This window comes from Peromyscus eremicus, chromosome 4, assembly GCF_949786415.1.
Source record: "Peromyscus eremicus chromosome 4, PerEre_H2_v1, whole genome shotgun sequence".
Classification (NCBI taxonomy): domain Eukaryota; kingdom Metazoa; phylum Chordata; class Mammalia; order Rodentia; family Cricetidae; genus Peromyscus; species Peromyscus eremicus.
This window is the reverse complement of record NC_081419.1, coordinates 61,990,449-62,132,325: the sequence shown is the minus strand read 5'-3', so window position 1 is coordinate 62,132,325 and position 141,877 is coordinate 61,990,449. Positions and strand designations below refer to the sequence as shown.

General features: G+C 47.9%; 5 protein-coding genes across 7 annotated transcripts; 1 reads left to right on the top strand and 4 right to left on the bottom strand.

Annotated features, from left to right (window-relative positions):
- Positions 1 to 23,955: 23,955 nt before the first annotated feature.
- On the bottom strand, positions 23,956 to 47,113 carry Tnks1bp1 (tankyrase 1 binding protein 1). Its single transcript, XM_059260828.1, is given in 13 exon segments — positions 23,956 to 24,401; positions 24,839 to 24,911; positions 25,150 to 25,307; positions 26,403 to 26,539; positions 26,651 to 26,801; positions 27,051 to 27,417; positions 33,985 to 34,982; positions 34,984 to 36,087; positions 38,285 to 39,646; positions 43,446 to 43,515; positions 44,926 to 45,553; positions 46,565 to 46,664; positions 46,998 to 47,113. Coding segments are annotated over 11 exon segments (5,121 nt in total). The 5' UTR covers positions 46,650 to 46,664; positions 46,998 to 47,113; the 3' UTR covers positions 23,956 to 24,401; positions 24,839 to 24,850.
- Positions 47,114 to 50,456: 3,343 nt separating this feature from the next.
- Positions 50,457 to 61,054, bottom strand: Ssrp1 (structure specific recognition protein 1). Of its 3 annotated transcripts, none has more exons than XM_059260829.1 (17): positions 60,927 to 61,054; positions 60,270 to 60,444; positions 59,672 to 59,857; positions 57,919 to 58,024; positions 57,446 to 57,636; positions 57,112 to 57,342; positions 56,883 to 56,986; positions 56,669 to 56,797; positions 56,180 to 56,401; positions 55,430 to 55,502; positions 54,902 to 55,040; positions 54,730 to 54,775; positions 53,160 to 53,289; positions 52,066 to 52,236; positions 51,858 to 51,946; positions 51,184 to 51,370; positions 50,457 to 50,955 (listed from the first exon to the last, which is right to left on the bottom strand). In XM_059260829.1, exons 2-17 carry the CDS (start codon positions 60,321 to 60,323, stop codon positions 50,884 to 50,886), a joined length of 2,130 nt encoding a protein of 709 aa, XP_059116812.1. In that variant the 5' UTR covers positions 60,324 to 60,444; positions 60,927 to 61,054; the 3' UTR covers positions 50,457 to 50,883. The 3 variants fall into 3 exon arrangements, with proteins under 3 accessions (XP_059116812.1, XP_059116813.1, XP_059116814.1); XM_059260830.1 differs by lacking the exon at positions 60,927 to 61,054 and adding an exon at positions 60,726 to 60,802; XM_059260831.1 differs by lacking the exon at positions 60,927 to 61,054 and having other exon boundaries at positions 60,270 to 60,668.
- A 1,846-nt stretch (positions 61,055 to 62,900) lies between these two features.
- Positions 62,901 to 97,952, top strand: P2rx3 (purinergic receptor P2X 3). The gene is made up of 12 exons (XM_059259229.1): positions 62,901 to 63,169; positions 71,121 to 71,256; positions 71,630 to 71,701; positions 71,910 to 71,973; positions 72,542 to 72,635; positions 72,890 to 72,967; positions 73,616 to 73,757; positions 74,250 to 74,386; positions 94,608 to 94,701; positions 94,967 to 95,032; positions 95,713 to 95,790; positions 96,289 to 97,952. The coding sequence occupies exons 1-12, from the start codon at positions 63,051 to 63,053 to the stop codon at positions 96,400 to 96,402; spliced, it is 1,194 nt and encodes a 397-aa protein (XP_059115212.1). The 5' UTR covers positions 62,901 to 63,050; the 3' UTR covers positions 96,403 to 97,952.
- Positions 97,953 to 101,459: 3,507 nt separating this feature from the next.
- Prg3 (proteoglycan 3, pro eosinophil major basic protein 2) lies at positions 101,460 to 107,122 on the bottom strand. Its single transcript, XM_059259228.1, is given in 7 exon segments — positions 101,460 to 101,518; positions 102,113 to 102,224; positions 103,895 to 103,953; positions 103,956 to 104,025; positions 106,294 to 106,480; positions 106,482 to 106,596; positions 107,062 to 107,122. Coding segments are annotated over 7 exon segments (663 nt in total).
- Positions 107,123 to 113,443: 6,321 nt separating this feature from the next.
- On the bottom strand, positions 113,444 to 115,773 carry Prg2 (proteoglycan 2, pro eosinophil major basic protein). Its single transcript, XM_059259227.1, has 5 exons — positions 115,716 to 115,773; positions 114,806 to 115,110; positions 114,323 to 114,454; positions 113,758 to 113,869; positions 113,444 to 113,574 (listed from the first exon to the last, which is right to left on the bottom strand). Exons 1-5 carry the CDS (start codon positions 115,771 to 115,773, stop codon positions 113,516 to 113,518), a joined length of 666 nt encoding a protein of 221 aa, XP_059115210.1. The 3' UTR covers positions 113,444 to 113,515.
- Positions 115,774 to 141,877: the final 26,104 nt, after the last annotated feature.

Genomic DNA, 141,877 nt, shown 5'->3' with positions numbered 1-141,877 from the left:
ACAACCCCATCCTCCAGGCGGTTCCAACGGAGACACGGAGAAATGGAAGCTGAGCCCTGAGTGCCTCTTCCTACAGGCCACACACGCCATAGCGGCTCACACTTCACTGTCCCAACCAGTGCATCGGTGAACATTGGATGAATATGTCTTCTCTTTGTCCCAAGCAACCATCCTGGACCTGTTAAGATCAAGAAAAGGTGAGGCTCGGGCATTTCATCCCTCAAGTACCAAGGTAAGAACAGAGGAAAAGCAAAGGCCAAGATCCAAACCAGTAGTTGAGGAGTCAGGAAAAACTGACAGGATTCTAGAATTAAAAGCTCCAGAACCTGGAGCTGAGATCTCTCAGTCGGTAAAGTGTTCCCACACAAGCCTGAGGATCTGAGTTCAGATCCCCAGTGCCCAGTCACGGCAGTGTGCACCTGCAACCGCAGCAGGTAGGAGAGTGGGGGCAGAGACAGGAGGATGGCGGGGAATGGCAGGCCAGCTGCCTGGTGGAAGCAGTGAGCTCCAGGTTCAGTAAGAGACCCTGTTTGGGAGTAATATGGTAGAGAAGCAACTGAAAAAAACACCCGATATCCAGCCCCCACATGCACCAGCATATACAGGCATTCACACCCGTATACACACACTCGTACATGTATGTTCACAAACATATACACAAAGAAACAAATACATAAAAGAAACACATTATTATTATTATTATTATTATTATTATTATTATTATTTTGTTTTTCCAGACAGGGTTTCTCTGTGTAGCTTTGCGCCTTTCCTGGATCTCGCACTGTAGACCAGGCTGGCCTTGAACTCACAGAGATCGGCCTGGCTCTGCCTCCCGAGTGCTGGGATTAAAGGCGTGTGCCACCACCACCCGGCTAGAAACACATTATTTTTAGTATATGTGCTGCCTAAGCGAGCACGAGAAACATTATTTTTAAAGCAGACTCTAAACCCAGTGCTTGGGCGGCACCATGTTTTTGTTGTTATGAGTATTGCTCGGAAGAAGCGGCCAGCACGGGGCTCCCTGGCTGAGACTCACACCTCCTATCATCTAGATTTGGGACTGTTAATGACAGGATGTGACCTGAATTAAGTGAACAATGCAGTAAGAATAACAACCTCTGACTTCTCAAAACGCTGGAGTTGACAAATCATAGTCCCAGCCACAATCTCATCTGACCTCACAATAACCCTGTTGACTTAGGCGTGTTGTCTCCGTATGGGACAGAAACCTCGAGAAGGATGATGTAATTGACTAACGTCACACAAAACCTGTGCAAGCTGGGCACTTCTCTGTGGCGGTTGTTTGTTTATCTGTTTAATTTCTGTTACGTGCGTGTAAGCATTTGCACTCCTGTATGTGAACTATAGGAGTTCACCATGCCAAAGCACATGTGTGGAAGTCAGAAGACAACGGCAGATGTTAGTCCTTAACCCTTCCACGTTGTTTGAGGAAGGGTCTCTTGCCATTCACCACTGCCTTCCTTAGACGAGCCGGCCCACGGGCTTCAGGGATTTTCCTGTCTCCACCACCTATCATGAGCATCAGGATTACAGAAGGGCTCTACTGTGCCTGGCTTTTATGTGGGTTCTCCTGCAGGAAGCCCTCAATGCCGGATTTCTCATCCACGCTCAGGGCTCTTTCTTCTGCAGGTAGCCTACCTTCCATGCAAATTTTGATGAAAATTGACGGCGCGGAATGAGCATGTGCAGGCCTTGGCTTCCGGAGCTTGGGTGCCCTGAGCATCTAAGAGGGGTTTAAGAGTGTAGATACTCCAATCAGACAGCTCGGCCACCTGCTTGCCGGGTGGCAGCTGGCAAGTTGATTCACTGGACTCCCTTTCCTTTTTGGAGACATAGAGACACACTGCCTAGCCCTTAAAGTTACAGTTGGCCTTTAAAAGGATAAGGAATACAAAACACTTACCACCGTGCCTGGCTCAACATTCGAGCTTAATAAACATGGAGTGACGTTGCCAAGATCCTTCTTGGAGACAGAAAGAGGCCACTGTCCCTTCCTTCCTCCCCAGGGTGTGATCTGCCTCACAGGGTTACACTCTGGCCTTAGTCAGAGAACAGCCTAACCATTTCAGTCTGTGAGAAGGGAACGTCCCTTCCTTTGTCTGAGAATCAGCACTGGCCACACTGCCCATCCCCCAGGCCTCCCTCTCAGTTCCCTGGCCACGGGGTGGCCTATCATGCCACACCTGAGCTACTCGGAAGAAGTGTTTCTTTTAGGATAGTTTTCCGGGGGAATAGGAGGACGGGAGAGAGGAGATAGAAGAGATATCCAACTCTTGGGAGTAGGTGAGGCGCGGGAGGGTGGAAAGACTCCCACAGGTGAAGCTAACAGGCCCCTGCACTCTGCACCCTGAGATCACCCTCCTGACAGAGGGAAAACTGGAAAGAAGAGAGGTGGGGGAAGGGAACAGGCAGGCCCTGTCTGTTCCACTAGCCCCAGGCCTGGCCTGCCGGTGAGTCGTAGCCTCCAAAGAGGCTGTGCCAGTGGACGAGCCAATGTTTATTTTCTGTCAGTTCTCCAGCCAGTAAACACAGGAACCAGGAAGTTAGGAAATGGCCTTTTCTAAGTAGCTTTAAAAGTGATCCAACATGAGGGACGTGTTGGGGGAGGATATCAAGAATTTACAACTCACAATGAAAGGAAAAATCAGCAAAGAATACAAACCTCCAGTGATGTATCAGGGGGCTGGAGAGATGGCACTTGCTGCTCTCACCAGGTGTGATCTCACACACTCCTAATCTCAGCACTCCATCAGGAGAGGCGAGGGAATCTCTGTGAGTTCAAGGCCTGCCTGCTCTACATAGTGAGTACTAGGACTGCCAAGACTATGTAGTAGACTGTGAGTTGAAATGAAAGTGGCCCCATAGGTTTATATATTTTAATACTTGGTCCCCAGTTGGTGGAACTGTTTGGGAAGGATTAGGAGGCATGACCTTGTTGGAGGAGATGGGGGGAGGAGGCTTTGAGGTTTCAAAAGCCCAGGTTAGCTCTCTACTTCATGCTTATGGATCTAGATGTAAACTCCAAGCTACTGCTCCCTTACCTATACCTACCTGCCTGCTGCCATGCTTCCTGCCATAATGGTCATGGATTCTAATCCTCTGCAACCTTAAGCCTCCAAATTAAAAACTTTGTTTTATAAGTCGTCTTCATTGTGGTGTTTTGTCATAGCATTAGAAAAGGAACTAAAACATAGAGAGAACCTATCTATCTCAAACACACACACACACACACACACACACACACACACACACACATACACACATACACACACAAAGTACTTGCTGCTCTTGCAGAGGACCTCCACCCTGGAGAAAGTAGTGAAACACTAACACATACGGTACTGTGGGTAAAGCATAGACTCGGGGCTGGGAGGCGGCTCGGTAGGTAAAGGCACCTGCTGCCAAGCCTGGCTACCTGAGTTCACCCTCATGAAAGGAAAGAACAAACTCCTGAAAGTTATCCTCTAACCTCCACATGTGCCCTGTGCCGTGTAAACACACATAAACACATACACACTAAGTAAATAAATGTGACTTTTAAGTTTTTAATGTAGTTAAAAATTGAAAAACTTACAACCGTTGCACTAAGCAAAACAAGCGAGTCACTGAGAACTAGTATCACGAGATTCTGTGTATATGAAACGTCTGGGATCGATAGGTCTGTAGTGTTAGGGCTGATGGCAAGATGGCAGCAGGGAGAAGATTACGACTAAGTGGTATAAACTACCTTTATGAGATAATGAAGATGTGCTAAAATTGCCTATGGTGGCAGCTGAACCACTTTGTGAATAGACCAAATGTCACCGAATTACACACTTTCAATGGGTGCTTTTAGGTGCTACATTATTTCTGTCTTAACAATGCTATTTTTTAAAAAGCATAAATAAATCAAATCCTTCTTCCCACACCTGTTTGAAGAAAGAGCAGCTTGCGAGTCATTCCCTCCCCACCCATGGGCATCATGGGAAGGGGAGCTTCAAAGCAGTGCCCTGTGGAAGGAGGCCCGCCACACTGTTCTGCAACCTCCAGTGTCCAGAGGCTCTCTAGGGCTGCAGCTGCTCCCTGGCCATCACCAGCACACCTAGACTCTCTGGCTGGAGGTGTGTCTCAAGGTGAGAGATACAACTGCATAAGCCCAAAGCATGGCTGTGAGTCCAGGCAGGCTGCAAGGTCACGCATTCAGAACCATGGGCACCTGCTCAAAAGACAGACAGGGAAAACAGCGTGCACTTTGGTAATAGCCAGACACAAACTGGTACCACATGTCTTTTTTCTACCAGTTGTCTGACCTCGGGCTTGTCTTCATCTGTAGGGGGGAAAAATGGGCTGGGGAAATGGTTCTCCAGGTAAAGTGCTTGCCATGAAAGAGTGAGGGCCTGAGTTCAGTTCCTCAGAACCCACGTAAAAAGAGCAGGTGTGTGTGGTGGCGCACACTTGTGCTTCCAGCACTGGGGAGAAGATGATGGATCCCCGGGGCTCGGTTTCCAGCCAATGTAGCTGAACAGCAAGTTTCAGGTGAAAATCAGAGACCTTGTCTTAAAAAACAAGGTCAACATATTGAGGGACAACACCAGAGACTGATCTCTGGCCTCCACACACACAATACACATACACACAGCATTTCAAAACTCAGTAATAAATGCCAACCACTCTGGTTTCATTCTGCTTGGTCAACATGTTATTAAAGGCTGCACAGCTACTAAGCAAATCAGTGACTTTGTCTGAGCATCTTCACTACAGCCCTAGACACACCCAAGACTATTTACTGTTTTTAAGACTAAGACAACTGAAGCTCAGGGAAGCCAGACAACATCCATTGTCACACAGCAATCAAAAAGCCACTAGACCAATCATCATGTAAGTGCCATATTATACCATATCTAAATAGTGAAGATTGCATCTCAGAACGCAGGAAAAGAGGTGGACACAAAATTGGGCACTCAGAAAAGAATTCTGAAAGCCAAGGCACCAAGGGCCTTCTCCCTGAGTGATATTCCTGTCTAGATGCTACAGAAAGGACATCTGGTGGCCAGAGAGAAGGTTGTCTCTGTCAGCCAGCCTTCCCAGCACTGTGTACCCAGCTCTGCTCCCCCAGCATCCCATGTGCCCTCCCTTCAGGAGCTCTGTTTTGAAGGCAAAGACTTTGTGATGCCTGCTGCTTCCAGGGCCATGAGATCAGAGGTAGTCTAGTTATCCTCTCTTGCTATGACAAAACACTAACCAAAGCCAGCTTGGAGAGGAAAGAGTTTGTTTGGTTTACATGGCCCAGTCATAACTCGAGGTAGAAACTTTAGCAGAGACTATGGAGGAATGTTGCTTCCTGTATTCTTCCCCATGGCTTGCTCTGCCTACTCTGCATACAACTCAGGACCACCTGCCCAGGGGTGGCACCATGCACAGAGGGCTGGGCCCTTCCACGTCAATCATTAGTCAAGAAAATACCCCCATAGACATGCGCATGGGCCAATCTGATGGAGGTGATTTCTCAACTGAAGTTCCCTCTTCCCAAGAAACTCTGGTTTGTGTCAAGTTGACAAAAACCAACACAAGAAGGTTGACACCAGGCTTAAAAGTGATAAGAAACTCTTAGGAATGGTCAGAAGGTGAGACAAACAGAAAGAAGATCAGGAAAGCAACTTTGTTGGTTTGGTTTGGGGGGGTTTCCATTTTCTACCCGGTAAGAAGACTATGGCCCTTCTAGAAGCCGTCCTTTTTCTATCTTATTATACACACATCATATGCTACCCAAACTTTTAGCCACTGAAGACAGCCATCGTATTATGTACCTGTACGCTGTGGGTCAGAGGTTTGGGCAAAGCACAAATGGCATGGCCAGAGGGATGACCTGTCTCTGCTCCATCATGTCAGAGACCAAGAGAATGGCTTGAATCTGGGGTTGGGGTCATTTGGAGCTCATCCCTGAATATTCTAGGAGTCCCAAATACTGACACCTGCAAAGCTTCTGTGTCTGACCGACATGTCCATACAGTTCATTTCACAGTATGGTGGTAAGATACTGAGACTTCTGAGATGGCAGCTGTCTTACTCTGTTGTCAGCATGACTGAATATCATAGAGTAGGTAACTTATATCAAAAGAAGAGGCTTATTTAGTACTGCCACCCATATGGCTTGGGTCCTGGAACCCTGACTAGGGGTGCTGAGGAAACGAAGAACAAATAGATACACGAACAAAGAGCTGGGGTCAGGAAGGTTGTGTGCATTCTGACGGAATGGTAGCGGTCTCTATAGGTGAGCAGTCTCGGGCTGTGAACACCCTGGAGGAAGAGGAAGCTGAAGCTGGTCGTTTTTGTACACACTGGTCCCTTGCTTGCACTCAGACCCCTAGAAAAGCTTTCGCCATCCCTCTTAGCCTGGCCCATATGGGGAAGGGCTTTGCCAATCTCCCATGGATTCAAGGCTTCGGTCTTTCATAGCTGTGCCCATGTCAACAATACATACTCACTCAGGACTTCAGTTACTCAGGGCTTCTTCTGCTCCCTATAACTTAGCTCCTAGTTCAGGGGCCTGGGAAATGCAAGGGTGGGACTCTAGCTTCTGATGAGGGCCTTATTCATGCATCTTTACACGATGCAGAGCATTGTGTGGAGAGACAAAGGAAGCATGATAGCTTGGATCTCCCTCCCCCTTCAAATGCGTTAATATCTTCAGGTGCCCCTTCATGGCATCATCTAGTTCTACTCACCTCTCAAAGGCCCCCACATCCAAACAGCATCAGCATATGCGTTTGCGATTAAGCTCTTAACACTGTTCTAAGCCATCACGCAGTGGTGGCTACACTACTGTATCTGTATGGGAAGAATCAGTCAAGCTCTGAACTAAAATACATGCGGCGTCCACTGCACTTTCTACTTCAAATACGAGTGCTTTAGAAAGGGTTGGGGACGTAGCTCGATGACAGAGCACTTGCCTAATGTTCAAGGCCCTGGGTTCATGCTTCGACAGAGAAAATGAAAGTGGGGTGCAGGGATAAGAGACGATACTGGGAGGAAGGGTGTGATCAAAGTATACTATATCATTATGTATAAAACTGTGAAAGAATAAATAAGCAACCAAGTAAAATGGAGGCTAAATATGATTAAAGCACATTGTACAAAATTCTCAAAGAACTAAAAAAAAAAATGTATTTTTTCTACTTAAAAAAAAATAGCCAACACATGTCTCTGTCCATCCTAGCCCCGGCCAGCCTCACGTATCTTAGGAAAGCAGATTCCCAAGCCTCCCCACTCCGGCTGGGATAGAGAATTTGGGGTGCCTCTACCCAGAGTGGAAATGTCTTCCCTCACCACCACTTCCTCTGGGTTTCAGAATCTAAATGCGCCTGAAGACCTAGGCCTTCAGTTGTGTTAGCCTGACCCTCATTTGATGGAGAAAGAAAACAGGAAGCAGTGAGGCAGAGGGGGGTGAATGAAGCCAAGGGCAGCGGTGTGGGGCCTTGGACCTTCTGAGACATGGGGAGTTCACAAGAGGCAGAAGGCTGGTTCCTGGTTTTTCTCTTCCTCTCTACCCCCACAAAACTCTGCTCAGCATGGGCGTTGTGTAGTCACGTCTGTTAAGTGGGAGTTTCTGGAAAGTTCCTGATAAGCTTCCAGGGCCCACCCAGCTGGGCAAGGATCCCATACAGCCCTGGCAGAGGGCCAAAACTGACCCTTCCTTGGGGCGTGGCTCCAGTGACCAGGCTTGAAAGATCATAGGCCTTCCAGAATGACCAGAGCATGGGGGACAGGAAGCTGAGGTTGTTTGCTTCCCAATGAGGTTTTTCCAGGCCCAAACCAGCAGCAGGCACCTCTAAGTCCTGAAGTGTCAAAGCCAATCCAGAGAGCCAAGGATCCCCTCATCTGACTCTGCCTGGTTACTACTGCCTAGGCCCACTTCCCCTCTTCCACAGAACCCTGCTAGAGGCTCAGTTAGGTTCTCCAACATGCACAGGTTGCAGCCCCTAGTCCTTGAACATGTGACTAGATTTGGAGACAACACTTTAAGACAATGACTCCATGAAATGAGGCTACTAGAATGGGCCCTCCTCTGGTCTAACTGATGTCAGTTTCAACAAGGAAATCTGGACACACAAAGAGACACTAAGAGTATGCACACACACACACACACACACAGAGAGAGAGAGAGAGAGAGAGAGAGAGAGAGAGAGAGAGAGAGAGAGAGAGAGAGAGAGAGGAAAGAGACCTCATGAGGCATAGTGAGAAATCAGCCTTTTGGAAAGCCCAGGGGAGAGGCCACAGAAGTTCAACCTAGTGACTGACACCTTGTTCTTGGACTCCAAACCTCCAGAGTCACTAGGAAAGCAGTTTCTATTAGGTCTGGAGCATTTTGTTATAGTATCTCTAACAACCTAATGCAATCCCTACCTTCTGAGAATTACACATCTTTACACCCAACCTTTGTATCAGCTGAATCCCCTCAGGAAGCTACTCCCTCCCTCCTCCTCTGACCAAATGACTAACTCTACACTCCAGGCCTTCCTTGCTAACTGCTTGGTGGCAAACCCTTTAGGCTCCCAGAAGTCAGACAGTTGCTGTGATTAGCCTTACCCGGTATGGCCATCCCCTTAACTCCTTATCCATGGGGACATATTCCAAGGCCCCTAATGGATGCCTGAAACTACAAGTACTACTGAACTCTGTATTTTTCATATATGTACAAGAAGATTCACAGGTCAATTGTAGTAAGAGATTAATAGCAAGAAGTAATAATGGAATGATGATAGCATCTGGTGATAAAAGTTATATTTTTCCTCCCTCAAAATACTTCATGGCACTTTACTCGCCCACTTTCTTATGATGTCCAAAGTTAAAGGGAGCATTTCATAGCATATCTCTCTGGTATATCTAAACTGCCAGCATCCCTGGTCTTGTACTTTGAGCTACTAAGTAAAATTAAAGACTACTTGAACACAATGAACAGATATGTGGTACATACAGTGTGGATATATTGAACAAGGAGATGATTTCCGTCCTAGACAAGATGAAACAGGACTACACAAGATTTCACACTGCTACTCAGAATGGTGTGCAATGTAAAGCTTATGAACTACTTAATTCTAGAATCTCCCATTTGCTGTTTTCAGATCACAATCAGCTGCAGACAAACGAATGTATGGAAAGTGAAATCCTGGGCAAAGAGACTACAATACATATGTTGCCATTCTAAGCTCTATGACATCATATTTTAGCTTATCTCCTGTAGGCACTCCCTTACTAGAAACTGACTTTTGAGATAGGGCTGTATTTGGCTTCTTGCCATCTCCTAAGGATGAATAATTGATGAACTAATAAAACAAACGTTGGGTTGGATTGAACTTGGGAGTCTGATGAGTATCTCAGCTTCTCCTGGGGGGTTTCCCACATTAGACCCCATAGCATACCTTTTGGTGTATTCATCTTGTTCCTACATAAATTCTAAGACCATTCTAGGGTCAGAAAAATTAGCACGGCTCTAAAGATTGTATATTACAAAACAGAAGCCCAGTGAAGAGCAGGACTTAAACAGAGATGTGGATTGTTTATGACGGCAGTACAGGATGCTAGACATTGAACATGGCGGACTTAGGGGCGGCCCTTACCACCGGTCCACCATCCCCTAAAGTCTGAGTCAACAGCTCCCTCTCACTCTGGGTAACACTCTCCCTAAACACTACCAATCTGTAGAGTCCTGCTTGTTTAGTGATGCAGCATGTCTGTAACATCAGCATGAAGCCGGGGCAGAAGAATCACTAGCTTGAGACCAGCCTGGGCTCTACAGTGAGATGCCTCAGAAAAGGAAGGAAGTAGTTGAGGAAGGAAAGGAGAGAGGGAGGGAGAAGGGAAGGAATAGCAGAAAAGAAGAGGAAGAGGAGAATGGGAAGGGTGTGTGTGTGTGTGTGTGTGTGTGTGTGTGTGTGTGTGTGTGTGTGTTAGCTCCAGTTGACAGAGGTCTATGTGCCCTCAGGCACTGGAGCCCTAGAGGAGAGTTGGGAAGAGGGAATGTTGAATCTTGAGATGGGGGGGGGGGGGGAATCCTACACTTACCTGTGTGTCCAGGAAAGGCTAGAATCCTCTGGGACCCTAGAAAGAAAGAGGAGCAGCAATAGTGGAGTCCAGAAAGGCCTAGTTAACAGCTTAGTGCTTTAGCTGATGAAATCAGCCTGGCCTTCAGATGGAAGAGTCTGGCACTGAGGGCTCCTGGTCTTTGGTGAGTGCTCCTCCTCCTCCTCCATGGGGTGCTGCTACTCCTCTCTTCCTCAGCTCACCCTAATGCTGAGCCAAAATCCCAGAAGTCATTTTGTCGGAGGCCAGGATGGCTGGGGTTAACAAGAGAAAGGCGGCTGTTTCCAGAAAACAAAGGTCTGGGTCAATAGATCTCCCAGGGCAGCTATTGATTAGGAGGGCAAAGGCTGGGGGCAAGGGGGGGATGGGGGGGAAGGCTCCAGTGCTTCTGTTAGACCTCAGGAACCCAGCTACCCTGCAGGAAAGGCAGGCAATGGCTGGAAAGGCCTTTCGTAAGCATGTCCTGGGGCTGCCATCCTAAGAGCAGAGTCTCTGTCCTCACCCCTGGGACTCCTCAGGGTCAGACTCAGAATCATAGCGCTGGAAAAGACCCCAAGAATTCCCCCAGTTCAGTTCTTTATCTGGAGTCCACGTTAAGGATTCAGCTGTGTGTGAGCTAAGAAGGGGGCTTAAAGGATTCACTCATCTCTTTCTGAAATGTAGCATTTCTTTTCAGCATAAACATAGCCAGCAAGACATATGAAATGATGGCGTGACCAACCCTTTCTCTTGAGGAGTAACAAGCTGGCACATGGCACGGACAGGCCTGTACCCCCAGCACTTGGCCTGCTGAGATGGGAAGATGGGGAGTTTCAGCCAACCTAGGCTGTTTAGTAAAACCCTGTTTCAAAACATAAGTCTCCCACTCCTGCGGATATGGTGGCACGTACCTCAGAGGCAAGCAGATCTCTGTGAGTTTGGAGCCAGCCTGGTCTACATACAGCCAATGTTGCACAGACAGACTCTGTCTCAAAACAAACAAACAAAAACCAAAACCAAAAGGATGGAGCTTGTCAGGAGTGGGAGGGGATGAGAGAGGGCACTGGGGGTAAAAATTACACAAATAAATCATGTGTATATATGAAATAGCAAAAACACTATAACTTTTTAAAAATTAAAAAAAAGGAGGCTGGAGAAATGGCTCAGCAGTTAAGAACGCTTGCTGCTCTTGCAAAGAGCCCAGGTTCAGTTCTTAGCACCCACATAGCAGTTCACAACTGTCCAAAATTCCAGTTCCACAGATCCCACATCTTCTTCAGACCTCTGTGGGTACCAGGCAGGCATGTGCTGCACAGGCATACACGGAGGCAAAACACTCAGACATATAAAAAACCTCAAACAAACAAAAGGATAAGGGCAGGTATTTGATAGTTCATTACAGTCATTGCACAATTCTCAAAACATTATTATTACCTCAAGGTTATAATTCTAGATCTTTGTCTTGTTTTGCTCAGTCGTATTATTGTGTGCATGTGTGTGCTTGCATGTGCATCATGAGAGGTGCACGTGCCACTGCACACATGAGGAGGTGAGATGACAATGTGTGGAGTTCTCTCTCTTCACCCCTATGTGGACTCAGGGTGTGAGACTCAGGTCCCCAGGCTTGCACTTCTGAGCCTTCTCACTGGCCCTAGATCTTACTGTTTGATGCATTCGTAAATAAGTATATGTGTCATTACATGCACTACTACATCCCAAATACACTTTTTAATATTTTGGAAGCTTCCAGTATAATTATTTTGTTAAGGTTTTATTAGCATATATTTATAATATACAATAACGGGCTTCACTATGACATTTTCATACAGGTTATATAATGTGTCTTGATCATACTCACACCCCCATTACTCTTTCTTGTCCTGCTCTCACGCCCACTGATCTCCTTCCTCTTCTAGATAACCCTCCTTCTTATGATATCTTATTTTACCAGCTTGTCAGAAAAGCCTATGACACACACATACACACATGCAAAAAAAAAGGCTAAAAACTTCTACAGCCTGAGAATAGGCGGTACTGCTGCTGGATGGGTGGAGTATACACAGATGGCGGATAGATTACTGCATAGGAGTGCAAAAGAAAAAAATAGTATAATAATAGCAATCCTCCTCATTGCTTACACTGAGCTGATAACCCTCATAACAACCCTAGGAGGAGAGAAAGCCAATGTCCCCATTAAACAGGTCAGAAAACCGAGGCACAAAGACTTGACCTAGGTTACCTGAAGCTGTGTCCACACTTGGAACTGTTCTTCTTTAGGTTTCTCTGAACCTGTCTGCCCAAGCATGTTTTGGTGCTAACCCCTGGGCTTACAGACCAAGGGTTGAAGTCCAGCCTAACAAATACAGACTGTACAACTGACTTCACCATACATACACATCACAGTTTTCAGCCCCAACCTGAAGGCAGAAATATTACATCCCTCCAGTGGTCAGATGCAACTGAATAAGGCATGGGAAAGAAGGAAACACTTAGCACATAAGCCTGGCACCTGGAAAGTGCTGGATAATTTTGTTTTTAATAAGGAAACTAAGCATAGACCCATTTAGAATGGCTGTAGGCGTCTACATGAAATAACCACCAGAAATAAGAAGATTAAAAGATTAAGAGTGGAACCCAGGTCCAAGCAATGGGCAAAATAGATGGATGCTGGGGCGAACAGATGTCTGGTGGAATTTTGTTCCTTTGGAGAATAGTGTGGGTGGGGAGTCAGTTCAGACTGAAAGTAAATGCATGAAAATATTAGCCCTTCATAATTTCTTCCTAAAGAGTATAGTGTGGGGCCAGCAAGATGGCTCAGTGGGTAAAGGTGCCTGCTGCCAAGCTCAGTTGATACAGCGCTTGACTAGTATGCATGGAAAGCTGGGTTTGATTCGCAGAACCACCCAAATAGGCTAGCAGACATCTGCAATCCCAGCACTTGGGAGATGGAGGCTGGAGTAGCAGAAGTTCAAGTTCATCATCTGTTATATAACAAGTTTGAGACCAACCTAGAATACATGAGACCCTATTATACACACACACACACACACACACACACACACACACACACACACACACACACATGCATATATGAATGAATGGGATAGGAAGAATATCTTCACAGTGGAAAATATTAGCAAGCACTCAACAGGTCCACAGCCTAGCTAGTCAAGGCAAAGTCAACTGATAAATCACTGTGATAGCAGGTGCCTTTGATGTGAAAGATATAAGAAGAATGGTACTTTGCCTCTGACTCCAAGGACTCATAACCCCTGTCTAATCAGGAGAAAAATCTCTGACAAACTCAAATAGAAGAACATCCTACTAATGTGCCCAGGTCATCAAAAACAAGGGAAGTCTGGGAACCTGCAGAGTCAACCCTAAGGAGACATGACATCTAAATTTAATGTGCTGGCTTAGATAGGATCCTGGAACAGTTTCTTAAGGACATTAGGTAGGGCTGGAGAGAGGTCTCAGCAGTTAAGAACACTGGCTGCTCTTCTAGTGGACCGGAGTTCAGCTTCCAGTACCCACATGATGGCTCAGTAATTCCAGTCCCCAGGGAAATGTGATGCCTTCTTCCGACTTCCAGGGTCACTGCAAGCATATGCTGCACATGCATGCATGCAAGCCAAACACCCATGCACATAAAACAAAACTAAATAAGCCTTTCTTTTTAAAAGGACAGTGTGTAAGAAAGTAAGAAAATGTAAATAAATCGCAGACTTCAGTTAACAATGATGTGTTGATATTGTTTTATTTGTTGTAGCAAATATGCTATGATAGTATAAGGTATTAGTTCTAGGGAAAACCGGGCATGGAACTCTCCACAGTCATTTCAACTTTTCTGTAAATCTACGCCTATTCTAAAATAAAATTATCTTTCTTAAAAAAAAAAATACTGACAATATAACTGGTGGTGAGATTACAGTCAGCTTATTTATGCATCTAATTATTTACTTCATTTCCTTGAGCTGCCATCTCGTGAAGCCTAGGCTCTCCTCAGACATGAAGCCTAGGCTCTCCTCAGACTTGCTATGTAGTCAAGAAGGAGCTTGAAACCCAGATTTTTCTGCCTCCACCTTCGCAGTTCTGGGATTACAGGTGTACACGACTTCGCCCTGTTTATGTGGTGCTGGGGATGGCAGCCAGGGTTTCGTGGATGTTGGGTAAGCACTCCACCAGCCGAGCCACATCTCCAGCTCACGCAGTGTCTTTTCTTAGTTCTCCCCCTGAGTGTTTCCTCGGTTGTCTACAATGAATGTACTTTGTGCTAGTCACCAGAAAAATATTCAATAAATATTGCTCTAAAAAATTAATGAATGGAGGCTAGGACATCGGAGACAGAGTGCTGTATAAATAAAAGTATTATTAGAGTCATTCCTTAGGCTACGATTCAAACTCACTCTGCATCCAGGCAGCTCTGGCCACCAGGGCTTGGCACCCACAACGGAGTAGGATGGAGTGCCTATGAAACTTGCCGGCGTTTTTCCTCTCTGTGATGGGCACTGGATGACAGGGGAGGGACAGGAGTCAGAGCAGCTGCTGTAAGGGCCAATGGGTTTTACAGGTGAGCCAACCTTTCTGGCTCAGAGGGATCAGACACTAAACCAGCTCCCAGCAAAACCATATCCCCCAGCCTCCAGGGAAAGCATCAGCATGCTTAGCATCCTAGAGCTAGGAGGCAGGAGTACTACACACATTTCCAGCCCTCACTATGTGATCAAAAGAAAAGGCAAGAACATCCAATGCTTTGTCTTGGGCACTGGGTTCACCCTCTTTCAGAACCCCAACAGTCCGGTCAAACTAACACTCTTCACACCTTTTTTATTTATCCATTTTTATTTTATATTGAGAATTTCATGCATGCATAAATGTGTTTTGGTCAAATCCACCCCCAGCTTCATGTGCTCTTTTAAATAACCCACTGAGTTTGCCTAGTGCTGCCATGAGGTACGTAGCATTAGGGCCACCTACTGGAGCACGGGTAGACTATTTGGGCCTGCATCCCTGAGGTCAACTGACTCTTACTCCTGCAAAAGCCATCAGTCACCAGTAGCACCTCAGCTAGCCCTGCCCCATCAAAGCTGGAGTTTTTGTCGGGCTTGGTCTTGTTCAAGTCTTGTGAATACACTCACAACCCCCCGCCCCCGCTGCCGCCTCTCTTATGAGTGTTTTGCCTGCATGTATATAGGTGTACCATGTGTGTAGTGTCCATGGAGGCTAGAAGAGGTCATTGATCCACTGGGACTGAAATTACAAACAGTTGAGAGCTACCACATGGGGTCTTGGAATTGAACTCTGGTCCTCTGGAAGAGCAGCCAGTGCTCTTAACCACTAAGTCATCTCTCCAGCTCTCTCTTTTTGTTTCTTTAAAGAATTACTTTGTTGGGTCAGGTATGGTGGTGTGTACACCTTTGATCCCTGCACTCAGGAAGCAGAGGCAGAAGGATCTCTGTGAGTTCAAAGCCAGTCTGGTCTACCGAGTGAGTTCCAGGACAGCCAGAGCTACATAGTGAGACCTCGTCTCAAAAAAAAAAAAAAGAAAGAAAAAGAAAAAGAAAAAAAAAAAGATAAGAAAAGAAAAAAGCAAACAAACAAACAAAATTTACTTTATAGGGCTGGAGAGATGTCTCAGCATTTAAGAGCACTTGTTACTCTCAAAAAGGACTCAGATCTGGTTCCCAGCACCCATGTGGCAGCTCACAACCATCTGTAACTCCAGTTCCAGAGGTTCCAGCACCCTCCTCTAGCTTCCACAGGCACTGGGCACGCACATGGTACACATACATTCGTGCCAGCAAAACTGTCATATACATAAAATAAAAATAAGTTTTTACCAAAAGTTTTACTTTATTTATTGATGTGTAAATAGGTGGGTGGATGTGCACACCTGTGCCCATGCAGAAGCAAAGGCTAAAAGAGGGTGTCAGGAAGCCCCATTTGTTACACGGATGTCATGTGTGGCTATAAGCTGCCATGTGGGTCTGAACAATCATCCTCAGGAGTGAGCAGCAAACACTCTTAACCATTGAGTCATCTCTTCAGTGCTTCTACCTTTTTTTGTCTTCTGAGACAGAGTATCATATAGCCCAGACTGGTCTCAAACTCTCAGTCGACCATGACTGGCCTTGAACATTTGATCATTCGGCCTCTTCCTCCGAAATGCTTCTTATGCAGGCTTGCCCCACCATACCTGGCACATACCTATTTCAAAGCTGAGCTCCAAGAGGGTTCCCAAGGCTGTGAACTTTGATCTGTTCATGACTCCTTCAGAACTATCTGGGGTAAGGACGTGTTTTTCTAAACTAACCCTCAAGGAACAAGGTGTGACCGCAGTAGATAGCTGGACCACATCTCGGAGGCAGGAATGCTGGAGGAAGGAAGTGGCACACAATAGACAGCAGTCCTTCAGACTGCCACAATACCCGGCCACCGCCACCACAGAGGACCCCCACGGCCAGCTTCTTCAGACAGCCATGTCTAGATCCTGGGAACGTGGAAGAGCAGCAGAGACTCCTGTCAGTGCCCAGAGCATCTCGTACCATCCTGGAGTCCAGCTGACACACGCACAGTCAAGGGCTTCAGAAGCAGAGGATGGGAGGTTTGAGGCATTTCTAATTGTGATGAGAATAGGACCAGATTCCGTCTCTGCATTAGCAGCAGAAGCCCGGGGGAAGGACAGCCCAGCTTTCTAACTGGTAAGAGATGGGTGGGTTGTTTTTAGAAACAACTGGGCTGAGCTGCTGCCTTCAGAGTGATCCAGTGACTTCCCGAGCTCGTTCAGCTCTCTAGAAATAGTCTTCAGAGCCACCTTGACTCTGATTGGTCAGCTAGCTTGATGGTCTAAAGTCTCCCCCAATATGAGTATCTAAGGCCCTACGAGGCCACTCCCTAGAACTCCAGGCACTGTTTGAGAAAGTGCTGCAGGAAAACAATAACACCATTTTCTGGGGAGCGTTGCAGACACCTGCCTTTATGCCACAGCACTGTGGGTACTTACCTCCTCTCCCTGATTCCTAACAAAGGCCCTAAGTTACTCCCTGCTACAGAAAGAAAGTTTGAGACTCAGCTCCAGGGGCTCCTGCCTCGCCTTTCTCCCAGCACCCACTCTGGCGCTGGGATCGACCCAGGCTCCATTTGTTCCCCTAATGAGTCTTAAGTGTTTGGCTTGGGTGCCTGCCAGTCCTGCTCCTACAGGGAGGAGGGGGTGGAAGAGAATGGGACAGAGCTGATGCGGGCTCAGCCATGCTGGGCCCTGGGAAGACTGGCACGGGGACTGCCTGACACAAACCAATCGGGAATGCAGCCTGGCAACCCCTTTCAGGCCCGCTGCTTCCCTGGTTGGAATCCCGGGGTTGGGCCCAGGAAGGTGCATTCTTCTGGTTCCTCTGTCATGTGTACGTCTGGATGGCGTGTATGCATATGCATGTATATGTAGACAGCTTCCTCATGGATTCTGTCTCCACCTTCCCAGACTAGAATTCCAGGTGGGATACCAAACAGATATTTAAGAGGTTCAGAGAATCTGAACTCAAGTCCTTGATCTTGCTTGGCAAGCATTTTAACCACGAAGCCATCTCCCCAGTTCTGGAATGTGCATTTTTAATCAGCAACCCAGAAGACAGTGGTATCCAGTGAAGATTAAGAATTAATTCTTGCCGGGCAGTGGTGGCGCACGCCTTTAATCCCAGCACTCGGGAGGCAGAGCCAGGCGGATCTCTGTGAGTTCGAGGCCAGCCTGGGCTACCAAGTGAGTTCCAGGAAAAGGCGCAAAGCTACACAGAGAAACCTTGTCTCGAAAAACCAAAAAAAAAAAAAAAAAAAAAAAAAAAGAATTAATTCTTTTAAGGATCAGGGAGATAGTTCAGGGGTTAAAGCGCTTGCCACCAAGAGGACAGGTGTTTGGAGCCCCAGAACCACGTCGATGTTGGGTGGACATGTTTGTAGTTCCAGCCTCAAAAAGGGGAGACAGGGGATCCCCTGGGCAAACTGGCTACTTTGACTAGTGTGTGAGCCCAGGAATTGACTGAAAGAATAAGGCAGAAGAGCAATACGGAAGATTCCTGACTTCCACCTAAGCCCTCCACACGTGCATATGAACATGCGCCCTCACACATGCCAACATGCAAACACACATAGAAGAAGAAGAAAAAAAAAAGAATGATGCTCTAGAAAAATGTGGTACATAACAATACAAGATAATTTTATGCAGTCACAAAGAAAAACGGAATCACGTGTTTTGCAAAGAAATGGATTGCAACTGAAAATCATTGCACCATGTGAAATAAGCCAGATTCAGAAATACAAATACCACATCTTTTCTCTCACGTGCAGAACCTAAATTTAAAATTGTGTATGGATATAAGCTGGGGAGATGGCTCAGTCGGTAAAAGTGCTTGCCACGGAAGCATGAGGACCTGAGCTCTGATCTCTAGTAGCATATGTCTATAATCTTAGTGCTGGGAGACTAGGGTGGAATCCCGGGACTCGTTGGCCCGCTGCTCTCCCTGAATCAGTTCGCTCCAAGTCCAGCTAGAAAGCCAGTCTCCAAACACAAGGAGGGGCTACAGACAGCGCAGCAGCACAGAGTACTTGTCATTCTTGCAGAGGATTTGGGTTTAATTCCCAGCACCCACATAGTGGCTCATAACTATCCGTAACTTATAGTTCCAGGAGATCTGACATCCTCTTCAGACCTCCTCCAGCACCAGGCACACACATGGTGCACAGATATACATACCGGCAAAATATTTGTACACATAAAGTTAATAAATCTTTTTTTTTAAGGTGGAGAGCAATTGACAGAGTCACTGATGTTAATCTCTGGCTTCCATGTGCATAGACATATGTGTATTTGCACACCCATAAACACATATTGACATTTTATATGTGCGCGTAGGTCATGAAACTAGGGATGATAGGAGAGGAAGAAGATATGGGAAACAGAGTCATGGATTACAAGTAATAGGAACACAGAGGGAAGCACTACCTCGAGGAAGACAGGAAACCAGCTGGAGCAAGGCAAGAAAATAGGCGGCAGGGAAGGGGAGCGCCAAGATCAAAGCACAACGGCACATATGCATGAAGACGCCATGATGACACTCACTACCAGATTTTTTGTTTAAGAAAAACCACTACTTTAGGAAGTTGAAAGTAGGGATTCTAGGAAAGTTTGAGACATTTCATAAATGCATTTGTCTTAGTTTGTTTTCTAGTCCTGTAAATAAAACACTGACCAAGAAGAGCTTGGAAGGAAAAGGATTCATTGGGTTTACAGGGACCAGTCCATCATCAAGGGATGTCAAGGCAGGAAACTCAAGGTACAGGACTCAAAGGACCAAAATGGAGTAAAGGTGGCTCTAAAAAGACGAGTGTGGAGATCTAGACGTCAGAGAACTGACAAGTGATGGTGTCAGAGGTGGGGGCTTAGGTGAGAACAGACAGCGCCTGTTGTTCCAGAATGCCTAGTCTGGAAGGGCCAAAGGAACCAATCCTCTGGCAAGAAGGATGATTTTTCAACCAATATCCAGTCCATGCTCTGGCCACATAATGAAACTACATTTCTCAGTTGGCCTTGCAGTTCCTAAGAGTCATGAGTTGAATCTTGCCAATGCAGTCTAATGGAGGTCTCCACTAAGTTCCAAATGTTTTCACGCCCTACACCCAGGAATCTCCAGTGTGATGCTAGTAGGAGGTGGAGCCTTAGGAAAGGTGATTAGGTCACAAGGGTAGAGCCCTCCTGAAGCATATCTGTGCTCTTATGAGGGGCCCAAGGAAGCTGCCTTGTTCCCTCCATGTGAGCCAAACAAGAAGTGAACCAGGAAATGGGTCCTCACCAGATACCGAATCTCTCAGTGCCTCCATCTTATGCATTTTAGCTTCCCAAAATCTAAGAGCTGTTGTGTACAAGCTACGTAGTTCACAGTATTTTCTATAGCAGGTTGTGACATAAGACATATGTATTTTAGCTTTCAACCATGGTTTCTGGTTTGTTGCTTCCACTCCAAGACAGAAATTCTGACCTTCCCCAGCCATAAAAGTATTATCTGACCTGCCTTGTCTGATTGTAGGCCCTAAGACCCATGTCACTCCAGAGGTCCTGTGCTTTACCCTTCAGGGATGCTGAAGAACCTTGGAAGATACAGCTAGCTTTCCCCAACCAGTCCATCAGCAAAACTGCCCAGACAAGGAAGTCTCCATAAAGAACAAAATAGGGATTGGAGATTCTGGACAGCAGGACTCAGGGAGGTTTCTAGACGGTAACTGTTGTGCTTTGGTTCTGATATGCCTCCAAAAGCTCATACATTGAAGGATTGGTCCCTAGTGCTGCAGTATTTGTAGGTGGGACTTTTGGAGGTGGTTAGATCATGAAGGCTATAAGCTCACCAATAGATTCATTCATTCATGAGTCCATGGCTCAATGGGCTATTGGAGGACAATGGCAACTTTAAGAGGTGAGGCCTAGTTGGAGGAAGTAGGTCAATTAGGGGCAAGCCATTGAAGTATATATATTGTCCCAGGTGCATTCTCCACCCCACCTAATCGCCCCCGAAACTTCTGTGTATGTGTGTATGTGTGTGTGTCTGTCTGTTTATCTGTATCTCTCCCCTCTTCCCTCCTCCCCGTCCACTGTGAGTAGGTTGCTATCCTCTGCCATCCACCCACACCATGATATATTTAATACCTAGCTTCAGACACTAAAGCAACAAGTCGAGTGACCATAGGCTGAAATCTCTGGAACTATAAATCAAAATAAATCCTTTTTGTTGTTGTTTCAATCTCAGTTATCTGGCATAGCAATGAGAAGCTGGCCGACACAGTGATGCAGCCAGAGAGGGCAAAGGGTCACGCCCCTTCCCCATACCTCATAGCATGTATCTCTTTATTGATGGTTGTTATAATATCCTTCATCATGAACCAGAAGTGCTTCCTTGACTTCCGTGAGCCATTCCAGCAGATTAATCAAACCCGAGGAGAGAGTTGTAGGAAGCCCATCTGACAGCTGGTTGGTCAGGAGCACAAGTGAGAAGACAGATGTTTAGCTGAAGAAATCCTAAAAAACGTGTTGAAGATACAACTTGGCTTTTGTTTAATACATATAGTCAAATACAGAAAAGATTTAAGGATAAAATGTTAAGGCAGATGTTATAGTTTTTTAATCTGAAATGTACCCCCCAAACACACACACACACACACACACACACACACACACACACACAATTTTGAGCACTCTGTTCCCAGCTTGTGGGGTTTTGAAGGCTTGGCGCTTCTGGGATATGGAGCCTGCACCTGGTTCTGGTTTAGCATCCTTGCTTCCTGGTCTAGTCTATGACAAATCTGCCACCAAACATCGCTGACCATGGGCCCTGGGGCTCTGCTTTGCCTTCTCCAGCATGAGGGATGTGACCATCTGAAACCAGGAGCCCAATCCAGCCTTTCTGCCCTTGATTCCGTCACAGGACACGAAAGCATGGTATGTTCAGGGAAGAACCACAGGAGTGTGGTCAGGTGATCACCTGACACAGACCAGCCAAGGGCTACTCATCTAAACAATAGCGAGTACATCATCCTGTGGCATTTCAGAAAGGGACCAAGCCTTCCCCTGCAAGCCAAGAATTTCAGGGCCTGGGAAGAGACCCAGGAGAGCCATGGGGTGTCAGCACTCACTGCACAGCACCACATCAAGGCTCTACTCTTCATTTCAGCACTTCTTGCCTCTTCAGGTTCAGCTCCACTGGGCCCTGTCACAATAAAGGCTTCTTTCACCGCAGGAAGCTCGGGTGGTCCCCTTCGGTGGCATCTGTACAGTGCCATCTCAGCTGGTGCACAAAGTGAACAAGCCTTGAGGACATGGCTACCTTCGTCGCCTGAATGGCAAAGGATGGTCAAAGGTGTCTCAGGACCCAGAAAGGGAACAGTCAAGGCACAGGCTTAATTAGAGTCCTATGGCCCATTAGGACTATGCCCAGTGGAGCCATGGGCTCCAAGAGACCTCACAATAGAAGAGTCACTAGTATATAGGCCCAGTGTGTGGTGATATTTGTATGTTAATAAATAAAGTTGCCTGGAGATCAGAGGAAATAGCAAGCCATTTTTAGTAAACACAAAAGTCAGGCAGTGGTAGCACACGCCCTTAATCCTATCACTTAGCAGGCAGGGTCTCTGTGTGTTCAAGGCCACACGAGGGAACAGAACCAAGTGTGGTGACACACGCCTTTAATCCCAGTACCAACCATAGAGACCTGGAGGTCTGTACAGACAGGCAGTGATAAGGAAGTGAGGTAGCTAGGCTAAGAGCCAATGAGAGGGCAGAACAGCAAAGCAATAAAAGCCTGGGTAGACAGGAAGTCGTGGCACTTTGGAAGCTATGGCATGGTGAAGTAAGGTTATCTGGTGGCTATTCCTATTTCCCTGATATCTAAGGCTTTCAACCCTGTATTAGGCTCCGTGTTTTTTATTAAATGAGACCGCTCAGAATTCTTCTACACCAGTGTGAGAGCTATAGGCATACAACTCCAAGAGAGCCACCAAAAACCAACCCTAAATGCAAGACCACCACCCAAGAAGTTCTAGAAGGCATGGCCTCTACTCCCATGAGCCTGGAAGGCAGAGCCTCAAAGATTATTTTCCAGCTTTAAGGTTTTAGACATGCAGGGAACGTTTTATTCCTGTCTTCTTATCTATTTCTCCCTTTAGACTGGGAATGTCTAGCCCATGACTGTCCTGTAGTGTATTCGGGAAGCATATAAAATGTTTGACTTCATGGGTTCACAGCTGGAGAGCAATGTGCCTCAGGATAAACCGCACCTTGAACTGTCATCCATATCTGATTACGTGATATTGAGAAAAGACCTTGGGTGGCTGGAATGTAAGCCTGGAATGTCTGTCACCGGAATGTTGCAATCCTAACCTCCAAGTTGATGGTGTGAGGAATAAGGGGCCTTCTGGGAAGTGACTGAGACTACAGACATCATAAGTGAGATTAGTAGATTATAGGAGCCCTGGAGCTGCCGGGTCACTTCCACTGTGTCTGCACACTGGAAAGCTACCATTTATACACCACGAATTAATTCCTCTCCAGCCATGGTTTCGGACAGCACCTGATTTGACCTCCCAGCCTACAAATCCATCAGAAATAAATTTGTTTATAGGCCACTCAACCTACTGTATTTTGTTATAGCAGCCCAACGTGACTAAGACTGACTCCCTGCTCCCTCCTATGGAAGTGTGGCAGAATTCCAAGGCCCTAAGAATGGCCAGCCTACACATGGAAGGACTTTGAACTCCAATGACTGAAACACAACTCACCACACTACACACACTGGACTGGACTGTAAGAAATAAAATTTTTTTGTGTCAATCTACTGAGATGGGGTGGTGGTGTTTGAATCAGCAATCAACCCAATACAACCTGTATACTCTCCTGCAAAGACACTAAGCCCAAAGAGTGGAAGGGTGGGGGGGTGAATGGGGGTTGTGGTGACATATCTAATGTCTGAGTGAGCCCCTGGCAACAAGTTAATCCCACTGGATAGAGAACAGCCTAGATTAGCAGCACACACTTATGTGTGTCTGGGGACAGAGGAAGGAGACTCACCCTGAATGACCATGGTGGTACCCAACAGCCGGGAACCAGGTAGCACAAAAGCCAAGGGGTTCTTGCTCCTTCTTTTACACCATGTCTCTGCTCTGGTCTATCTGCCCACCCCACCATGATGGACTGAAACCACAAGACATAGCAAATCTTTCCTCTCTTGAGGTACTTGCTCAAGGATCTTGTCACAGAAATGCAGAGCTAAACTAACACAGGGAAGAAATAGCGTTTTCCAAATGCTCCCCTAGAATGAGAGGGATACGAGTCCCGCCACGCACCACAGTCCTGGACAACACCAATTCCCAAAAAACTTTATTCATTGTTTCAAGTGGTAAAATGTCATTGGTCTCTGTGGGGCACCTAGCGGGAAGGAGGGAGATCTGGGGCGGGGTTTGGGGTGGGGCCCACCGATTACAAAAATCAAAGGCTTTTATAAAAAATGCTATAAATTGGTATCAAAAGAAAACCCAAGGGAAGCAGAAGAAGGAAGCGAAGAGGGTGAAGGGAAGAGTGAGGGAAGGAAGGGCCAAAACCTCCCACCACTAGGTAAGGGAATCCGGGCCGGGAAGAAAGGTGTGGAAGAAGTTGGGACGGTGGTACAAAGTGCATAAATGTGCCTCCCAGACACTCCTCAGAAGTGGAGGGGGAAGGAGGCTGCAGTCTGAGCCTTAGCGGGGCTCCAGCTGTCTCCTCACTTGGGGACCCCACAGGAATGGCACTGCCTGAGACTGCCAGATGGAAGGACCTGAAATTGGGAGAGAGGTCAGAGGTCAGAGAAGAGACAGGGTCCAGCTTCCTCTGCCCTGGGGCCATTCTGATTCCCTCATGGGAGTCCAGGGATGAGGCAGTCCCTACCAGGACCTCAAGTTAGGAGCTCTAAACTGTGTAGGCTAGCTGATCATACTAGGCCAACCGCAGCAGCTGAAGGACTGTCCCAGCACACAGGGGCACAGGCTAAGATGGAAGTCCCACCCCCTCTTCAACCCCAGGATATACTCCAGCCCCAGGAACAAACTTAGAGGAGCCAAGGGACCTAACCAGGTCTCAGTTCGGCTTCACCTGCTTCCTTCCAGCCTCTCATAGAAAGAGAGCCTTAAGGACCAGAAGAGGGCACAGGACAGGACCTCCGAAGTTCTCCACACCAGGCCCTACTCTCGCCCAAGCCCAGGAACCTAGCCTTACCTTGGCCCCTGATCAGATCTTTTTCTTCTTCAGCTTCAGGGCTTGTAGCCAGTTGGGCGATGATCCTTCTGACCTGGAAAGCAGAGTGCAAAGGTCACAAAAGCAAAGTTTAAAGACACTGAACAAGATGAGAACATCTACCCTCCAATCAGAAGAGGCAGACTGGGGTTCAGTTGCAGGCCTGGACTCCCTACTTAATGTGAGGCCACTCAACCTCCTCTCAGCCTCGGTTTTCCACTTCTACAAAGTGGGTTTCCTCTTCTCAGGATAATACCTGAGGCTCAGGAGATACCTAGAACTCAGTTACTTACCCTGAGGATTTTTCTGGCTTAGGGGGTAACGTGAGGGGTTTCCCCAGCCCCGGAACCTTGCAGGACTTAGAACGCTGGACGGAGGACTCCTTCTGGCTTGACTTGCTCTCTGTCACCTCCCCCTCCTCAGCTGAGCGGTTCCGGGAGCGCAGCTTAGCCTGGAAGACAAAGATGAAAGACATCCAGACAGGCAGCAAGATTCAGAAGGCCAGGCCTTTACCAAGAGGGTGCAGCCCCCAAAACCAGGCCCGAACCCCTCTATAGATATAGATAGAGAATCAAAGATCTGCCTTCCTCAGAACTGATCCGCACACCTCGAACATCAGAGAGATATTGGAGAAACAAAATTCAGTCAACTAGGCTGAACAAAGAGTGGTAACTTCTGCACCTGTTTTTGCTTGTCTATCCTTTCTGCAGGCAATGTCCTTCCCAACCCAGAGCCAACTCCTGTGCCAACCTCAAGGCTAAGAGAAACTGCTTTCAAGAAACCCTGCCCAAGCCACCTCCCATTCCCAGCTAAGGTCAGGAAATAACTCCTTCTACTGAACAGCCCAGCCCATGGCTGAACTCCCCATTTACACCTATACATCTGTCCCCCTTCACCAGAGACACTCATGGGCAAGGGCCATGCCCAGCCCCAGCCCTCACCCAATGCCCTGGAAGCTCTGAGATGAAAGAATATCCTGTTCTTTGTTCCATCAAACTTGGCACACTGAAAAAAGTTGAGCCGGGAACAAAGAGAACCTTCCAGAATCCTCTTTAGCACAATAAGAGAAGAGATGGGAGAAGGAACGGATGGGTGGATGGGTAGATGGATGGATGGATGGATGAATGGATGGATGGGTGGGTGGGTGGATGGATGGATGGGTGGATGGGTGGGTGGATGGATGGATGGATGGATGGATGGATGGATGGATGGATGAATGGATGGGTTGGTAGATGGATGGATGGATGGATGGGTTGGTAGATGGATGGATGGATGGGTTGGTAAATGGATGGATGGATGGGTTGGTAGATAGATGGATGGATGGGTTGGTAGATGGATGGATGGGTTGGTAGATGAATGTATGGATGGATGGGTTGGTAGATGGATGGATGGGTTGGTAGATGAATGTATGGATGGTTGGATTGGTGGGTGGATGGATGGGTTGGTAGATGGATAGACGGGTTGACTGATGGATGGACAAATGGATGGAAGGAAATGCTGGGTGCAAGGCTGGCAGAGCAGTGTGTGCTGAATGATCAGACGGTACCTTCAAGGCTGATGGACTAAGGCCAGGAAAGAGGTTGACTTTCAGCCCTTTGGTGCCCAAGGACATCCGTGTCCGGCGGCTCTGAGGCTCCTCCACTACCTCCTCATCTGAAGATGGTACTCGGGAAGTCCTTGGCTCTGAAAATGTCAGGGGAAGGGTATCACAACCTGAGCAACATACCAGACACCACCCTTACCCACAACCCAGACACTGACACAGACTCCATTTAAATGACACACTGATCATACCCGTTGAATCTTGGAACAGCCGAGTATCCGAGTCTGCAGTCTCTGACAGGCCCAGGGTACCCCCAGGCCGTATGGCTGGGGCCCGGTGCCCCCGCTTACGCCCTAGGTTGGCACGACTCCGATACATGGCACTATCAAGGATCTCAGTGTCCTGCTCAAAACAACACCAACATCATTGCTATTATTGACCCATATCCACTTCACCCCACAGGGGCTCCCCAACATTAGTCCAGGAGCTGATGACCACTGCCGTTTCTCATTGCCGTGAGATACCCACAACCTTTATCTGTCTCCCATGACTGCTCAGAAAAGCTCTGAGAAAGGGGCTTTGACTCCATCACCCACATATCCTGACCCCTCCAACAGCCCATCCACCACCGCAAGTTCACCCTCCACTGACCTCTATGAAAGAGAAGTCCTCACTGGGGCAGCTGGGCAGAGGTCCTCTGGGAGGCCGTCGGGGGGGCAGGGCCGACCCCTGCTCATCTTGCCTAGCCCCCCCTGTAAGACTCCAGGTGCCATCCACCTCTTCTACCTGGCTGGCTTCCCCATCAGGCTGAGGCCTCGAGGAAGGCAAAGGGTCCCTGCTAGACTCCTCTGGTTCCCCTTGGCCAGCACCTGCAGTGGCTCCTTCCTCCTCCAACAGAACCCTGAAGCCTGAAGCTGCTGATTCCCTTTGAGTAGCTGCCTTTGGGCTGCTGGCTGCCATTATCCCCTCCAGAAGGCCCTGGGAGCCGGAAGGTGGGGAGCGAGCCAGGCACCTGGGGCTGCAAAGGGGAGAGGCCAGAAACCAAAGTCATTCGCCAAGCAGTGAGACCTCAGTTCTCTTCCCTGAAGCACACAGCACACAAAGAAAGGGATGAGCCTGCTTGGCTGCCTAGAAGGTCCCAGACTAGGCTTTATCACATACTATAGTCTGGGGGCATCCTTTATCAAAATGCTTGGGTCCAGTTTTCGAGTTCCAAGTTTTGAAATATTTACGCATGCATAAAATGCAATTTCTTTGTGTGTCAATGCATGTGAGCACACGTGGTGAGGCCAAACAACAATCTCAGACACTGTGCCTGGCATGCATGCATGCATGCGTGCGTGCGTGCGTGCATGCGTGTCTCCAAGGACAGCTTTTGGGAGTAAGTTCTCTTCTTCTACAATGCAGGTTCCAGAGATCAAATCTGTATAGTCAAACATTGACAGTAGACACTTACTGGCCCTGCTCCCTTTTTCTTTTGACAGGATCTTTCACTGGCCGGGAACTTTTATCAAGTAGGTCAAGATGGCCGGCCGGAAGTCCCAGAAACCTTCCTGTCTTTGCCCCAGCACTGTGATTACAAGTGTGCACACTACCACATCGAGTTTTCCTCCTGGGCTCCAGGGGCCAAACTGAGGTCTATAAACACTTTACTGACCGAACTGTCTGCCTAGCCCCGTAAGGAGCTTTGTGGTTAACAAAACCTAAACAAAAAAGTCCTTTGTGTCTCATATTTACCTCACGCGTGTAGACTTAAGGTAATTTTATGGTAATTTTGGTTTGCCTGTACTTTGTGACCTGCCACTGGGACCAGGTATGGATTCCTGTGTGATATCATGCTGTGCTCAAGAAGTTTCAAATTTTACGGAGCTGGAGACACGATGGCTAAGAGCACTGAACGCTCTTCCAGAGAACCGGGGTTCAATTCCCAGAACCCAAAGGACAGCTAATTCTAGTTCCAGGGGATCCAACGCCCTCCTCTGGCTTCCACAGACATTGCGTGCACATAGTACCCAGCTATACATGCAAACAAACCACTCATACACATAAAATTAAAACATAAGTAAATCTGTCAGGCAGTGGTAGCGAATGCCTTTAATCCCATCACTTAGGAGGCAGAGGCAGGCAGATCTCTGTGGGCTCCAGGACAGTCAGGGCTACACAGAGCAACCCTGTCTTGAAAAAAAAAAAAAAAAACAAACAAAACAAAACAAAACAAAAACAAACAAACAAACAAACAAATAAATAAATCTAAAACAATGTTTTAAAGTTTTAGATTTGGGGTTTTAGATCTTTGGGTTAGGATAGGTACCTGTACCTAAGCCCTTACATAAGTCCCTTTGCCTGTAAATACCCTGTATTCCTCTACAGAGTCACTAGGGAGGGAAAAAATAAAGATTGAAGCCTTTCAGCATAGCATCCAGCACTCAGGACATTCCCAGAAATCACACTTATTAGTGCTGCCCTAAGTTAGTGTGGTTCAAGCTCCATTCAGGAGCATGGGCCTGGATGGTCACACTTCCTGGAATAAGTCAAGAGTCAGCCCATCTGCCTTTACTCTCATCTCATCTCCAGCCCCTTCACACCTTAACTCTTTATCCCCCAGGCCTCACAGAACCTGGGCTCTCTAGAACACACCCGGGCAGAACATACGGCCATCTTGGAACAATTAGCTCCCTCCCCTCAAGTGGGAAATTTCTCAACACTTTGATAGTCTCTACAGAGCCCACATCACCCTCCAAAGCTATCTTGTTCCCTTCCCAAGCTCACACAGCTCCTCAGCTCTGAGAGCTCTGGGCTCCAACCTACACCAGCCTGAACCTACAGCACCAGCCACCTTCAATCCTGTGTGTCTGCCTCCACTGCCTGTCTGGGAGCTCCTCAAGGGCAAAGCCAGGCTCCTTTTTGTCTCTGTGGCCCCAGCATCTCTAGCCGAGAGACGAGACCACACAAACAGGCAGGGTCACCTTAGACTACAGCACAGCAATGTGTCTTCTGCCCAATGCTCTCTCAGAACAAAGCACAGATACCAGGATGGCACCACCCACACCATGTCCAGGCGCCACTCCCTAAAACATGCTCACTCATCAGACACCTAGGGCAGGCGGGTGTGTGCTGGTACCCACCACACCTACCCACAGCACAAAGGCACACCCTGATACACGCACGGGTAGTGAAGGTTAGCGGGCAATGCCTGGAAGCGAGACTGCTAGGTAATCGGTGATACCGTAGAAGGTAAAGAATCAGGCAGGTGAGTCAACCCTGAGCAGGAAGATGAGACAGGGACAGGGAGAAATGTGTCAGTCTGTCCTTCCATAAGCTGCTGACAGATGGAAATTAGAGAGAAAGGGAGGGAAGAGGTGGTAGAGGCCACAGTCCAGGAAGACAGAGGACTCAGGAGCCTGGATGGCAGCCAAACCAGCTCACCCTGAAGCCAGCTTAGAGTCGGGAGCTGGCAACAAGAGAGCAGCAGTGGTACCCCACCCCGCCCGGACAACAAGGCAGCGGAGACGATGTGAGCCAACTGAGAAGGGACAGAAAGATCTACTCTCAGCCCACTGAAGACAGAAAGTAGTGAGGGACCTCTGCTGAGTGGGCTCTAGGAGTAGCAGAGAACATGGCAGAGGCCCAGGGAATGCAGTGTACACCCACCCAAGGGCCTCTGCCTTCTGCATCGGAGAAGCTTCCCTCATTGAGAGCCCGGGGCATTCACAACCTAAGGGCTTTCTAGCAGGACAGAAGGGACAGGAACCTGGGTGCTAAGCGACTTAGGTTCTATCCTGCACCCATGCCAGCCTTGGCCCCAAGTTGCTTGCCCAGTCCAAGCCTCAGTTTCTTTATCTGTTAAATGGAAATCGAAAAAGTCCCAGAAGTTCACTGGGCATACTGGCAGGTGTCTGTAGTCATGTTTTATGTCTACGATACGGTTGATACGTAATAAACATAAATTGCTAAGATGGTCGTCATTCTGATCAGAGGCTCCTGGCCTGAGAGGATGCCTCACCTAAACCTTCCACATACACCACCCAATCTGAGTATCACCCAATCTGCCCAACATTACCCTCTGCCACTACTTCACATGCAAATACTGGAGACAGATCTGCAACATGTCCTGGTGTTTAAGGCTCTAAGACCTAAAATGAGGGAGGACCAGGGCCAGAGCTGGGCTGATGCATTTGAAGGGACCAAGTTGCCTTTGATACCAGAGAGAAACAGGGAAGGAACTCAGAGAGCACAATGAAGTCAGGGCCCACAGGAACAGAAAGGAACTCACAACCACACTCCCCCTGTGGGCCTCAGTTTCTCCATCCCTGAAATGGGGTGGCTGGAATCAATGATCTTTGAGTCTTCTTGGAGCCTACAAAGACTTCAAACTGGCTGGGAAGGTTTCGCATTGAGGGAGTCCCAAGGACAGGAGCAAGGGATGACCAAGAGGCCAGAAAATAGAGGCTCCTGTACCAGCTCTATCAGACTCAGAAGCATCACTCGCACCAGGGTGAGACGGCCCTCCATCCAGAACTCGCTCCTCTCACACCACCCACCTCCATGCTAGTTTGGCATAGTTATTCCTGCCAGCAGTCCAACCAATGATTGCCATCAAGGATGTGTTTGTTCACCATGAGGACCGCAACAGAAATGTCCCCAAGGACCTCCCTTTATGGACACTTCACATCCAAACTTACAAAACAGATGCAAATGCAGGTGACTAGCATTTTTTTTTTTAAAGCAATTACCACAGGAGAGGGGGGATTTGTATCAATCACTTTACATGAGTTAACCTTCTTCATGAAAACGCCAAGAGAGCCTGGAGTAAACTCTCGATTTACATATGAGGATATGGGTCTTCAGATAAGGCCAAAGACACCTGAGGAGAAAGGGCCACTGCTTCAGGTCACTTGCCTGATGTCACAGAGGTGTGTAGAGAATGAGGACCAGCGGATGGGCCCCAAGCCAGATTACTCTGACCCATTCTTAAAGGACTTCCTGGTACAAAGGAAATCTCCAAATTTTTCTTGGAAGATAAGCATTCCACAGTGTATTAATTTCCCCATGTCAGATGCTCACAGCACCAGCTTGTGGGGCATTAGTCAGGGAAGTCTGGAAAATTTGGTTCAAGTCCTAGACACACTCAGTCCCATGCATGGTCACAGAGCACACAGCTCTTTCCAAAAACAGGACTGGCTTTCTTCAGGACATGTATCAGAAAACATGGCATCCACACGGGCCCTCCCAAACAATGACTTCCTTCCAGCTGTGGAAGAAACGTTTTTTCTTATATACAACGAGGCTCAGCTGCCTGCGTTCCAGCTAAACTCGAAGCTCGGGTGACAACACCAGATGGATCATGGTAGCATGTCCAAAAAAGCGTGGGTGCTTTGAGGTGTGGAGATTCAAGCAGCCGCCCCATCGAAGCCATCCACATGCTGCCACTATCCTGTCAGTGTGTGGGGAGCATCCTCCTTCCAGCCTAAACAACAGAACAGAATGCTACTCATCCTCCTCAAGAACCAACCCCAGTAGGGCAGAGGGCAGAGCCCCACTCCTTAGTAATCTGTTTTGAATATAATGGCCATGCCTGAAAGCAGCTGATAGAAGGGAGTCAGAATGGCGTACTGTAGCCTCTGTGACCTCAAGCAGGTCACACCATCTCTCAACTTAACAAACGAACAGGATCAAAATCCCTCTCCTGCTGCATAGGGCAATTGTGAAGATCAATGCATTGCTGCACTCTCAAGCAGAGAGGGCTGAATCTCAGGAAGAAAAATGAGAACAGGCACACGGAGCCCATGCTCCCTAGTGCCGGGACTCCTGCTAGAACCCTGGACCTCCCAGGTTAACGGGTAGAAACAGAAGCTCAGAGCCCAACACCTAGTCCAGGCTCACAGGAACGTCCCCGCCCCCAACATTTAATTCTGCACATTCACAGCCCATAGAGAGTCCACTGTAACCTCTGTCACTCCCTGTCCCCTGGCCCTCCTCTCCTCAGCCAAGTCACCTGAAAACACCCTTCCTCAGCTTCCCTTCCCAACCCTATGCTTCCTGCCTCCCTCTTCCACCTCCATGCCAAATGGCTCTCTCAACCCCCACCCAGGGCCTCCCTAGCCCCTTCCTGGTCCCTCCTGCTCTCCCCCCACGGCCATCTGCCCTTCCTCTCAGAACAGCCCCCACCCAACACCTCCCTCCCCTGCCCTTCCCACATGCCTGGTAGGAAGCTCCCACTCTGGGACTGAAAAGGGTAAAGAGTTCTACACACTCAAGAGAAGAAAACCAAATCTCAATGGATGAAAATGTTAATGAAAGCCATACCATGCCTTTTTCATACCCTTCCCACAGGTGTGAAATCACCTCTGTTGGTTTTAAAACATCCATGCGACAGATTGTTGGTTCTTACCAGCCTGCCCCTGCCCCCACAAAAAGTTCTCTTTCCCAGGCAGCACCCCTTTAATCCCCCGCACTCAGGAAGCAGAAGCAAGTTGATCTCTGAATTAGAGGCCAGCCTGGCCTACATAGCGAGTTCGAGGTCAGCCTGGCTACAGAGAGAGACCCTGTCTCAAAAAACAAAAATAAAGAAATGACAGAATGAAGGAAGGAAGGAAGGAAGGAAGGAAGGAAGGAAGGAAGGAAGGAAGGAAGGAAGGAAGGAAGATAGGTTGGTTTGCTTTCATTAACTTGGGGTTGGGGTCAAGGTCACAGGGCTGGGACTTGGTTCTCGACAACTTCAGATTCCTCAACCACTGCTCTTCTGGAAATCTATAACAGAGCAGGTTGGATCACCTAATTCCCAACCCCTTGGCCAACCAGTCACTGCCCACGGGTCACCTTCCACTACCTACACAAGCATCCTAGGAGCTCATTTGGCTTGAGGCCTACAGAACTCACCAGAAGCCAAGCTAGGAAGGTAGCTCACTTGGTCAAGTGTTTCCCTTCCAAGCATGAACACTTCAGTACAACCCCCAGATCCCATGTTTAAAAGAAAAAAAAAAGAGGGGGGCAGACATAGTGGTGTGGGCTTGTCATCCCAGCAATGAGGAGGCAGAGTCGGGGTGATCCCTTGGGGCTCACTGGCCTGCCAGCATAACCTACTTGGCAAGTTTCAGGGCAGTGAGAGAACCTGTCCCCAAAAACACAGTGACAGGAATGATAGCAGAGGTAGTCATCCCATAGGCACAGAGCTTGTATATATGTGCTCACACACACAAGTGCACTTGTATATGCGTGTGCACGCAAACACACACACACACACACACACACACACACACACACACACAACTCACCAGAAACCGCCAAAGATGTGGCAGATTCCATTTCCCCTGGACAGCCATAACTCAGTTGTCGAGAAAGCCCAAAACATTAGTTGCAAAATGGTACCCCAAATTTTATATTCATCGCCCCCCAAAAAAGAATGCATCTAAGTTTTGTTTCAAAGTTTAACGTAAAATGTGAAACTGAGCGTTCACAGCCCTAAAGGACTCCTTTTTCCAAATACTACAGTCCAGAGAAAAAGCTGGTTTCCCCTCCTCAGAGGGGTCCCTCATTTAAAAAGCAATTGCACGCCCCCTCCCAGTGCCCAGATAGAGTACCTTACCTGGCTCCCACGCCCGGGGCTTCTTCTGTATCCATTCCAGTGGCTTCAGGATGGGTCTCAAAGGAAGGTGATGAGCTGCCTTCGCCCTGTGTCTCTGGCCCACTTGTCTCACCAACCCCCAGCTCCCTGGCCTCCAAGGGGTCTTCATTCTCCAAACCAGGGGACAAACTGCCACTATTCTTAAGATCTAGCTCTAGGCCAGGTCCCACTCTCCCCACCCCACACTCCCTAACTTCACTTGGGGCCCCACAGAGATTGAGGTTCCGGAGTCCCAAGTCCTGGGTCCAGTCCATCTGCCCAACTCCACAGCCCCGAGAACCTCCTGACTCTAGGTCACAGGACACCTCTAAATTCCTCAGACCTAGATTGTCACCCCAGTCTACCTGACCCACACCGAGTTCCCTGGGCTCTCCGGGGCTGCAGCCTGCCCCTGGGGCCATGTTTCTCAACCCAAGATCAGGTGTCCAATCTGCCTGTCCAACTCCTCGCTCTCTTGACTTAAGGAACTCTCCAGCTTCCACACCTGACCAGTCGGGCTGCCCCACACCACTCTCTCTGGCCTGGCTGTGCCCTCCTACCTCTCCCCGCCCTGGCAAATCTCTGCTCCTCACCTCCACGTCAGAAGGCCAGTCCTTCTCCCCAACTCCCATCCCCCTGGGCTCTTCAGAGCCTCCAGTTCCCAAATGACCGGCCAGATCCCCATTGTTCAAGCCCAGGCTGTCTGACCAGCCCATTTGTCCCACAACATTCTCTCTAGCCTCACTTGAGCGCCTGGAACTCACACAGCTAGACACTTCCAAGTTCCTGAGACCTAGCTGATCCGTCCAGTCCACAGCTCCAGCTTTGGTCTCTCCAGGTGGCACAAAGGGGCCACCTCCCATCTTCTCGGAGGGGCTGAGGCCAGCGCCACTCACTCTGTCATTACCAATGATGCCAAACTGAGAGCAGCTCTTAGTAGCCTCCTTGCTTAAGTCCCTGCTCCAACCTTGATGCCCGGGGACTAAATGCTGCCTCCGACTGGGCTGTAACACCAAGGCTGAACTCCCCAGTCCAGCCTCGCTGCCCTGTTTCTTTGTCTTCCAAGTCAGCACTACTAGGGCTCTGCCTTCCTGCCTGCATTCTCCCCTGCAGCCCTGTGACCTCCTGGTTGGACTCGCCATCTTGCCAGTTGCCCTGGTCTTTCGGCCTGATGGCTCCATCCTGCAACTTAGGTGTGCCAGGGCTCAGCAGGGCCCCAGACTCTCCTTCCTCCCGTTGGCCCGTGTCCCTGCTGGCCTCACGAAACTTGTCTTCGCCGCTTGGGGTCTTCTTCTCAAACTCTTCATCCTGCTGCTGAGCTTCCTCGGGGCTGAACCCAGAGCTCAGGGTTCGTGCCCCGAATCCTCTGTCCTGTGAGCTGAGGGCCCTTGAACCACCACCTCTGTAATCCTGTAACCAAGGACTCTTCCCGAACTCCTGGTCCTGCTGGGCTGGGGCCCGGCTGCCACGGATGTCAAGCACAGAATCTCGCTTCTCAAACTCCCGGTCCTGCTCCTCAGCATCCTGGCTGCTATAGCTACCGGAGAGGTCCTTCATCCCCAATTCTTGACCCTTCTCACCCGAATCTCTCTTCTCGAACTCCCAGTCTTGAAGGCTTGCCTCTCGGGGGCTGAAGGAACCCAAGGAATCCCTCTTCCCGAACTCCTGGTCCTGGAGCTCTTTGTCACGGCTGGAGTAAGTGCCCTGGGAATCCCTCTTCCCGAATTCCCATTCCTGTGTATCGGCCTCCAGGCCCTGAGTGCCAAGCTGAGCTGGCTTCCCCGCTGCCCATCCATGGACAGACACTTCGCCCGCATCCTGGCTGCCAGGGGCTCCTATCACCTCTTGGCCAAGGCTGCATCTACTGGCCCACTCCCTGTTGCTCCCCTCCCCAGATCCCTGCCCACACTTGCTGCTCCAGTCTCTGCTCCCAGGGCCTGGGTCTCCACCAGGACTCCTGCCTCCCAGGCTGTAGTTCTGAGAAGCATCTTGAGACCAGCCAGAAGGACCAAAACTGCTGGGATGCGAGTCTGCTGCAACCCCAAATTCACTCTGCAGGTCTTTCTGGGCCCAGCCAAGGAGTCCCTGGGAAACGGGGATGGGAAGGGGAGACAAACAATGCTTAGAGTTAATTGAGGTGGGAATCAACTCAAATTGAGAATGACGGCTACCTAGTGCCTCAGAGCCCCACTCGGGCAGGAGAATGCTGCCTAGATTTCAGCTGTGTGACCTTGAGCAAATCACTTAACTACTCTGGGCCTAAAGATCCTCCACCTTAAAGAGATACTTCCTACTACGTGTGACTTGTGTGTCGGGATCAATCAAGAGCATTTAAACAGCCTGGCACACATGGACTCTCAGTTGGACAGTCCTGTGATCATGTTTACAGCCCTTGGGCAAGACCTGGCTAGCTGCCAGGAGAAATCCTGCCTGAAGGAGAGGCCTAAATATGCGCCTGGGGGGAGGGGGGGGAAACTGTCAATGAAGGGCAACCGATTTGCAGAGATTTGCAGCTTACCTTGTGAAGCAAGGTACTGACACCACCCAGAGCTCTTCTAGCCCCCATGAGCACCCAGGCCCTTCCAACCCTCAGCACAGCCTTCCCCAGGAAGACTCCGCCCCCAGCCAGCCCAGAAAACTCCGGGCACGAGGCTCCCTACACCCCCACCCAACTTTCCCTGACTCACCCCAGAGGGCGGGCGGGCTCGGGGCTCAGGGCTTCGGAGCCTGCCAGCCTCGTCCCGCAGTGCCGCGTTGGCCAGTAACCGTTCCAGGACAGACATACTGGCTTCCCTCTCCCCAGGCCAGGCCATGCCCCCCACACCTCCCTACTGACCACCCTGGGGCTGCTGGGTGAGCCAGGTACCAGGACAGGGCTGGGCTGCTCCCCTAGCCAGGACCTGTCCGACGGCTCTGTCCTGGCCCAGCTCCCTGGCTCCGGGAGCAGCTGCAGTTCTGGCAGCCCCGCCCAGAAGCCAATTGAGTCACTCACATCCTGGGACAGACACACCTACTGCAGGAGTCAGTGTGGTGTTAACCCCTTCCTCCTCCTCCTCCTCCTCCTCCTCCTCCTCCTCCTCCTCCTCCTCCCACCTCCTCCCAACTCCAGAGGGCCTCTGGGGGCTCCTCCTTGCCTCCAGCTCCACCCCAACCAGTCCAGTCCAGGATTGAAAAATAGGTCTCAAAAGCCACCTGGATTCTAGCCCTTAAATGCAGAGGCAGCCTGGTATGAGAAAAGGCACAGAGCCGAAAAACTGGGCTGGTCCTGGCTTAGGCCCAGCTACCAACTTGCTGGGTAACTCTACATAAGACACCACTTCCTCTGGGCTTTGGCTGCTGGTCTACAAAACAGATCTTGAACTCAACGGTAATTCCAGTTGTAAAAGCCAACACTTAATAAACTATTTATAATGAGCCCAACACTATCCTCGGTACTTTGACATGTCTTAACTCATTTAATCCTCTCACTCTCTGAGGTACAGCCTATCACAGCCATCACCACCTTACATACACGGAAACTGAGGCAGAGGGTAGAAAAGTGTCTGATTCAAGGTTACACCTGGGCAAAGCATTAGTAGAGCCAGCTGAGCACAGGTAACATACCTATGCTATCAGATGAACCCAGGCCCTCACGGTCTGCACACCTTTCCCTTGCATAATATTCCCAGGAATAACAGGTTGACTACTTGGCATATGCTATACCCTGCCTGAAGCACTTTCTCCACTTCATTCCAGGCAAGCAGGGGAGCGGGGGAGACGGCCACATCAGCAAAGTGCTGACAGCACAAGCCTAGCACTCAAGTTTAGCTCCCCAGTACCCACAAGAGTTGGGCACAGGGGCATGTGTCCATAATCCCGGCGATGGGGAGGCAGAGACAGAAGAATCCCTGGAGCTCACTGGCTGGCTAGCCGGCCTAGGTCAATGGGTGAACTGCAGGGCACAGTGAGACTGTCTTAAAAAAGTAAGGTGGACAAAGATGCCTGAGGTTGACCTACACCGCCCCCCCCCCCCGCCTCCCCCCGCCCACACCTCTATGAAAGGACAAAGCATACAATTAAGGTTCCCTCCTAAGACTGCTCAGCTAGTGCATGCTGGTGCTGGGACTAGAACTCAAAACAGCTAAACCGTAAGCACTACCCTCTATGGCTCTGATAGCAACTGTAGAAATATGAGGTGTGGGTCCACAGCTGCCTTATATTCCATGGTCTCTATGCTAAAAAATGAAGCCCACCCAAATGCTAACAGCCCCACATGCCTCATTCCTCCCTATGTCCACCTTACCTCGGAGCAGGTGCCCGGTGACTGTGCGTCCTTCGGCTCGGATCCAGCTGCCCGCCTGGCACTGCCTGAGTTGGGAGGTGGTGATGCCAAGAGATCATCCAGCCAGCGAGAGCTGCTTTCAGGGCCCGTAGGCTCTGGGGACACCCTACAAGGGTCCTGAACCTCTGTCCTGGGTTGGGTGGTCTCTGCCCAGCCTAGGGTCACCACCTCCTCCTCAGAAGGCAATGCCTGCCCCGGATCAGGCACGTCAACAAAGAGGATGCAGGGTTGGTCAGGGGGTGTCGGATGTTGCTGTCCCAGTACTGGCTCTAAAACAGGCAGGGCTGCTTCCCTGGTGGCTAAAGCAATAGGAGACTCCTGCCCCGCCAGCGGTTCCTGGTCCTCACAGCTCTCCTCTGCCTGAAGTAAGGGGGTTCCAGATGGGCCCTCAACTGTAGAGGGGAGAACAGCCGGGGACTGAGGCTGACTCTCTACATCATCTCTCTGGGGTAGGGAGACACATGGATCATTTCCCTGAACCCCAGAAATAGACCCTCCTGGGCTCTCTGGAGCTGATGGGGTTCCTAGCTCCAGCTGGGACACTCCTTCTTCCCTGCTGGATGCAGCCCAATTGCCAGCCTCAGCAGCCTCAGCAGCCTCACTGGCTTCTGTAATGGGAGATGGGGGTGGGGAATCCAGCCGCCACACGCCCAGACCTGAGGGCCTTGTGGGGAAGGTCCACTCAAATGACTGTGACAAGCTCCAGTTAGACTCTGCCCCACTTCCAAAGGGACGATCTAAGTCTGGCTGGCTCCCCTGGTCTTGGGGCAGAGCAGCCAGGGAGCCTCCCAGCTTCTCTTGGTCCTGGCTAGGTGGCCGAAGCAGCACCCCTTCTGAGAATCGGCGCTGAGCCAGGCTGCTGGGACAGGGTTCTGTGCAACTCTGGGCTGCTGCCTCCTCCCCGCATGGGAACGTTCGTGTAAGGTCCGGCAGCTCAGGCCCTTCCATCAGGGGTTGAGGCAAGTCGGCTGGGGGCTGCTCTGGGCTATGGTGCCTTGAGACTGTCTCCACAGGAGAGCCACTGGGTCTAAGGGTTTCTGGGGCTGCCTCAGCAGGGAGCTCTGGGCTGGGGGAAGGGCAGGGACGCTTATCAGGCAAGGTTGCACTGGGGGATGCTGGAGTCACAGGGGGGCAAACTGAAGCCGCAGGAGCTGCAGGACTCTGGGTTTCTGGAAATTGAGAATGATGGGGAGAAGTCTGGTGGCTTGAAAGCCGGGGAGACTCGGAGGCTGGGATGGATTCGTTAGCTTGGAGGACTGTGCTGGTACAGCCTCCATGCTCTGAAACGGGGTCTGGACTTGGGGTGATCCGGGTCTTGGAAACCTGCAAGAGAAAGGTCAAGTGTTGTCACTCACTTCTTAGTTGGGTCCAAGCTCACACAGACCTTGGGTCAGCTGGGAAAGACCCAGGAGATGAATTCAAGTAGGGCCCCTCCCCCAGGTCATCTCCCCAGAAAAGGTACCCAGCTCTATTCACTTGGCATCCATCATTCTGACTGCTTCAGTAGTTCAAAGGCTCACCTAAGGATCTCCTCCAAGAGGCTGCAGGTTTTTGGGCAAACAACACATGCTTAAGAAAGGGGGGAATCTGACCATCTAGGTATTTGTGAACCGAAGGGGAAGAAGGTCTGGCCTCAAAGGACTACAAGTCCGTTCCAAGCCCAGAGCATCTCCCAGGAGCACCATCAAGCAGAGGAATGCAGTTCCATCCTCTGCTCTGTGCGCCCACAGGTCTCAGTGCTACCCAAGCAAGCACGGAGACCACGGATTCGAGCAAAGAATGACGGAAGTCATCCAAGGCACGTGGCTTCTAGTAATCCCAGTGCTGCCTCCTTTGAGCTGAATGTCTCCATCCTACAGGGTCTCTCAGGGCCTCAGGTTCCCACATGTACTCTTGGGCTGATGCTAACATCCACCTCAGAGTTAAATAAGGATTAAAAAAGATTGGTGCATGTGGACCCTGGGTATTGAAAAAAAAAAAAAAAGCCAGCTGCGGTTACTGGGAACAAAGAGAAGAGACGACACCAGGAAAAGGAGTCAGAGGTGACACCAAGCCCTTGGTTCTCCCGCACTGTGCCACTCTGCTTGTCCCCACACAAACTAAGTGAATCCAGATACTTGCCCCGACATCTGTGCCCCACCACTTGAGGTTGTGACCCCTCCAATGTCACCGCCTGCTGGATCTGGGTGACAGAAAGAATTCTACTTCTCCAGCCCCGCCCACCCCCATTCTCCTCTGCAATAACCTAGCTCCCAGACTGGTGCCTTTAAACTGCATCACTGATGGCCCACTCCTCTGTCAGTCTTCCGAAAGCCACTTATTCCTTGAAAACAGGAGCCCCTGGATTGTTGGAAGCCTCCCAGCATCACTTGTACAGTTCACAGTGGTTTCAAGAGCAGAGTCAACTCTTCTGGCATCCCGATTCCCTAGGCTTTGATGGGTGCCCTGCGTTCTTCTGAGGCCATCCGTTTAGGCCCAGTCCTTCCCAATAACAACTCTATCACCACTGCCTCCAGTCTCAAACTGAGTCTGCCACCAACCAGCCCATTTCCTAATTGTCCCGTTTATTCTTTTCATGTTCCCAACTCTCTCATTCTTCAACCCCTCTGGGAAGCAAGGGTCGGTGACCCCACTTCCTTCTCGCAGCTCCATCCCTCCTCCTTGCTCTCAATTTTCTCGTACTACCATCAAGGGCTGCCTTTACACGGCACAGCCCTCAACACCCTCACGCTCTTCAGCATACTGTTTCAAGCTGTTTACACACAGCTCTCTGCCAACCCCAGCACCTGGGCAGCTAGCTGTGGCTGGAGGAGAACACAGAGCAAGGGCCCTGGTCTCCCGTCAGATTCATCACTGACCTCCAACTGCTTCCTGGAGTGCCCGCCAACCCTATGTACTTCCTTTCCTTTCGCCCCATACACAACAACGTATTTACAAGTCTCTCCTCAGACCTCCAACACCTTCCTATCTCTCTCAGCTGATGGCCTTGCTTCCTGTTCCCTCAGAACAGAAGAGAACAAACACATTCTGCACCCTTTCCTACCCTCCACCAGGAGCAGGACAGGAAGCCGAAGGGCCTGATTCCCCTTCCAAGACCAGGCAGTGTCCTTGCTCCAGGCTAAGGCCAACCCCTCTTCTCTCTTCTGCATCGCTGATTTTTCCCTCCCCACTTGATCATTCTCAGGGCACACCAACTGCTCTACTTTCTTCTGTCTTAACAGCTAACAGGAGAGAAAGGCAGAAAAAGAGAGAGCTCACTCTTGGCCCCACATCTCTCTCTCTCTCTAGCTACCTATTGTTTTCTGGAAGGTATTGCTTACCTTCACTATACACAGCTCCTCTTGCCTCATGTCAAACAGGCCTTCTAAGTCACACCTTGCACCTAACTACTTGCCAAGGTCACTGACGACCTCCCTATAGCTAAATCCAAGTGATACTAACCAGAGGCAACCCAACAGAGATATCGGCAGCTGCTGGCACACCCCTGCAGTCCTAGAGGCTTCTCTGCTTGGCCACACTCTGGAGCTGTTCTGTCTCCACTGCTGTGCTGGGGGCCTCTTCCTTCCAGTACACCACCTGAGCCAGTCTCCAACACCATCTCTACACCCACAAACTCCAGGACTTCCCTTCAAACACACTCACTTCTAAATGTCATCACCCTCTAGCTAATCACCCAACTGACATTTCCATGTGGATGTCTAAAGAGCATCATGAACTCAACAAACTCAAAAGCAAACTCCTCATACGTCCCCCAGCTACGCTCTGCCTTTAAAAGCCCCCATCTTACTAAGTGGGAATCTCATCCTGCCAGTTGCTAAGGCCAACACCCTTGGGGTGTTCCTAGATTCTGCATTCCCAGACTCTCTCTCCCTTCCTCCTCAAAGAAACTATGCATGTCCCCTCTCTATCGCCTACAGACTCCAGTCCAGATCCGACCACTTCTCACCAGCTCCAACAGCTGCCCCTAGGGTCAAGCCATTACCATCTGCCCCTGGATCCAGCTAACCATCATCTCACCGGTCCCTGCTGCTATTCGGACTTCGCTATAGCCCCTTCTCAACCTAGGAGGCAAGATGTCTCCTTACACCTAAGTCATCAGACACAACTTTCTCTGACTTCAGACTGCTCAGTGGTATCTTCTCCTTGCTGAAGCCAAAGCCCTTGGAGGCCTCCAAGCCTCTGCCATCAAGTACTATTGCCTCTTGATCCTCACTGCTACCCAGTCATCATCTCACTGCACCCCAGACCTCTTGGCTTCTTTGCTTCTGCCATATGCTGAGTCCCCTGTCCAGAATGCTATTCCTTCGGCATCACACCACTCACTACCCGACCTACGTAGTGAGGACTTCCCACTACCCTCACCCAGCACGTGACCTTCCCAATTCTCCTAGCACGTGTGCAACACCGTATATATCCGCCAGTTTACAGGATGTCTAATTGCATGTCTAACTGGCTCCCTTTGGAAGGTGAGGTCCTTACAGCAGGCACAATGCATATTTTGTTCTCTGATGTCCCAACACATAGCGTACAATTACATGCAGTCAGATCTCTATTCCGGGGCACGTGGGACAGCCTCTGGCTGACATTGGCTCTCCATGCAAGGGCCATTTTTGACATGGTTCGCTCAGGAAATTCGGCTTCATCAGAGACAAGGAATGAGCAGGAAGCCCAGACTTTTCTCTCTCTGAACCCAGAAGTACCAGCATAGCCAGGGAGGATTCTAGAGTCAGACACTTCAGGTCCTGCCTCAGGCCACGTGAGTTACTTAGCCTGAGTCCTGGCATTCTGAAAAGGGGCTTATGAGGTCCTCTAGCTAGAGTCACCAAAAGGACTAAATTGGCTAATATTCCTAGGACATGCCCTGCACACAGGAGGGGTTTGGTCAGTGGTATGGGTATCATAAGTACTGTCCCTTTTGATCATCCATACTTAGCCACCTTGAGAACCAGGAACACTGGCTGGGAGTTTTAGAAAAAAAAAAAAAAATCTGAGTCTTGGAAGCCAATCCCTGGGCAAGTCCATGGGCCTCAGTTTCCCCATCTAAACTCTAGAGCATAAGAGGTGATCTCAGATGACTCTCCAGCTCTACCACAGCTGTGCTCACAACACGAAGACAACTCACATCGGTAGGTGGCTCAGAGCTCGTCAGCTTAGCCAGGTCCCCGTTCATTGCCAGGCTAGAAGTGAGGCTCCTGAGAGGAATAGAGACAGAGGGGTGATGAGGCATATTGAAGAAAAGGAGGGAAGGTATCCCCAACCAATTTTAACAGCACCCCAAGGTTAAACACGCCAGGATTTACTCCTGAGGTTGGCCTGGGATCACTTGGATAAAGAGGCTAGGTGGTGTCCAGACAATGAATGCCCAGGACATAACTCTCACTCCCTTCCTGCACACACAGGTTTAAATGCCCCCTCCCTTTTAGGAAGAGCATCACGTGTGTCCAGATCGCTCAGGGGTTCCTAAGAAGACAATGTCTCCCTCTCCTAGTCCCTAAGGGGTTAAAGTTCTTCTCTGGCCAGAATGTAGCTAGTCCTGGCAGCCCTACTGATATTTCTTGAACAGTTTTGGGGGACGGGGCGTAGGGGTGATTTTCCAAGACGGAACCCTTCATGGATGGAAGGAGGAATCCAGGCTGGGAAGCAGCATGGTCTCCCAGCAGCCATGGTCCTGGATATGCAAAGGTTAATCTCCCAGCCCAGCCACCAGGTGTTTTCAGGTGAGAGAAGGGAAAGCTGGAGGGGAGGGCAGGGCAGGGCAGGGCAGGGCAGGGCAGGGCCATCAGCTACTGGCTCAGCCCAGACCACAACAGGTCTGGCCTCCACAGAGGGAGAGAGGCCTAACTATGCATCTTCAGGCTGGTGCTCTCTTGCCCTGGAGCCTTGGGTGGTCACATCCCTCGCCTCCCTCCCATGCCGTGTCTACTAACCTAAGGAGCACCTCCCAGCCAGCCTTCCTTTACATGCAGGCCAGCTATGGGTAAGAAACACATCATGGGAAAATGTCTCCAACTAGAAATGTCTCATCTCTCCCATCACACGCCTCATGCTAAGGCCGTGCCCCGCAGATCCTGAGAGCTAGCAGTTAAGATCACAGGCTTTAGAATCATATACACATTTGAATTCAAACTGAGAGACTGTAAGAAGTCGCTCTGGAGCCTGGGTTTTCCAGTCTCTGAAATAGACCTAACAGTCCCTTCTTCCAAAGAGCATGGGTATGCATGTATTCAGTGGACTACAAACTGGTCTACTGAACCCTAAGACTCTCTGGCACAACATGCACCAACTCTATAAAGGGAATTATGGTGGGCTGGGGATGTAGTTCAGTGATAAAGCACTTGCACAAGGCTCTGGGTTCAGTCCCCAGCACTGTACACACACACACACACACACACACACACACACACACACACACAGAGAGAGAGAGAGAGAGAGAGAGAGAGAGAGAGAGAGAGAGAGAGAGAGCGCAATAACATCACCATTTGCTACAGAGATGCTCTGAGACGTAGATAGGGTTGGCCTGCGTTCACATAATTAACCTAACAGTGAAGGTGACAGCCCAAACTGGAGCCCACTTGCTCCCTAACCCCTTCATGATTTCTTACCTCTCCTCGGGAGTCTTGCTATGTTCTTCCAGGTGCTCTGCCGAAGACTTTGCTGTCCCCTCCTGGGCCTGTCCTTTGGGAAGGGTCTTATCATCCTCTCTGGGTCCAGGGGTACCATAGGTCCTGGGGCCATATCGAGAGCTTCCATCATGGTTAAAAGTGAGGCGGGAGCCCCAGAGGCGATCAGGGCTAGCAGGGATCTCCTTCCGAGGCTGCTCCATCTTGGCCAAGATCTCTTCTACCGTACTGGCCGCAAACCGCTCAGAGGAGGGACGGAAGGGGGCAGGGGCCTTCCGCACACCTCCCAGGGCAGCACAGCGAGCTGGGGGTGTTAGAGGAGGTAAGTCTTCTTTCCCAGAATCTTCTTTCCCAGACTCTTGGGTAACTTCTCCTCCAGCAGGTGCCTCAGCTGTAGGCCTTGGGGCAAACGTGAGGGGCCGCTTGCTAACACCATAGGGCTGGGGTCCTGCCAGCATATTCATCTTCCGGGCAGAAGGCAACTCAGCCAGGGGACCCCGAGGAGGCCGAGGCCCAACAGGAACCAGGAGGCTGGGCTTGGCAGGCAGAGCTGGCTTACTGGACAAGGCCCGGGGCTTGGGCTTGACAGGGGGCTTAGCCCGAGGGTCACCTATCCAAAGGAAGGATTCATTGGAACTGTCAGAAGAATCATGAAACATAATTTTCTGTGACTCCTGCTGCACCAAATCTCCCACCCTCCAACTTCAGGAAGTTCCCATCCTTCGAGGCTCAATCATACATTGCTTGTTCCATGAAGCCTTCCTGGATTTTTTTCACACCCCAGATGTAGCCTACCTTCTCCAAACTCATTCAATGTTTATCCGATCCCCTCCTTAAAAGCTAAAGCTATTTATGTTATGGGTGCTATGGCACCTGATTTCTCTGGCATCCTATTTTGCACCTAGCACAGATTCCTATTAAATAAATGAATGAACAAATGAGTATATTCATCTGCCTGACCCCACTCAGCACTCAGCCTGGGTACCCAATTTAGCCCTATTTCTTTATAGGGCCCTAGGTACCACATTTCCATAGTGAACTTTTTATCCTGGCTGAGCTCCCCCGTCTCCCTGCACACTCCCAGGCCACCTCCTCAATGTCATCTGGTGTGTGATCAGGAATGCAAACTTACTATTGACCTATGTCAAACAGAAGTAAATCTGCCACAGGAAGAAAGGAAGAAAAAAAAAAAAAGAGCCAGAAATCTACCTTCTATATAAGGCATTCTAATGCCAAATAAAAGACCTTGGGAATTACTCACGGCCACAACCCTTCTATAATAGAATCCTGTATCACCCACTCATTCAGCTAAGCAAAAAAAAAAAAAAAAAAAAAAAGTCTAGACAGGGAGAAAGAAATGTACTCCATTTCTCCTGAGCTTCAGTGTCTCCTTCTCAAAGTGTTACTCGACCCATCTTAAAGATTCTGCCTCCACCCCTGCCGAGCTCTACCTCGCGCTCACCAGGTCCCCGGGCCCTTGGGCGCTCACTTGACACTTGCTGCCTCTCACTTTGACACAACTGTCACTCGGCTACCTGGCGGGACAGAATAGGGGTGCAGCCTCTGCCCTCCCCACCCTCCCAGTCACCGGCCCCACCCTGCACCCATCACCCATCGGTACCTGGCTCCGAGCCAACAGGCGCCAGCTCCTCCCCCATCTCCTGGGGCAGTGGGGAAGCCATGGCAGTGCCTTCCCCGACTTTCATCACATGCGGCAGACCCTGTGTGAGAAAGGCGAAGCAGTGTAAGTTGGGGTGGCTGAAGACCCAGGAAGTGGGGGAGGGGGTGAAGAAGGAAAGGAGCTGGGCGAGGCAACAGGCTTGGTGGCCAAGGAAGTCTATTTCTAACCTAGGCTGTGTGGGACAGGAAGAGAGAACTCCAGGAGGAGGCTGGGGAGGTCCCATCAGGAGGGGTGGGGAAGGTCCCCACAGCCACATCCTCAACTCTTGCTACAACTCTCCAACTCTTGGCTCTGAACCTCAAAGATCTGGAGCATCAGAGCGCCACCTCTACGCACACCACCCCCAAACTCCCTCCTATGACACCCTACTTACAGTTCTCCAGACACCCCTCTTGGTTAGGCAGCCCCACTAGAGGTATCTACACTCCAGGCGGGGCAAGAGGGCCGGAAAGTCTCAAGTCTCGGGAATCACCTCATGGGAGACGGGAAAAACCCGCTCCTCCCCAACCTGGGGCTCCGCCCCACTGCCGGCCCCCCTCTTCCCAGTCTCCTCCCTCCCTCTATGGCTGGGAGTGGCTCCCTACCCCCGCTCCCCATTCTTCCTCCACATCCCTGCCCCCTCCTCCTTCTCTCAGAGCTGTCTCATCCAAACACAGGGAAATAAGAAATAAAAAGTAAACATCTGGAATACATTTTTTTCCTTTAATTTCTCAATCGTTTTGGCTTCAGCTTGGAATTTGATGAGGTAAAGCCAGGGCCTAGTCCTGTTACCATAGCAATGGCCTCCCACTGGATTTCCAGGGCCTAGCCAAAGGGAAGGAGGAGCCGGCCCAGGATGGGAAAGGAGAACGGACTGGGCTTGATTACATGGGGGGGGGGGGGGGGGGGGGGGGTGACTTGGAGGAAAACTCCCCAGGGTTCTGCCTTCCAGGGCAGTCAGGGAGGGACCCTGCTTAGCCTGTGAAATGGGAATATGTATGGATCACTAGCCTGGAGACGGCCTGAAGGAGTTTTGAGGGACCAGAAGAAATTAAACCAGATGATAGCCACAGAGTAGCAGCTTGTCACAGGAGCTTCTCGATCTGATATTAAAAGATTTAACCGCTAAGTGGGCCTACCACGTTAGAGCTGTGTGACTTTTCCCTATCTGAAAAATAGGGTAGTAAGACCTGGGTTTCAAGCCACACAACACACGCAAAATATCAAGCAGGGAAGTGATAGGTTGGCCACTATTAATGTGACTACATTCAGTGTCACCAGTGAGCTAACTAACATCCATGGTAACCACCTATACCTTCCCCCTAGCCTAGGCTGCATTCCTAGACCATTCCTTCATGCCCCCAAGTCACCAGTTCTTCAGGCACTCCACCTCCTCAGTTCCCACCCTGGCTGCTGAAGCACCCTCCCACCCACAAGACCCCCTCAGGCGCTGCAGCCTGGTGAATAGCGAGCACTGCCCCTCACGTTCAAGAGCAAGGGAGAAGCTGCCTACCACATGGAATGCACACAGCCCTGGAGGGCAACCCAGCCCTCACGGTGTTGCAACCTCCAAGTCCCTCTCCCACTCCAGCCGGTCCGCGAAGACAGCTCTCAATGCTAAAAAAACGACCTTTGCAAAAAAGACATCCCTATCCCCTTGACCCTGTCGCAGCTTATTTCGAAGAGATAAGGTATGGAGAGAAACTCTGACAATGTCAGTCTCTGATCAGCCAATTACCACGGGCTGTATGTATCCCTGGTGCGTGGGAGAATAACGCGCGGGGGGTGGGGGTGGGGGGAGGAATGACAAGAAAAAATAAAATTAAAAACATACAAGACTGTTTCCTTGTCCTTGAACATTATTACAAGGGATATGGTGTGGGTGGTCAGAAATGGAGAAAAACTAGTCCAGAACAGAAAAACCCTCTCACCTGCGGGCTTGATGGACACCTCTGCGGTTATAAGGGGCGGCAGAGATGAAAACAGGCTCCGAGTCCCCAAGAGGGGAGGTGGCTACAGTAGAGAGGCCCCAGCCAGGAGCCCCAGGAAACCAAGGCCATGGCCTCAAGCTGCAGAATCGCAGTGCCTCAAGAACTCCGCACCCTTAATGGTCTCGGGGGGCCAGACAGCCCTGGGAGCAAAGGCTGCCCCCAAAGGATGGGAAGGAGCTCGGTAGCCTCAACCCTGGGCAGCCACCCTAAGGGCAGGCAGGGTCGTCTCTAAAGGTCTCTCGCTGGATGTGCGGCTAGTGCAACCAGGAGGGTTAAGTGTTGGGAGAGGGAGGACCAACAGGAAGACGGAACAGCCCAGGGCAAGGGGTTGTTTGGAGGGCCTCAGTAAGGGGCTTACGGACATCGAGCGGCCAGCCGAGGAGGAGGAGCAGACGAGGGTGGAGGAGGAGGGGGCGGCAGCAGCCGAGGACAGTGCGAGATGCCAAGCAGCCCGCGAAGGAACAGACCGAGGACTGGCGACGCGGATTGTGGGGGAGGCCAGGGGTGGCTGGGGGCGTGCCATGGGAGCCGGGGAAGGGGGCCGGGGAAGGCAGGGGTAGGGGGGGGGGGTCCCTGGAGCAGCTCCGCCCGCCTCCGGCCCCGCCCCACCCTCGCCTCTCCCCGCTTTCTTCTGGCTCCCGGCACGAGTGCCCTCCACCCCCGCACACACGCGCCAGCTCTGCAGCGCCCCCGCGTCCCCAGCGCCCCAGGCCCTCGCAAACTTTCCTGGTGACCCCCCCCCCCCCGCCCTCATCGCCGCCGCCGCCCCAACCTGAGGTCCTGGCTGCTAGGCGCCGGGTTCTTTCCATGCCCTTCCCCGCCCCCATCCCCGGACCCCGCCCCCTCCGGCCGCCGCCGCGCACTCACGCGCTCCCCCAGGATGGGCTCTGCTCAGCTAGGCACCCCGACGCCAGTGACCGCTGCTGCCGCCGCCACCGCCACCGTCACCGCGGGACCAAGCCAGTGCAAGCCCCGGGGCCCCTCCCCTAGTCCCGCCCAGGGCCACGCCTCCATGTCGCTCATGAATATTCATGTCGGGATCCGGGAGTGGGAAGCCGAAGCTGAAGCAGAGTCCGGCGCACCGTATGCAAACAAGCAAAGCTCGTACATAATTATTCATGACCTTGTAAATGAGGGGCCGGTCCTGATTCAGACTTAGGCGAAACTGACGCAATTTTACCCCAGCGCCACCGAGATGACTGCCTAGAGAGGAAACCGCGCTGGACTGCTTTCCCTAAGCCTACACTGATTACAGCACCATAGAGCGCGGGCAGCACGAAAGGAACCGTTGGCGGACTGAAGAGGCTTCCTGTTACACCTGAGTCTTCCTGGGAGCGCAAGCGACGTGGCCACCCCAGGTGGATAAATTCAGATTGAGAGCCACAGTGGGAAGTAGGGTAGCATTTTCCCTCGTGTTATCTGTTTAAGATCTCTTTTAGATACACTTCCCAAACACAAAATTTTGTAGCCCTCCCCTTCTTCAGATACACACACCTCATCCTTCTGACTCAGGTTTCCACTCCCTACACTAGGAAGGAAAGTCGATCCTCATTCTATTATCTCAAGCCTTGTAAGACCCTTGACGCCTAAGGTGATTAAGGATGGAGCTCAGAACTAACCCCCACTCCCACCCCCGTGCTGGCTAATGGAGTGGAACGATGAGAGGCTTTCTAATCAGATCAGCACTCATTTCTTGACTCTCAGGTGGCACAGTTCCACAGACGAGGGTGAAAACCAATGCTTGTCCAGCCGGGAAGAACAGGATGTACCTAGAGACTTGCTTCCCAGCTGGGCAGGAGGGACCTGCCCACTAAGGATAGGAGAGTAAACACTTGTAAAGTGGGAAAGGAGACATAAGGACATTGTTTCCAAAGTCAGTTCCATTTATTAAATTGACTTCACAGACCAGAAATACAAAATAAAAGTAGAAATAGGCCCCTATCAGGGGCTATCGGCCCGACTTCACACAGCCCCTTCGGCAGCCACTGGAACAAGACAGGAGGCGCCTTTATCCCCACAGCCGGGAAACTGAGACGAGGATTTGGATCCCTCAATGCACTGTGAGCAGACAGAACACACTCCTACCCAGTCTTCCCCCAGATTATAAGGAGCCATCCTTGCAAAGCAGTAGAGGTTAGATGTTTCCCTCGGTGCCTCAGAGAAGTGGAAGCCACCAGGAGCAGTTACTCAGATGGCACAGAATCCAACCAAGGACTATGTGAGAAACTGGTACCAAACTGAGTAGGAAGCCTGGAGATGGGACAGGGCAAGGACAAGAATTGCCTTCCGCTACTCATCAGATCCCGAGGCAGAGTCCTCTGAGCTTGGAGGAGTACTGGCTAGTTCCTCTTCTTCAGAGTCCTGAAAAACCAAAGGTCTCTTAGGGTAAAGGTGTAATATCCTAGCTACCTTCCCCGCCACTTTGTGGTGAGAAGTACCTAATGCCTGGTTCCTCCTACTGACTCCTGCATTCCTCAAAACCTCAGAAACCCACCTGTCCACTCTAACTCATTACTCTTATAGACCAACCACAACCCCATCTACCCACCCCAGACTCCCATGCCCCTCAACCCCACATTCCCGCCGCACCTCGCTCCGCCTCCTTTTCTTTTTGCTCTTGTTCTCTCCTGAAGAGCTCTCATCACTGGACACAAATTCTTTGCTCTTGAAGCTCTCACTTAGCTGCTTTGATGAAGACTTGGATGATGAGCCCCTGGAGGGGGTGGATTTTTTTTCCATCTTTGCTTTTACTTTCTTTTTCTTCTTAGACTTGTCCCTAGATTAGGAAAATGCAAAAGAAGCCAGGCCATTAGGCTCCCCATAGTATCAGATAAGCCACACTTCTCCTGGCTTTATTGAGGACTTTTCCAAGTACTGGCCACACTATTCTCGCCATGGGAAATGTCATGTCAGCTCTGTCATCCCAAAGTGCACCAAAGGAGAGGATCATACACAAGTACCCCAGAAGAACCAGGGTCACAGCCTGAAGCAACTCATGCAAAACTTACCTGACACTTTTGTTTTATTTCAAAGCTCATATAGATTTTGAATTAAGCTTCATAAAGATACTTTTTTCTAAACTTTCGAATTACTTCAAACAAAACTGAGCTAGGGAAATGGGACGTATTTATCTGCTAACCCCGTACCTCGCCCACACCACTAGCAATGGCATAAGCAGCACTCACTCCTTCACTGCTGTCAAATACATGTACCACAACTCTCAATTCTGACCTGCACTGAGGCCATTTTGTTCTGACACTCACCTCTTAGAAGACTCCCCTCTTCCTCCTTCATACTCTTTCATGGCCTTTTCATAGTCCCTCCTGGCGTCCTCAGCCTTGCGGTCCCATTCCTGTCACAGACAGTCGCTTAGACCAACGAAAGCAAACCGCATCTACAGCTGTTCTAAGTGCACACCCTGTACCCCACACAAAGCCCTTCTCTCCACCCCTCCACTCCACTGCTACTCGCCTCCTTCTTCTCTTTGGACATCCCCTTCCAGATCTCGCCTGCCTTCTTAGAAAGATCTGTGATGCTGATGCCGGGGTGGTCTGACTTGATCTTCTCTCGGCTGGCATTAAGCCACAACATGTATGCAGACATAGGCCTCTTAGGGGCGTTTGGATCTTTGCCCTTCTTCACCTATATGAGAAAGAACCCAAATGCCATGAGCCATCCACATCTCACAACTGTCCCAAGTTTTCCCAAGGAAACCAATGGGGGAGGAGATGCACGAAGAACTCAATAGGACTGGGTACACAGGAACAGCTTTAAGGGCAGGAATGGCAACTTCTTCCTTCTCCAAGAGAGCTCCTCAGCAGAGGCAGGATGTCTCCTAATTCAGATGCAGAGACTCACATCTGTCACGGTGCTGAGAATAAGTGACAACTGAGGGCTCAGTCCTGAACAGAACATCTCTATCACCAAGGCCCTAAGGATATAGCTAAAGAGGTGAGCAGGAAGAATACAAGAGCCAGAGGAAAGGGCGGAGTGCTATGAAACACTGCCACCCAGATACAACATGGCTGTTGTGACTGTCAACAGCCCAATACAAGAGTGGGCCCTGACATTCTCTTAGATGAGAGAGGCACCCACGAGGGCTTACCCTTCCTAAGGAGCTATATGCAGTTAGTGTGCAGTTGCTAGGAGAAGATGAATCATTTTCTTTAGCGGGGCAGCCACTGGTAAGATCTTACTCATGCTATACAAGCAATCCTAGCTAAACTCACCAGATACAAAGCAAAGAGATGAGATGTGAATGTAAAAGACGGACTAGTTAAGGAGTTGAAGGAGGCAACAGAGGGGAAAGGGGTATGAATAAAATCACAGCACACTGAATGTATTATAAAGTTGTCAAAAAATATTAAAATTAGACAAACGAACAAAAAATCCAGATCTTCTAGAAACAGAGTATCTCAGGACCAAAAAGCAAACCCAGAAGATACCTACCAAAGCCACACTCGCCTACAAAGGCAGCACAGCCAACAGGGCTGGCAGTGAACAGGAGAGGACACAGGAAATGAGACACACACTGACACTCTCCCAATCTAGAGGCGGGCCTGTACCTCTGAGGACTTCCTGCGGCTCTTGCGATCCTTGGCCATCTTGGCCCTTTTGAGCTGTTTGCGCTTCTTCTCTTCCCGGTCACTGTCACCCTCATCACTGGAGGAGCTGGCAGAGGCGTTGCTGTCAAACCTGCCAGAGCAAGGCTGAGCCTCAGGAAAGGAAGGCAGGACACAGAACTTCTCTTCTGTTTTGTTTCATGACAGGGTTTCTCTGTGTAGCCTTGGCTGGCCTGGAACTCGCTCTGTAGACCAGGCTGGCCTTGAATGCAGAGATCTGCCTGCCTCTGCCTCCGAGTGCTGGGATTAAAGGCGTGTGCCACCACCACCCAGCCAGAAGTCTTGAGAAAGTAAAAGGAATCTAGACATCTGCCCAGAAAGGCCAAGGGAGTAAGTCCCAAGGACAGCCTCCACCACTAACTGCCACCCAGCTTCTTGCCTTTTCCTAAGATAACTTCCCATCCCTTCTCCAGACCCAGCCACCACAAAGGGTTATCTGTTGATTCAATCTGTGAAAAATGTATGTTTCCGTGGGCTCCTCTGCTCTAAGTCAGGTAGGTTCCACTCCACTTCTGCCCTTCAGTACACAACTGTTTCCTGCTGGCCTACAGCACACCAAGTCTACCTCATCACCCGCTTTGGTTAAATCACCGTAGTTGACACTACAGTCTGTTCTGATAGAGACAGCCCTGAAATGGAGCAAACCACGCTTCAAGTGAAGTCAGTCCCTGTGCCTGACTGTGCCCAACTCTCCTGTTCAATAAACCGAATCTCCTCTGAACACGCAGCTGCCGACACCTGCCTACTGCCGAAAAGCTCCCCAGGCACTTCATCAGCATCTGGGTCTTAACTTTTGTGAGCAAAACTAGTGGGCTTCTGAAGGACGTTCACAATTTGGTTTTGGGTTTGCTGCTCAACCTTTCTGGATCAACAGTCCCAGTTTTCTGCAGGGATCATTCCAACTGCAGAGTCTGAGGGTGGTTCTGGTCCATTAGAGCCCTGAACATATACATTATCTCAAGCTCAGGAAAACAGTTGACCAGAGACAAAACTGTCCTCTTTGCTATTCACCAAGATGTGCATCTGGGTGTTAAGCTATGCATATTAAGCCTGCCTAGACTTCTGAGGGACATGGAGCAAACTTTCTAATAATAAACTCAGAAGCAAGAAATAGATTCCTCACAACTTCTGAGCTCCAGTTACATCAACTAAAAAACAAAACAAAACAAAACAAACAGCACAACCCTGTGGAGGCAGTTTGAGTCACTTTCTGAGGACAGTCAGAAGTCTTGACTGATACAAATGACACTTACACTGTCACTTGCAAGGGAGGACTCCCAGCATGCATAAGCACTAGCTCTCCTTCCCATTCTCTTTGCATTTCTCTGGTTTTAAAGCATGCTATGCACTAAGAAATTCCTTGACACCTTGACAAATACTTTCATGTCTCACTTCACTGGCGGTCACTTTTCCATCTTGGACCACTGGCTAAGACTGGGGCATGATAAACACTCAGAAACCCTTAAATGTATAGGCCACAATCTTATTCCTGTGAGGTCCAATCAACACTCACTCCTCTGCCACATCGTCTTCCTCTTCACCAGGGTTGAAGGACTCATCTAAGAAAGAACACAGACAGCATCAACTTCCACTCCAGTCGGAGGCCCATCCCTTCCCCAGACACCCAGCCTAGGCCACAGGGTAGGGCCTGACTGCCCCAGGCCCCAGCACAGAGGCTAGCCCACCAGTTTCTTCTCCTGAGTCATCACTGCTGTCATTGGCATTCTCCTCCCGGATCTTGCCCTCCTCCTTCATCCTCTCCAAATAGGCATCATGCTGGTCTTCATCAGAATCAGCATAATCATCATAGCTTGGGTTCATGCCCTAGCCAAGGAAGAGATGAGTGTCAGCCATCATGTTCAAGCCAGAACTCCTGAGCACTCAAAGGCATTTCCCCACACCTGTGAAATCAGAGCAGCAGCTCCCAGGAGCCCCTGAGCAGGAATGTCCACACAGCCAACATGCAGGGCCTACTAAGGTGAGTTAATCCAAGCCCCTCCCCTTCCTGGCCCCACAAAGGCTCCTAAGAGGCTGCATAGACTGATCTAAGGCCATGCAGAGAGAACCTGCTCAGGAAGGGGAAGGAGCCACACGCACCTCTTTTTTCTATAAGGGTAAGAAGAGAAGAAAGAGTGAGAAAGAAGCCACCAAGTCTCTGCTCCTTTCTCCTCTACAGAAAGAACAGGAGAGAGGCACATCCTTCCCACAGATACCTCTTTCAGTCCTCTGTTTTTGATGTTGAGCTTTTTTGCATTGACAAAATCGAACAGCTTTCCATACTCCTCCCTGTGAGGGGAGATAAACACCGTCACCAGCTGGTTAGAACCAACTCAGGTAGACTAAACCATGAACTGATACCAACAGGCTAGGTGGGGCTCGAACTCATGACTACACCACCTAGGACTTCAGTTAGAGTGGACACAGCCCTGGAGAGTTATGGGACAGAAAAGGCAGGCAGCAGTATAGCCACTCACCAAACAGGCCCAGAGCAGGGCATTGTGGGAAGGGAGGTTTTTATCTTTTTACTGGTCTGCATTTCACCCTTTGCAAGGCTGTTATGAGGATTAAACACAAAGATGTTTGTAAAATGTTTAGCTCACAGCTGAGTGTACTCAATAACATTAGCTGCTGTGTTCCTGGGCACAAAGCTCATTCCAGGAAAGAAAGAGATAATATTTCCACCACTGGGGGAATAGAGGAGAATGAGCTAGAACCAACACACACAGCTTTCATAATATAAAAAATAACTTTTCTAAGGACAGAAAAAAAAAAAAATGATCCATACATTTCCAGAGTCTGAGTACTTGAAAGACCAGATCTCAGAGAAACTCAAAGAAAATTCAACTCAGCTAGAAAAGTCCAATCATGGGCCCAGAAAGGACCCGAGGCCAGGCTGAGCTTCCCTGCAGAGGTGGGATCGGGATCAGGACCACCAGGAGGCACCAGGAAGAGGCGGCTCTTACCTCTCAATGCTGCTGAAGGTATACTGAGTGCCCTGCTTGGTCTCGATCTCAAAGTCAAAGGAACGCGTGGTTGTGGTGCCACGGGCGAAGTTGACGAAAGAGATCTCATCAAAGCGGATGTGCACAGGGGGCTTGTGCACGTAGATGAAGCCCCGCTCCAGGGGGTACAGGAGTCCTGAGCTGGCCTTGTAGGAGCAGGTGATACACTGGGCCCCTGAGTGCCTGATGGAGGATGCAGGGAGCCTGCTCAGCACCGACCACAGCAGAGCCAAAGGGCACATGTGGCAGTAGCAACACGAATGCCCGGGCCCTCAGAAGTCACTCCCACTAAGCTGCTTTGACAGGGGTGCTGATAATTTCAACAAGTACACCCAGGCTTCAACTCGAGGGGACCCATCTCAGGAAAGGTTTCATTACTAAGGCGACAGAACATTTCCCAAACCAGCCCACCTCCATCCTCAGCAGGTCAGGACTTCAACCCACTCTTACCCTTGGAAATTGCCTGGGACTGTGATTTTACGGTTTACAAGTGCTTTCATGACCCGGCTGACCATCTCATAGAGAGATCCTGACATGTTCTTGGTAAGCCGCCCCTCAAAGCGCTTCTCCACTTCTTCCCTATAAACAAAGCAAGACAAGGTCCACTGGCAGGCCTGCTCTCTTCCTGGACAGTGGCAAGAAACAAGTTCACTGAGATACTTACTCATTCATGTTGAGAGTCAAGGAGATGTCCTCATCCTTGGAGAAGAGGAGGATCAGGAAGTGGTAACGGGTTTGGCCCTGCTTGATGGGGGGATCCAGGCTGATCTGGTAAGGACAGTGGACAAGACTGTTGAGACCCAGATAACTAAACAATACAGAACTCTAGGCATCAGTAACCTCTATCTACTAAAGACTTAGGCAAAAACCAGGCACCCCAGGATTTTGCTCACCACAAAGAACATCTGTCTTTGATCTTTGTGGGGCAGCAGGAAGAGACGGAGAACTGTAGTATAGGGGATCTTGTAGTCAAAGGTCTTGCCGTGTAGGTGTAGAAAGGTAGGGTAGATCCGGATATCATAGCGACCACGAGGAGTCAAACACTGCAGCTCCCGGAAGATGCAGATGGCATCTCCAGTGGCCTGGATCACATCTGCCTTTGAAAGAACGTTCTGGGCAAAGGCCTGCAAACACACATGGGTAATCAAATAGCCAGCCTTTGCTCCCAGGCCAGCCAGCCAAAGTCTACTCAGCCATATCCAGCGGCCCAACAAGCAGAAGCCTCACCTCTACAGGGTCCACACCATCTTCCTGGGTGGGAGGGACATAAAAGCGCACCTCCATGAGAGACACTTCGGCATCATCATTCTGGTGGAATTCCAGGGTCACCTCATTCTTGCCTGTTGTACACTGGGACACATTGCTTAGGGGTATCTCAAAGACTGGCTGATCACCAATGTCAAAAGAAAGCAGCTGTCCTGTGAGGAAAGAACTATTCAAGCCACAAACTCCTCCCCCCCCGGAGAGTCTGCAGAAGCATTCCCACAAGCTCTGAGTTCCGTGAGGATAGAGGACCAGGGGAACTTTGTTCACACCGTACCGTACCACAAGCACGCACGGTGCCTAAAACACTATACACGCTCGACAAATACATGCTAAACACACAAACTGGGAATTAGAAATTAGATCAGAGGTAAGCAAGGTAACATCTGGAACCCTTCAGCCCACCTTCTCCCCAAACCTCAGTCTTCCTCACTCACCACCAAACTTCACTGTTCCCCAGTTCCAGCCCTTCACACACAGATCCTTCTCCATTAGCTCAAGGCGATAGTGAGTTTTGAAGAAATCAGAGAGTTTCTCAAACTCCTGTAAGTTGTAAGGAGAAGAAAGTGCAATCCAAGTAAACTCTCTGGATCTGAACACAATTTCAAAGTCCTGAGACTCTCTAGCTCAGAAAAAGTTCGGCAATACATCCTTTATCAGACGCCACAGCTAACTTAGGACATCAACTGGGAAACTGTTTAAAAACAATTTTTAAAAACAATTTTACTTTGTTACTAGAAGCTGTTTCTGGGACCCAGATGCCCTCAGTCACGCTCTCACAGATGTCCTTCTTCCAAGCCTCTTTCCTTCTCTTAACCATTTTTGTTTGTTTTTGTTTTTCCGAGACAGGGTATCTCTGTGCAACAGCCCTGACTGTCCTGGAACTCACTCTGTAGACCAGGCTGGCCTCGAACTCATAGATCCTCCTGGAGTGCTGGAATTAAAGGCGTGTGCCGCCATCGCCCAGCTTCCTTCTCTTAACGTTTATGCTTAAAACCTTTTTGATTTAGTTTGGTTTTTCCAGACAGGGTTTCTCTGTGTAACAGATCTGGCTGTCCTAGAACTCACAGAGATCTGCCTGCCTCTGACTCCCACGTGCTGGGATTAAAAGCCACTACCACCCAGGCTGCTTAAAACAGTGCTAGAGACATGATGGCTCAGTGGTGAAGAGTACCTGTCCTTGCAAAGGACTTGGGTTCGATTCCCAGCACCCATATGGTGGTGGCTCACAACTGTCTGTAACTCCAGTTCCAGATGATCCAATGCCTTCTTCTCTGAGCTTTGAGGGCACCAGGCATACACATGGTGCATAGGCGTACATGCTTAGCAAAGCCTCATATACATAAAATAAGTTTTTGCGGGGGTTTTTTGTTTTGTTATTTGTTTTTTGGTTTTTTCAAGACAGGGTTTATCTGTTTAGCCCTGGCTGTCCTGGAATTCGCTCTTAGACTAGGCTGGCCTCAATCCCCCTGCCTTTGCCTCCAGAGTGCTGGGGTTAAAGGCATGGACCAACATCACCCAGCAAAATAAATAATTATATATACACATAGCCCCTCCCCCCCCCAAAAAAAACCAGGCTAGCCAGGTGGCAGTGGCGCACGCCTTTAATCCCAGCACTCCAGAGGCAGAGCCAGGCGGATCTCTGTGAGTTCAAGGCCAGTCTGGTCTACAGAGCAAGATCCAGGACAGGCACCAAAACAACACAGAGAAACCCTGTCTTGAAAAATAAAAATGAAAAAATAAAAACTCAGGCTAGGAGAGGAATAAAGGAGCTTCCATTCCCAGATGTATGTACCACTCCTTACTGAGTTTTTAAGCTTTGTGTAGACATTCTTTTGATGAAAGTGGATATTAAAACCAAGTAACTCAAGCAGTTCAAAAATGGAAGGAAAAAAAAATCCTAGAGCACCAAGCTAAGATTCTGAAGCACGAGAGAAGGAGCAAGTGGAAACCATTACCTAAATTAAGATGTTAGAAAACCTGGAGTCCAGGTACAAAGAAATTCACAAGACATGGGCACTGAAAAACGGAACACTAGTTTCTCGTTCAATCGTCTCCAGCAGCTCTGCTCTGAGCAGCCCAAATGAGCAATGACATGATTATCAGAACACCAACTGTCTCTAGAAGATTAAAAATAACCAAGACAGGGCAGTTACAAAAGGAGAGGGTCACAGCAGCAGGATCTCTCACCGATTCTCGGAAGCCATCATACTTGTAGACATGGCCGTTCTTTGTGAGCAGTTTAAGTCCGTGGCCCAATGCTACCCGGCGCCAGATGCCTTCTGTCAACTCCCCGGCCTGGATATTGTCCACTTTGCCGGTCTTGCTGTTCTTAAAGATGATACCCTGGCGGCTCAATCGTAGCCTCCCATCATTCTGCCCAAAATACAGACCCAGATTCAGAGCAGGATACAGTGTGTTAACAGGTTCACTTTACCCCTCACCCGTGTGGTGCTGCAGGCTGGCCAGATTATCAACGGAAAAGCAACAGGTCAAGTGGTAAGATCAAGGCAAAAGACACAAGAGGCACCAACTCTAGACTGCAAGCTTGACTCTGGCACCCAGAGCCCTGTAAGGGCCCCAGTTTCCTGGTTTTTAACACAGGAGTTTAGGACAGAACTGCACATGCAATCTCTTCAAACTCAAGATCACAACGAGACTCTGCTGCTACTTTTGCTTGGGGAAACACCAGATACACTATTTCCAAAGTAGCAGTCAGCTGAGCTTTGTTAATGGACACGAACTCTTCCCAATCTCTGCCTTTATTAAAAGCCCAAGCCATTCTCACCATGGACCCTTTCACCTCCTGGAAGATGTCGTTGAACTCCAGTGTCTCTGCCATATTCACTTGCCCGTGGTGGCCTGAGCACAGAGCCCTAGGCTGCACCAGAGAAACGAGCCCTTTTCTGGAAGCTGTGCCCCAATTCCTGGTTAGGTGTGCAGATGTTCAGCGGGGTGGGAATCTGAATTCGGGAAGGAGATTGATAAGCAAGTAAAGACGCCACCTTACTCGGTTCACCCATGGGTAGTTGTGCCTGGGTTGGATTGTCTCAAGTTCTCCACGCCTGGGAACTTACAGACCGGCTCTGCAGCGTTCCTGAGGCCAATTACAAGGCCCAGGACCCTAGGTGCAGAACGAGGCCTATAGTGGCGTTTACACCCCAACCCGACACCCTCTCGGGACGTTCCACCGACAGGCAAGGCAACTATCGGCGGAACCCCGGGACCTGCTGAGAGAGCGCACCTCAACTCCGCTCAGAGGGTAGTGTCCGGATCCCAGCGAACCCACCACCCCGAGGCCCCCTGGACCCACGTTTCTCCCCCTCCTTTTAATATGGATTCGCCCACTTCCCGCGAATTTGAACGCGGAACGATCCATCTCGAGCGTCCCGCGGGGGGAGCGGGGCCCATGCACACCCGGGACCCGGGGATCGCGACCACCCACCTCTTGGAGCTGCAGCCTCGCGACGGCACAGGGCGGGCGGTGGGCGCAGGGGGACGCGGGGGAGGAGGTAGGGGTGCAGGGGAGGGGACGCCGGGGAAGGTTTTCCCGCGTGCGCGGTCCCGCGTCCCGCCACCGGAAGTCGCTCACAGACCATAGAGAGGAAGACCTGGCTAGAAAGACACCAGCCGGGAGGACCAACGGGACCGTCGCCTAGAGCGTCGGTACCGCCAGGCCACCCTAAGCTACTAAAGCGAGGGTCTTGCTGTGGAATCCCACGCGGCTGGATTCCTAACTAGGAAATGGGAGCTCTCCTTAGAAAGTTACAAGCCGCTCTTCAAAGCGTAGATTCCGAAGAGAGATTATGCAGTTTTGTCAGGCTTTCAGGTTTGTTTGTGTGTTGGAATCGTTCATGTCCCTCCCTCCTGTAAAATAGTCTGGGAAGGAGTCTGTCGAGCAAGAAAAATACAGAGCTGGGGCCAGAATTGACGGCCCCACTAGCTGCAAAGGGAATGCGGGTGTCGGTGACTGCCTGCTCACCCACTGTACCCTGGCAAGTGGATCGGATCCTTTCTTCAATGAGTTCACCGTCCACCCCTAACACCATCCCATCCATATCCCTAATTTGTGGGTTCTCGGGAAGAGCCTGGCAGATGGCCGCATTAAGTTCAAGTGCTGGTGTCAGATTTACCTTTGAGCTAGGACTTACTTGAAACCACATCAGCCTGAGTTGGCAGAACCCGGATGGCCTCACATAGCACGGGGGTGCATCTTGCAAAAATCTGAAGCCGGGTCTGAAAGAGATGCTTGATTTATCTCGCCCTGTAAAATGGGGGTTTTACAGATGAGAAAAGTGAGACCCACGAAAGATTTGCCCAGGGTGTCAGTGCATTGTCATCAAAGCTGGAGCCTAGAACTCAGATTCCTTAACATCAGCCTTTTATCATCATCATGAGAATCCAACTTTTAAAGTCATTGCTAGCATGTGCATAAAGGCAGGATGTTTAAACTCCTGGTTTTCCTGACAGTCGTCGCACTGACTTGCTAACTTGGTCCTGGGATATGAGATAGTCGAAATGCATTCTTGCCATCTAGAATTTGTGACTTTAACCACTGGGTTAAATACTGCTATTCCTAGCACTATTTAGCTAAGTCAAATGGCTTAAGATGTGTAATGAGAACCTATTGTTAATGCAGCACTTTACTAAGATTTGAGGAAACTGTTAAAGATGGTTAAAACAGCCCCAACCTTTCAGGAGCACATACCCTAACAAAAGATTCGAGTAACCTGGGGATAAAAAGGAAAATTCGACAATGTCTGTGCAACCAGAAGAGTTTCAACCACTGCTGCCAACTGGAGTTAGAAATAAGTGATACAGTGGTACAATGCAGTAGTACAAATCTGTAATCACAACACTGGAGACTGAGGCAGGAGGACTGTGAGCTTGAAACATAACAACACAGCAAGTGAGACCAGTTAGGGAACATAATGAGATTCTGGAGGGCAGGGGGAGGGGAGATGGTAGGAAATATGTGACTCTTCCTCCCAGGAGACCCAAGAACCCTTTCTCCCCCATTTGTGCTATTAGGTAGAAGTCAGCAGACACACAGAATTGGAGTTCTTGGCTCAGGCAGATCAGCTAACTCAGGAATGGACCCTTACAAGGGGCTTTGGAGACTGACTACGGAGCGGCTGGTGAGCTGTGGGAGAGACACGGCATAAGAGAACAGAATAGAAACAGTAGACAGAGAGCAGATAAAACATGAGTCCCAGAGGGCCCGAGCCAACTGCATCCCAGGCAATCTGGAGCCCGGGATTGGAGACCCCACCCCTGCCGTGACATCACAGGGGTGTGGAGTGAAGACAAATAAAAAGGTGGTCCGCCGCCCTGGCCCTAGACCGTTGGCAGCCAGAGTGTCAAGAGGAGAGAGAGAGAGAGAGAGAGAGAGAGAGAGAGAGAGAGAGAGAGAGAGAGAGATGAGGCACTGACTACAGTTGCCTGGCTTACAGGAACTAGCTCTATTCCTCAAGTCCCACTAAGCGGCCCACTCCGGGCCTTGAGCTCTTTCTCCCTGAGGTCGTCTCCTTGGGCTGCCCTTCTGAGTGGCTGTGAGCACTTTCTCAGTATGAACTGTATATCAGACTTCTTCACCTACGAGACTACCAAGTCGGTGGTTGTGAAGAGCTGGACCATTGGGATCATCAACCGAGCCGTCCAGCTGCTGATTATCTCCTACTTTGTGGGGTGAGTCCTTCAGGTCCCGGGACAGGAGGGGCTACCTGATGTCCTTCCCTCCCTCTCCCAAGACTGCTCTGCAGCTTCCAGGGCTTCCCCTCTGGGAAGCACTTTGATCTGTGAGAGCCATGTCCTGGGGATTCGTCTCTGCCACTCCCATCCAGTCCTGTCTTCAGGTGGACGATTTTACCCAGTAACTCTTCCAGGGCTGGACAATGATTCTAGACACATGCTCCAAGGATAGGTGCATTCCCTGGGCAGGAAAGGACCCATATGGTCCTTCCCAAACTAAAAAAAAGGGGGGGGGGCGGGGAGACCCTTCCCCACACTTTTCCATTCCCCTCAATGGAGTCTTTGGAGTCTCAGATACAGGAGCACAGGAAGGAGGTACTGAAACTAGGGAGATGGACTGATATTGTGTGGAAGAAGAACCAGCTGGGGAGAAAAGAGGAGTGAGTGCTGGGTGTAATATAGAGTTAGGAATTCCTTCCTGCCATGGGCTAGATAGGGAGAGGTTAGAAAGGCAAGAAGAGACCCTTGTTCTTGGAGAGTAGAACAAAGAAAGGAACTGCCCCTCCAGGTAGAGAGAGGCCACGGGCACAGATACATTCACAGAGTTGCCAAAGAGAAAAGTACCTTTTCTGCCTTAGTGTGGGGCTCTCCAACCAAGAATGCAGAAATGATGCTCATTGTTAAAAAGCATAAATTCATTCCTCTAACACACACACACACACACACACACACACACACACACACACACACACGGACTTGAGCAGATAATGGCTGGGAGGAAAACACAGGTCTGTCCTTCTTGTGGTCATTTCTACACACTGGTCGGCACCAGGAAACGCAGGCAGAAACCTCAAGGGTTTTCTTTCCTGGCTTTCAGGTCTGTGGTCGCTTGCTGTTCCTTGAGACAATGAGTCTGTTTATGAAAGACAGCAAGCCACTGACTAGGTCATGAGTTAATTCAGGCAAATCGAAGAATATATCCTGTATGCATGTGGGCTGGAGCTGAAAGGTTGGAGTAGTGTGGAGAGGTTGGGTGTGTGGAGAGATGGGCAGATGTGGTTTTTTAAAGTGATTTTTGTTTCATGGGTTTGATGAAAGCCAGTAAACTTTGGTATTCCAGTGTATAACAAGGCCATATAGCCTTGTGAGGACATCAGAAGGAATACAAGCTATGGAGTGGGATTAAATGGCCTTGAAACTACTTTCCAATGTTGTTTTGTGAGAGATGTTTAGAAATGTTCCACATTCCTGTCTCCAAAGTATGGGTCAAAACTGGGTCCTTTTTGCTTGGCTAGTTTGTTTGGTTTTGGTTTTTTAAGACAGAGTCTTATGTATCCCAGACTGGCCTTAACTTACTACATAGGTGAAGATGACCTTGAATTCTTAATTCTCCTAGTGCTGGAATTATAAGTGTGGGCCAGCACACTCAGTTTATATGAGCAGGTTGAACACAAGGCTTTGTGCATAGTACGTCATTACTCTACCAACTGAGCTACATCCTCAGCCTCAGTTAGTTCTTAAGCCTTCTATGTTCACGTATATATTCAGCGCCTTAATTGTTGATAGTCACGGGATGGCATATTGGTCCAAATGAGTACAGAAGCTTTTTCAGCACATTCCTAACCTGGCCTGGCTCTCCTGGCTCCAGGCAGGACATTGATGGAAGACAGAGACAGCCGTCTCCTGGACTAGCCCCCTTAGCCCTGCACTGCCCTTGGCTGCCCCTCATCAGAATCAGATTGAATCCTTCAGTGCTGGGGGCTTGAGTCCAGCTTGCTCAGGGGACCGTGAGAGAGGCTCTTTGGCGTCTTGATACGCAACCCTATCCATCTACCAGCCTGACAGCTCCCCGTGGAACAGTGCCTTGCAGTTACATCAGCACACTCGGCAGCCCAGCCCCCTGGCCCAAGCTGTTTATAGGAGCCTAAACACCACGTGACTTCATGAATCCATTGTGATTAATTTAGCAAAAGTGCATCAAGCATCTCTTCATGCCAAGCATTGTGCACTGAGGGTAGAGCAGTGGACAGGAGCAGATGGGGTCTTCATCCTATAAGCATCACACCCGTGAATGTGGCAAGAAGTGGATATTAATCCAGTGATCCCCACAAACAAATGCAAAGTTTTAACAGTGTCTACAATCCGCGCAACACCAAAAGTGCTGCCCCTGTAGAGGCACTTGGCTTCGTCTGGAAACTGAGGGGAGTTTTCTAGAAATGGCATGTTCAACCTAGGTTCTGAAGGATGGGTAGAAGCAACCAGATGAACAGAAGGATGGAAGAAGTCCCAAGGCAGAGAACCCACCTCTGTGAAAAGATCTTGGTCTATGGGAGGAAGAAAAGTTTATGGGAGTCGAGGCTAGAGTGTAGACAGACTCCTGGGAGCACAGAGGCCAGAGCTGGCATGCCCCGAGCCCCTTCGTTTTCACAGGAGAGGAAAGAATGACAGGGATGATACTGACACTCTCCAGCCCACGCATGTGGCTTAGACTAAGGAAGAGTGCTGTGGTGAGATCTGAGCTGCCCGGGTGTGCAGGGACTGAAAGGAGTAGAAGTGGGTGTGGGAGAGCCTAAAGGAGAGAGAGAGCACTTCGAAGACGCCATAGAACTGGGAAGGGTTTTCATTTTTTATATATTTTATTGTATTCGTTCTGCGCGGTAGTGGAGCATGGACATGTGTAGGGGTCAGAGAACAACGGAGCTGGGGGGAGGGGGGAATCCCCTTCTTCCTTCCACCGAGTGAGCTCCAAAGATAAAATTCAGGTCCTTAGACGTGACAACAAGTGCCTTCACGCCCTGAGCCAGCTCACCCCCGTCCCTTTAAAGGGTGTACAGTGACTACTGTGGCACTTAACCAGGGAGACAGGACACACAGCTTTACCTAGGAAGTGTGGAACATGAACTAAGCATTCACCTTATACACTCACAGCAACACACTCCCTAATCACCTGGTCTCTAGCCTCAGCCACCTGTTGTGGTTGACACCACTTCACCCAGATTCCTTCACCCACCCTAGGTGGGTGATACCATGCTTTTGACTCCCAGGTGGCACCCAAGACTCCTTGCCAGCACACTAGGTGACATGCTGGGAGGACCAGTTGGCATCCCTCATCCTCTAGGTACCAAGGGGAGTGACACCCATTGTTTGCCCGCTTTCTCCCTACACTACAGCCTCAGGATGAAGGGACTGCATGGTGTGACATCCCTGCTTTGACTCAGGCCTGTGAGTCTGAGTCCCCAAGATCTAGGAAATGGGTGTAAGAGTACCTCCTGTCGGGGAGTTCTGGGTCGAGAGATGACACATGCCAAGTGCCCGTCCCGAGCCGGTGACTCAGTAGTGTTAAGTTAAATGTGGTAACTGTTACCTACCGTTCCTGGACTGCCTGCTGTGGCTCCCCTTTCCCCTCTGCCCAGCTCACACCTTCCTAAAAAGACCCCTCTCCTCTGACACACACAGCTGCGCACACATCACACCTCCTCCCTGGCCTCCTCCTCCCTGACTCCCTGGGGTAGCCGGGAGGGGGCTGGGATGCTGCTTGGGCCTCTTTCCTGCACATCCCACCTGCCAAGGAGCTGCCACCGCCTTCCGCTCTATAAATAATAAACCAGAAAATGCAAGGGGAAAAAAAAAAAAAGAAGTCGGAGCAGCAGAGTAAATGCCAAGAATCAGAGGCTGAGGCCTGCTGCATCTCCTAAGCCCTGGCCTCTAGAGACAGCCTCAGCCCCTCTGTTCTGGAAATGAAGCAACCCTTCACCTCCCATTGCTAGCTACCCTGATGACGTTCTCAGCCCCATGGGACCACTGAAATTCTTCCATTTGTTAACTCAGAGAGAATTCTAATGTGGTCTCCTCTCCCTACTGGGCATACAAAGAGTCTTAAAGGAAGAGGAGGAGGAAAAGACTGGTTAATTGTTTCTCCATCCCAAGCCCCTTCCTCCTAAGACCTTCCTGAGCTAAGGGATGCTTTTCTGTCAGTGAAGCAGGGGTCTGACCTTGAGATATAGCTACAGACCCTACAGTGGTGTGGCTGGGAGTGGTCCAGAGCGGACTGCCATTTGGAACCCACTTCCCAGCTATGTGACTTTGGGCAAGTCAGCTTTTGTATTGTTTCTCCAATTGTGGCACAATGTTCATGATACAGCTGTCTCACAAAGGCTTTATGGACTGGGGCAGTGTCCATAGTGTCTGGGTATTGGTAGGTGATATGACACTCTGAATGCTCTTTGCATCTACAAATATGCCCTGACTTTAAGGACAGGGTACTGGCCTCAAAGAACCATTTCCTTAGCTCAACATCAAGAAGCACATCAGTCCTGTGACAAGGCACCCTGGAGTTCCAGAAGTCTGTTTGGACTGTGCCTTACTCTGCGATGGGTGTTCAGCAGCAGCCACCATCTTAGCTGAATGAGAGTCAGGCCCCCAGACCTCATTCCCCATCATTCCAGAGGGCATAAGGCCATGAGCTAATGGTGCTCTTTCACATAACTTCCTTGGATTCTGTAACAAGATGCTGCCTTCATCTCTGTTAGAACATAACATGGTGAATGAGACCTTAATGAAATTCCTCCCCTTCAAAAGGGAAAACTCTTGCAAGCGTGGTAAAGCAAACAGCACTGCAGATTTCTATAAAGGCGTGGTGCTCAGAAGAGCATTTTACAAACATGTGGATAATGCTTAATGGTGCATTAATCAACGTGCTGGCTGCTACAAGGCAGCCGCAATAAAGCAGGTAACAGGTTCAGAGCCATTTGGCAGAGCTGCGACTCCACCCTCTTTCTCTCCTGCGAGAAAGCATTCAGAATCCAAGTGGATGACGCTACCAAAAGAAGCAGACAAATATAAGAGATAGTTATGCTAATTAGTTTAATAGACCCATTCTGTAAGGTATACATGCACCAAAACATTCACATTATGCCCCATAGATACAATGATGGCTTGCCTTGTATTTAAAGTTAAAACAGAGTGGCTGGGAAGATGGCTGAATGGGTAAAGTGCTTGCCTTGCAAGCACAAGGACCTAGATTCAGCCCCAGAACTTGTGTGAAAAAGACCTAGCACTGTTGGACATGCTTCTAATACCAGTGCTGGAGAAACAGAGACAGGCGGATCTCCGGGGTTTGTTGGCCAGTCAAGCTAGCCTAGTTGGTGAGTGTCAGGTAAAAGTGAGAGACCTTGTCTCAGGTAGATAGATGACAGATGGATGGATGGATGGATGGATGGATGGATGGATGGATGGATGGATGAGAGACCCTGTCACAGGTAGATAGATAGATAGATAGATAGATAGATAGATAGATAGATAATAGACAGATAGATAGATAGACAGATAGATGAGAGACCCTGTCACAGATAGATGGATGGATGGATAGATAAGATAGATGGATGGATGGATAGATGAACAGACAGACACATGAGAGACCCTATTACAGATAGATAAATGATAGATAGATAGATAGATAGATAGATAGATAGATAGATAGATAGATAGGAGACCCGGTCACAGATAGATAGATGGATAGATAGGTAGAGAGATAGAGAGATGATACACCAGTAAGAGAGCCTTTATGTAAAGCTACCTTCCACCAAGCCTGAAAACCTGAGTTCAGTCTCCAAGTCCCACAGAATAAAAGAACTGGCTTCCACAAGTTGCCCTCTGACCTCCCCACGTATACCACGGCATACACATACCCACTTCCACAAAAGTAATTAAAAGTAGATAGCTTCTGAGGAATCACATACAGAGAGAAAGAGAGAGGGGGGGAGGGAGGGAGGGAGAGAGAGAGGTTTAAAAGTTACGGGGATGGTACTGAACCACTCACAGAGCAAAGGCCTCACAAAGATCAGCCTGTGCTTGCTGTAAGAAAGACTGAGTCTGTCCTACAAGTGACTCTACTTCCCTTAGTGGCCTGAAAGCAACTTCCTTCTGATCTTCTAACAGTATAAGGACCTCAAAGGTCATACAGTCCAACCTCCACCCCTAAAAACATCTCCTCAGCACACACAAAACATGGAAAAGCAAGCTCCCCAGTCTTCGCAGCCATGTGGTGGCCATCACCTTCTGAAGCAGCAGTTCACAGCCAACTCAATGACAGGAGTTCCTGGGCTGGACACCCGCTGCCGCCTTTCAAATGCCTCATGCCTGCCCGACCCAGTACTGCCTCTGCAGCTGCCCTGCCAGGGGTGCCCACAGCAAGGTATTCTCTGAGCTAAACTGTCCCAAACTCCTTCTGTCATCTTCCAGTACCATTTCCCAACCTTCAAGAGAGGCAGGAAAGGATGTTAACCCAGCCTGTTCGAGTCTGCCACCTGTCACAAGTTCTCTCTCCCAAACTGGCTTCTGTAGTCAAGTAGGATGAGCGAGCTAAGGAGTGTATCTCAGTGGTAGAGTGCCTGCCTAGCCCTTGTGAGGCCCTAGGTTCCTGCCTTAGTACTGCAATACCATAGCCACAGTAGTGGTAATGATAATGATAAGGTTAACAAAATTTAACAGATTACTAGTTTGTTGTATAGAGTGTGCATATTTCCCCAAACCTATCTGATAGGTTTTTCTCACCTACAGAATAAAGACAGTAATTGCATTGACCTTCCAGTGTGCCACCAGGCCCAAATGTCAGGCTGGGACAGGTAATAGAGACTGAATGTCTTAAACCCTGAGGTCTGTGGTGACTTTTTCACGAGGGAGGCAGGCCTTCACAGATGAGCAGAGCTGGCAGTCTGAGGCCCTCCCTGCTGCCAGGGAGGCCTGGGAGGGTCTGCAAAGCAGGTGGGAATGGAAGAAAGGGTTCTTGCCTCATCCACTTGGTCACTTAATGACTTCAAACTATGGGGAGACAGGTAATGACCACTAGGTGGAAGCACAATGCAAGGAATGAGATTAGCACCCCCATTTCCCCAACAGTATTCGCCTCCCAGGCAGAGGCACAACCACTGACCATACCCCCTTCCTCCTAATTTCCCAGCTGACCCTTGGCCAGATGAAGACTACCAAGTAGCCTGCTCCAGGGACTTTCCCTCAGTTTCTTAAATGTCTGCAATGTTCTGGCACACAGGGCACAACTATGCATAAAGCTTGGGATGCACAGGGTCTGCAGCCTGGGACCTTCTGTGTTTTCTCTCTCTAGAGGGGGGACCTTGTTATCAGCAATAGTTAGCTTTGGCCATGCATATGGCCCACAACGGGGTGGAAATTCCCTCTTAGGAGTTAAAAATAACTCGAGGTTTTTTATGTGTAAATCACAAGTAGGCTGGGACTGTAGCTCAATATTGATAGAGCACTTTCCTAGCGTTGCAGAGTTCCCGGTGCAATCTTTTAAAAAACAATGCCAGGCATGGCAGTGTATACTGGTAGCCCAGTGCTGGTAGGTGCAGACAGGTGGATAGAGGGCTCACTGGCCAGCTAGTCTGGCCAGTCACTGAGTACCAGATTCAGTGAGACCTTGTCTCAAAACAGGTAAGGTAGACAGTGATAGAGGTGATGTTGGAATGTCTATTTCAGTATCAACTTCTGATGCCAGGCATGGTGGTGCAGGCCTTTAATTTCTAGCACTGGGGAGGCAGAGACAGGTGCATCTCTGTGAGTTCAAGGCCAACTTGGTCTACAAAATGAGTTGTAGTCCAGCCAGGGCTACACAGAAAGACTCTGCTTCAAAAAGAAAAAACTAATATCAACTTCTGGCTTCCAAACACGTACACACATCTGTATACCCCATGGCAGTGCTGGAATAGTAAGACTTTCTCCCATAGGAAGGCAGTTAGAAAAAGAGGTGCTCCCTGGAGGTGGTTATGAAGACTCACTGCACTAACCGAGGACTCATCCTGGTTCCTACCCCCAACACCTGTGCCTACCAAGCACCCCCAAATGACTCTAATGTTGGCGGGAAGGAGAATTTTCCCAGCCCCCGTCTCGTAAGCCTGCGGACTCTTTCTCTATCCCTGCTCTCCTGCTGCAGGTGGGTTTTCCTGCACGAGAAGGCCTACCAAGTGCGGGACACCGCCATTGAGTCTTCAGTGGTAACAAAGGTGAAAGGCTTCGGACGCTATGCCAACAGAGTCATGGACGTGTCCGATTATGTGACCCCACCCCAGGTATGGTGCCCTACCCTAGGGACATGTGCATGCCCACATCTGGGGAGAGTGGGGACAGAGGGCCAGGCATCCTGAACCAGCGGCTCCAGTACTGTTGGGGGAACAAGAACCTGCCCTCCAAAGTGCAGAACTGGACATGAAGAAGCTGGACCGTGTCGTGCTCGTGCTTCCGTGGAGAACAATACAGAAAAAGAGCAAGGGGGCCACCAGGTGGTTAGAAGAAGTTGGTTTGAATGCCAGCTGTGCCCCTTGTTAGCCCTGCCACCTTGGCCAAAGCACAGGCAGACTGGGGCTTCCTGCTCTGTAGAGCAGAAATCACTTCCTGACCTGCAGATTGGGATGGGGCTCTTTTTGTCTCCCCTTTCCTCCCAAGGGTACCTCTGTCTTTGTCATCATCACCAAGATGATCGTTACTGAAAATCAAATGCAAGGCTTCTGTCCCGAGGTGAGTGGAACAGGTCAAGGCAGCACATGGGCAGGAGCAAGGCAGGTGGTGTGAACAGAGGCCCACCGGCTAGCCTTGGAGCTGTGACTGGACCTGCCACCCACCAGAAGCCACCGCTCCGGGAACTCGTGGGAGGCAATGGGAGCTAATGGGTTGACCAGGGCCGAGGGAGGGTCCCTCATACACCTGTGACCCTGTCTCCCCACAGAACGAGGAGAAGTACCGCTGTGTGTCCGACAGCCAGTGTGGGCCTGAGCGCTTCCCGGGTGGGGGTGAGTGCAGCTCTTTCCTCCACCCCGCCCCCCTCCCCGCCCAACTCCAAGCCTTCATGGGACTCTAAAAGGCAGTGAATTCTCCATGGGGATAGCCCGTTTCAGGAAAGGGGTCCAGCCTATTCTACGGAATTCTGCCAGTGTTACAAGAGGTTTGCTGGGTGCCCGAAGCAGACAGGGCTGTGGAGGTGCATGGCTCCTTCCCCAAGCGTTCAGTCTAGGTATTGCAGTGGTAGGGTGGAGTGGCAAGTGGTATTAAGGAAACACAGAGGAGGGAGGGGAAGGGGGGGACGACGACACAAGGATGGTTCTAAGAGGTGGCTCCAAAGCCCTCCTGGAGGTAACCTGAAGATGAGGAAGATCTGGTCAGATGGAGGGAGCTTCCTGAAGGGCGTTCTAGGCAGAAGGGATAGCTCAGACAAAGAGACAAGGAAGAAGAGTTCTGGGTTGTTCAGGACACATGCAGCAGATTGGCTTGCCTTGCTCACCTGCCAAGGGCCCTGGTGAGGAGGGGGATGGGAGTGACAAGGGGCAGGATGCCACCTGGTCATGCGGCTCCACCCTCCAGGGATCCTCACGGGCCGCTGTGTGAACTACAGCTCTGTTCGCCGGACCTGTGAGATCCAGGGCTGGTGCCCCACCGAAGTGGATACCGTGGAGATGTAAGGCTCTGAGCATCCCCAAGCATATGAAGGGTTTTGTGTGTCCCCAACTAATGTTCATTCTGGGAGTAGAAGTGTTATCTCAGGGTGTCATCTCCCTTGCCCTGCCTCTGCCTCTCACCCTCGCTCCCATAGGCCCTTGGTTCATAAGATGTCTCCTTTCAAGAGCTACCCACACACACAAAAAAAATATTGCTGAGAAAAGGCCCCGTCTCCCCTCTTCCGGAGAGCTGAGTCGCCATTCTCACGCACAGGCCTGTCATGATGGAAGCCGAGAACTTCACCATTTTCATCAAGAACAGCATCCGTTTCCCTCTCTTCAACTTCGAGAAGTGAGTCCTCAGTTCCTCCCTCACTCAGTCTGCCTTAGAGGTCCCCCACTGTCTCCCCATCTTCTCATCTCCCTGGAGCTCCTATCCCAAATGTCACCTAGCCAATGTCTCCGCCAGTTTCCCGGCCTTAGAACTCTGAACCCACACAGGAGTTCTGCTTGGAGCTGGGAAAAGACAACATAACCTGGCTGTGGGCACCGAGGCCTCCTGCGGTCGGAGTCTGAAGTGTCCGTCACTTTATTTCTTCCCACCTACAGCCCTCAAGTGGAGGTTGTTGCTTTTGGCTTGGTTTGGTTTGGTTTTTGTCTTAGTTTGCCCTCACTACATTGACTCATACGTTCAACAACTACCTAGTGGTAATCAGCCATGTGCAAAGCACCCTGCCAGGCCCTGTGGAGATACACAGAGCAATTAGGAGAGACTCTGCTCACCAGGAGCCCAGCCTGGTAGTTTGGAGACACTGGCCGGACAATGAGGGTTATGAAACCGTGCAGGGAAAGAGGATGTGTAGATGGGGAGTGACGGAGAAATGGTGCAGGTAGATGTCACCACCTGGGTGTGGAGGGCCGGAAGCATCCAGAAGACTGGAGAAAACTTAGGCATAGCTGGCTTTACTTTAATTCTGGGTCTCGTCTCTTTCCTTCCCAGGGGAAACCTCCTGCCCAACTTGACAGCCAAGGACATAAAGACCTGCCGCTTCCACCCTGAAAGGGCCCCATTTTGCCCTATCTTGAGGGTAGGGGATGTGGTTAAGTTCGCTGGGCAAGATTTTGCCAAGCTGGCCCGCACGGTAAGAGCCTGTCTCTTCTCCATGACCCCCTACCTACCTGGAAAGCTCAGCCCTCCCATAGATTTCAGGGACAGCCACTGGGATGCTGGGCAGGAGCCACAGCAAGACAGTGCCACCTGGTGGAAACATCCCAGACATGCAGATCCCTGAATCCATTCCTATCCTGAATCCCATCCATCTCTCCCGAGATCTCGCCTCTACTTCCTCAAGCCTCAGTTTCCCCTTCCTACCATCCCATTTCATCTCAGAAGAGGCCTTTGGTCTCTTAAAAGTTTCACGACACAGGAAAGTGGTCTGCAGCAGGTCTCTCTCCTGAGTTGTATCTCAGGGACTTGGAGGCTCCAGGCTCTTCCCCAAGGACACCCCCTCCCTACCAGTGAACTTCTTTCCTCCCTGCCACCTCCCGTGTAGGGAAGGGAATGAAATCACTCATCACAAATCCTCAGCCCTGACTGAGCACAGAGGAGAGCTCATATCTGGCCCTTTCTTCAGGGTGGAGTTCTGGGCATTAAGATCGGCTGGGTGTGCGATCTGGACAAGGCCTGGGACCAGTGTATACCCAAATATTCCTTCACTCGGCTGGATGGAGTTTCTGAGAAAAGCAGCGTCTCCCCTGGCTACAACTTCAGGTAAACCTCGCTGTCTGAGCAGGGGCAGAGGCCACAGGCAGCTCCAGAGACATTCATCTCAAGCGAAAACACACATTTGGAAGGGTTTCAGTGAAGCTTGGGGAGGACTTCCTGACAGTTAGCCATCCCTGACTGGTGAACTGTGCTATGAGGTATGGATTCCTGTCATTAAAAGGGGTCCAGGGTTTGGGGATTTAGCTCAGTGGTAGAGCGCTTGCTTAGCAAGCACAAGGCCCTGGGTTCAGTCCTCAACTCCGGAAAAAAAAAAAAAAAGAGGGGGGCGGGGTCCGACCACCTTGGATCTGCTGAGGACAGTAGTTACACCAGATGGCCAGGGTCTCCTGAAGTACTCGATTCTGTAATTGCCTGGTTTTAGCTCTGTTCCTGAAGCTATAATGTGCCTCCTTCATGTCCAACTAGCCCTCTTCCCTGCCCTGTGCCTGAATTTTCTAAGATTCTTATTCCCACAAAGTAAGCACAATATCTGGCATTGTTTCTTTTTCCAAAATGGTAAATTGACATTTCTTTCTAAAACCAGGAAATCCCATGATTCACAGTCAGCAACTATAATGATCACTAGTTCTTTCATGCTTTTCTGGGGGAAAAATGGTTTTTTAAATATCATCTCATTGATATTCCAAATAGCTTTGAGGCTTAAAGGATTTCTACTTTGGGGAGTTTTTCCACTCGGCAAAGGGGAAAGAGGAGAGGCAGAGGGTGATGAGCTGGGGTCTGGAACGAGTCCTTAACCCCTTCTTTGTCATGGCCCTGTCTGTGAAAAGCTGGTAGCATTGGCAGTGTGCTTATTCACCGAGGGGCCCACTGGCCAGTGCATGGAGTGCTTTGGCTTTCTCTCTGTCTCTGTCTCTGTCTCTGTCTCTCTCTGTCTCTCTCTCTCTGTCTCTCTTTGTGTGTGTGTGTGTGTGTGTGTGTGTGTGTGTGTGTGTGTGTGTGCGCGCGCGCGCTTACAAAGGTCGGAGAACAAGCTTCGTTTATTCTTTGCTTTGTCTGCGGCAGGATCCTGCACGTCAGGATAGCTGGCCTGTGCACTTGTGGTGATTTTCCTGACTCGGCTTCCGGGATTACCGATCCCTGTGCCACTGCCTCTGGCTTTTACATGTGTTCTGGGGATCTGAACTCAGGTCTCGGGCCTACACATTGAGCACTTTTGCCAAATGAGCTATCTCCCCAGTCCTTCCCTTAATTTCTGAAAATTCCCAAACTCCCAGAAGGACGCTGATTAAGTCCACAATGTTACATGCTAAAAAGGCGAAGAAAACTAAATTGGCAATGATGGGAGGGAGCAAAGTACACAGAAGAGTATGTTTGTTCCACATCTGAAGAGTCGCCGCTCAAGCCTCCCTTGTTGAGTAGTCTCCGGTGTGATGTTACGTGATGTGTGTATTAGTTATTCTCTTTGCTCCTGTGAAAACATTCCAGAAGAAAGCAATTTGAAGCAGGAAGGTTTGTTTTGGGACAGTTTGAGGGTGCAGTCCATTGTGACGGGGAGTCATGGCAACATGAGCATTAGGTGGCTGGTCACATGGCATCCTCGGTCAAAAAACAGGGAGAGATGCTCCACCCACTTTCTGCTCATTTGAGACTCCAGCCTGTGGGATTGTGCCACCACATCCGGGGTGGGTCTTCCCACCTAAATTAAACCCTCCCTCACACAGGGCTAGAAGTTTGCCTCCTAGGTAAATCTAAGTTCTGCCAAGTTGATAATCAAGATTAACTATCACAAGGCTTCGTTTTATCAGCTTGACAACCAAGCATATCATTTTTAAATCAAAGCATTCCATCCCTGATCCCGAAAATTTCATGTTCATTTTGTAATGCAAAATACATCTAGTTTATCTCTAAAAGTCTCCAGAATCTCAACAGTTCCAAAAATTCAGAAGTGTAAATACATTATCTTGTGAGATTTGGGAAATCTCTTATCTGTGAGCGCCTATAAAAAAGTCAAGCCTACAAGTCATATACTTCTTGTATACAATATCATGAAGAAAACATTCTCATTCCAAAAAAGGATGATTGAGAAGAAAGAAAGCAAGACTCAGCCAAGGTACAACTGGATCGCAGCAGGGCAAACACCAAATCCTGTACTTCCATGTCCAGCTTCTGGGGCTCTTGACGGCATCGGGTGGGCGGCATCTCCCTTGGGTAGCTGCAGTCCTCTGGTTCTCATGCCTACTGTACGCATAGACTCTCTCTTGGGCCAGCTCTACTTCACGCCTGCAATTCTTCTTGGAAAACATTCCATTACTAGCATCTCCAGTATCCTGAGGTCTCCATTGCAAGTCAGGCTTCACCTTCTCGGCTTCATGCCATGGCCGTTTAATGCCTCCTCACAGGGAGTCTGACCTCACCCAACTACATGCTGCCTGGCTTCAATGCCCGCTTCTGGGACTCCTTCATTCTTGTATCTTCCATGCCTGCAAAGCAGTGCCACATGGAAAATGCTGCCAAGTTGTGCTGCCAGATCAAGATGTAGCTTAACCCCCTCAGACAACAGGTATCGCAACCTTTGTGTGCTTTTGAGGCCGACCCTGGGGAAACACTTTCCTATGTGGCCACTGGGGGCAAAGAACACCTGTCCTCTGGTTCTGGTGCTAGCATCCTTGATGTAGGCTTTCTCTTTTTCAAATGAATTTGCATTTTCACAAGTGGGAGCTTTCTGTGAGTGAGGCCTTGCCCTGAGGGTACCTTTCCTATTGTCCTAGAGTGCCAGTTCCCTTGAATGACATTGATTTCTTCAACAACTCCAGCTGCTTTCTCTACATCCACTTGAAACTTGCTTATACTCCTTTCTCACCGTACTGCGCGCTTCATGTGTTCTACTGTCCATGCTGCTCTTTTCTGCTGTAGACCTGCCGCCAAGTGGCCCGTCACTCTCTTCTTGTGTCATTCTAGGGCTTCTCTAGTCTGGAGCCCAAACTCCAGCCAACTAGTTCCAAAGGCCTGCAAACCCACGTGATTGTGTTTATCACAGCAGTAACCCTGCTCCCGGTACCAATTTTTTGCATTAATTACCTTTCTAACTTCTGTAATGCAATACCCAACAAAAGCAATTGAGGAAGGAAAGATATGCTTTGGCTCATGGTTTGAGGGCATAATCCTTAGTGACAAGAAGGCGTGGCAGCAGGAGTGTGAGGGGACAGGCCACTGTTGCATCCTCAGTCAGGAAACAGAGAGAGGTGAATGCTGGTTCCACTTCCTTTCTCCTTTGTACTTGGTGGGCACTCCAGCCTATGGAATGGTACTGTCTACCTCCAGGGTTGGTCTTCACCCGTCAGTGAAATCTCTTTGGAAGAGTCCTCAAAGGCATGTCCATAAGTCGGTATCCTGGGTGTTTTAAGTCAAATCAAGTTGACATTCAAGATTAACCATAATAATCCACTTTCTTTTTCACCTTACTTTGCAACTTTAAAAAATAATGGCCCGTCCCATTAAGCTTTACATTTGATAGTTTAAAATATATATATATGTATGTTCTCTGGAAAGAAGAATTTTTAAAAATTGAAATTGCTTTCATAATCAACTCCAGAGTTTAAAAAACCATAGGAAACAACACATATTTTAAAGTAGGTTAAAAATACTGTTTGGCTCACTGGAAGAAATTGGCATATTTATTCAGTCAGTTCATCACACTGAGATCAATACAAAGGATATTTGTATGGTAGCTTAAAAATAGTAATACATTTTAATAAAATTCTCAATCTAAAGTACAAGTTTTCATACTAGAAAGTCTTCAGTCCTCCAAATGACTCATTTGACAGAAATGCTTGTGAAGACCACGTCTGCTGTGAAGACCCCAACTATGGGTATCATACAGTTTAGAACAGTACCTTTCATTTAAGGAAGAACTTCTTTGGAGTTCTATATCTCCTGTTGATTATGCAGTGACTGTGCCCTATCTAGGCGCAATAGGACTGGAGATACACTTAGTTCAAAATAAGCTTTGGTTGAGGGTATGAATGTAGCTCAGTTGGTAGAGTGTGTGCCTAACAATGCAAGAAGCCTGGGTCCCAGCCCCAGCTCAAAAAACCACGCAAAACCTGAAACCAGGAATGGTGGCACTTGCTTGTAACCTCAGCACTCAGGAGGTAGAAACAGGAGGGTCAGTTCACAGTCATCCTGGACTACATGGAGAGTTCAAGGTCAGTCTGGGCTACCTGAGCCCCTGTCTCAAAATAAATAAATTAGCTTAGATTGTTGATTTGGACAAGACTGGAAAGAGGACCTCCAAGGACTCTTCCAGTGTCATATTCAGGATCTAGGGGAGCCACCTGAGAGGTATCGGCTCCTCTGAGGAGCCTGAATAACTTACTCTTGTAATAGAGCCAGAAGTACAAGGCAGGCAAAACTGCCCTGTTGGACCCTGGGTAAAGTTCTCAGAGAGCCCAAAGAAAACTGCCATCGGGAGACAGAGGACATCCGTGCCAAGCAGGGCACTGCCTAAGTTCTGTCACATCTCTCCACCTGGTCCCCACCACCCTCTCATACAGCAGAGGATATCCTGACACTCGAGGCCAAACTGATAGTGTGGCGGGGAGGCCACAAAATCATCTTTCTGAATGCTCGGATAAGAGAAGAGGGCACACACCGTGGTTTCTATGACATGGTGATTTCATGCTGTTGTTTAAATCTCACAAAGCTACTTAGCAGTAGGACTGACCCTCATTACCCCATGTGCATAACATTCTGTGTTTCGTCTATTCCGCACCCATTCTAGAAGATCGGTGCTTCGGTGCTTCGGTCCTTCCACTGTCTTGACGAGAAAAGGCAGGCTCATTGAGTTCACTCTGCCACTGTCACACATCTAGTACATTCGGGTCCTGGATGTGAATAAATTTTCTTGAATGATATCTACCACAACCAGGAAAGCTAGGGACATTCACGCTTGTTAATTTTCAGTATCACGTGCATAGGTGGTTGATACTTTCCACCCTGATGAAAAACAAAGAACCCAAGTTCTCGGGGTGTGAAAATACTAGCAGATGCCAGCAGCACAATCCACAGCCTGGCCTCTTGCCTCCCAAAGAAGTTCATGTGTCTCTCCCTCCAACAGAAGCTAGATTTCTCACCACTCTATTGTTGCCATTGGCTCTGAAGAGAGTGGAATTATTCAGACAAGATTGGCCTTGCTTTAAGCTGCACATCTGATACCCAGGGGCAGCTCGAGACCTGCACTTCCATCACTAATTACTTCTGCGGCTCATTTCTATGCCTCCACCTCCCTGCTTTCTGCAGCTCTTTGCCTGCAGAATCATTGATTTTGATATTGTCTAGGTGTTAAAGATCCCGTGGGCACATCTAGACAAAGCTGTCCCTTTCCAGAGAGGAAACAGAAACTCTGAAGGGGAAGTAATTTGTGTAAGATCATGAGAGCATCTTAGTGTAGCCTTAGAGGTCACTCTGTCCAAGCTCCTGGCATCTGTTTTCCTAAGACACAACCCCAAACAAAAGGTTACTTCATAAGGTGGCCTCTTTGTAATGAGTCAGGTCCAGTTACTGGAAAGGTGGCCTCAGGATGCATCTCTCTTCAATTCTTACCTAATGGACTTGGTTCTCTCCATTTAAGTTAATTTTTGTGTGATCCCTAAAGGCTTTTGTTCTTTCTCCACCTGCAGCTTGGTTGAGAGACTATTTTGGTTTTACATGTAGGTTTGTCTATTCTGTATAGTTAGATATTCTAAAGCTCTCTTAACTTACTGTTTTGTTTTGTGGGGTTTTTTTTAAGCTTTTTTCCAAGCATATTGAGAGTGCAGTTGCTAAGGTTGTCTGGATTTGTGGTGGACAAAGTTTAGCCATATCTAAAAATAAGAACTAGCAGCTCAACAGTATACAGATAAAAGACAACCCCCCCCCACTCCCCCAGAGGCAGGAGGTGGCATCCTGTAGCTTAGACACAGGACTCGGGTGGGATCTTGCAGCCCAGGTATGCCCTCCGTTCACCTCAGTTCACTCAGTTCAGTACAGGATTTTAAATTGGGCTAATTGTATGTGAGTGTGTGAGCATGGTGAGTTTGTGAGAGCATACATGTGTTTGTTAGTGATTAAATGTTTTAGGCCAAGTGAGAGCAAGTCTGTGTGCGTGTGTGTGTGTGTGTGTGTGTGTGTGTGTGTGTGTGTGTGTGTGTGCATGTGTGGGCATTGATGATTTAACGACAGATTTATAACATCATATCTATCGGGGGCTCAGCAGGAACCAAATGACAGACTTTAACTGAGTAATTGGAAGAGAGCTTAATAAAGGGGCTACTTTGAAAGTGTGGGCAGGGTGCAGGGAAATCACAGGGCCTGCAGAAAGGGGCTAGAGCTACAGAGGCATGGGCATGTCAGGAGAGGGAAGCCCCACCAGCAGCCAGAACAGAGGCAAAGCAGCCCACCAAGGCAGGGAGAAGTTTGGACCAGGGGACACATGTGAGATCCAGTCCAAGTCCCTCTGCTGCCCTGTGGAGGTCTCCAAACCCGTTATGCCCCCGATGGAAGTATGAACCATTGCCCAGTAAAAAGGCGTGTACTCGCAGACACAAGCAATTTTTCAGGAGGTTTGTGTTTTGTTCTTAGAGGCTATTTTATCTACAAATAGAAGTTTTTTTAAAAGATGCTTTTTTAGGCTAGGGATGTAGCTCAGTGGTAGGGTACTTTCTTAGCATGTGCAAGGCCCTGGGTTCAGTCCCTAGCATGCCTCCAAAAGATATCTGTCTACAAATATAAGACCTACACAGAGTAGTGACATAGGCTCCTTTTCTTCATACAGTCCTGCTCCCTCACAGGAGTTAGCATCCCAGATGGCCAGGCGGCTGCCGGGGGGGGGGGGGGGTCTTTGAAGACCTCAAAAACTCACCTCTGGTCCTCATCTGGAGAGATGGCTTAGTGGTTAAGAGAACTTGCTATTCTTCCAAAGGACCTGGGTTCAATTCCCATCATCCATGTGGCAGTTCACAACTATCTGTAACTCCAGTTCCAGGGGATCTGGTGCCCTCACACAGACATACATGCAGGCAAAACCCCAGTGTGTGTGTGTGTGTGTGTGTGTGTGTGTGTGTGTGTGTGTGTGTGTGTGTTTATATATATATGAAATCTTTTATTTTAAACAAAGCCCTTAGTGGTTGAATCTGTGAAGTCCTTTCACACCTATACCTGTGCTTTGACCTCATTCACAAACCACCACACCTTTCCACTGAGAAAGGTTTTGAAACTTGCCAGAAATGACCCGACTTCATCAAGGCTCAGAGCCTGAGACCTGGTTTGTATTCGTTTCTTCTAGCATACTTCCAACCATTATGTGACTCGCATAAGAGATACACCCTGTGCTGACTGCTGGGGGTGGGGGTGGGGAACAGAAGCACTTTTAATGACATCTGATTTCTCAGTTTCCCTCTGAGAGTTCCTAAGACAACATTGCTACTAAAAGGCAACGCGGTTTTGGATATCCTCTCTCAGTGTCTGAGACCAAAAAAACCCACACCACTTGTTCATCTGCTAGCTATTCCTCGTGTGCTAGTGTGCTAGGTGTTTCCAGCAGGCATTCCATGTTGGAAATGCACCGACAGCAGCTTTCATGAAGCTCAGGATTTGGCCTGGTTCCCCTTCCATATCACAGCATGCAGATCCCCAAGCTCCTAGGCCAACTGACAGACAGAGCTGAAGTGGGCCCTGGCTTTCATCAGTCTCTCTGCAATCTGGATTTCCCCTCCTCTTCTCAAAAGCCACAGAGTATGTGTTTTAAAGGCAGCCGCTTTCACAGAAAACCGTAATTGGGAAGGCCTCTTCCATGAGGTGTGCTTGCATGTCCCCATGGTCCTTTTCCTTCTTCACCTTTCTGTGATGTCTGTGGGAGAAGGGACCATTGGTCCAGGTGCGTATAGCCCTTTTTAACACCCATGTCCATCCGGCACCGCAGAAACCAATGTTATTAACAGAAAAATAGGATCTCAAACTTGTTAAGTGCTGACCAAGGAGCCAAAGGCGTTATCTCTTCACCTCTGAGAAACTCTGGGCCTCAGGGGTCTCATTTACCTGGACGAGGCCACATACCTTATCTAGAGGCAAAGAAGGCATTCAAGGCTGTCAGCCTGGCCCCACAGCCTACACTTGCAGCTACAAGTAAGCTAGTAGGGCCAGTAAGGTTGTCCCCCACCCCCTGCTTCCCCGTGTGGCCCAGGCTGGGCTGCAGCTCATTACGCAAGCCAGGCTAGCTTCTAACTCACGCTAACCCTCCTACTCTCCTGATGCTGGGATGACAGGTGTGTACCAGCACAGCCAGCTAGTGATATGTTTTTAAAAACCAACAGCAGACAACTTTTTAAACGGCTGCTTTTGCAGTTGATCGGGTCCGTAGACTCTAAATAAATAAACCTGGCTTTGGGCCTGTCTCTCAGGGGAGGAGTCCCAGCAGGCTCTGAGGATGTGGCCCCCATCCCAGATGCAAAGAGACTGCCAGGCGATATTTTCCTGTCGGTACAGAATCAACTGTAAAAGTGTGTTTCAGCTGGCAAAATTACTTCCCAGCAGGCAAAGCTTTGCTGAGAACAGCACCTCCTTCACAGAGAAACCCAAATCCCAGGCCCGAATTTTCCCTCCCAAGTCAGCCTGGATCCTGCCTGTTTGTTGCTGTTTTTCCTGCTGGTTTAACAGTTTGGGTCCTGGTTTAGGAAGGAGTTTCCACTACTCTATGGGAGGACAAATCATTTCTAAACAGATATGAGTGCTTCCAAGGGATTTGTACACCGTGATAAAAAACCCTTCTCCATTCAGCAAACATTACTGAATGTCAGCTCAGCATGGGGAAGCCCTTGCAATGGCTGGCACTACTTAAAGCTAAATTTGGCTGCATGTTTCCTTGCACAGGAGCATTCAGGCAAGCCCCAAGAGGGGAAACTCTTGTGGATAATGAGGGGATGGCTTTGAAGGTCTCTTTCAGCTTCTGGTTCGATCACATGCTGAGCTTCATGGTTGACGGAGAGTGGAATGAGGCCAGTTCCTGTGATCAAGAGAATGATGAACCTAAACCCAAGTAGCAAAGCTGTTTATACATAAAAATGCAGGCAGCCCTCCTTAACTGTGGGTTCCGCATCTGTGGACGCTACCAAACATAGATGAAAGATATCTGAGGAAGCGATTGTACCTGCCCCAAAGAGGAGCAGGTTTTGTTTCCTTCTTATACCCTAAACAATACAGCATGGCCACCATTTGCACAGAATATACACTTCGTCAGGCATTATATGTCACCTAGGGAGGATCTAACACATGAAGGGCAATGTGCATAGTTTATAGACAAACACTGTGCCATTTTATATAAGGTCTACAAAGCTCCTAGAATCAACCTCCTGGGACTACTGAAGGGTGACTAAGCATAATAATTAAGATGAAGCTGGGAATGGAACTCAGCTGTAGACTGCTTAGTGTACACAAAGCCCTGATGCCCAACACAGAATAAAACCAGACATGGTGGTGCACACCTGGAATCATTTGGGAGGTGGAGGCAGGAGGATCCTAAGTTCAAGGTCATTCTCAGCTACGTATTGAGTTTGAGGCCAGGCTGGCCTACAGAAGACAAACAAAAAGAATTATCTGTCTGCCTTTAAACCTAGCACTTGGGATACAGGGGCATGAAGGGCTAGAAGTCATCTTGGTCTACATAATGAGCTCCAGGCCAACCAGGGCAGGTTAGACTACATAGTAAGACCCTGTCTCAATAACAGTCACCTTCTTCTTCTTCTTCGTCTTCGTCGTCTTCTTCTTCTTCTTCTTCTTCTTCTTCTTCTTCTTCTTCTTCTTCTTCTTCTTCTTCTTCTTCTTCTACTTCTTCTTCTTCATCAAACAAGGGTGAAGTAGTTAGAGGCCAGGATATGGATTCAAATCAAGGACACTTGGTGTGATTGAGAGCAAGTCTCATGCCCTCTGTGGGCCTGTTTCCGTTTCTGTAAAACGGACTATAAAGCCTTTTTAAACTCTGGCAGCCTAAATTAACACACATAGGTGTCTAGGATTGGGGGCCGGGGAAGGGCTTTGGAAGCTGGGGCTGCTGAAGTGTGCACTGTTATTTATAGCCCTGTCACACTGGGATGGAGCTTCAACCCTGCCCCACAGAAGCACATCTGACAAATGATTTATTACAGCAATTGACGTTTGTACTTACTCATCCTTTATCTGTTCCTGCTAATGGCACAAGGGAACACGTGTGAAGCATCGCGGTACTGTCAGGCCTCAAAACGGCTCAGTTTGGTCCAGTGTCGGGGATGGTCTGTCTGGTTACAGAACAGGTGTCTCTGTGAAGGTCTCAGTAAGGAAGTACATTGAGCCAGGGCTTGGGAAGAACTGTACACCCAAGGAATCAACACTGGAGCCGAAGCAGGTGGGGAGGAACACAGAGGGCCATTGCCACCCTAGATTGTAGTCATCATGGGAGGACTAGGTGCCCAGACTTAAACCAGAAGCAGTGATCACAAACAGAAAGAGCCACTAGCAAAACCAAGACAGGGCCGGGAAGCAGTAGGCAGAAGAAATACCCACCTCTTCCTCCTGCTCTCTTCTACTCGCCAGCCAGTACCACTCATCAACCACACCTCCAGAAACCAGAGGGCAAGGCGGCAGACCCCAAAGAGCAGTGACTCACTCTAGTCAGCGGTTCTCAACCTTCCTAATGCTGTGATCCTTTAATACAGTTCCCCACATTGTAGTGACCCCCCAGCCATAAAATTATTTTATTGCTACTTCATAACTAATTTCGCTGTTGTTATGAATCATAATGTAAATTTCTGATATGTGACTTCTGCAAAAGGATCATTCGCCCCCACTCCCCCATACCTTACCCCACCCCCACCCCCATCCCCACCCCAAAGGAGTTGCGACCCTCAGGTTGAGAACCACTGCTCTAGAGGCAAGAGAGGAGCACCACACAGCAGCTTCCTGCTTGTGTCTGGCAGCAGCAGCCTTTCTGTGTTGGCCTGGTAGTGACGCCTCTCATCCCTAACAACTCCAGCCCTGGTTCTTCTCTTCTTCTTCCCCTTCTCAGCTCAGCACTGGCAGCTGCTCGAGCTGTCTCTCTAATACTTGAGATCACAAGTCACAGGTAGGAGGTGCTTTCCTCGACAACTGAGGTGCTGTTGGAAGCACCTAGTTAACAAGCTCCCTGCCTCCTCTGATGCTGCCAGCAACTCCTTTTCGGTTTCTGCCTTAGGGAAGTAGTAGACTCTGGATTTGAGCAGCCTGAGTTCAGATCCCAACCGTGTCCCTTACCTGACAGGTTTTGTGCTTTTCTGTGGCTTGTAAAATCAAAGATAGAGAGTTTGGGTGGGGTGGTATACACCCTAAAATCTCAACACTCAGGAGACAGAGGCAGGAAGAATGCCGCAACCATCCTAGTCTACATAGAGTTCCAGGCCAGTCAAGCTACGTAGTGAGACTCCATCTCAAAAGCAGCAGCAACAACAAAAAAACGAACAAATAAACAAAAACAAAAAAGTAAAGGAAGTGAAAATAAACAGTCCACACACACACACACACACACACACACACACACACACACACACACCCTACTGATTCAATTTTGTGTCACTCATACATACTGTGTTTAGGGATTACCACTTAGGATTGAACAACACATCAGGGAACTGATTCCTGGAGAAAATTGATTCGTCCTCTGTCGACAGCCATTGACTACCTGTAATACTTCATGTGGGGGTGAGGCCTTGGAAAATGTTCCCCACTGACATTGGCATGTCAGCAGGTCTTGTTTAGACAACTATATTGTTGTGATTTCGTGCATACAGCTTCCCTGTCTAGAAAATAGTATCTAACAGCCGGAGTCCTGATCCTCTGGCTCTTACAGTCTTTCCAGCCCCCTCTCTCATGTCCTCTGAGCCTTAGGTGTATGTAAAGGTTGTGTTGTATCAGTTAGGGATAGGTACCCCACGGTTAGTTGTTCTCTATGTTTTGACTAGTTGTGGCTTTCTGTAATGGTCTCTATCAGCTGCAAAATGAAACTCCTTTGATGAGAGCTGAGAGCTACCTTACCTGTAAGTATAAGGATTAGTATTTAGAATACAGTTAAGAGATATACTGGCTTAGGAAAGTGGCCGTAGTCGGTTCTCCTCTGAAATCTATGACCGCTAGCTCTGGGTGGTTGGCTAGGTTTACAATATGAGACATGATTTCCTTCCAGAAAGCCTTAAGTCCAATTAGACAGTTGTTGGTTACCGCCAGGATATAAGTACCACTATTACACCGTTAGGGATATCTTGCCCTGCTGGTCATTGTTGTGATTCATAGGCTTTACAGCTGGATGGACCCACTGATTGCCTTTCTCCTTTAGCAGCTTGTATAGCACCTTCAGATACTATGAGAGCCAGTCCTCAGGGAAGAGGCTGCAGGTCATTTCTAGCTTAATGCTTCCAAGTTCTGTGTTCAGAGTGCACTAAGGTCTTACTTTCGTATGCTAGAAGACACCAAGGACAATGATGGTAACCTCTTGGGCTCCCCTGACCAGCAACTCAGAGGGAGGTTTCTCATGCCTAGCAATGGGGTTTTTATTAGATAGTCTATGGCTCTTGTGGGAAGCATTATCACTCCATTTAACATATGTATTAATATGTTATATATATATATGTATATATATATATATACATATATATATATATATATATATATATATATAAAGTAAGCTTATAAAACAGTGTGTTTCCCAATAGCTTTTTAAAAAAAAACATCCTTGGTGTTATTTATCTCTCCTTTCTCCCTCTCCTGGCTCTCCCTAAGTATTCCCCTCTCTCTTCCACCCCTAGTTAATCCCCTTAACCAGCAGATGCTGATGTCTCCACCTTACCCATAGAGAAACTGATACACAGAGAGAGAGAGGAGAGAGGAAGAGGAGAAAGAGAGAGATCTCCCAAGGTTGTATAAAGTACTTCAAGTAGCAAAGCAAGGATTCAGACCCTAGGACTGTCCCATGTCTAAGTCCCTGTGCCACCTAGGGCAATTAGCACCCTGCTGAGCTGTTGTAGGGCCTAAAGGTAGCCATGAATGAGAAGCCTCTAGGCTGGGCTAAGCTTGCGTAAGTGCTCCACATACCTTCTGTCCTCTCTCCTCCCAACACGTCCCCCACCAGTGGCACCTACCTTCCCACCTAGCCAGCTGCCGGATCTAAATGTTTTCTGTTGGAGAGAGAAAACAGCATGTTGTTACCACCATCCTAGTTCCATCTGCCAAATTGGGAGAATCTGGAGACGCCCAGCCAGCAGAAGGATGCCCAGAGGCTGGCACTGAGAAACTCAGTCTTTGCGGGGTTAAGAATCTGAGAAATTCATTTGCTGTTCCAGTAAGTGTTTCCTCCGCCCCTTGCTGAGATCACCAGACCAAACACAGGTGGTAATGTAGGCCTAGCAGCCCACAGACCACGCACCAGAGTAGTACCAGAACCTGGGTCCGGATGGAGACGGGACAGTAGGGCAGGGGCGTTTCACCACGATAGCTCTCTGCACTGGCAAACCTGTTCTCTGGGGAATAGGATGCCATTGTCTGTAGAGTCAATATTCCACTGTGGTCAAGCTACAAGGGTAAAGTCACTGAATGTGGGATTGGGAGGAGATGTATACAGTTGGTTGTCCTAGCCAGAGCAGGTGGACTGAGCCACAGTCGCTTCAGTCCACCTCTACACTCCAAAAGCACATGTCCTTTCCCACAAAAGAACCTGCTGTTCTCTTAGCCAGGGATGCTGCCTCCACCTCTCACCTATCCCTCCAGTCTCAGAGTGCTGTAACCCAGAGCTTCGCCTGAAGTCGAGTCTAGGCCAGAAGTCTTCGCCTAGCCGGGCAGTGGTGGTGCACGCTTTTAATCCCAGCACTCGGGAGGCAGAGGCAGGCGGATCTCTGTGAGTTCAAGGCCAGCCTGATCTACAGAGTGAGTTCCAGAACAGGCTCCAAAACTACACAGAGAAACCCTGTCTCAAAAAATAAAATAAAATAAGAGAAAGAAATAAAAGAAAAAAACAAAAGTCTTCACCTACCGCTGTGCTCTTAGACTGGTATTCTCCAGCTTCCCAGCCCCTCTCTATGTCCCATTTTGGACTGTGTGACTGATTGATATTTCTCTCCCTCTCACAGCACTAGAGCTCATCAATGTGTCAGTGGTGCCCAGTGCCCAGTACCCAGCAGGCACTCTAAGCACTGATTAACTACTGAAAAATGAGAGCTTGTCTGAGCTTGCGCCTTCATGAGTGAATAGGTAAATTCGCAGGATGAAGAGGGAGGAGAGGGGAACACCATGAGCCGAAGCTCCACATGTCTGTGGCGCATGTTCAGGACTTGCAGGAAGGCAGGCATGTGCTGTGGGAGGGAGGACCGTGTGGTGGGAAACGGAGCCGCTCTTGTTAGCAGGGCCTGTACTCCAGGCCACGGTGCTGAGTGGCAGTGTTCTTACCGCCAGCCCCACTTCCTAGCCGAGACATTCAGAACCAGAGGGATCAGAGCGGGGCTCTAGCAGAGGCCAGCCTTTCCGTCTGCAGGTGAAGAGGTCCCTTCTTCCCACTGTGAGTGGCTCTCCTATGCTTCCTGGGCTCGTCCTAGTCAGCGGCACCAGCAAGTGCAATAGACCCTCCTAAGCACAGACAGAAGTTCCTTCCTAAGTCAGGACCTAATCAGGGAGGGAGGGCCGAGAACAATCTAGAATCCTGACTGTCCTGTTCCATTCTCTGTTACCATAGCTGGGGAAGGACAAAGAAAAGGGTTTATTTTGACTGATGATTTTGAGTGAAGGTGGAAGGGACACATCTGGAGATGGTTTTGCTGTCAGAGTTATGAGGCGGCACAAGACATCCCATAATAACAGGCAGGTAGCATTCAAGAGACCACTGGACCTGCTGTTGCAGCATGCTGTAGCTAGAGTTTTCATGCATGGCCCACAGTCAGGACAAATTTCTGACAACTGCCAGTCCCACAGCTGCTCAGACCCAACCAAGTAAACACAGAGACTTATATTGCTTACAAACTGTATGGCTGTGGCAGGCTTCTTGCTAACTCTTCTTACAGCTTAAATTAATCCATCTGTATAAATCTATACCTTGCCACGTGGCTCGTGGCTTACCGGCGTCTTCACATGCTGCTTGTCATGGTGGCGGCTGGCAGTGTCTCCTTCTGCCTTCCTGTTCTTTCTTTTCTCCTCTCTGTTAGTCCCGCCTATACTTCCTGCCTAGCCACTGGCCAATCAGTATTTTATTTATTGACCAATCAGAGAAATTTGACATACAGACCATCCCACAGCAGCATGCCCACTCTTTGTTTTTGGTTTTGGTTTTGTTTTGAAGACAGGGTCTCTCTATATAGCTCTAGCTGTACTGGAATTCACTCTGTAGACCAGGCTAGCCTGGAACTCACAGAGATCCATCTGCCTCTGCCTCCTAAATGCTGGGATTAAAGGCATCTGCCACCACACCCAGTCACACTTTTTTTTTAAAGTTGTATTTATTTCTATTTCATGTGTATGGGTGTTTTGCCTGCATGTATGTATGTACGCCATATGTGTGCCTAGTGTCTGTGGAGGTCAGAAGAAGACATCAGATCCCACAGAACTGGAGTTACAGAGAGCTGTGAGCCACCATGTGGGTGCTAGGAACTGAACCTAGGTTCTCTGCAGGAGCAGCAAGTACTCTTAACTGCTGAGCCACCTCCCCAGCCCCAACACATCCACTCTTGCTATAACTCTTTAACCCATTTATCTGTTAATCACAAGAACAGAGATGCGTGAGGAGAGGGCCTGATCACCTCTTAAAGGTCCTGTCCACCCCACTTAGTGTCTTACCATGGAGATTCAGTTTCAGCATGCATTTCAGAGGAGACAAACCACGTTAAACCACAGTGCTGACTAAGAGCATGGACTCTGCAGCTGGACGGACTGGGCTTGGATTCCAGATTCACTCTCCTGACTATTGCCTTTTATGGCTTAGACTTTTTAACCCCTCTGATCCTGCCTACTCATCTGTAAAGTAAGAAGAGCAACAGGACTTAATGCCACGGGGGTGGTTGTGAATAAAGTGAATTGGTAAGTGTAAAACACTTGGTACAGTGCTGGTACCTCGTACTCGGGACGTGCTGGCAGCTACGGTATCACAGAGAACTCTGTGAGTGCTATGTGCTATGCACTACATAGTAAGAATTTAGTAGATGTTAGCAACAGTTGTTACTAATATTATTATCTCTAGGAGCAAGGAGAGTTAAGGCAAATAAAGATAATATTCTTTATCTTGGCCTTAGGGTAAAAAGCTTAGCTCTCTTAATTCATTCTCTCCATAGCCCACTCCCTCCTTTTTAGTAAAAGTAAAAGTCTCGGAGAGGTTGGGTGACTTGCTCAGGGACAAAATGCTAGTTTAAGAAGAGCCAAGTGGCATCCTCGGATCTCGGACCTTCATAGAGAGCTTATTCCTAGGAATGACCCATTTGGCCTCATCCTCCCCTCCCCGACTCTAACTCATTCTTTGTCCTTTAGAAAAACACTTCTCACTGTGCCTCAATCTTCTCGGTGATAAAACTGGTGAGGACAGTTGTAACAGTCAGGATAGGTATTGATAACTGCTGTAACAAACAGTCCTCTCACCGGTGGATTAACATTGTGGGTCAGGGATGTTGGAGGGCTTTGTGGAGTCATTCTGGGCTCTAGTCTGCTGCCTGCCATCTTGACTCAGTCTCCATCAAGACTGCCTCATCAATCTCCCCTGGTTCCTAAATAGTGAGCCATTAGATGGCAGGAGGCGGGAGCGGGAGGACATGGAAGGTACACTGCACTGAACCATCTCGGCCCCAGGTAACAAGCCTCACTTCCATCCACATTACAAGAGCCAGTGATGGAGCACCAGCCAGGTATGAGGGACAGGGAAGTCAGGTCCAAGTGGGACTCAACAAGAAGATACCCCAAGCCCTTGTGATCCGAGCCATCCCCTGCCTCAGGGATGAGACAGCTTCTGTGATCTTTGGCTCCACTGGAGTGGAGTCTGGACCCTGCAGAGCCCAGCCCTATCTGTAGCCTAGACCCTCCTCCCTGAGCTCTGCAATTCCTCCCGCCCAGCAGGAAGAGAAGCCTTCCCTGCCAAGCCTCCTTGAGGGTGGGTGGCTGGTGAGATAATGATCTTACCACGCTTATTGCCTCTTGGAAGGCAGGTGCTGGAAGAAAACCAAGTCCGCTCTGATTTCTCTCCCTGTTCCCTTCACATTCCTTCCCAGGATAAATTTAACCAGTGGAGCCTAGGATGCCAACTTCTTGTTCTCTGAGTCCATGTCAGAGCATTTGTCATGGATGCAGCCTTAGGCTGTACATGAAGGCTGCAGAACCACAGGCTCAACCCCAGCCCCGCCTCAAACATCTGTGATTCATCCCCGCTCCCCATGCCCAGTTGCCACGAGTGCATCTCTGTGACAAGGATCTTGAATTCTCCAGTTGTGTGAGAATGTAGAATTTAGAAGGGCTCTAAGACCTTGCACCAGGGTGCTTACATCATTAAAACTAGCTAAAGACAGATGGTTCAGAGATTCCAAGTTTGGGCTGTGGAGTCCTAGAATCAGAAGTCATTAGAATCCTGACTCAAGCAAGTTACCTGCTCATCTCTCTCATCTATAAAATGGGTCAACAACAGTGCATTATTCATGAGGTGAACTGAGGTATTCTACATATATTTCTGGGGCTTTATAAATAGTGGGTGCTGAGATGGTCATGGTCCATCTGGTCTACATACCCTCAAGGCAGCCTGAAAGCCATAGGTTTCTGAACTCTTCTGTCTATTTCAAATATTTCTTTGAGCTATCCCTGGAGGTCTCCTTGAAGGTCTGGGCTCTTGGGTCTCATGGAGATAGAACTGTTACCCTTCCTGCCATTCATTCCATCCCCCTTCTGCTGCTGCATTTGAACTCACTCTGCTTTGCTTTGACCTGTATGGAGCTCTCCCACTGTTACCCAGACAACATTTACCAGAGTTAAAGATGGTCTCATTCCTCACACATTCCCCTGACCTCCAAGCCTTCCTTTCTTCCTGCTCAGTGGCTGTACTTCATCCAGTATCCCTCTTAGGTCACTGTCATTTTTACCCTTGGGTCTCACTCTCTGGAGAAGACTTTCCTGCTTTCCCTCACTCTGTCCCTTCAGCTGCAGGGCCCACAGGAAACACCCGGCATCAGGCACCCTTGAGAATGCTTCCGCTGAATGGTTCTCAGCCTTACTTGGTGGCAGGTTCAGCACTATGGCCTTGCCCAGGCATGGGTAGGGGCAGAAACCTGCTACCCGAACTTCCTGTACTGCTTCCTGATGACAGAAGCATCTGGGCCTGAGCTTCCCTGTCTGCAAAGTGGGCAGTTGGAGTAGGTATCCCAAGGGGACAGGGGTGGCCTCCAAAGGTGTGATTACGTGAAGAAGCAATGCACAAGGGTACACATGGGACAAGAGGAGCCAACCTAGGTGGTGAAGGACCCCGAGGCTGGCAGCCTGTGGAAGCTGTTATCCCAGGACTGGCATGGGCAAGCAAAGGGAGAAAAGCTCGGAATCTAGAGAAAGCTGAAGCCACCCTATAAGCCTGTGTGCGAGCTAAGCCACTGCTGGAGGCTAAGCAGACTGAATACCCCGTCCTTTCTGCTCTCCTGTTGGTACTTCCTTTGGATGAACCCACCTAAAAGCCAAGCAGACTGCTTGATAGAAGCAGCAGAGAGCCAGAGCTGGGCAGAGAAAGATGGTGTCTGGAGGACAGAATATCTGTTGTGGGATTTCAGTAGTGTTCAATGAGTCGGTCTCAGCGAGTATTCAGCTGCTAACAGAGCTTTGACAGGACAGGGGCACCCCTATCTTATAGACATGGAAGCTGACACCCTGACAGCTAAGAAACGTTAAAGGCCACACTGTTTGCAGGTGATGACTGTGGGATCCAGACTCATTTCTACCTGACGCCGGAGTTCCCCAACGGCAATTCCAATCCCAAGCCTAGCACTTACGAGCTTCGAAGCCACAGGCAGTTCCCCTCCCCGCCATAGGCATCTGCAAATTAGGGTGTGAACTTCACCCTTCTGCGTGGGCACCACTGAGTCTGTGGGAAGAATGAAATGTGATCACTCCTATGAGCCCCCCAGCATAACACAAGGCATCTAGAAGCCAAAGCTGAGGGGCAAAAGACAAAGCAAAGGACTTGGGCAGATCTAATGCTGAGTTTCCAATGGGAAATCCTGGGTGCGTCATTTAACCTTGCAGAGCCTCGGAAAATATGAAAATCATTTCCTCTGCCATGGGATGGAGGCAAGGGTAGAATGAGGTGAGGGAGCAGGAAACGCTTTTCTCAGTTACAATATAAAACATATTTCTTCAGCAAATAACAATGGCCAATGCCAGTGTATGTTTCCTGTGCCCAGGACTGTTCTACAACACTGCCATGTGTTCTCAGTTCTCATGGCAACCCTGTAGAGCAGGACTGTTTTATTGTTGCCACTCAAGATGCAGCCACTGAGTCTCAGGTTAAATGACATGTACATAGTTATAGGAGTCAGGCTTTGAGACCAGGTAGGTTAAAGTTGGGCGCTAAGATACCCAAGCAAGTAGAACTAAGAAGCCTGGGGCCAGTTGTGGTCAGCTGTAGTTCAAGCTGTCATAAACAAAGCTCAAAACGGGGAGAGAGGTTTTCAGAGATGGCTCAGTGGGTAGAGTACTTGGTGCCCAAGCATAAGGGCCTGAGTTCCATGCCCAGCACTCACACTTTTAAAAGCCACATGACTGTAATCCCAGTGCTGAGAGGGTGGAGGTGAGCGGTTTCCAGGGTCTCATTAACCAGCCCGTCCAGCCAACTGGTGAGCTCCAGGTTTAGTGAGAAACACTGTCTCAAAGATGAGGTGCAAAGCAGTCAAAGAGGACATCTGATGTTGACCTCAAGCTACGCACATGCATAGGCCATTACATTCACACTCATGGGCACGCACGCGCACACACACACACACACACACACACACACAAACCTTGTGTCGAGATTATTTTAAGAGGAGAGGCTTAGTTCTCACCAACAACGATGTTGATTCTGTAGGTTCTAGGTATAGCCCCAGATTCTGTTGTTGAAGTCTCCTTATCAATGCAGGAAGAATGGTAGCAGGCATCTTAACCCACCATCAACTGCTCGATAATGACTGTTGAGCTCTAAAGAGCCCTAAGAGTTCAGGCAGGAGAATTCATAGGCAGACCCCGTTTCCCCTCTGGCCTCCAGGTTTGCCAAATACTACAAGATGGAGAATGGCAGCGAGTACCGCACACTCCTGAAGGCTTTTGGCATCCGCTTTGATGTGCTGGTGTATGGGAACGTGAGTCCTGGGATCCAGCAGATGAGGTGGGGGTCCAATTCCTGCACTTGGGCCTTGAAGAGGCTCTCAGGGGAGGGGAGTCTTCAACTGGCCAACTGGCCGCATCTCCCATCAGCTCCCTATGCTATGTAGGGTGGAACCGTTTGACCCACTAAAAACTCTTCAGGCTCCACAGCCTCTGTAACAGGAGCCCAAGTTTAACCTCAGCCCTCACCCCTTCTCCGTTCAACCCTCTGTCTTCATGCTTTGCTCTTTATACATACAGGCTGGCAAGTTCAACATCATCCCTACCATCATCAGCTCTGTGGCCGCCTTCACTTCTGTGGGAGTGGTAAGTTCAGTCTTTCCAGCCTCTTACAGGGCAGTCAGGGTGGGGCCAAGCCAGGCATGGTACTATCAAACAGCTCAGGGTAAGCCCTCCTCTGGGCTCCAACACCTGCTGCTAAGTAGCCCTGGTTTGGGCATCTCCCGTCATTACCTCCCAAGGCTCATGGCCTCCAGAGACTGCATCCCTGTTTTCAGGTGATTCTGTCTTATAAGAAATTCCTGCCTCTCACCATGAAGGGAGGGAGAGACTCCATGTTTCCACAGTCCTAGGATACCTTAGTGAGGAAAACAGAGCCACCAGGCAAGGTGGGGACAAAGGCTCACTCCCAGGGACTCCTCCCCTACCTCCCTCTGCTTCTTCCTTCACACTCCCTGTGCTTGTGAGCCAAGGGCATTTCTCAGTAGCTAGAGAGGTGGGCCATAGAGGATCCCGAAGAGCCTCTGGGAATTTTCTGAGAAGAGCTGTACAGTCGTCTCTCTGGAAGACTCAACCCCTTCTGGCCCCTCTCCTCACAATGCTTCGGCCACCTGTGTGCTGAAGGTAGTCCTGGCCACGAGCTGGGCAGCACAGGGGCCGCTGGAGCCCTGCCCATCTCAGGCCACGAACTGGGCAGCACAGGGGCCGCTGGAGCCCTGCCCATCCCAGAGCCGCTGTTTGAACCTGTACTGCTGCTCTCCCTCCAGGGGACTGTTCTCTGTGACATCATTCTGCTCAATTTCCTCAAAGGGGCCGATCACTACAAAGCCAGGAAGTTTGAGGAGGTGAGTTGGGGAAGCAGAGCAAAGCGGGCTGCTGGGCCCTCGATGGCTTACTGTCCAGGGTGTTCTGAATGGAAGTTCAATGGGCCTCCATTAGTGTGTGGGGTCCAAGAGAGCGCTGGGCCAAGAATGGACTCTTCGGGGATTTAGGGCTGGGTGTAGCTCAGGGGTCTGTTGCTTACCTAGCATGCACAAAGACACCAGCCCTTCCCTTACGAGAAAACAATCGGGAGGGAAGAGTTCTGTGGGTCATTGTCAACATGTCCACCACTCACTGTCACTTGTCCACTCCCGGGGCAGAACGGAGCCTGCCTGGAGATGGCCTGGGTTACAGTTTCCCCTTGGAGCGCATGCAAAGTCCTGGGTTCTTGGAGACTTACTCTACCTCCCCCAATGACCAGGCAACCCCACCCCACCCCAGCTGCTGAATTTGTCAAACGGGTCACACTGGAAGATGCTGCCCAGTGTCAAACATGACGATGCCAACTCTTCTGCTTGCAGGTGAATGAGACAACACTGAAGGGTACTGCCTCCACCAACCCGGTGTTCCCCGGTGACCAGGCCACCGTGGAAAAGCAGTCCACAGACTCGGGGGCCTACTCCATCGGCCACTAGGGCCCCTCCCCAGGGTCCCATGCTCACCCTTAGGCTGCAGACTCTCCAACAGGCCACCCTGTCTGGGCAGATGGGGGTGGGATGGGGGAGAGAGGGGCTCTCATTTCTGCTGCTCATCCCAAAGACCACAGCCAGGTATCTAGGTCCTTACTGTTCAGCAGACAGGTAATGCTTCCTGCTAAGACCTGAATCTTGCCTTTACCCCTTGCATGCCTCCCATCTGCTTCCCAGGGTCCTAGGACAGCAGTATCCATCCCTTTCCAAAGGAGAGAGAAAATGGTTGCTATGGTTACACCCATAGGGCCAACCAAGTACCAGGCACTTCCATACACATTATCTCATTGAGGCCTTAAAATAATCCTATAGGGCATATTTCTGGGTTTTTGTTTGTTTGTTTGTTTTTGAAGAGAAGCAAAGGCTCAGGGAGACTGAGTCATTTGCCCCAGTCCACGTGACCAGAAAGTGAGATTTATACCCAGGTCTAACTCCTTTGCCCACATCCGTGAGGGAAGAGTGAACTCCCTACATGTGGTTCCTTTGTGTCCGTTGCCTTTCCCTGCCTTTCCGGTGACTAGATCACCAGTGAGCTTTCTCGGCAATGCAGGCCCTACTTTAGGGGAGCCCAGTGAGATGGAGTATAAACTCTCATTTCTGACTTGGCCAAGTCCAGCTTCAGAAGGAAATAGAAGGTATGTCTGTTGGTGAATTTTTCCTCACTTCACCCCATATCTCAAGCCCAAGCTGAGGAGTAGACCTTTATTCTCCAGATAGGCCCTCACACATCTGGACCCTCACTCCAGAATCCAGATAGAAGATACACACACACACACACACACACACACACACACACACACACACACACACACACATGACAGGTGAGAAGTGATTTCTAAACCTAGCATCATGCCCCAGGACATCAGCTGTCCTTGTTTAAGCATTGTTGGAAAAGCCTCACTTAGTGGCTAGGGATGTAGCTGAGTAGATACAGTGTTTGTCTAGCATGTGTAAAGAAAGCCTAGGGCCAACCTCCAGCACTGTAGAAACCAGGTATGGTGGGGCACACCTGTAATCCCAGCACTCAGGAGGTAGAGACAGCAGTGGGGGAAGGGGGGAGGCGTGTCAAAAGTTCAAGTTCATTGTGGCAACATAGTTAAGTTTGAGGCCAGCCTGGGTCCCATGAAACTGTCTCAAAAAAGAAGTTGGGAGGCACAGGGAAATCCAATACCCTGTGCGCATTCAGCTAGGTCAGCCAGGCCTGTTCCATGTGATCCTAATAGGGTAAAGGGCCTCAGGAACCTTCATGTCCAACCCTCTTGCTGACTGATCAACACTAAGGCCAGAAATGGAAAACGGCTTCCCTTGTGCCATAGTGAGGTGTCCTGTGCTCAGAGAAGGACACTATTGAACAGAAGTCAAGTCCATCTTGTCTCTATCTTTTAAAGAAAAAAGGAGAGGGAGAGGAAGCTCTAAATCTCAGAAGCTCAAGGACAGAATCAAGGTTTGGGGAGGAAGCAACTTGAAAGGCTTTTTTGGTTTGGTTTTTTTTTTTTTGTTTGGTTGCTTTTGATGAAAAGACGTTGCTATGTATCCCTGGCTGACCTCAACTTTACAGTCCTCCTCCCTCACCCTTTCCCCAGGATTGGGATTTACAGGCAAGTGTCATCATCCAGCTGGGGGCACCTCTTTAAAAAGAATACAGGATTAGGTATCAGAGAGGTTCATGCAAATGAGTGGGCCTGAGGCATAAGTTTCATTAGTGTCAAGGCCAGTCTCCTCTGGGAACATGGGCATGGTGATGAGGTCTTAGCAGAGATGAGCATGCATGTAGACAGAGGGCTGGCCCCTCACCAGAAGGTACAGAGAGATGTGGGGGAAGGGGTAGTGTAGCAGTACTTTGGGAAGGCTTCTACAGGAGTGCTTGAACAGACCCAACCCCAATGATCTCCACCCAGGGGGAGAAGGGGTAAGAGTCCTCTCACCAGGTCCATCGTTCCTGCCCTCCATCTGCTACTCACAGCCCCCATCATGATGGGCGATGGGATATGTCTCCCTAGCACCAGCATCAGCTCCTGGGTAGTGTCCAGTAGACCTGGCCAGGCTTCATCTCTCCAGCACAGACATCAGTAAAGGAAACAGCACATCCTCCAATAAGGAGGCCCCCAGGCCCCCTTTGAGCTAAGGCAGAGTTCACAAAGATGCTTCCTAGGAGGAGATGGAGACACTGTGTCCTGGAAGGGAACTGTACCCAGACTAGGATAATCCTCCCCCAGGTGCCTGAGCCTCTTCTGGACCTTCCAGTAAGTGTGTAAGCCCCATTCTCTACTCCCCTTTGTCTGAATCAAGTCCACTTTTGTGTGCTATTAGATGTAGGCTAATAGAAATTACAACAGTCAGCTTGTATCTGATACACTGTGATTTACTCAGCGCCGTCACCGACATGGTCACACGGGCCCTGACCACACCTGGGGAGGTTTCTGTGGTTTGTTATTAATTTGGTAGAAAAACAAATAGACAGTTCTTGGAACTAGAGCTGGAAGCTGTGTTCACTCTCCAGGCTACCTTGCTCAGCATACAAGCTGTCATTCCATTGTGGAGTGGTTCACCATTGGCAAGCTGTGGGCTAAATGGATGACAGGCATTGCCTAACTCAATCTCCATTTTACAAAAGAAACTGAGGCTGAGTGAAATGAAGGAATGGAAGCAGAAGTGACGTGAACCCAGAGATTTGTGATGCTGGAGTGTGAGATGTTGACTTCTGTGTGTATCTATTGGGGGAAAGTCAGGAAATTTGTTGACTCGCCTTTTGTTTATATCTGTTACCTGGGCTAACTAAGCAAGATCCTGCTGCAGTAACTGGTGAGATCTAAGCGAAGTAGCTAGGCAGGATGAGGCACACAGTCTCCCAGGGGCAGGGAAATAGAGCTGGAGAATTCTAAGAATCATCTGGTGCCCAGGCCTGCACTAGCCAGAAGCGGGAACAAGTTACAGAGCCAACTGTCTGAAGAGATGCCAAGGCTGTCCTCCTGAGTCTCTAGAAAGCGAACGCAGTGGACACAGCAGTCTGTTTCCCTTCCCTCCCACCAGATCCCCGCCATACCCTGACATTCCATACCCTTCCTTTCTGTGTTCCTTCTCACAACACCTTGTTCTCAGCAAGTTACCAGTCAGTCTCCTGGGGATAGTAATTGATAAGGTTCTGGAGACTGTCTTCTCTCAAGATTACTTGCCTTTTAGTCAAGAGCTAAGCAAGAGTGAGAGGCCGTAAACAGCCAGCACAATTGTTACATAAGGGCACAGTGTGATCCTCAGAAACAGTGCCAGAGACTTGAGGAACATTTTACTAGCTAGGCGTGCTCTAAGGAGGCTTTAGTCGAGAAGGAGCTTGTCCCCCCACACACACACACCTCTGCCTGTGGCTCTGGCCATCAGGGTGTTGGGCTCCTTGGTTAGACACCATTCTCTGTCAGGGAAGGAGAGGAGGTGGCGAGAAAGGGAGCGAGTGACTGCATCAGGAGCTTGGTGTACCCCGAAATGTCCTCGTTACTGCTCATCATCCCACCCCCTGCAACAATCCCACTTTCTCTAGAAGCATTGAGTCAAGAGTCCACTTACTGCAGTGTTCGATGCAGGGACCTCCATGGGCCCCCACTCTTCGGCAGCTCCACCCCTTGACAGGATTCTTTGCCATGATTAGGAGCTGAGCCAACGATCCCTTTACCAAGACAGACCCTGGGCATCCTCCATCAGTGAGGTGCCATGGGTGTCAGGTCCTACTCATCCATGTTCAAAGACCTCCATGTTCAAAGGACTTAGCTATACTGTTTCTCCCCAATCCACTGTCTAGGACTGTGCCCCATCCCTGTTCTATTCCCTCAAATCCAGTAGCCTTAGAGAGAGTGGGGGGGGGATACTAGTATATATTTGTATTTTGGATATCCCACATTTGCAAGTGCATGTACAGAAATTCTCTCACCATGAGCATACGGACACACACAATTTGAGGTTTTCTCTATACTCTTTAATACCCAGTCTCAACTGTGAACCTCTTGTTCTGTCTACTCTAAATTCTTTTTGTGAAATCCTTCTAGCCCAGTGTCCTAGCTGGCTTAAAGTTAAAGGTAAAAATGATATTCCCTCCATCTCCCCAGGTCTGAAAAAGTGATGTGAAGGAATGCTGAGGCCCAAGATAATAGAACTAAGGGTGGGATCTAAGCTCTTGCCAGTCTCTTGCCTTGGGCTTGTGAGTGTAGGATAGATCCCTTCAAAATTGTAGCCTCTCTACAGAAAGAGTAGGTGATAATGGAGGAGAGGGCCGCCTCTCTCTTGAAACACCCAGGAGGAGGCTGAGAGAATGGGAAATGGAATCATTGCTGGATGCCAAAAAGCATAGCACTAGAGGAACAGACTTCTATAAAAGAGGGTTTTCACCCCTCAGGGTGTCCCCCACTTTCAATCTCAGTATTGCATACCAGCTCTTGAGTAAGCCCCTTCTCTTCCATTTGGAAAGCCACTCAACCCCCCACCTCATAATAAGACCAAGCAAAAGCAGGACCAGCTCCCCAGCAGATGGCTCTTCTCTGCTCTCCTCTCACTGGCTAGAAAGGTGGAATGAGAGCCAGTGAAGAAAAGACTGCAGAGAGCATTGCTCAGCTTCCGAGTGACTTGGTACTGCCACCACACAATGCCCCAAGCTCTGTCACTGCTCCCCACCCGCATCAGGCTGCCTAGTCCCACCGTCTTTCACTTCTAGGATTTCCCCAACAAACAGGGGTCTCTGAGAAAGGGCAATGAAGAAACAAGACTTTTTGGGCTTGGTGGCACACGCCTTTAATCCCAGCACTCAGGAGGCAGAGACAGGCAGATCTCTATGAGTTCGAGGCCAGCCTGGTTTACAGAGCGAGTTCCACAAAGGAAAGAAACAAGACTTAGGTGATGCAGTTGAAAGCTTGACTTTTTGACCAGGAGAGGCAGGGGACAGAACTGAATGCCAAATGATGGGACGCCAACAGCCAAGGCTGTGAAGGCAGGAGGTTCGAAGGTAGAGTCCTACCTCCAACTTAGAAGGAGCAGATGAAAGGCAGGCAGCGATTGTAGGAAGCTCTTCACCAATGGCCCCCTGCAGCAGAGAACACAATGATATAAACTGACTGGGGTCAGCACTGAGCTCCACCCCTCCCTCGTCAGGTACCTTTCTACCCCCTTCCATAGTGATCATCATCTTTGGAGGAAGAGATTTGTGGCAACAATTTGCTATATCATAGCTGGTAGGTAGCAAAGGTGGCATGCAAATCACAGCCCTCTTGCTCTAGCATGCATTCAGCCACTATACTAAAGTGCTGCACATCTGCCATGTATGCTGTTCCCCACATCTGCAGCTGGAAGCTAGCATCTTGTCTCAGCCATCACCAGTTCCTACATCCACATCTTCCATTCGCATCTGCTGGTCTTGCTGACCCCTTAAGTCATTCAAGTTTGTTAACCTGGTAGCAGAGGAGGTAAAGGGCTCCCACCTACTCCATCTACAAGGTATCCCATCATCTGGACTTGCCCTGAGAAGTCTTTACACCTCAGCCCTCCCCACAGACCAAGTTTGAGTTCTCCATATGGAGTGAGTAGATTTGAAGAGGTGTGTCCAGGTAGCTCAAAGAAACAGCAACTAAAATTCTACTTTATCAATGCATCTCCTTTGTCTGGAGCCTACACCTCTCACCTGTGGTGCCTAGAGTCACACAGTGTCCTCCCCCATTCCCAGGCTGCCCTGGGGCCCAGTATCCAAAATCCCAACAGCTCCCATCAGTTCAGCAGAACTTCTTCCAGAAGAACTAGAGAAGAAAGAAAGTGGATCAGAGAACCAAAGAAGGCAGGAAGATCCACGCCCTGGCTGACCTCCTCTCACTGCCTGGAAAGAGGCCGAATGCTCTCACCACCCATCTCTCAGGGTTTGCAGGGGATGTGATGGAGAATAACCATTGCTCCCAGACACCGTACAGGGCAGATTTCCCCAACCGTGCTGATCTTATTAACATGCAGGCTCGGATTCAGGAGTTCAGGCATGAGGCCCATTATTCTGCGGCTCTAACAAGCTACCAGGTGATACTGATGGATGATGGCCCATGGACTAGTCCTCTAGTACTAAGTATAATTCATTCATCCACTATCTTGGGATTACCTCTAGGGATGGAGATCCCTGTTTTACAGCTGAAGAAAAACCAAGGATCTGAGGTTGCTCCTCACATAGTAAACAACTGGGATGAGCCCGGAGTCAATCTCCTGGAATCTGTCTGTCACTTCAGTTTTGTGTGATCACTTGTCTCAAAAACCCAGCTCTGAGGACTGGAGAGATGGCTCAGCTGGTAAAGGGCTTGCCTGAGTTCAATCTCTAGCACTTACATTAAATGTCCAGGCTGCTGGTTCACACTTGGAATATCAGTGTTAGTTACCAAAGATAAATGGATTCCTTTGGGGTTCATAGTCAGCCAGTGTAGCTGATCAGAGAGCCTAGGTCCCAGTGAGAGACTCTGTCTTAAAAAATAAGCTAGGTGGCTCCTAAGGAATGACACCTGAGGTTGGCCTATGGTCTCCACATTCAGGTATACACAGAAAACACACACACACACACACACACACACACACACACACACACACACACACACACCAAACCTAGGGAAGGGTGAGAGAGAAGTAAGAAGGAACCCTTATATAACATGTACTAATTTTTATCTGAAGTGTCCCCCCAAAGACCATGTGTTAAAGACTGTATTCCCAACTCGTGATAAAATTGGGAGGTGGGCCGGGCGGTGGTGGTGCACGCCTTTAATCCCAGCACTCGGGAGGCAGAGCCAGGTGGATCTCTGTGAGTTCGAGGCCAGCCTGGGCTACCAAGTGAGTTCCAGGAAAGGCTCAAAGCTACACAGAGAAACCCTGTCTCGAAAAACCAAAAAAAAAAAAAAAAATTGGGAGGTGGTAGAACATTTAAGAGGTCGAGTTTACTTAGAGACAGTTAAGTCATCTGGGGCATGCTCTTGAAGAGAATGCTAGGACCCTGAACCCTTTCATTCTTCTTTGCTTCTCTGTCACCAGAAGTAAATAGTCGTCTTCTGCCACACACTCCCACCATGACATCCTGTGTGTCAAGTCCAAACCAACACCTTCAAGTGAGTGTAAACTGAAGCCTCTGAACATATATGTCAAAATAAGCCTTTCTTCCTTATAAATTGATTCTCTTAAGCATTTTGTCACAGTGACAGCTAACTAGCTGATAACAATTGTCAATTTTCTTGGTGTAAATTTACCGTAGCTAATTTTGAGCTACAAGCCTGAAGTCATTGAATATGAAATTAGTGAGAGGTATGGGCAATCAATTCTCCCAAGACAGTACAGGGCAACTACAGCATCCCATTGCCCATCATTTAAAGGACACCTTAACTGTGAGCCAGCAAATGATCCCTCAAGACAATCAAAACTTTCTATACTGAGTTGGGTCTGAACTTACCCAGCCCTTAAGGATGCCTCCAATCCAGATGCGGGACTGATTGATCTTCTGGCGAAGCATTGGATTTGGTAGTTGAAACTGTAGCTATGGATGGATGCAAGATTGCCTCGGTAGCATCTCCTGCAGACATGCTGTAGAGGGGAGAGATGGGATAGAGAATTCACTCTCTTTTGCCTCAAGATCCTGAATCACCAAGAAAGATCCCTACAATTATTCAGATTCATTATAAGGAATCCACTTGCTTCCGTTAAGCCTCTATTTTGCTTCTTTATCAGTGGTCAGGACATCCTTGCAAGAAATAATAATCCTAATAATAATTATAGCTACCATTTAGAGACTGTTTCACATGGCAATTCAAATGTATAATCTCCTCTGACCTGCACTACAGTTAAAAAACAGCAGTACCATACAGTCAGCCCTCCAAAGCTGTGGGTTTCTTGCCCACATATTCAACCAACCATACATTGAAAATATCTTTTGTGTGTTTGTATGTGGGGCTCTGGGAGTAATGTATGCCTGTAAGAGTGTGGATGCACACCTGCAGAAGCCAGTGTAGAGCATCAGGTTGGGTGTCCTCTATCACTCACTATCTATCTGCCTTACTGCCTTGAGACAGGGTCTCTCATTGAACCAGAGCTTGTTGCTTGAGATAGGCTGCCTGGCCAGTGAGCACTCAGGATCTACCTGTCTCTGCCCCCTAGTGCTAAGGTTACAGGCATGCACTGCAATATCCAGATTTCTCCATGGGTGCTGGAGATTTCAACTCAAGTCTTCATGCTTTCAAAACAAGCTCACTTTACCCACGAAGCCATCTCCTCAGCCCCTAAAAATGTGTATTTTTAGTTATATTTACACTGAACAATACTCTTTCCTTTGACATTAGTCCCCAAATAATAAAGTATAAAAACTATTCTCATGAATTTACATTTCAGTATTACAAATAATCTAGAGAATGGTTTAAAGAATACAAGAGGGGGTGATGAGATAGCTCAGTGAGTAGATAAATGAGTTTGATCCCAGGTCACACATGGAGGAAAGAGAAAATCAACTCCTGGAAGTTGTCTTCTGACCTACATGTATATGTCATAGTGTGTGCACCCCCACATGAACACACAATAAATAATAAGCATAAACATTTAAAATACAGGAGAATGTACAAGGATTATATGCAAACACTATGCCATTTTTACATAAGCACCTTGAACATAGATATTAGTGTCTACTGGGAGGGTCCTGGGACCAACGTCCCATGGAGACTAAGGGGCAACCATATATCTTCATTTGGAAGAGCCTGGTCTCTGAAAGGTGAAGAAAACAATTAATGGTCAATGAAAGAAGGCAGTATTTAACGCAGGGCGTTCTTTTTTTTTTTTTTTTCTTGTTAGAGGTAAGATTGCTCCTTTAAAATTCATTTCAGTGCAGTTGTCAAATCTTGACATTTCCTAGTTAGCATGTACATGCACACACACAGACACAGACACACACACACAGAGACACACACACACACATACAAACAAACACACATCCCAGAGTGGGCCACACAGAAGTATTGAGTGAGGTACAGAAGGGTTAGTCTGTCACTTTGAATCTCCCCACTTATAGGAGTTGTTTTTAATGATCTATATGGTTTTAACACAGTATTTTATTTATTCTGAGATTCTCATACACACATACAATGTGTTTTGATCGTATTCCTCTCCCCGCTCCCTACTCTAGCTCCTCCTGAATCACATACACATCCTCTTTCCAACCTCATATCCTCTTTTAGTAAACATATGACCCAAAGAGACTAATTAATGCTGTCCATACATGCATGACCATACTCAACCTACCAGTGGCCACACCCCTAAAGGAAATTGACTTTCTCTTAGTAGCCATCAATGACAATAACTCCTCATCTAAGGATGGTGCTTGTGGACCCCTGCACATCCATGATGGAATGGTGACTGGCTTGATCTTCTGCAGGTCTTGTGCAGGCAACCACAGCTGTTGTGGGCTCATGAATGCAACAGTTCTGTCATTTCCAGTAGACACCACTTCACCCCAATCTTACCCTCAACCTCTGGCTCTTACACCTATTCCACCTCCTCTTCCATGAAACACAAGTATCCCTGTCACCAAAGTGTTTGTACACAAGTCAGTGATTCTAAAAGTGCAGTCCTCAGACCAAGATGATCTCCATTCCCTACGACTTTGTTACAGTCCTTAGAGCAATGCACCCCTTAAGCCTCTTGATTCAAAGACTGTGAAGATGGAGCTACAAATCCTATATTTTAACAAGACCTCCAGGCAATTCTGCAGCTTTGAGAAACACTAGTCTAAATAAATAGAGAACAGAATTTTTAACCCAGTCCTTTTCCCTCCCCTTGACCTTTTCATGATGTCTTCCTATTACTTACCTGAGCCTTATCAAAAGTCTTGGGAGTCCTAACCAGCACGTAGTGGCAGCTCTTGCACCCAGGAGCTCCCTGCAAATGAGCTGTGTCCTCTTCCCTGGGGCATGTTGAGTGCTTGTCTAAGGCATCTGGGTTGGACTCCTCATCTTCAAAGATGTCTTGATGTTCAGAACCCTCAGCCTCCTCTCCCTGTCTGCATTGTCTCTTGGGTCAGAGCCAAATCTCCTCCCTGCTCCCTTGAACCATCTGCACCCTTCCACAGGTCTGGCTCTCTCTTTGGGTCCTCCAGATGGGGGTGAGTGGCCTCTAGGAAGAAGAGGTAACCTGCCATCACGTGAGAAGCTCTCTTCCTCCAGCACCTCAGACAGCTCCAACTATCCACTAGAGATTTCCTGGGTCCTAATCTGGAGCCACACACTAGTGAGGAACTCCTCTAGGTTGGGTAAAAAGAGATGTCTTACACCAGACTCATAGAGGGACAACAGCCTGAATGCTGGCTGACACCATAGGTATGTATATGGGTAGGAAGACCTTGTGAGAAAAGCCTGGAATGATCACTGGCCCTTCATCCTATTATATAGATGCTTTGTTTTTGTTTTTGTTTGTTTCCTCCTGAAGGAGCCAGTTCTGGGTCTGGGAGATATCTAACCAGAGATGTGTGAGCAACCCAAAAAGAACACACTGTGACCCTAGCCCTGTGATAACAGCAACAATGACCAAAAGGGTGGGAGAGAGGGAAAAGGAGGAAGAGAATGAAAGGGAAGGACTTACCCAGATGCAAAGCAGAAACTGTCCCCAGAAGGAGAAGAGACAGGGCCAGGGCCTGCTTCATATCTCCTTGATCATGTAGTAGAGGCAGTTCTGCCTTTGTCCTCAGAACTGTCCTTTTTGTGTCCAGCACAGCTTCTGGCACATGACATGATACTCGTTTAATTACCTGATTAAAGGGAAGGCCAGAGAACCTCCTCTTCCTCCTTTTCCTCCTCCTCCTCTGATAGACAGACCCTGAGCTGGAAAGTCGGAAACAGGAGTTAGAGATGGGCAACTGAGCTGCAAAAGTGCCCTCTTAAGATCTTCATGACTGTTTCCTAGGACCGCATTCTTCTACCCAGATTCCAGACCTGCAGGGACAGGTCGGCCCCCAGCCAGAGCTGACTTCACTTATGTGGGAAAAGAAGAGGCAAAGACAGTAGTTGTGGTGATCCTAGAAACAGGCTCCCCAGATGTTTGGGTGCTAGTGTCCTCCTGTTTCCTCCCTGACCCTGGCCCAGCACAGCACTCACCTTATGAGAGTCTGTGGTCCCCACTCTCAGTGGCTACAGCAACTGTTGCACAATCAGACCTTATACTGGGTTTTGGGGGAAGTGGAAGGGGCCAGGGTGATTGCTTCAGGCCAGGCTTGGGGATAATGGAGCTGATAATAATTTGTTCAGTTTTGACACCCTAGCCCCTGCTCTCTGTTAACACAGCAGAGCCCTGCCCTCTGGGGCCTGCTGCCCTAAGTCAAAGCCCATGTGCACCAGTTTATTTAAGAGGTATGTGTAATGCCATGCCTACCAACCAGATGTAATTAGTATTAATGGCCCGAAAGTGTCCAGCCTGAATGATATCCTGTAATTCAGAAGCAACCTTCCAAGGTTCTACGAAGTGATGTGCAAATCCTGGGGAGCAGCTAGGGACTGTGAAGGGAAGGAGGATGAGAGGAGGAGAGCCTGAGCATCCACAAGGGGTGCTTCATAAACAGCACACCCCTGGTCCCACCTTCATCCATCTCCACTGAGACCATAGGGTTTCCCTGCTTCACAGACATAAACAATAGGATTCACAGAAGTAAAGCTCACTGAGCTTTCCTGGTTCCCTGGCTAGTTTTTATGTTAACCTGACAAAAGCTAGAGTCATCTGAGGTAAGGGAACTTCAACTGACAAATGTTCCCATAAGATCAGGCTGCAGTCAAGCCTTAGAGCATTTTCTTGATTAATGATTGATGGGGAAGGGCCCAGCCTATTGTGGGTGCTGCCACCTCTGGGCTGATGGTCCTAGGTTCTATAAGAAAGCAGGCTGACAGCCTGGTCTACAGAGTGAGATCCAGGAAGGGCACCAGAACTACACAGAGAAACCCTGTCTCGAAAAAAAACAAAACAAAACTAACAAACAAAAATAGCTGGGCGGTGGTGGCGCACGCCTTTAATCCCAGCACTCAGGAGGCAGAGCCAGGCAGATCTCTGTGAGTTCGAGGCCAGCCTGGGCTACCAAAGTGAGTTCCAGGAAAAGGCGCAAAGCTACACTTATATGGAAGTGTGCACTTTCTTCTCCCATGTTGCTTTTGGTTATGGTGTTCCATCATAGCAATAAAAACCCTAACTAAGACTCATAAGAAGTCAAGGAGCAGGGATTTCTAAGTCCTAAACATTCTCACATTCTCTCTCTCTCTCCCTTCCTCCCTCCCTACCTTCCTCTGCCCTCCCTCCTTTCTCCCTCCCTCCATCCTTCCCTGTTCACAAACTAGGCCCTTTCTAGTTCTCATCTTCAATATATATACTGTTTCTTCTGTACTACGGACCTGCATCAAGTTTCTCAACGTTTATCTTCTTAATACATAGACCATGTATTAGTTGTGGGGGCTGCTCTACGCATTATCTAAAGTTTAATAGCACCATTTATCTGTATTCATGAGATGTCTGACATCACACATACACCCAGAAGGCAACAATCGAAACCATTTCCACACATTTGATCTCCTGATGCCCTCTGGATCATTTAGAGATCACCAGCCTGGACTATATCATTTCATCCAACCTCTAGATGTACCTCCAGGGCTGGCAAAGAACTGGGATGAAAATTCTCATGTTAAGTCTTCCGGTCAATCTGTAGACCACCTTGCCCTCCCCACCCTCACTGTCTACCTCCCACCAGCCCTCTGACACTAACAGGGTTAGGACTAGGATCAAGCAATGAGACACTCATCTCAGACCACAAATTTAAGAAGATACTAAACAAATTCAATATTAAATATAAGTAATATTTTAATGCAAACATTCTTAAAATCAAATTGCATACAAATATATTCACAATGACTAATTTTATTTGAACAGCCAAGCTCCAGTTCATTCACTGTTGCCTAAAGAGAACACAGTGAGTTTATAGCCCTAGCTTTGCCACATCTTCCTGCCAAGAGCTTGTGGATTGTTGGAAGTGAGGTTGATGTAATTGGGAGGCGTTCTGTTGGACAGTGCACACTTGTTATCTATATACTGGCCCACACCTCCAAAGAAGCAGATACGGGTCACTTAGAGGGCAAGATGGTCTGAATGCCTTGACTTCCTCTGCTCTCCCAAGGGACCTGTAATTGGAGAAGAAACTGAGAGGCCATCTCCTGGCCTGATTTCATAGTAACGGTCTTGGCCCTTATCTCTCCACCCAACAGACCAGACTGTTTGCTTATCTACCTGACAGTGGGAAGGTTGGTCAATTCCAGTAGCCCCAAAACTTGGTCTATAAGTTTCAAGTTTGAGATTGCTCCAGTGAGAAAAGGAGAAACATAGATACCCTTCCCTATTGCTCCCCTTCACCCTGGGGCCCACGACAGAGGTGACATTTCACTGGATGTCTGGGATGAGTCCCAGGGGTTGCTCTTCTCATGAGCCAGCACCACCATAAGCCTGGCACGCATTATCTTTCTACAAATCTCCAAGTGCTTAAAGGAGTTGTCCAAGATCCCATGGCAAGTCAGAGACCAGCCTAAACCCAGGGTTTTATGCACCCCACCTTGGTCTTCCTCTCTTGGACCTCTGTCTTCTCCAACCCCATTCATTCATTCACATGGATCCTGTTTTCCTTGCACACAAATCCTGAAGAAAAAAAAAGCCATTCCAAAAGCTTCAGTAATTTTGTCGATGGCCATAGAGACTCCTCTGTAGTTGAAAAACAGAAGTAATGTTTTTGAAGGTTTGCTCCAGACCAGGCACTATGTTTCCACAAGGTTTTTGACAACTATTGCTTCCATATGTAATCCTAAAAAATTATCCTACAAATTGGGTATTAACCACCTTAACTTCACAAATTTACTGAAAAAAAAAAAAAACTAATAGAGGTGAATGATTGTTCCAGTTCTCACAGCTCACAAGTCCTTGTTTCCTTCCAAATGTGTTACCCTGACAATCTAGCCAATGGTACCAATGCTTCCAAGTCTCGGTATCACTGTTTTCATTTATGTTCAAATTGGCGTTTCGTTCCAAGGCTCAGTTGTACCCTGTTTCATCCAAACAATGAGTTTAATCATGATGAGAAGCTAGCAGCATGATATGTAATAAAATCCCAAACTGAGGACAGTGACAAGATCTTCCTCTAAAGAAACCAGCCAGGGCAGAGCTGTCAGAGACTTGTCTGGTGTGTGGAGCTGGGGTGTCGTTGTGAGATAAGGCCCTTCGAGCTTCCCATGGTCCTTGTCAGTGAATGGGTGATGCTCTGTACTTGCTTAGGAGGCTGAGTGTCTACCCTGTGCTTTGCATGCTGCAGCACTCTGGGCGTTCCATCGAAAGGGTTGATCTCTGCTGCAGAGAGCTCAGTCAGCATCTTGCCAAAAAGGAAGAATGCTCACACAAGCTATCTCTTGGGATACAAGGCCAGTCTACTTATTTTATTTATTTAATGGACTTTTTTTTTTGAAACAGGGTCTCATGTAGCCCAGGCTGACCTCACCATGTAGATGATGATGATCTTGAACTTCTGATCCTTCTGCCTCCACCTCCCAAGTAATAGGATTACAAATGCATGCCTCCACTCCTGTTTTATGTGGTGTTGGAGATAGAACCCAGGGCTTCATGCATGCTGGACAAGCACTCTACCAACCATGCTACATTCCTAGACCCACTTTACTTAAAAAATATGGTTTTATGTATGAATAATATAGTCACCTTTCATGTGGATTTCTAGATATTCATCTTGTCCTAAAACTCCAGTTTACCATTTTACCAAAAGGGTGATTCTCACCATCAGCATGATAAGGAAGGAAATCACAAGGTCAAAGCAGTGTGGAGGAGTTAAGCCTCCTGAGCAAGTACAGGCCACTACTTAGCATGGTAAAGTACCCTGGAGCTTCCTCCTTGGCATCCTTTAAAGAGACTCCCATGGAGCAGGTACCACAAAACCCGCTAAGAGAAACAAGACAAAAAAAAAATCTACCTAACTCTCAGCCTGGAGTTCTGAATGTAGTAGATGCTAGCAAATGGTGGTGGGGAGTATCTTGTCTTATTCATGCGTTCATTCACTCGTTCTTTTATGGCAGTGCTGGAATCCCGACTCAGGACTTCACATGCGCCGGGCAGCTACTCTACCACGGAGTTATGGTCCCAGCCCCTCATCATCTTTATTATTAATATTAAAACAAGAACAGCAGTGCTGTCCCACAGCAGAAGATGGCCTCCATGAGTGGTGACAGTTCTTTCTCAGCTATATCCTCATAGCACCCACCATGGAGCCAAACGCACAGAATTTCCGAAGATTACCATATATAAAATCAACAACTGGCGTGACACAGTGGTCTCACCATATATAAAATTAACAGCTGGCATGGCACAGTGGTCTCACCATATATAAAATCAACAGCTGGCATGGCACAGTGGTTGCATGGACCAAAATGGGGCTCTGTCTCTTTTTCAGCTTACAGAGTAACTAACCTTGAACAAATAGACCCTCTTCTCTGAGTCACTCAAAAACTCTGAGGTCTTCTTTTGCTTCCCCAGGACCCTGGACCCATATAGAGTTGGGAAATTCCTGGAAGAAAAGGGCTCAGGCCATTGAGCCCTTTTGTCCTGCTTATCTCCCTGGTAATATTAAAGCCGTCCTTCCCCATCTTTAACTGGGCTTCTTTGCCTCCAGATAGGTTGAGTTTTATGCCCCAAGAGGGAGTTAAGAGTGAAGGAAATCAGTCAAAACTTCCAAGCATGGAAACAATGGCTAAAGGAGCAGGCTTTGGAGCTAAGAAAGTCAAATCTCAGCTTTGGGAACATCCAGATGTGCTGTCTTGAGCAAGTCTTTCATCCATGTATGACTTCTCTGAGACTGCTTCTGCATGGCAGAGATAATGATGATGGATGGCAAAGTGTGATCTATGCAAGGCATTTGCCACAGCAGGTGAGTACTCAATCATTGGTAGCAACTAGCACATGTTCATGCTCGCTCACTCTCTCTCTCTCTCTCTCTCTCTCTCTCTCTCTCTCTCTCTCTCTCTCTCTCACACACACACACACACACACACACACACACACACACATACACATGCACACACATACACAAACGCAAACCACACACACACTATGTCTTAGATTCCCAGACCTCACTGAGAGTCTGACTCATAATAAAGAGTTCAATATTGGGCTCTCTCCAAAGCAGAGCCTGAGACAAGGATTTGAGTACACATCCTATAGTTAATTCAGGGAAGTGCAGAAACATTGCTAGAGGAAGAGAGGATTCATCTGGGGAGAGACAAGCAGCCAATAAAATACATGCTGTAATGCCAGCCACCTTAATAGAAAACAGAGAAATGGTGCCTGGGAGGGATTATCTTGATCAGGTTCATTGAGGTGTGAAGTCCCACCATTCCCTGGGTTTGGATCCTAGGTTGTGTCTGGAAGAAGCTAGCTGCACACGGACATTCATCTCGCTGCTTCCTAACTATGGATACAATGTAACCACCTGCCTTGAGTCTCTCTACCAGGACTTCCCTACCATAGTAGACCCTTGACCTGTGGCCCCAAATAAGCTCTGTCTTCCTGAGTCAGATATTTTGTCACAGCAGCTAATACAGTGGGAAAGAAGAGCCCGAGTAGGTGAGAGTCCACCCAAACCTTCAATCGCCTGGAAGCTATTGGCGGGGCCCTGACAATACCCGATACACAGAAGCTATGTAATTGGGTCTTCCATGGGCACTTCAGTGCCACCTGCACACATTTCTCTATTATCAGAATAAACCCTTCATAGACCCCACTGCGCCATCATTTCTTGAAGAGTGCTGACTTTATGGCTTCTTCGTGAAAGGTATGAAGCGGGGTGAGATGAGAAAGCAGAAAGCTCAAGAGGAGACTGAGCCACGAATGATCACAGGAGAAAAGGAATCTGTTTCAGTGAAGCAGTTTTATTGTAGGGGACGAAAGAAGGGGACATCTGGCAGGAAAGGAGAAGCAGTACCCAGGAGAGGATGAATTAGAACTCCTGGCTGGAACCAGCTCAATATGAACAGATGAAGGGACGTCTCTCGGCACAGGCAGATGTATGCCACTGGCCTCCTGTGAAGGGAGAATAGGAGAATTTCAGCTTTGTCTACACTCACATGACACTAGGAATATTGTAGTTCCCACGGACTCTACACTTCACTCAGAAAGCTGCTCCCTCAGTGGCCAGCCTCACTTCCTGGCATTCTTCCTTGAGTCTCCCTGGCCTTCCCTTCATTCTTCTCCAGCCAGCCTCACCTTGAGTACACATGGTCACGCATCTGCCACCACCACAGCCAGGCTGGCCAGCAGCCCAAAATGCAAAGTCCCAAGAGCTTCCATCAACCCATGAAAAGCGCTTGCAGTGACCCTAGAGAAGGTAGGAGGCAAAGGGATACAGTGGGAGGGAGGGAGAGGGACAGAGCCAGCACTATCCCTATTAACCCCCAAGGTCCTTGGCCACAGGGCCATAGTGGATAAGCTGGCAAGCTGAACTCTTGGCTCACAGCGATCATCACCACCCCATTCTCATCTCTATGACGTGGTCATCCTTAGATCATGAGCCAGAAATGAGGCAGGGGAAAACCATGTGCAACCTACAGGTAAGGGAACAACCCCCGGACCACAACGGTAGAGAAGCTGGGAGGAACTTGGCCTCAAACCTGATTCTAAATCTTTGGTGGCACCTCAGTGTCTTGTCTGAGTGGCCTTCTGTCCCCAGCTCTTCAGGGGACAGTAAAGGGAAATACAGACAAAGCTGTAGCAAGGTTGATACTGGATGGGGTCAAGAGGTGCTCCCACTTAGTTCTGGTATCCCTCTTACCCAGCCTGTGATCCTGCCTCCAATCCAGACTTGACCCTGGTTGAGTCTCCTGACAGAGCACTGGATATAATAGTTAACTCTGAAGCTGTGGATGGAGGCAAGGCTGCCGTGGTAGCAGCGCCGGCAAACCGACTGCAGAACAAAACAGAAGAGAACGAAGGGAAGTCCCTCACCCCTGGCCAGGAGTGCCCGTGGTCACAGTCATGGTCTCTGAGTCTCTGTTCCCGTCCTCCCCGCCCCCACGCTCTGTCCTTGCTTCCTGCCCTCTCTCCCCTCCCTCCACAGCCATAGCCATTGGAAAACAGTAGAGCAAAGTACAGCACATTTCCACAAGACCCTCTCCCCACCCAGCATCTCTGAAACTTCATCCTCTGATGATCCCCCCACCACCAGCCCACAAAAAGAGCAAGCATTAATGCTGTGGGAAATGGAGACATGTCTCCTGTCTGTCTCTTCTCTCAGCCTCAGCCACAGGCCACTTACTTGAGCGTTGTCAAACGGTTGAGGACTCCTCACCAGGAGGTACTGACAGGTCTTACATCCGGAGTCGCCCATCAGTCTCACTGTGTCCTCTTCCTTAGGACACTGAAGGTCCTCATCGGACACATCCTGGCCTGAGACAGCTCCCTCGTCCCCAGGAGTGTCTTCACTTTCAGAACCTTCCTCTTCCTCCGGCGGTATTAGCCCCTCCCCAGGAGGACACTCTTCTACTTCCGGTCTTGATATCCCCACATCCCTAGGCAAGTTCTCATCTCTCAATGGGCTTTTGAAGTCGGAAGTGTCAGACCCTGGCAAGTAGAAAATTCAAATGTCCTTCTTCACACCTTCCCCTAGTCTCCCTAGACCTGTGGGCATCTCCTGCTCCACTCCCTGAACACCAGTGTGCAAAACCCTGCCTGAAAAGAAAAAAACCTACAGCCACATCTCCATGAGGAGACACCCCATGTCACACATGAGGACAAGAAAGCTAACCACAGTTGCTTAGAGTCCATTCTTTGTGGATCAGGGTCCTGGACTCAGCAACTACCACTTTTATTTCTTTGTTTGTGAAGTTGGTATACAACCCCAGGTACTTCATGGGGGTGCTCTGGGGATTAAAGGACATAACATGCAGAGAAAATGCTCAGTAAACTCAAAGTCAAAAGAAGCCATTATTACTGGAAACATCATTAGAATTATGTAGAAAGGACAAAATTGGAAATGCCAGAACAGAATCAAGGCTATAGGCATAACAGATGTTCTCAGGAGTCCTGCAGAATCCCTGTACCTCTAGTGTACAGGGATTCTGAAATTGGGAATGGTTGGTGATGGCACTGGATATGTGAGTCAGACCTCATCTAGTCCACACAGGAACAAAAGAGAGAGAGCGAGACTGAGAGAACTGATGACTCACTCAGATGAAAAGCAGATGCTCCCCCGACTAGAAGAACCAGAAGCAGAGGGAATTTCATCTTGGCTTTGTCCTGAAACAGAGAACACAGATGTTTTACACACACACACACACACACACACACACACACACACACACACACTCCACAGCCAGACCATTTTGGACCCATGGGAGGAGGGTGTAGAAAAAGAAGGCAAGAATTTAGGATGAGCCAGAAGAGCTAAGGCTGAGCCCAGTCCCTGCGGTTCTAAGGAACTCATCTGTTTTGCTTTGTTCATGACAAGGTTTCATACAGCCTAGGTAGCCTGGAACTCAATATGTAGCGGAGAATGGCATAGAATTCCTGATTATCCTGCCTCTGTTTCCCAAGCACTGAGATTATAGGCATGTACCATCACCCCTGGTTTATATTTTGTTGGGGATTAAACCCAGGGCTTGGTGCATGCTGGGCAGGCACTCTACCAACTGAGGCCCAGCCCCAGCTCCAGGAAGTCCTTTCTGAACAAAATAAAGCAGTCCATAAGGAGCCGCTCAGCCTAGCTTTCCTGTAAGCCAGCAAGTAAAATGAATTCTTTATTTATTTCTCCATTCATGTACATTAACAAGCTTGTCGGAGTCTGCAATGGGAGTGAATGGAGAAGCAATGATTGTCGACCTTGCTAGGAATGCACAGCCCTTAAACCGTGTGTTCCTTGCCCCAAGCCACACAGGACTCTCCTTTCCTCACCGGACAAGGAGAGTGTGCCTGTGGCTCAGAAGTGATGCTCATCGCACCAGCTCCAGCAGAAGCTGAAAGCCACATGAAGCCCTGCCAGCCAACTAGAGCCCTCAACCTAGAAGTTAGGGGCCTCCCCAGAGGCTGGACATCCCCAGTCGAGAAAACACTTACAGGCCTTCCTGGGTCGTGTCAAATTTGCAAAGCTGGATCCTCCCTCACCCCATCTCACAGTGACCTTTATAGACACCTTGGAGGAAGTCCGCTGGGCACAGGAGGGTTTGCCTCATCCAGAGGGAGAGGGTGGGCTGATAAGAGCCCTTTCTTCACTTTTTGATGAGTCTACTCCTTAGCCACCACGCGCCTGGGGGAGGGGAGCCTTGAGTTCTTGGTCTGAGCTAAGAGTTCCATTTCTGGGCTCCATTTCTGACTCTCCATGGGAGCTTTCCCCAATTCATTATTTTCCCACTTTACCTAAGACATTGGGGGAAACACTCATTATCTGTTAAAGATTGACTTTTGACCACTTTCCCTCTTTGTAGACTGTTGTTTTAGATAGAAAAGCACCTGTATGTAGGAATACTTTCACAAAGTTGTTTATTGGTTGATTGTACCATCAAAACGACTGGGCTATCCACCCATAGGATGGTGCCTGAAATGGGTCACATCTGTTCTAGAGAATTCCCTACAGCTACACTTGTGCCTCTGAGCCTGAAGAGCTGCGTGCCCCATCAGGAAGGGAACAAAGCAAGACAGACAGGAAAACATGTGAGGGGTTTTGTTTGTGTCTGTCTGTCTGTCTGTTCACTGCCTCTGTTTCCCCCTTTGTTTTTTGCTTTTTGTCTTGCCGTGTGGTCCTGACTGGCCTGATACTATATAGCTCAGGCTGTCTTCCAACTTGTGGCAATCCTCCTGTCTCAGCTTCTCTCGTGCTGAAACTGCAGGCATGTGCTACCATCACACCCAGCAAGGAGAAAATATTCAGTGTGAGAACACTGCTTTACAAGAAGAAACCTTGGGCAGCTCCTTCCTGTGAGTTTTCATCGAGACCATATTTAGATGTGGAAAGAATTCACACCAGCCTGACGACCTTGGTGGCCTCCATGAGTGAGAAGGAAGGTAACTGTTCCTTCTTTTATTATTCTACACGTCTCCAGGGATTGCAATCTATGTGTGCAAAATCTATATGCTGAAGTGAGACTTTATTAAAGATGTTTTTAAAACACATAAGACCGTCTCTGGGAAATTCTGATTGGTTAGTTGTTCTAGAGTAGAAAGCAAACAGCTGCATTTATCGTGTCCAGGTTATAGGGATGAAAATGGACCTGGAATCACTGAGCTGAGGAGCTCGATGAACAGGAGGTATTCTCATGCACCCAACTACTCACCCTCAGAATTGGACCCCTTGGTTGGCCAATCTACCATCTTCATAATCATAAAATTTACTGTACAGATTTCAGTACTGTGTGTGGAAATAATTGTCTCATTTAATCTTTGTGTGCAGTATATGCATGTACCTATGCACATATGTGTGCACGTGTGTGCACATGGGTGCTCCATCTTATTTTTTGAATCAAGGTCTCTAACTGAAGCTGGCACTCACTGGTAGGCTAGACCAGCAGGCCAGAAAGCTCTCAGGAACTGATTCCACCTTGCTCTCTCCTGCACAGCATTGGGGTTACATATGTGTGCTGTTTTGGTTTGGACAGGAGAGGAGAGGACAGGAGAGGAGAGGACAGGACAGGAGAGGAGAGGAGAGGAGAGGACAGGAGAGGAGAGGAGAGGAGAGGACAGGAGAGGAGAGGAGAGGACAGGACAGGAGAGGAGAGGAGAGGACAGGAGAGGAGAGGAGAGGACAGGAGAGGAGAGGAGAGGAGAGGAGAGGAGAGGAGAGGACAGGAGAGGAGAGGAGAGGAGAGGAGAGGAGAGGAGAGGAGAGGACAGGACAGGACAGGAGAGGAGAGGAGAGGACAGGAGAGGAGAGGACAGGAGAGGAGAGGAGAGGACAGGAGAGGAGAGGAGAGGAGAGGAGAGGAGAGGACAGGAGAGGAGAGGAGAGGAGAGGAGAGGAGAGGACAGGAGAGGAGAGGAGAGGAGAGGACAGGAGAGGAGAGGAGAGGACAGGAGAGGACAGGAGAGGAGAGGAGAGGAGAGGACAGGAGAGGAGAGGAGAGGACAGGAGAGGAGAGGAGAAAAACCAGATAGGAAGAGAGAGAAAACAAGAGGAAAGAGGAAGGGAGATATGGTAAGGAGGACAGAAGACAAAGAATGCCGATATGGGGTGAATCTGCCTAATCAAATGAACCCTTAAAAGCACCTGGGCTCTTCCTGAAGTTACAGATCCCGTGTTAGAATATTCAACCCAGAGGACCTATTGCTGGCTTTTAAAGTGGAAGACACCATGGCAAGGAATGTGGGCAGTCTTGAGGACCTAACTTCTTGCCCCTTCTTGCAGCCAGTAAGGAATCGGGAACCTCAGTGCCATACCCACAAGAAACAGAATTCCGCCACAACCTCATTAGCTCAGAAATGTGGTCGAGCAACGTCTGGATTTCAGCCTTACGAGTCCCCAAACAGAAACCCAGCCATGCCATGCTCATATCTCTGATCTACTGAACTGTGCTGATAAATGCATGTGGCCTGACATTGCTAAATGTGTAGCAATATGTCCCGTGGCATGGGTGACCAACAACCTCGGGCAGTTGGTGCAGAGGGAGTGGCAGAGACACATGTCCCAGGAAATGAGCCTGAGGACCTGCTAGAATAGAAGGCAGAGACAGAAGAGCAGGCAATAGGCAGAGGGAGAGTCCCTTCAGAGCATAAAAAAAAAAAAAAAACCATAAGGAGCCTCTTATAGAATCAAGTTCTGCTCAGTTGGACTCCCCAGCCTCATAAAAAGATGGGAGTCCGGATCTGATCAACGGCCTGCTGCCTGGGCTTGGCCAACGCTCTTGTGGGGCAGATAAAAGGTGGTGAAAGGAGCAACACCACAACCCCAGGGCCAAGTGGGGCAGATAAAAGGTGGTGAAAGGGGCAACAACACAACCCCAGGGCCAAGTGGGGCAGATAAAAGGTGGTGAAAGGGGCAACACCACAATCCCAGGGCCAAGTGGCCCAAGAGACAGAGATGAAGCTGTTGCCCTGTGAAACCCGTCCTGATAACAGCTTCCCTGGCACTTCCTCATTCAGATGTCCCAACAATTATTATAGATTCCAGAGCTGGAAGAGCCCAGAGGGACGAGCCAGTCCAGCCTCCAAGTGTCTGCTGGGGGAAGACCAGGCAGCCTGATTCCTTCCTGCTCCCTCTCCCTCTCAGCTGCAGCCTCACAGGCCCAAGCCACCATGGGTGATGTTTTCCAAAACCCACCATCCCCACACTTCCTATTAAAAGTCTCTCTGCTCACAAGCAAATAACCCGATCTCATTGCTGCCATGTGCAAGGCTGTCCAGGAACAGGGTCTTGTCCACCAACAGGGTCCTGTCCACTGATCCAACTTCACTAGAGTGATAGGTCCTCATCATAGTGATCCCAGCTTCTCTGACCTACTCTAGCTCGTCTGGTAGCCCCCAGCTAATGGTTGTAAAATGGTTGTCTGCTCACACAAGCCTTCTCTAAGAACCGTCTAGACAACACACACACACATCATAGCCAGTTACTTTGATCCACATCATTCTATTTCTTTTTGTATTTTAGTTTCACTTCTGAGATTATAATATAATTACATTTTCCCTTGCCATTTCCTCTCTCCAAATCTTCTCACTGATCTCCTTCAAATTCATAGCCTTTAAAAAAATTATTGCGTGTGTGCGCGCACGTGCGTGCGTGCGTGCGTGCGTGCATGCATGGTGTGTGTGTGTGTTTGTGTGTGTGTGTGTGTGTGTGTGTGTTCCTAAATATAACCTGTTCAGTCTGTATAATGTGACTCCTATGTATGTTTTCAGGGCTGCCGCTTGGCCCTGAACAGCTAATTCGTGTGCTCTTCCCTGGGGAAGGCCATCTCTCCTGCTCCCCTCCTTTATCAGTTGCCTATAGTTCTTTGCTCTGTGGGCTTTCCCTGTCTGTTTTGACATGGCCATCGGTATCATCTTTGTTCAGCTCACATATGGGCATTCACGTTGATGAGACTTTATGGGTATAGTTTCTGACATTATTAGGAGACAAAAATCTCACAGCAAACTCCCTGATCCTCTGGCTCTTAAAATCTTTCTGCCCGGGCTTCCTCAATGTTCCCTGAACCTTAAGGGTGAGAGTGTTTTGTAGATGTATCCATTGGGACTGGGCTCCACAAGTCTACATTCTGGTTAGTTGTGGTTTTCTTTAGCGGTCTCTGTCTGCTGCATGTAGAAGTGCCCTTGGTGAGGGGTGAAGACTACACTTACCTGTGGGTGTAAGGACAAATGTTTATAGACTGTTGTTGTTAGGGCTTAGACTGGTTAGTAAAGGAGTGGTTCTAGATTCTCCTCGAGTAGCCATGACTTCACTAGCACTGAGTGGTTAGCTAGGTCTCCAGTGTCAGACATGGTTTCCCGTTAGCTGATTGGGCCTTAAGTCCAATGAGAGAGCTGTTGGTTGCTGCCAAGGTCTGTGTGCCACTGCTGCACCCTTAGGGTTATCGTGCCAGGCTGGTCGTTGACGGGATTCATGGGTATCATTGCTGGGTAGGACTGTTGGTTGCCTCCATCCTTTGCACAGTGTCTTCTGGTACTATGAAAGCTGTCCCCACAGGGAGGGGACATTCAGTCCAGTTGCAGATAAGGGGGCCCTGGTACCCATTTTTAAGTTCATGGTGTCTTACCTTCTATTTCTGTGATGGGGGGTAACAAAGGGCAGTAGCGATAGGTTATATATTTTGGGATAGTCCTAGCCAACCACTCAAAAAAAAAAAAAAAAGGCTTCTCATGCCTAGTATTAGGTTTTTGTTAGGTGGTCTTCGGCTCTTGGAGGAAGCACCATCAGCCCAGATGAGAAAAGTTAATTAAAACTCTGTGTGTGTGTGTGTGTGTGTGTGTGTGTGTGTGTGTGTGAGAGAGAGAGAGAGAGAGAGAGAGAGAGAGAGAGAGAGAGAGAAATTTTGTGTATTATGCGTATTATGGTTTTTTAGGTGAATAGTTAGTAGTATAATTCCTTGCGGCTTTCCTGGACATTCTTATTGCTATTTTACCATCCTCCCTCCTTCTTCTGTGTTTACCTCTCCCTCCTCCCTAAAGGTCCTCCCCTTTCCCGTTTCCCTGATCAGATCACTTGTACCCTGCTATTCCCCTTTCTATTGCCCTCACCCCCACCATCCTGGCAATGATCCTGTTTTACTGTCCTGGTTTTTATACTTAGTACAGACTATGAACTCAATTCTGAAGATGTGAGGCTAGGAGCCTCCAATGAGAGAGAACATGTAACATTTGTCCTTCTGGGTCTGGCTTACTTCACTTAATAAGATCACTTCTGGTTCCACCCACTTACTTGAAAAGTTCATGACCTCATTTTTCTTTAGAACAGAAAATAAGAATTCCCTACTATGTACCAACTTTCCATTGTCCATTTATCAGTTGTAGGACATTTAGGTTGTTTCCATTTCCTAGCTATTGTGAATAGAGCATCAGTGAACATGGCTGAGCAAGTGTCTGTGAGGTAGGATGTTGAGAAAAGCTTGAAGCATCCCACTGAAGTCAGGAACAAGACAGGATGTTCACTATGCCCACACCTTTTCAGTATTGTGCTAGAAACATCATTTGAAGCAATAAGGCAAGAGATGGAATTTAAAGAGTACAAATAGGGAAAGAATAATTCAAACTGTCCCTTAAGATGATATGTTACTATACATTAGAGATCCCAAAAATTCTACCAGAAAACTTCTAGAAATGGTAAACAAATTCAGCAATGTGACAGGATACAGAATCAAGTCATACAAGTCAATAGCTTTTCTATGTACCACCAACAAACATGCAAAGAAGAAGATCTTGGAAGCACTCTTGTTCATAATAGCCTCAAAGAAAGTAAAACATCTCAAAATAAACTGGACCAAGGATGTGAAGGACCTCTATGATGGAACTTTAAATCTCTGAAGAAAGAGATAGAGAAAGACACTAGAAAAATGGAAATGGCATCCCATACTTGTGGATTGGTAGAATTAATATTGTGAAAAATAACCATTCTACCAAACACCATTTAAAGATTCATTGAAATCTCAATCAAAATCCCCACCTCATTCTTCACAGAAATAGAAAAATACAAACAGAACCAAAACAAAAAACCATCCTAAAATTCACGTGGAATAACGAACGACCTTGAAGGGTAGCACAATCCTGAGCAAAAAAAAAAAAAAAAAAAAAAAAACAGTGCCAGGGGGCTTACAATTCCAGTTCTTAAGCCATAGCATTATTGTTACATATTACAGAGCCATAGTAGTAAAACCAATATGGCACTTGCACAGAAACAGACATGTAGGCCAATGGAACAAAACGGAAGACCCAAAATGAATACATGTAACCTCAGCCACTTAATGTTGGACAAAGGAGAAAGGAAAGCTCTTTAACAAACGGTGCTGGGAAACCTGATGGCCACATGCAGAAGGATGAAATCAGCCCTGTATCTACCACCTTACACAAAAACTAACTCCAAATTGATCAAAGACCTACACATGAACCATGAAACACTGAAACAGTGAGAAGAAAACATTAGGAATTATTCTTTCCCTATTTGTACCCTTCAAATTCCATCTCTTGCCTTACCGCTTCAACTGATGTTTCTAGCACAATATTGAAAAGGTGTGGGCATAGTGGACATCCTGTCTTGTTCCTGACTTCAGTGGGATGCTTCAAGCTTTTCTCCATTTAAAATGATGTTGGCCGTGGGTTTCTTGTACATACCTTTTATTAGGTGGAGGTATGTTCCCTCTAGCCCTACATTCTCTAGGACTTTTATCAGGAAGGTGTGTTGGATTTTGTCAAAGGCTTTTTCTGCATCTGTTGAGATGATCCTGTGATTTTTGTCTTTAAGTACATTTGTGTGGTTTATTACATTTCTTTTTTAATTAAGAAATTTTTTTCATTCATTTTCCACACCAATCAAAGATTCCCCTCTTCCCTCCTCCCAACCCCCCCCAACATCCCCCTCCCAACCCACCCCCACTCCCACCCACAAGAAAGCAAGGCTTCCTATGGGGAGGCACATTCAGTAGAGGCAAGTCCAAGCCCTTCCCCCTGCCTCAAGGGTGCACAAGTGTCCCATCATAAATAGTGGGCTCCACAAAACCCGTTCATGCACCAGAGATGGATTCTGATCCTACCACCAGGGGGCCTCCCAAGCAGATCAAGCTACACTACTGTCTCACCATGCAAAGGGCCTAGTCCAGTCCCATGCAGGCTCCACAGCCATTGATCCAACTTTCAAGAGTTCCCTCTAGTTTGGTTTGGTCGTCCCTGCATGTTTCTCCATCATGATCCTGATGCACTTGCTCATAGAATCCCTCTTCTCTTTCTTTGACTGGACTCCTGGAGCTCTGCCTGGTGCCTGGCTGTGGATCTCTGCATCTGCTTCCATCAGTCATTTGAGAAAAGTTCTGTGCTGACAGTTGAGGTATTCACCAGTCTGATCTCTGGGGCAAGCCAGTTCAGTTCAGGTACCCTTTCCACTATTGCTAGTAGCCCAGGCTGGGGTCATCCTTGGGGACTCCTGGCAACTTCCCTAGTACCAGGTTTTTCTCTATCCCCATGATGTCTTTCTCTATCATGGTATCTCTTTCATTGCATTCCCTTTCCCTCCCTGTTCCAGCTCAACCATCCTATTTCCTTATGTTCTCATCCCCTATCCCCTACCCTCCATTGTCCACCCCTCATCCCCAATTTACTCATGGAGATCTCATCTATTTCCCCTTCCCAGGGTGGTCCGTGTGTCCCTCATTGGGTCTCCCTGTTAGTTAGCTTCTCTGGAGTTGTGAGTTGTTGCCTGATTACCCTTTGCTTTATATCTAGTATCAACTTATGAGTTTATCCATACCATGTTTGTCCTTCTGAGTCTGGGTTACCTCACTCAGGATGATATTTTCTAGTTCCATCCATTTGCCTGCAAATTTCATGATGTCATTGTTTTTCTCTGCTGAGTAGTACTCTATTGTGTATATGTACCACATTTTCTTAATCCATTCTTCAGTTGAGAGGCATCTAGGTTGTTTCCAGGTTCTAGCTATTATGAATAATGCTGCTATGAACATAGTTGAGCATGTGTCCTTGTGGTATGATTGAGTATTCCTTGGGTATATGCCCAAGAGTGGTATAGCTGGGTCTTGACCTCAATATAAAACCAATTATACTGAACCTGATTGAAGAGAAAGTAGGAAATAGTCTTGAATGCATTGGCACAGGAGACCACTTCCTAAATATAACACTAGTAGCACAGACACTGGGAGCAACAATTAATAAATGGGACCTCCTGAAACTGAGAAGCTTCTGTAAGGCAAAAGACACAGTAAATAAGACAAAATGACAGCCTACAGAATGGGAAAAGATTTTCACCAACCCCACATCTGACAGAGGGCTGGTCTCCAAAATATATAAAGAACTCAAGAAACTAGACATCAAAATAACAAACAATCCAATTAAAAAATGGGCTATAGAGCTAAACAGAAAATTCTCAAAGGAAGAATTTCAAATGGTCAAAAGACATTTAAGGAATTGCTCAGCATCCTTAATTATCAAGGAGATGAAAATCAAACCAACACTGAGATACCATCTTACACCTGTCAGAATGGCTAAGATCAAAAACACTGAAGACAGCTTATTTTGGAGAGGATGTGGAGCAAGAGGAACACTCCTCCACCATTGGTGGGAATGCAAACTTGTTCAGCCACTTTGGAAATCAGTATGGCGGTTAATCAGAAAATTGGGAATCAATTTACCTCAAGACCCAGTTAATACATTTCTTGATTGTGTATGTCAAACCACCCCTGCACTTCAGAGATAAAGCCAACTTGGTTACTGTGTATAATCTTTTTTATGTATGTCTATATTCTGTTTGAAAGTATTTTATTGAGTATTTTTGAGTCTACAATCATCTGGGATACTGACCTGTAGTTTTCTTTTCTTGTGTTGTGTCTTTACCTGATTTGGGTATTAGAGTGATAGTGACTTTGTAGAGTCTGGGGTGCTTCTTACTTCCTTCCTTCTTTCCTTCCTTCCTTCCTTCCTTCCTTCCTTCCTTCCTTCCTTCCTTCCTTTTTAATAAATTAAAGAGATTCTCTGGATATCTGGTAGAGTTCTGCTGTGAATACATCGGGTCTTGAACTTTTTTTAGCTGGAAGGCTTTTTTTTACTATTTCAATTTTGTCATGTGTTATGGGTCTGTTTAGGTTGCTGGCTTCTGAGTTTAGTTTTAGTGGTGTGGTTGAATCTAGAAATTCATCCATTTCTTTTAGGTTTTCCATCTTAATGGAGTTCAGGTTTTTAAAATATTCCCTTATAATATTCTGTATTTCTTTGGTGTCTGTCATAATATTTCCCCCTTCATTTCTGATTCTTTTAATTTGTGTCCCCTCTTTCTTTTTTTGAGTTAATTGGGCCAACAGTCTCTTAATCTTGTTTATCCTCTCAAAGATAAACAAGGTTCTTAGGTTTGTTGACTCTTTGTATTGTTTTCTTTTTCTGTTTCGTTGGTTTCTGTTCTGATTCTTATTATTTCTTGCCGTCTACTGGGTTTAGATTAGTTTGTTCTTGCTTTTCCAACTATTCCAGTTGCATCACTAAGCCATCTAGTGTGTTCTTTCTGATTTTAATGTCGGCACTTAGAACTATAAATTCCCCTCGTAGGAACACTTTCAATGTATCCCAGAGGTTTTGTTGTGTTTTCATTTCATTTAGCTCCAGAAAGTTTTTTATTTCTTTCTTGATTTCTTCTCTGACCCATTCATCATGCAATAAGTAGTTGTTTAATCTCCATGAGTTTCCTTGCTTGCTGGAGGTTTATTTGCTGTTAATTTTAAGTTGTAGTGCATTGTGGTCAGATAGGACACAAGGAATGATTTCAATCTCCTTTAATTTGGAACTGTTTGTTTTGTGTCCCAGGATGTGGTTTATTTTAGAAAAGCTTCCATGTGCTGCTGAGTGGAATGTGTATTCTTTGGAGTTTGTGTAGAATATTCTGTTCATATCTGTTAAGTTTATTTGATATGATGGCAATTCATCCTGATACTTCCCTGTTTATTTCTTTGTCCAGATGACCTGTCTACTGGAAAGAGTGAGGTATTGAAATCACCTATTTTTAATGGATTAGTGTGAATCTGTGTTTAAATCCAGTAATTATTTTTAAGGAAATTGGGTGACCCCGAGTTTGGTGTATACATATTTAGGATAGTGGTGTCTTTTTGGTAACTGTTCCTTTGATTAGAATGAAGTGTCTCTCTCTTCTGTTTACTTTTAGTTTTAAGTCACTTTGTCAGATATTAGGATACAGACACCTGCTTGCCTCCTGGTCGCATCTGATTGGACTACTTTTGTCCACACTCTAAGGTGCTGCCTGTCTTTAAAACTGAAATGTGTTTAATGAAAGCAACTAAGAGGGATTTTGTTTATTGATCCATTGAGTCAGTCTATATCTTTTGATTGGAGAATTGGGGCCATTGATATTTAAAATTTTGTTTGTTTGTTTGTTTGCTTGTTTTGTTCTTCAAAACAGGGTTTCCCTGTGTAGACCAAGCCGGCCTTAAACTGCCTGTCTCTCCCAAGTGTTGGGATTAAAGGTGTGCACCACCACACCCGGCGACATTTAAAGTTATTATTGTCATGTGTGTGTTAATGGTTGTCATGTGCTGTTGATTTCTTGGTGGTGTTTGTGTTCTCAGTGGTATTTTTGTTTTAATAATTATGGCTTCATATTTCTTGCCACAGTTGCCCTGATAGCTCATTCCTCTCTTCAGCCCAAAATAAAGCTTCTTGTGCTTTGTTTAGGTTTAGTTTACAGTATATAAACTTTTTTAGGCTGTTTATATTATGGAAGTTTTCTTTTCTCTTTCACTCATGGAAAATAACAAACATTACTAGATATATTATTCTAGGCTGGTCATTTCTTTTACGACTTGGAATGCATTGTTCTAGGCTCTTCTGGCTTCCAAAGTTTCTATTGAGAAATCAGCTATTATCCTGATGGGTTTTCCTTTATATGTGACTTGTGTTTTTTCTCTTGTAACTTTCAGTATACTTTCTTTGTTATGTATACTTAGTGTTTTAACTATGCTATGCCATGGGGAATTTCTTTTCTGGTCTTGTCTATTTCTATTCTGGTCTCGGTGTTTTGTGTGCCTCTTGTATTTGTATGGGTGTGTCTTTTCCTAGTTTGGGGATGTTTTCTTCTATAATCATGTTGAAGAGCTGGTCTATGCCATTGATTTGGGATTCTTCTCTCTCATCTATGCCTATAATTCAAATGTTTAATTTTTTCACAGTTCCTACTTTTCCTATGTGTTCTTTTCCTATGCTTTTATGTTTAATTCATTTTGCTTGGTTATTTGCTCTAGGTCCTCTGCCTTATCTTTGAGACCTGAGATTCTGTCTTCTGCTTGATCCATTCTACCTGAAAGGCTTTCCTTTGCATTTTCTAGTTGAGTTACTGGAGTTTTCCATTCCATCTTCATTTCGACTTGAGGCCTCTTCAATGTTTCTATCTCCTGACTGAAGTCCATTCTCGAGTCTTGAATTGGCTCCATCATTTCCAACAGCTTTATGTCTGTGCTTTTTTTTACATCGCTCCAGCATTTACTCTCCTTAAGCTCTTTCTCCTTGAATTCATCAAGCTGTTTCTTTGTGTCTTCTTTATTTATTTTAGCTTTATTTTATGTGCATTGGTGTAAAGGTGTCAGATCTCAGCGAACTAGAGTTACAGACAGTTGTGAGCTGCCATGTGGGTGCTGGGAATTGAACCCAGATCCTCTGGAAGAGCAGCCAGTGCTCTTAACCATTGAGCTATCTCTCTAGCCCTTCTTTGTGTCTTCTTTAAACTCCTTGAATTCTTATTTATTTATTTATTTATTTATTCTTCTCTTACATTAAACTCCACTAGAGTTTCCCCTCCCTCCACCCCTCCCAGTTCCCCCTACATCCCCTCTTCCCCAGATTCACTCCTTCTCCATTTCCCTTCAGAAAAGAGCAGGCCTCCCAGGGATAGCAACCAAACATGGCTGTGGTAGTTCAAATGTAACTGGACCCCATAACCCCATAATCCCATAATCTCATAATCTCATAGAGACTATTAGAAGGTGTGGCTTTGTTGGGGTGGGTATGGCCTTCTTGGAGGAAGTGTGTCACTGTGGGGGTGGGCTTTGAGGTTTCATATACTCAGGATACTGCCCAGCATGTCAGTCAACTTCCTGTTGCCTGCAAGATGTAGGACACTAGGCTATTTCTCCAGCAACATGCCTGCCTGCATGCTGTCATGTTCCCTGCCATGATGCACTGAACCTCTAAACTGTAAGCGAGCCCCTTCCATTAAATGTTTTCTTTATAAGAGTAGCCATGGTCATGGTGTCTCCTCACAGCAATAGTAAGACAATGGCATAACAAGTTACAATAAGACTAAGCACAAACTCTCATATCAAAGCTGGAGGAGGCAACCCAGTGGAGGGAAAGTGTCCCAGGAGCAGGCAAAAGAGTCAGAGACACCCCCACTCCCACTGTTAGGAATTCCACAAGAACACCAAGCTAAACAACCATAACATATTTGCAGAGGACCTAGCTCAGACCCATATAGCCTCCGTGATTATTGCTTCAGCCTCTATGAGCTCCTATGAGCCCTGCTTAGTGGATTCTGTGGGCTGTGTTCTCCTGGTGTCCTCAAATCCTCTGGCTCCTACAATCCTTCCTCCCCCTCTTCTGAGGGATTCCCTGAGCTCCACCTAATGTTTGGCTGTGGTCTTTGCATCTGCTCCCATCACTTGCTGGATGAAGCCCCTCTGATGATGATTGAGTATAGCAGAATATCATTAAGAATCATTTCATTGACTTTTCTTTTTCTTTTTTGGCCAGTTGTGTTTGGTTCTATCCTAGGTCTCTGGGCTATCCAGCCTCTGGTTCCTGGCCATCTAGGCAATGTCAGATGTGGGCTCCCTCTCATGGTGAGGGCCTCAAGTTGGACCAATCACTAGTTGACCACTCCCATAAGTTCTGTGACAACATTATCCCAGCACATATTGCAGGAAGGACAAATTGTAGATGGTAGGTTTTGTGACTGGGTTGATATCCCAGTCCCACCACTGGAAGCCTTGCCTGGTTACAGAAGATGGCAAGTTCAGGTTCCATATCCCCCAATACTAGAAATCTTCTTCTCTAGGGTCACCCTCATAGATTACAGGGAGTTCCACAGCACTGGGTTTCCATACCATCCTCCAAATACCCACCAGTTTCCATCATTTCTCCCACTACTCTCTCCCTCCATCTATTCTATTCTATTTACCCTTCCCAAGGAGATCCATACATCCTCCTGTAGGCCCTCCTTGTTACTTAGCCTCTCTGGGTCTGTGGATTGTAGCATAGTTATCCTTTAATTGACAGCTAATATCCACTTATAAGTGAGTATGTGCTATGTTTGTCTTTCTGGGTCTGGGTTATCTCATTTGGGATGACTTTTTTTCTAGTTCCATAAATTTGCCTGCAAATTTCATGACGTCTTTTTGGTTTTGGGTTTTTTCAAGACAGGATTTCTCTGTATATTTTGGCTGTCCTGGAACTCACTTTGTAGACCAGGCTGGCATTGAACTTAGAGATCCACCTGCCTCTGCCTCCTGAGTACTGGGGTTAAAGATGTGCACCAACACTGTCCAGCTCATGATGTCATTATTTAACAGTTGAGTAATGCTCCATTGTGTAAATGCACCACATTTTCTTTATCCATTCTTTGGTTGAAGGGCATCTAGGTTGTTTCCAGGTTCTGGCTATTATGAATAAAGCTGCTATGAACATAGTTGAGCAAGTGTCCTTGTGGTAAAATGGAGCATTCTTTGGATATATGCCCAAGAGTAGTAAAGCAAGATCCTGAATTAGAACTATTCCCAGTTTTCTGAAAATCTGCCATATTGATTTCCATAGTGGCTGTTCAAGTTTGCACTTCCACCAGCAATGGAGGAGTGTTCCCCTTGTTCCATATCCTTACCAGCATGAGCTGTCACTTGTGTTTTTGTCTCAGCCATTCTGACAGGTAAGATGGGAATCTCAAAGTAGTTTTGATTTTTGTTTCCCTGATGGTCAAAGATGTAGAACAATTCTTTAACTGTTTCTCAGCCATCTGAGATTTCTCAAATTTTCATTTTCTGTTTAGATCTGTAACTCATTTTTAATTGGATTATTTGGTTTGTTGATTATGGTTTCTTGAGTTCTTTATATATTTTGGGTTTTAGCACTCTGTGGTAGTTGTAGTGTAATTGGCCCCCATAATCTCATAGGGAGTGAAAATATTAGGAGACATGGTCTTGTTGGAGGAAGTGTATCACTGTAGGGGTGGGCTTTGAGGTTTCCTATGCTCAGGATACCATGTAATGTCTCAGTTCGACTTCCTGTTGCCTACATGATGTAGGACTCTCAGCTCCAGCACCATGTCTGTCTGCATGCTTCCATGCTCCCCACCATGGTAATAATGGACTGAACTTCTGAAACTGTAAGCAAGCCACCCTCAACTAAATATTTTCCCTTATAAGAGTTGACATGGCAGCTGGGTGGTGGTGGCGCATGCCTTTAATCCTAGCACTTGGGAGGCAGAGCCAGGAGGATCTCTGTGAGTTCAGGCCAACCTGGTCTATAGAGCAAGATCCAGGACAGGAACCAAAACCACACAGAGAAACCCTGTCTCAAAAAACCAAAAGAAGAGTTGATGTGGCAATGGTATCTCTTCACAGCAATAAAAACCCTAAGACACCCTTTGTCAGATGGGGGGTTGGTGAAAATCTTTTCTAATTCTTAGGCTGCTGTTTTGTCCCATTGACAGTGTGCTTTGCCTTATGGAAACTTTTCAGTTTCGTAAGGTCCTATTTATTAACTATTGATCTTAGTACCTAAGCTATTGGTGCTCTCTGTTCAGGAAGTTGTCTCCTGTGCCAATTCATTCAAGGCTATTCCCCACTTTCTCTTCATTCAGGTTCAGTGTATCTGGATTTATGTTGAGGTCTTTGATCCACTTGGACTTGAGTTTTGTGCAGGGTGGCAGATACAGATCTGTTTGCGTTCTTCTACATGTAGACACCCAATTAAACTAGCATCATTTATTGAAGATGCTTTCTTTTTTCCATTGTGTATTTCTGGCTTCTTTTTCAAAAATCAGGTATCCATAAGTGTGTGGATTTACGTCTGGGTCTTTGATTTGATTCCATTGATCAACCTGTCTGTTTTTATGCCAATACTATGTGGTTTTTTATTACTATAACTCTGTAGTACAGCTTGAAATCAGGGATGGTGATACCTCCACAAGTTCTTTTATTGTACAGGATTGTTTTAGCTATCCTGAAATTTTTGTTTTTCCATATGATGCTGAGTATTGTTCTTTCAAAGTCTGTAAAGAATTGTGTTGGGATTTTAATGAGGATTGCATTGAATCTGTAGATTGCTTTGGGTAAGGTGGCCATTTTTACTATGTTAATCCTACCGATCCACAAGCATGGGAGATCTTTCTATCTTACGATATTATATTCAATTTCTTTCTTCAAAGACTTGAAGTTTTTGTCAAACAAGTCTTTCACTTGCTTGATTAGAGTTACCCTGAGATGTTTTATATTATTTGTAGCTACTGTGAAAGGTGTTGTTTCCCTAATTTCTTTCTTAGTCTGTTTGTCATTTGTATAAAGGAGAGCTACTGATTTTTTTTTTTAATCTTGTATTTAGCCACTTCTCTGAAGGTGTTTAACAGCTGTAGAAGTTCCCTGGTAGAATTTTTGGGGTCACTTATCACATCATCTAAAAATAGCAATACTTTGCCTTCTTCCTTTCCAACTTGTATCCACTTTATCTCCTTCAGTTGTCTTGTTGCTCTAGCTAGAACTTCAAGGACTATCTATATTGAATAGATATGGAGAGAGGGGACAGCCTTGTCTTATCCCTGATTTTAGTGGAATTGCTTTGAGTTTCTTTCCATTTAATTTGATGTTAGCTATAGGCTTGCTGCAAATTGCCTTTATTATGTTTAGTTATGTCCCTTATATCCCTACTCTCTCCAAGATTTTTATCATGAAAGGGCGTGGGATTTTGTCAAAGGCTTTTCAACATCTAATGATATGATTATGTGTTTTTCAGTTTATTTATATTGTGGATTACATTGACTGATTTTCATGTATTGAACCATCCCTGAATCTCTGGGATGAACCCTGCTTGATCATGGTGGATAATTTTTTTGATGTTCTTGGACTCAGTTTGTGAGTGTTTTATTATTTTTGCATTTATGTTCATGAGGCAAATTGGTCTGACTTTCTTTCTTTGTTGAATCTCTGTGTGGTTTGGGTATTAGAGTGACTGTGGCCTCATAAAATGAATTTGGCAATGCTCCTTCTGTTTCTATTTTGTGACATAATTTGGGGAGTATTAGTATTAGCTCCTTTTCAAAAGTCTGGTAAAACTCTGCACTAAAACTGTCTGGCCCTGGGCTTTTTTTGGTTAAGAGACTTTTAATGACTGTTTCTATTTCCTTAGGAGTTATATGTCTATTTAAATTGTTTATCTGATCTTGATTTAACTTTTGTAAGTGGTATCTACTGAGAAAATTACCCATTTCTTTTAGATTTTTACAGTTTTGTGAGGTACAGATTTTTAAAGTATGACCTAATGATTCTTTGGATTTCCTTGGTTATGTCCCCCTTTTCATTTCTGATTTTGTACATTCAGATGGTCTCTCTCCATCTTTTAATTACTTTGGATAAAGGCTTGTCTATCTTGTTGATTTTTTTCTAAGAACCAATTCTTTGTTTCATTTATTCTTTGTATTGTTCTCTTTTGTTCTGTTTTATTGATTTCAGGCTTCGGTTTGGTTATTTCCTGCCATTCACTCCTCTTGAGTGTGCTTACTTCCTATTTTTCTAGAGCTTGCAGGTGTGCCATTAAGTTGCTAGTATGAGATCTCTCCAAATTCTTCATGAAGGCACTTAGTGCTGTGAACTTTCCTCTTAGCACCACTTTCATTGTGCCCCACAAGTTTGGGTATGTTGTGCATTCATTTTAATTGAATTCTAGGAAGTCTTTAATTTCTTTCTTTGTTTCTGCCAGTAGTCATTCAGTAGAGAGTTGTTCAGTTTCCATGAGTTTGTAGGCGTTCTGTTGTTTCTGTTGTTATTGAAATACAGCTTTAATCCGTGGTGATCTGATAGGATACAGGGGATTATTTCAGTTTTCTTATATCTGTTGAGACTTGCTTTGTGACAGAGTATGTGGTCAGTTTTGGAGAAAGTTCTGTGAGGTGCTAAGAAGAAGGTATATTATTTTGTGTTTGGGTGAAATGTTCTGTAGATATCTGTTGGATCCATTTGGGTTCATAACATCTATTAGCTCCATTATTTCTCTGTTTAGTTCTTATCTGGATGACTTGTCCATTGGTGAGAGTGGGGTGTGGAGTCTCCCACTATCAATGTGGGAAGGTGGATGTGTGAGTTAAGCTTTATTAATGTTTCTTTTACAAATGTGGGTGCTCCTGCATTTGGGGCATAGATGTTAAGAACTGAAATGTCCTTTGCCTTACAGAAACTTTTCGGTTTCATGAGGTCCCATTTATTGAGTGTTGATCTTAGTGCCTGCGCTATTGGTGTCCTGTGCAGGAAGTCCTCTCCTGTGTCAAGGCTATGCCCACTTTCTCCTCTATCAGGATCAGTGTATCTGGTTTTATGTTGAGGTCTTTGATCCACTTGGACTTGAGTTTTGTGCATGGTGATAGATATGGATTTATTTGCATCCTTCTACATGCTGACATTCAGTTAGACCAGCATCATTTGTTGAAGATGCTTTCTTTTTTCCATTGTATAATTTTGGCTTCTTTGTTGAAAATTAGGTGTCCATAGGTGTGTGAATTCATGTCTGAGTCTTTGATTCAATGTCCATAGGATAAAACAGCAGCCTAGAGAATGGGAAAAGATTTTCGCCGACCCCACATCTGACAGAGGGATGATTTCCAAAATACATAAGGAACTCAAGAAACTAGTCATCAACAAACCAAATAATCCAATTTTAAAAATTGGGTACAGATCTAAATAGTATTCTCAACAGAAGAATCTCAAATGGCTGAGAAACACTTAAGGAGCTGTTCAACATCCTTAGTCATTAGGGAAATGCAAATCAAAGTGACTCTGAGATTCCATCTTACACCTGTCAGAATAGCTAAGATCAAAAACACAAGTGACAGCTCATGCTAGAGAGGATGTGGAGCAAGGGGAACACTCCTCCACTGCTGGCAGGAATGTGAACTTGTATACTTTGGAAGTCAGTGTGGCAGTTTCTCAGAAAACTGGGAATCAATCTACCACAAGACCCAGCTATACCACTCTTGGGCATATACCCAAAGAATGCTCAATCATACCACAAGAAACTTGTTCAACTATGTTCATAGCAGCTTTATTCATAATAGCCAGAACCTGGAAACAATCTAGACGTCCATCAACTGAGGAATGGATAAAGAAAATGTGGTACGTTTACCCAGTGGAATATTACTCAGCTGTTAAAAACAAGGACACAGGAAATTTGAAGGCAAATGGATGGAACTAGAAAAAAATCATCCTGAGTGAGGTAATCCAGACTGGGAAAGACAAATATGGTATGTACTCACTCATAAGTGGATATTAGCTGTAAAATAAAGGGTAACTATGCTCCAAAAAACTACTCAGAAGTGACCTCTACTTTCTAGGAGGTTTAATGTAGCAAATAAGTGTGGCAAATAGAATAAGCCTGCCAGTAAACTGCTGCACTGCACTGATGGGTACTTAGAAGCGCAGAACATATCTGAACTGATAACCCAAATTTTCAATACCTCAAAGGTCAAACAGCAGCCAAAGGTGGTGGAGAGCCTCCTTTAGGAAGTGGCAATTAGCCTGGGCTCTGGATGACTGACAGACAGGATCAGACAGGCTGAGAAGAACTTAAAGGACATGAAGCCAGCCACATGTCTCAGTGGGTACCTGCCACCAAACATGGTTAGAGATCCCTGGACCCCACACAGTAGCTGGAGAGAAATGAGTGGGACCTGGCTCTGCTAAAATATGAGCCAAACGATCCCCTTGTTCCTGTCCTCTCCGTTTGCTCCACCAAAAGATCCCTTCCTCTGTCAAAACCCTCACTGTCAGCCCAATTGCCAAACCCAACAGACCATCTTCAGCTCCTACTCTCCTTGGTTTCTGTGGTACATGGCCCCTCTTCACTTCCACCTTCTTAAAAACTGCCTCCATCATTAGAAACCTTGTAGCCATTCCCTCCAAGTTCCTAATGACAGGCTTCTCTTCTGCAAAGTTAAATGTTGGGAACCATGTGGTTCCTTGGTACCCCCTCTCCAACTCCACACACTCTCTGTGGGTTAAGTCATCTATGCTCAAGACTCAAGCTAATGACTCTATACATACATACATATATATATATGTTGGTCCTTCCCCAGTGGTTGTCTGTAGCCCGCACCTGCTGGGATCAGCAGACTCATCTAGAAAATCACCAATGAGTGCCTCTGTGTGTGTGTTTTCCTTGTAAATTCTCCTTGTAAATTCAATGCATCTCAGACTGAACTCAGCACACACACACACACACACACACACACACACACACACACACACACACACGCATGCACCTGTTCCTCTTCTGTGAAAGAACTCATGATCTTCCACTCAGATCCCCAAGCTAAGATTGAAAAGATCATTCTTCACCCCTGCTGTTCCACTGTTCACACATCCATAAGTCACAGCACTTTCTTTAGCATCCCATCACCCACCCATCCCCTCTCCCTCTGCCACAATCCTGACTACTGGCTGTTTTTCACTCACATAGGTTCAATGGCTCCCTAACTATTTTCCAGGCTCCAGTCTTACCACCGACCCCTATTTTTGAAGCACTCTCAGATTTTACCTCCTTAATCTTCTAAAACCCAGAGCCAATCACTTCAGCTCTTCTCAGTTAGTCTTCTTGTTCTTAAGCAAATACCCTCCTTAATGTTCATTTGAGTCCCTACTCATGACAGCTTTTGGACAGGTGACATTTGGACTAAGTACTTCTTTACTGTGAGGCATTCATCCTTATCCTCTATTAAAAAGAATGCTGGAGTAACTTCTCCTCCCAAGTTATGGCAGTCAGAAATGTGTTCAGACATCACCAAATGTTCTTTGGGAGCCAACATCGTGCCTGGTTGTCACGTTCTGCAATCTCGATACCATCACATATACACAGAGGAGGGGAGAGAGCATTCCAATCATGGTGAACACCCTGCTCTTTCCCTCACAGGCGATAATCTACGCCTTCAAAGCCTTTCTCTGTTCCATCCCATGTCCCACACAGCTGTTTTCCTGATGCTTCTCTGAGCCTTACATTACTCACCTCTGCATCCCTGCTAACATACCTCTGAAAAACACAGTAGGGGGTTCATTCATACTTGCTGGGTATGTTAGTTACCTTTCCCATTGTTGTAACCAAATGCCTGACAACAAGCCACTTAAGGAAGGAAGGATTTGTTTGGGCTTACAGTTTGAGGCAATACAGTCTGTCCTGGTGGGAAGGTATGCTAGCATGAATATGAGGTGGCTGGTCACATTTCTCACAGTCAAGAAGCACAGTGAGAGGAATCTCATGCCTACCACTTTCTCCTTTTTATTCAGTCTGGGACTCCAGGCCAGGGGATGGTGCTACCCACATTCAGAATGGGCCTTTCCTTCTCAGTTAAGCCTTTCTAGAAGTATCCTCACAGACACAATCACAGGTGGATTGCCAAGGTAATTATGAATTCAATCAAGTTGACAATGAAATTATTTACAAATCTATTGTTTGTCAACTTGGCACCAAATACATCACTTTAAATCATAACCTTCCATCCTTCATCACTAGAGTTTGTAGTATGTTTTATATTGTGATGCCTTTACTTTTTTATTTTTTATTTTATTTATTTGTTTGTTTGGTTTGGTTTGGTTTGTTTTCAAGACAAGGTTTCTCTGTGTAGCTTTAGTGCCTGTCCTGGATCTCGCTCTGTAGACCAAGCTGGCCTCGAACTCATAGAGATCCTCCTGGCTCTGCCTCCCAAGTGCTGGGATTAAAGGCATGTACAACCATGCATAGTTTATGCAGTGCTAGGGATCAAACCCAAAGCTTTGTGCATGGTAAGCAAGTACTCTACTAATTGAGTTATGTCCCCAGTGTTTAGCTCATTTTTTAATTCAGCCTCACTCACATTTTCAGGACATGGCAAAAATTCAGATTCTTTGCCAGAGTATATTAAATGGTCTCTAGCATAGCTCCCTAACAGAGTCTTACTTCCCTGTGAAACCTCATAAGTCAGGACCCCACTGCACACATCTCTCTCAGCATTCTGGCCCTCTATACTCCCTTCACAATGGCCCATTAAGCTTTATTTACTTAGCATTCTAGGAGTCTCTAGCCCAGAACTCGAGATTTTCCCACATTCCTCCTATAAGAGTTCCAAAGGCCCAAAAACCAAGTGATCAGGCTTATCACATCAACAGCCTGAATTCTCGGCACCAATTTTCTGTATTTTCCTATTTCTGTGGCCAAATGCACAAGAAGCAACTTAAGGAGAGAAGATTTATTTAGGCTTACAGTTTTTAGGGATACATCCATCATGGTGGGAAGGCATGATGGCAGGAGCTTGAGGTGGCTGATGACATCGCCTCCACAGTCAGGGAGTAGAAAGAGGTGACTGCTGATGTTCCATCCACTTTCTTCTTTTAATTCAATACAGGACCTGAGCCCACAGGATAGTGCCATCTGAAGTGGTTGTCCCCTCTTATAACAGGGCTGACCCTAACAGGGCCAGTTGTTTTTTTTTGTTGTTGTTGTTGTTGTTTTCCCAGGGGCTAGTTTGCTAAGACCTCTGCCCCATATTACCTCACCATCCTATGTTGACTCATGTCTGGCTTCAGTCAGACCCTCAGGAAGTATATCCAGTCTGGTAGCCAATCAGGGTCCTACCCGGCCACAAGCAGAAACTGTTCTTGCTATTTTCAGTCAAACAGACCCCTGACACAGCAGACAGACCCCTGACACAGCAGACAGACCCCTGACACTGCAGACAGACAGTCCCCTGACACAGCAACCACAGTTGCTGACCAGATGTCATGAGCCAATCATAAAATGATTGTAAGTAAGAGTCTATACCCAATCACTTCAAACTACAATTTAACCACAGCTGGAATTCCCCCTAATCTTGCTTAAAAGGAGCCTGTGGGCTTCTCTCGGGGTCGCCATTTTGCCACTTTGTCAGATGGTTTGACCCCAACATGCTGAAATTTTTATTCTCAAGAAATTAAACATTCTTGTTGATTGCACGTGTGTTTGGTGGTCTTTTATGGGATTTCTCATGGACCCTCACCATACACATTCATATGGGTTTGGAAACACCACAATAGTCCAGCACAGAGGTGTATTCCCATGGAGATCCAAACCCTAGTCAAGGTGACATGAAGCTTAACCATCACACTGAATAAGTAAATAAGTTCTGAGAAACATTTCTTGTCTAAGTTTGACACAACTAGAGTTAGGCAGACCTCTCTGAATCTGAGGCAGGAATTTTAAGGATGACGATAGCAACTATCACTGAGGAAGTACGTTCAGTGTGCTATTTTAAGTGATCCTTGTCATTCAGTATTCTAAACAACTCTAAGAGGTAAGGAACATGGTTATCTCTACATCACAGACAAATGAACAAGGCTCGGCATCTAAGTCTTAGAGCTGGCTTTGCGTCCAGAGCTCGGACTCATCTTCATGGTATCGAAGAGCAAAAGCTCTCTGGTCAATTCTCTAGTGTGAGGTGGTGGCAGCAGGTATGAGACGCACTAAACATGATCTTCAGATTCCTGGCTCTGATGCTCACAAACTAGACCACACTAGCGGCGCCCTTGTCTCCTAGCCACCTTCCGCCCATCGGTGAGTTACAGGTGGCTACCTCCTGGGACTGCTGCAGAAACAAACATGGTGCCATTAATTATGGACCTATTGTGGGCCAGGGCCAGGCATTCTCATGGGGATCTCCACTGATCCTCACCTAAGTAGGCTGAGTAGGTGTAACTGAGAAGGGAGTGTTGCAATAGCCCGTGTAAGGCTGGTAAGGTCTCCAGGCCCTCCACTAACAATGGGAAATAGCACCCCCATTTCAGGAACAGTGAGGCTAGAAAGTGAAGGTTAGAAAGGTTGAAGTTGTGATTCTCGTTCCAACTGTTTGCAAATGGCAGAGCCTAGAAAAGAACTCAACTCAGCTGTCATTCACAAGGAGAGTTTCAGGTGTTTTGCTTGTGTGTTTTGGCGGGGTTTGCTACATTACACAGCTCAAGACGACCTCAGACTTGTGACCCTTCTACCTTCACCTCTTGAGGGCTAGGGTTACAGTCCTGTGCCACCATTCCCACCCAGCCTGGGTATCTTTTACATGCATGTTGATTGCTTTGTAGATCAAGTCAGTTTCTTCCACTGAGACTGACTGATACACACTTAGAATCGGAATTCTGTTCTTCCTAGCTGCAAGCTCAGAGCTATGATTGTTCCTCCTACTGTGAAAACTCAGAGTAGGTAACAGATTGGAAAAGATGGAGGAATCAGAGCCAAGAGGTAAAAGAACTGCAGGAGATAACTATGGACAGGGTAGAACTTAGTCAAAACAAACCATGTCACACGTAAATGGTGCATAGACTTGTGTGGTAGTTTGAATGTAACCGGCCCCTGTAAGCTCATAGAGAATGGCACTATTAGGAGATGTGGCCTTGTTGAAGCAGGGGTAGCCTTGTTGGAGGAAGTGTGTCACTGTGGGGGCAGGCTTTGAAGTCTCTTTCGCTCAAGCTTCCCTCAGTGTGACTTTCAGACCATTTCCTGTTGCCTGCAAGATATAGGACTCAACTGTTTCACCAGTACCCTATCTGCCTGCACATTGCCATGCTCCCCACAAAGATGATAACGGACTGAAACTCTGAACTGTAAATAAGCCACCCCAATTGAATGTTTTCTTTGTAAGAGTTGCCATGGTCATGGTATCTCTTCACAGCAATAGAAACCCTAACAAAGACAACTTGGGAAGTGATTTTGCATCTTTAATTTTAAAAAAAAAAAATGGGGATAGGTGTCATTAATTGTAGACCTACTGTGTGACAGGACTAGCATATTCATAGGGAGCCCCACTGATCCTCACTCTTCTCTGAGTAGGCATGATAACCCCCATTCTCAAGCAAAGAAACGGATGTACCAAGAGGCTGTCTGACTCTCAAGGATACCTGGCCGAGGACGTGAGAACAGGCTCACTCCTCTCCACCTCGGGGAAAATCAAGAGCCCTCCCTGTAAGCATTGACATTTCTGTGCATTTGAATTTTCCACATTGACTGCTGGAGAAACAAACATGACACACACACAAAAATGAATATGAAGATTGATAATTCTCATCGACTTTGGCTTAAGGTTTTAGATAATGAGAAAGTCTGTTGTTTTCTCTTGCATTTGAAGTTTTCCTGTTGCAAGCAAGTGATTGGAAGAGCACACGTCACACGTCGTTAGGCAGAAACAAACTTGAGCTAAGGCCCCCAGGATGGTTTTCCCTCCCAGCCTAGGTTGGTGGCTTCCCAGGCTCCAACAGAACTGAAATGTCCTCCCTCTGCTCTTCCCTCCTGTCACCACAGATGCAGCCATGCTCAGCACACCTGTGGCCAGCCAGGTGCTCTGTGTGCTGTGCGCCAGGTCCTGTCTGAAGTGCTGAATGTTCTCTACATCACCTCACCTTTATGTTACAGTTGAAACAAATATTAGGGGGCGGCAAGATGACTCAGTGGGGTTTGGCGCCTGGTGCCAAGCCCGACGGTCTGATCCCTGCATGGTAGAAAGAGAGATCTGCCTGATGGAAGGAGCCAACTGACTCCCAGAAGTTACCTGACTTTCACATGCACATTGTAGTATGTGCCCCCTCCCCCCCACACACAATAAATAATAAAAATGTAATTTTAAAAGTGAACGTTTGGTTAAAGCAGCGAGGTTGGGAACACCAGAGAAGATAAATAAGAAGGTTTCCATCTGGGTGTGAGATAGCCAAGTTAACTAGATAGCAGGAAGGAAAAACTAAGTGTGGTCTTGACAGGTTTCAGCCCGCCAATTCTTACCAAATCCTTCTCTGGGAAGTAAAGAGGCACCAGTACACTTTCACGTAGTAAAATTAACTTTACGGATAGTTACACCTTTATACATAGTCTAAGGCATCTAGTTGAAACAGAGTGAATTGTGGGTAAGCTTCTAAGAAAGCTGCCTATTCTAGCGGGGAGGAATCATCCCCAGACCTTC

Coding starts and splice junctions, on each gene's coding strand:
- P2rx3 (XM_059259229.1), top strand. CDS start 63,051: ATGAACTGTATATCAGACTTCTTCACCTACGAGACTACCAAGTCGGTG. Junction 74,387..94,607: donor TCCCCTGGCTACAACTTCAG/GTAAACCTCGCT, acceptor TCTGGCCTCCAG/GTTTGCCAAATACTACAAGA. Junction 95,033..95,712: donor CCTTCACTTCTGTGGGAGTG/GTAAGTTCAGTC, acceptor CTCTCCCTCCAG/GGGACTGTTCTCTGTGACAT.
- Ssrp1 (XM_059260829.1), bottom strand. CDS start 60,323: ATGGCAGAGACACTGGAGTTCAACGACATCTTCCAGGAGGTGAAAGGG. Junction 51,947..52,065: donor TGTCCAAAGAGAAGAAGGAG/GCGAGTAGCAGT, acceptor TGTCTGTGACAG/GAATGGGACCGCAAGGCTGA. Junction 50,956..51,183: donor AGAAAAGGAGGCGGAGCGAG/GTGCGGCGGGAA, acceptor TTGGTTTTTCAG/GACTCTGAAGAAGAGGAACT.
- Prg2 (XM_059259227.1), bottom strand. CDS start 115,773: ATGAAATTCCCTCTGCTTCTGGTTCTTCTAGTCGGGGGAGCATCTGCT. Junction 113,870..114,322: donor GAGGCAGGATCACAGGCTGG/GTAAGAGGGATA, acceptor TACCTTCTCTAG/GGTCACTGCAAGCGCTTTTC. Junction 113,575..113,757: donor CGTGACCATGTGTACTCAAG/GTGAGGCTGGCT, acceptor CTCCCTTCACAG/GAGGCCAGTGGCATACATCT.